At 48.8% G+C, this 141,632-nt stretch overlaps 5 protein-coding genes across 5 annotated transcripts; 1 reads left to right on the forward strand and 4 right to left on the reverse strand.

Moving 5' to 3' along the window:
- Positions 1–6,826: 6,826 nt before the first annotated feature.
- On the forward strand, positions 6,827–66,602 carry NPAS1 (neuronal PAS domain protein 1). The gene is made up of 11 exons (XM_056845950.1): positions 6,827–6,975; positions 10,331–10,569; positions 29,387–29,460; positions 39,276–39,365; positions 48,134–48,296; positions 53,363–53,475; positions 55,833–56,029; positions 56,340–56,446; positions 57,294–57,441; positions 63,940–64,037; positions 65,389–66,602. The coding sequence occupies exons 1-11, from the start codon at positions 6,884–6,886 to the stop codon at positions 66,600–66,602; spliced, it is 2,535 nt and encodes an 844-aa protein (XP_056701928.1). The 5' UTR covers positions 6,827–6,883.
- A 4,253-nt stretch (positions 66,603–70,855) lies between these two features.
- TMEM160 (transmembrane protein 160) lies at positions 70,856–80,465 on the reverse strand. The gene is made up of 3 exons (XM_056845951.1): positions 80,250–80,465; positions 76,449–76,541; positions 70,856–71,124 (listed from the first exon to the last, which is right to left on the reverse strand). Exons 1-3 carry the CDS (start codon positions 80,446–80,448, stop codon positions 70,868–70,870), a joined length of 549 nt encoding a protein of 182 aa, XP_056701929.1. The 5' UTR covers positions 80,449–80,465; the 3' UTR covers positions 70,856–70,867.
- A 2,799-nt stretch (positions 80,466–83,264) lies between these two features.
- On the reverse strand, positions 83,265–83,574 carry SDHAF1 (succinate dehydrogenase complex assembly factor 1). Its single transcript, XM_056845838.1, has one exon. It carries the CDS (start codon positions 83,517–83,519, stop codon positions 83,265–83,267), a length of 255 nt encoding a protein of 84 aa, XP_056701816.1. The 5' UTR covers positions 83,520–83,574.
- Positions 83,575–105,529: 21,955 nt separating this feature from the next.
- Positions 105,530–115,793, reverse strand: LOC130474287 (NTPase KAP family P-loop domain-containing protein 1-like). Its single transcript, XM_056845839.1, has 5 exons — positions 115,729–115,793; positions 113,816–113,880; positions 110,263–110,394; positions 107,524–109,352; positions 105,530–105,841 (listed from the first exon to the last, which is right to left on the reverse strand). The coding sequence occupies exons 1-5, from the start codon at positions 115,791–115,793 to the stop codon at positions 105,530–105,532; spliced, it is 2,403 nt and encodes an 800-aa protein (XP_056701817.1).
- A 6,815-nt stretch (positions 115,794–122,608) lies between these two features.
- Positions 122,609–133,640, reverse strand: TBCB (tubulin folding cofactor B). The gene is made up of 6 exons (XM_056845954.1): positions 133,449–133,640; positions 130,554–130,697; positions 129,622–129,718; positions 125,285–125,476; positions 124,618–124,690; positions 122,609–122,729 (listed from the first exon to the last, which is right to left on the reverse strand). Exons 1-6 carry the CDS (start codon positions 133,557–133,559, stop codon positions 122,612–122,614), a joined length of 735 nt encoding a protein of 244 aa, XP_056701932.1. The 5' UTR covers positions 133,560–133,640; the 3' UTR covers positions 122,609–122,611.
- Between the last annotated feature and the right edge of the window lie 7,992 nt (positions 133,641–141,632).

Here is a 141,632-nt window from a genome sequence, read left to right on the forward strand (position 1 = left end):
TAAATAATAATAATGATAAAAGCCTGATCTTGCGAAAACTCCTGGGCTCTGCTGGGTTCTTTGTTACGGACAGGACACGAAGATCAAGAGTGGGTGACTTACCCAAGGCTATTCAGTAAATTTGCGGCTGAGATTCGAATTCACATCCCAGGTGTACAACTAACACCCCTCTTGGCCCTTTTTTCCGTGCTGTCACGAGGAACTCAGTGGAAATTTGAGCGGTTATGGGTTTAAAATATTTTTTTAGGAAGGTTTCTTCCTCTGGATTTGCTCTGAGCTCTGGGAATTTTAATTATAACACCAGCAAGGGAGTCGGCAATAATTGAGCTAAATTTGTGTCATAGTTTATGCTAATATTTTTTTTGCAATTAGTGGCTTTTTAGTGAGATTCTTCTTTTTTGCGCTCTGCTCCTCAACGCTGCCTTGGTAGAGTTTCCAGCCTGTATTTTCCTGCCTTTCTTTTTTTCCTCCCCTTGTGTCACAAATTGGATTTTTTTTTTTGTCTAGAGCTTCCGGTATAGATGCAGGGAGAGCTACACATCTCAACCCAGAGTGAGTTATCTTTCTCCCCTCTTCCTGTCCCGGTCTTGAATGTCAAATGATTTTTGCACATGGCATTTCTCCAGAATTTGTGTGAGAGACCCAGTCTGTAGCCCTTACTGAAGCCTCTCTCCCCTCCCCTTTTAACATCCAACCTGATGTAGAATTCTGGAGAACTCAAAGGATTGTGCTCCATTGTGTGCCATTTTGGTGGGGTTATACAGCTTCTTCTTCTTTTTTTAATAATTTTTATTTATTTATAATACAGCTTCTGTTTTTGAACATTTCACATTTCCTTATTTACACTGAATGACTGTTTAAGAGTAGAACTGTCTCTGAGCGGCATGCTAGAAAATAAATAAATATATAAATGGTGCCATCGTACAAATCTTAGCACGTCCAAAATTTTAAAGACAACCAGGCCAGGATTAAACAATCATTGCTTCCAAGTTAAAAATTAAAATTCAGGCGGCAGCAGCCAGTGAAGTGATTTTTCTGGAGGGAATTGCTGGCTGTGATTGAAGGGGGAGTGGGGGAGGCTGTGATTGAAGGGGGAGGGGGGTTCCCACCCTTATCGGCAACGATGGGATGGGCTTGTTGGCCATCGCTGTACGTGTGTGTGGTTGCTGACCAGCCGACCATTCCTGATGTGGGCAGTGAATGCCGCTAGCCAGTTGGCGGCTGTCCACTTGCCCATGGCCAATAAGTGTGGGAAATCTGCCCCCTGCCCGTGACTGTACATCTGTGGTGGTAGGGGGTTCCTGCCACCAAATTGCTTCCCCAGCCACCAGGGAAAAGCCCTCGGGCAAATCTGTCTAAAATACGGCAGGGGAACAAATGAACTTCCTTGGCACAGAAGGTCTGCCAGCCGAGCCCCTGAGAAGCCTCGGGGTCTTGTAGTTTTCCCCACAGATGTACAGATGGTGAAGGCGCACTTAGAGGAAAGCGGAACCGCAACTCAGGGCCTGTGCTGAGTTCCCCAACATCTCCCAGTTAAAAGGACTGAGAAGGAGGAGGCAGGCATTATCTGACCTCAATGAGCCAATGGTCTGACACTGAGCAAGGCAAGTTGGCATGTTTAAGACATGGCATGTTAAGATGCAAGAGGCAGGATGCACAGTCTTCCATCCTGTGGTCAGTTTAAAGGACAGGGCCCTCAGTACCCTCATCTGGGTCTGGAAACCACCCTTCAGTGGTATATATGACCTATACCAGTTAAAACTCTGGCCGCCGTATTTTTTTGACCAGCTGCCATTTACAGACAGTCTTCAAGGGCAGCCCTGCGTAGACCACGTTGCAGTACTCCAGCCTGGCCGTTACCAAAGCCTGGATTATTGAGGAGACAGGAGGGTTCAGCTGGTTCTGTAGATGAAGCTGGAAGAGGGGTTCAGGGCTATAGCAGTTGTCTCAGAATCCAGGCTCTGGTTCTACAAGGGAAGTATCGCCTCCTTCCAGAGTAGGGCATTCACCCCGTGCGAGGAACCACCCGTGGCCTCAGTCGCCTCAGTTTTAATCCTCATTGAGCATCAGTTTGTTGGCTTTCATCCAGCCTGGAACGGAGACAATTTGTTCAGCGGACACACCCGACTCAGTGGGATTTCAGCGAGAGCACCAGACTAAATCTTCCAATGCTCTCATCCAGAGGTTCAAGGATATAGGAGGTGACTCTGTGGCACCCCACAGGACACCTCCCATGGAGCTGGACAGGGGCTCCCATCTGACAAAAAAATACACTCTGCAGAGAGGGGTGAGATCTCTATGAGAGATGCAGAGACCAGTGGTCTGATTCCATATTAGGCAGCTTCATGTGTTCATGTGATTGAAAGGGACCTCACGCCCTTCCCGAAATCAGGTGTAATTGGGACCGGAAATTTGATATCCTCCAAGAGAGGTCTGGAGAAGAGGTCTGTTGCTGGTTATCAGCTGTGAGCCTTCAGCACACCTTCTGGGTTAGGAGGCAGAATGCCTCTGATGGTCAGGGAAGGGCTGTTACCCACGGGCCCTGCTTGTGCGGCTTCCTTGCAGCGTCCGAGTGGCGCCTGAAGGGAAAAGGGTGCTGGACTTGATGGCCCATTGGTCAGATCCAGCAGGGTTAATCTTAGGTTCTGACCTAGATCTGACAAGCAGCCACCTTGTCCCGCACTGGGGGATTCAGTGTCAGTTTATCGTCTCTTGGATGGAGAAGATCTGGTGGTGGGAAGTGCTGTCGAGTTGCAGCCAACTCATGGTGACCCTTGGTGGGGTTTTCAAGGCAAGAGAGGTTCAGAGGTGGTTTGCCACTGCCTGCCTCGGCATAGTGACACTAGGCGTCCTTAGTGGTCTCCCATCCATGTACTAATCGGGGCCGACCTTGCTTAGCTTCTGAGATCTGAGGAGATCGGGCTAGCCTGGGCCATCCAGGTCAGGGCCGGCGACGATCTAGGGAGGGTATTTTTCAGGAGTGGTCATGGAATAGCCTCCCTCCCTTGCTCCCACTTTCATTGGAGTGGCCATTACCGAGCAAGAAGGCCAGGGTGCTGGCCAGACCACCCAAGTCCCATGTCCACGTCTCCAAGCCATGACCATTGAGAGCAGAAATGACGGCAGGGGCCAGCTCCGGTGGGATACTGTTGTCAAATCAGGATCAAATTGGATGCGGGAGATTTTATCTGCAAAGTGTTTAACAAACAAGTCACAGCAGGTTTGCTGAGCAATCTGCTGTATTCTAAGAAGGGCTGGGATTTATTAAGCCGTGTGCGACTCAGGTCGGAACAATTCTTCTGGATGACACGGAGCCCATGCAGAGGTGGTGGTGAACTACGTTTGGTGCACTAAGGATGCTCTTAAGTGGACATAAACCCAGGATTTCCAATTGATCATGCGTCAAAGCAAATTTGCTTGCTGCTCAAATCTCAGTATGGATGCCCTTCTGAGATCACTGAAACCTGTGAGAGAGCTTGTAAAAACTATCAGCAAAGGTTGTCTATAAGATTTTCTTCCTTTTTAAGGTCCTAGAATAATAACTTCCTTTTTAATGTCCAAGAATCATAACGTTTTAAATAAGTACGTCATTAACTCATAATCCTACCACTTTAAAGCTGTCACTAACTTGTCTATTGCCTGCATCCTTGCAGATTAAATTTGTGTTTTAGGGACTAGAAACTTGGGTGTCTTATTTTAAGGTAAATTGAAATATGAGATTATACACCTGTCGCAACAGATTGTACACTTGCTGCGACCGATATCACATCCCTCCCGTGGAGTCTGCTTCGGTGGACCTGTGGTTTGGCCACAAGGTTAGCCTTAGGCGGTTGTGAGGGGTAGGATCAGGGCGAGAGAGGGAAAAGGCTTGAGGATTTGAGTGTGAAACTTTTTCCTACATCTGTTTTCTGCCTGCAGCCTGTGCTGAAGTTTGTTTGCTCAGAATGCTTTCACCAGCTCTTATTAAACTTGCTCTTTGTTATGTGCAAACCTTACCTGGCGCATCTCATCCATGGCTTCCGCCAGGCTTCTAGCACACAGACTCTTCCATCTGTCGATAATATGACCTTTCCAAAAGTGGCATTTTCTGGACCGGCTGTCCAGATTCATGTCTGTCTGGGGTAAAGGAGGCGCTCCAGATATTCGCTGCCTTCTTCTCTAGGCATGAGGTGTGGTGCTCAAAAGGATTCTAGGGCAGAATCCATTTGAATCTGGGTTCAAATGGAAACCCTTGCAGTGTGTGTGTGTGTGTGTGTGTGTGTGTGTGTGTGTGGAGGACAGAGGGTTGTAGCTTCCGGAGTCAGGATGGACATATTAGGGGTGCAGGGCAGTGATGGCTTCAGGGGGGTCCTCAGGAACCGCACCCTCCCCCGGGAGGCCTCACTTGCCTTTCAGTCCTCGTTTTCTCCTCGGCTGCTTCTGATTGCTCAAGAAACTCTGCAATTGACTGTAGGAAATTTTGTGCAAAAGATGAGAGAAGCCGAACAGCATGCCAAGGTGCCCGAGAAGGGAATGTGGGTGGGGGAAAACGCTTTTCCCCCACCCCATCACCTCCCTTTGAACAGAATTGTCCTTACCAAAGGGATGCATAGACTGAAAGCTGAAAGCCACCCAGAGAGCAATGAAGGCTGGGGTGTCAAACTCAATGGTTACGAGGGCCGGATATGACATAAATGTCACTTGGTCGGGCCGGGCCATGCCTCGCCAGCCCAGACTGAGAGTGGGGGGTTACTGCCTTGGCTGGCTCTCAGGTCGGATAAGAGCTCTCAAGGGGCTGGATCCAGCCTGTGGGCCTTTATGTTTGACACCCCTGAATTAGGGCTTCCCCCTAATTTAGAACAGCTGGGCAATCCAGTCTGTGGGTGTGCCCTGTGCCAAGGGCAAGAGCCGCCAAGGGCATCTGCCACTTAGCCTTGCAAAGAGATCCAAGTCACGAATGCTAGCAAATGGATAACATTGTGGACTTCAAGAAAATATTATTGTACGCATCTTGTCCTTCAACAGGGCTGTCGGTGTCCTGCCATCCAGGTTACCGATTGTCTCTGTGTCCACCTAGCCTCTATTTTGCAGCTGCCTCTGGCATTCCCAGACAGCCGTTCATTGGGCCCGTTCGCACTGCCAGCTTGGCTCAGTTCTCTGCCTGCAGTCCAATGTGAGGGCAGGGCCATGGCTCGATGGCTGAGCATCTTCTTGGTATGCAGAAGGTTCCTGGCTCAATCCCCGGCATCTCCAGATAAAGGATCTGTCAGTAGGTGATGTGACAGACCTTGGCCTGAGACCCCGGAGAGCCATTGCCAGCGTGAGGAGACAATCCTGACCTGAACGGACCGAGGGTCTGAGTCGGTAGAAGGCCAGTTTCATGTCTTCGTGTGAGGAATTGAGAGGTCTGTTCACGAGGCTTTTAAAACGTGCAGCTTCAAGGGTGCTCCGGTTTGGTTTGGGACACCAGGGCAAGGGGCTGTGACTCATTGGTAGAGCAACTGCTTTGCGTGCAGTAAGTCCCAGGTTCAGTTCCTGGCATCTCCAGTTGAAAGGATCAGGTAGGAGGTGATGTGAAAGACCTCTGCCCGAGACCCTGGAGAGCCGCTGCCAGCCTGAGTAGGCAGTACTGACTTTGAGAGACCAAGAGTAACTCTGGAGAAGGCAGCTGCATCCCCCCCCCCAAATTTCTAGCCTGCCCTCCCCTGCCAAAGCCAGGCTCTTGCGACTCCCCCTCCTATAGTCTTTCTAGCTTCACCCCCCGCATTTGAAGCTGTCGTTGGCCCTACAGCTGGCTGGGTGGCATCCTGCTGCCCTAGGGCACCCTGCAAGCAAGTAGTAGCAACTGAGGTCAGAAAATTGTGATAGCCAAAATATGGAAACAAGTAAATAAGCCTTCAATTGTTGACTGGAGAGAGAAATTGTGGTTGTATATGAGGATGGCCAGATTAACGGAATTTCTACATGGAAAAGATATGGATGAATTTAAACAAACATGGTCTAAGGCCACCTCATATTGGGATAAGACGGCAAAAATGGATTTTACGATATTATTTAGTGAGTTATAGAAAAATAATGTTTTAATAACTTTGACTTTAGATAAAAGATAAGCATAACTATCCAGACACTTCTTCGGAAGTCGGGTGGAGGGTCACTTTTTGGTGGGTGGAGGGGAAAGGGTATTATCGGGCATTTTGATTGATTATGATTGTATTGAATATGTGGTAGTAAGAATACCCTTTTACAACTTTGTTTCCTTTTTTAATGTTATTGTATTTTACTTTTTTTCTTTAATTCTTAATTTCTTTGTTAACAATTTTTCTTGTTTCTTTTTTTATTGTATGTTTTGTTAAAATTTAATAAAAATTTATATATAAAAACACACACACACACCCATCCCAGGACCTGTCTCATGGCCCTGATCTGCACTGTCCCCTGTGGCTTTTTAATTTCCTCCTACTGGAAATATTCCACATCTCCTTGTCTCTCTTAGGGGAGCCTGGCAAACCTTTCATTCTCGACAGGACTTTGGGGTTTTCGAAATAGTTCCTTTATAGATGGGGACTGGGGACTTGCCCTGATCAAGTTCTCGTTCCCCCCCCCCCCGTTTTTCCTTTTAAGCTGCATGGATCTGTTGTGTTTTTTCTTTCTGTCGACAGCCCAAAATAGCAGACAGCGCCTTTAAAAATAAATATAAAATGAGCTTTCTCTTTTTGTGTGTGTGGATGCCCTTTGGGCCAAAACAGGAGTGTGTGTGTGGGAGAATAAAAGATAAAGAAGGAAGGACAGCTTTACTTAACTCTTTCCCCCTATGCAGGAGACCAGGGTCTTCTCTGAAGACGGCCGGTGATCCACCACCCCTTTGAGGCGGGCAGGCCCAGAATCAGATGCTTCCAGAGCCAAGATGGCGGCTCTCTACGGCAGCGAAGTGAAGTGCGTCAGTGTGGAATGGGACTTTTTGCAAGGGCTGCTGGTGAAGAATCAGCCTGTGCCCTGGTAAGATGGCAGCACTGCGGGCACCCCTTCGGCCATCTGTCCCCACAGTCAAGAGCCAGAGGGGTACCGACCGTGGTCCCAGTATGGGACCGGAGAGGCGTCCCCGTCTGCTCTCTTTTGGAGAGAAGCTTTTCCAAGCCCTTCTTGTTAGGCTTCCCCCCCACCCCACTTCCAGATACTTTCAGATCTTGGCAAACCCCAAATTTTGCACGTTTTTGTTCCGCGGTTGTGGAAAGTCACTCCCGTTGGCAAAAACAAGTGCTGAATTGAGCCGGTTAATTAGTTGATTAAATTGAAATGTGCATATTGCCAGCAATCTTTATGTCACGGCCTCATCGACGTATCCCTGAGAAACTACCGCTCGGTCACCACGGCCCAAAGTCACGGGTCCGAAGGATTGCATTGCGGGTTACGTGGAGTTTCTTCCTCCGAAGGGCTGGTTTCCACCTTGGCTGCATCCCTCTGCTTCATTTCAACGCAGTCGGGACCTCCATTTTTTTGTCTCCAATTTTGTAGTTTATTTATAGTCCACCTTTTTGGTTAAGACTCATGGTGGATTACAAAATCTAGCCACACAGGACTACTACTAGAGCCAGTGTGGTGTACTGGTTAAGAGCTGTGGTTAGGAGCGGCAGAGTCTAATCTGGTGAACTGGATTTGTTTCCCCACTCCTACACATGAAGCCAGTTGGGTGACCTTGGGCTAGTCACAGTTCTCTCAGAGCTCTCTCAGCCTCACCTACCTCGCAGGGTGTCTGTTGTGGGGAGAGGAAGGTGATTGTAAGCCGGTTTGATTCTTCCTTAAGTGGTAGAGAAAGTCGGCATAGAAAAACCAACTCTTCTTCTTCTTTTACTGTGAGACGTTTAATAAATATTGCAATAAGACTGGGTTTCAAAGTTAGAAAACAATGCAATGAAAGCAGTATAAGGTACGAGGTAAGAAATGCAAAACAACAACAACCTGGGAAATTAGGGAACGATGCTGTAAAAACAAGATAATGCACAGTGTGCCCACAGGTGTCATGCCCGCTGACATCTTTCTGAGCCTGTGGGCACCTTTGGAATTCCGGTACAGGGTAGTGGGCACATCCACAAAATGGCTGCCACAAAATGGCTGCCGCAGGAGGCGGAGCCAGCCACACAGAGGAAGCCCGAGTGCAGGGGAGTCGAGGGGTAATTTACAAATACACTGAGAAAGGGGAGCGAGAGAGAATATAACCGACACTGGCGTAACAACTGCTGCTGAAACAAGGTTGTTTTAATCTGCACAGCCGGTCAGAAGGCCTACTGGCAAGAGCCCCACCGGACTCCACCCGCTTTCTGCAAGCAATCGTGGTGGGGGCCAAGAAAGATGTCAGCGGGCATGACACCTGTGGGCACACTGCTGGGGAACCCTGATATGCACAGTAAACAGTACCATAGATTTCAATCTTCATCCCTTTATCAAAGCCAGCCTTCCAAAAGGTCCCAATTTCACTACTTCCCTACTCCCTTTATAAGGATCCCCTCCTGAATAATTCTGTCTTATGCATTCCTGGGAACGATTGAAATGTGGAAGCCCTCCTGACCTCTTCGGGCAGGCCGTTCTGCCAGGGGGCAGCCCCCACAGAGAATGCGCGTGAGCGGGCGCCTTGCCCCTTTGCAGAGTAGCTGCTGACCAGGAAGGGTGAAGGGTCATAAGAACATAAGCAAGGCCCTGCTGGATCAGACCAAGGTCCATCAAGGCCAGCAGTCTGTTCACACCGTGGCCAACCAGGGGCCTCTAGGAAGCCCACAAGCAAGGCGACTGCAGCAGCACCGTCCTGCCTGTCTTCCACAGCACCCAAAATAATAGGCATGCTCCTCTGATACTAGAGAGAATAGGTATGCAGCATGACTAGTATCCATTCTAACTAATAGCCATGAATACCCCTCTCCTCCATGAATATGTCCACCCCCTCTTAAAGCCCTCCAAGTTGGCAGCCATCACCACATCCTGGGGCAGGGAGTTCCACAATTTAACTCTGCGTTGTGTGAAAAAAACTGGTCACACGCTGACCAGTCACTACGCTACTGCCTGCCTCTCATTGCGCACTTTTAATGGCTGCACCGTGAAAAGGTGGGCGCTCACTCCAAAATAACTGCAACATCTCAGGTTTTTCACCCTGCAGAAAGTTGCCAGTGTGGTATAGCCCTCCTCCCCAAAGGCAGGACTCTCACACAAACCAGTGGCCAGCGTGTTGGATTAGAACCAGGGAGACCTGGATTCAAATCCCTGCTCGGCCATTAAGCTTACTGAGTGACCCTAGACTTGAGATATAGAAAACCTATGCTGCAAATAGTGAAAGCTGTATGAGGAGGCAGCACGTGGCTCAAAACTGAAATATGCAACATCAAATGCCCAAAAAAGTTGTAAGCATGTATTATTAAATTATTAAAAGAAACACTAACAACAAAACCAGATACTCGTGGTAGCCTCGCAGGGCTTAAGGCTAATATTGCTTACAATCACAACTCAAATATAGCCAACCGGCTTGATTTTAAGACGTCAAAAATATTAACAAAGCCAAAGGCTCATATTTCTACACATATGTTTAAAAAGCACATATGTTATATGAAAATAATCACAAAAGGTAGCAAAACCAATGACAGTAACAAAAAAGGTCCACAATAGGGTCTGTTGCAAGACAGGCTTGATTTTAAGACGTCAAAAATATTATTAACAAAGCCAAAGGCTCATAATTTCTACACATGTGTTTAAAAAACACGTATGTTATATGAAAATAATCACAAAGAGTAGCGAAACCAATAACAGTATTGTTATTGGTTTCGCTACTCTTTGTGATTATTTTCATATAACATACGTGTTTTTTAAACATATGTGTAGAAATATGAGCCTTTGGCTTTGTTAATATTTTTGACGTCTTAAAATCAAGCCGGTTGGCTATATTTGAGTTGTGATTGTAAGCAATATTAGCCTTAAGCCCTGCGAGGCTACCACGAGTATCTGGTTTTGTTGTTAATTGTGTTTCTTTTAATAATTTAATAATACATGCTTACAACTTTTTTTGGCATTTGATGTTGCATATTTCAGTTTTGAGCCACGTGCTGCCTCCTCATACTGAGTGACCCTGGCTGGTTGTGTTGTCTCCACCTAGCCTACCTCACCGGGTTGTTGTGAGGATAGAAATGGAGGAGGGGAGACTCTTATTATCGCACTCTGAGCTCCTTGCGGGAAGGGTGGGGTAACAAATGGGCGGTAAACAAATGAAGAGTGCCGAAGAGGGGGTGGGTGTGTTTGCACCAAGCGTGTTTATTGTCCGGACGGCCCAGGCTGGACTCCTCCTCACGCTGCCCCGGTCCCCTCTGCTCCCCAGCCTCCAGGCCCTGCGTAAGGAGAAATCCCGCAACGCGGCCCGCTCTCGCCGGGGCAAGGAGAATTTCGAGTTCTACGAGCTGGCCAAGATGTTGCCTTTGCCCGGCGCCATCACCAGCCAGCTGGACAAAGCCTCCATCGTCCGCCTCACCATCAGTTACCTCAAGATGAGGGACTTCACCAGCCACGGAGACCCGCCCTGGAGCCCGAGGGCGGAAGGACCCTCCCTGGCAGCCAAAAGTAAGTGTCCCAGCGGCATGGATTGTGTGACCGGCGCATGGCACCATCCTGACCGGCGGATGTGGCGCTTGCCACAGGAGGGTGAGCCGTGAAGGCTTGATACAGCGGCCGTGAGGGGGCCACCGCTGCGGAGGCTGGTGCCCCCAACCCCCGAAATTTGGCAGCAGAGGGGGGTTGGCTTTCCTTGGGGAGTCCGCCAAATGGGTTTGTGGGCTCCACTTGTGGCTGAGGTGGTGTGGCGTAGCGGTCAGCGGGTCAGACTAGGACCGGGGACGGCTGTGTTCGAATCCCCCGCTCAACCCTGGAAGCCCCCCCCCCAGGTGACCGTGGGTCCACCGCCGTCTCTCAGCCTGACCGACCCTCTCAAGGTTGTTGTTGTGAGGGTTAGGTGGAAAAGGGAGGGACAATATGGAAAGCCCGTTTGAGTCCAGTCAGGGAGAAAAGCAGGATACAGATATTATTATCATTGTTATCGTTATCATCATTAACATTAATAATATTATTATAATAATATTATTAATATTATTATTAATATTAATAATAATATTATATTAATAATAATATATTAACATTAATTATTATTAATGTTAATATATTATTATTAATGTTAATGATGATAACATTGTTAATGATGTTAATGATGATAACATTGTTATCGTTATCATCATTAACATTAATATTATTATAATAATAATAATATTAATATTATTATTAATATTATTAATAATATATTAATAATAATATATTAACATTAATTATATTAACATTAATTATTATTAATGTTAATATATTATTATTAATGTTAATGATGATAACGATAACAATGATAAACAATGATAAACATTATTATTATAATATATATTATTATATATATTATTATAATATATAATAATATATTATTATATTATTATTATTATTATCGTTGTTGTGGGGCTTTAAAGGCTGGTTACAGAAGAGCTTCCCAATAGGATTGTGGCCTGTGGTGTGTCTGGGGCTACCGTTAAAAAGAAGGAAAAAACAACAACCATAATTTTGCAACAAAAGCTTGAATTTTGTACCATTGGCGTCGGAATTCCTCAGGCGGTGCGTGTCGGACAGTCATGTTTGAATAACGATTGCTTTTTTGAAAACTTTATTCTGCCGCTGCTAGTGAGGGAAAAGCACCATGAAGCAGTTTGGGGTCTCTGAATCTCCACCCCAGTTCGTTGGCCTCTCGGGTTTTTGTGCTTTCAGCGGGCCTCGAACTTCCCAGCTTGCCTCCGCAGCAATGAGGACTAGAAACTTTTATTTTTTTTAAGAAACGGAGTTCTCGAAAGACGATTTCGCTTTCTGTGCAGAACTGTGGGCTTGCACAGATGGCGAAAACCACAGCACCGTCCGTTTCAAAAGGCTGCTATTTTCAGAGGGCAGGAAATTGGAACAAAGCTCTAATCCGGGGGTGCCCAGCCTTTTTGAGCCCGTGGGCACCTTTGGAATTCACACACACACAAAGCCCAAGAGCAGGGGACCAAAGGACCAGAATACACTGGGAAAGAAATGAGAGAATATTGTCGAAGGCTTTCACGGTCAGAGTTCATTGGTTCTTGTAGGTTATCCGGGCTGTGTGACCGTGGTCTTGGTATTTTCTTTCCTGACGTTTCGCCAGCCGCTGTGGCCGGCATCTTCGGAGGAGTCACACTGAAGGACAGTGCACTGTCCTTCAGTGTGACTCTTCCGAAGATGCCGGCCACAGCGGCTGGCGAAACGTCAGGAAAGAAAATACCAAGACCACGGTCACACAGCCCGGATAACCTACAAGAACCAATGTGGTTTTTTAAATCTGTATAGCTAGTCAGATCCCCAGTGGCCAACTGCACAGGAGCCCCAGTTGACCCCACCCCTTTTTAAAAGCACTTGGTACCTGCCCAGAAAGTGTTGGTGGGTGCCCTGGTGCCCATGGGCACCACGTTGGGGAACGTTCCTCTGAGATCTTATGTTTCCCCCCTGCCCCACAAATTGCACTGGATAACTTGCGAGATGAGCCTCCGTTGGGACGTCTCCAGCAACACGGTGAAACACGGCAGCTCTCCGGAATTTCTTTTTTCCAGACTTGGTCCTTTCTTCCTCTCTCGCTCCCCCCCCCCACCCGCCCCTCACCCTCGATTCCCCCCAAAAAGGCCAGGCTCTCTGCTTCATTCCAACGCACACACACACACACGCGCGCGCAAGCACACACCGGCAGTCGCCCAGATAAAATAGCATTGATTAGCCATGCAATAAATCACCATTTAAATAATGCAGCTCCAAAGTGTGTAATTAAATAAATTAACTGCCTTGGAAGAATACAGGCTTGCAGCAATTTCTGATTACTATCATTACCCGCAGGGTAATTATCAGCCAAATAACGAGTGTTTCACGAAATGGGGGATAAACATCTGCCTATTGTTTGGGGGAGGCTGGGCAAGGCCCGTCCGTTTTCTCCCTCTCTCTCGCCTCCCCAACCCCCCCCCCCCGAACCCCACCCCACAGATTCCAGCACAGAGAAGGGGACATCTTACAGGCAGGTTTGCCTTGTCCTTCACTCCCCCCTCTCTCCACGCCCCCCCCCTTCAAATTTGCAAGAGGAGCCAAAATCTGCATGGCTTGAATTCTATTAATGATCAGCTTTGGAAAATGGAACATCGAAGCGGCTGAGAACTTTGAGGGTTTTTCAGGGTTTTCCTTCTTATTGTGCGGCTGCAGCTGCGTCCTCGCGGGAACGTTTAAAAATAGAGGGCGGCGTGGAGGCCGAAGGGTCAGAACAGGGTGGAGCCGGGGGGGGGGAGTACTCAGATGCCTGCTTTAGCTGGGTGTGCAAGGGGGGGGCGTACAAGTTGGCATTTTGCCGTTGAGGACTAGCCACTTGAATTGAGAGTGAACTACAGTCTGTGGTATATGGAGAGGTTTATTACTAATCACGATACAACTGACTGGAGAATTCAAGGCAGACAAAAGGAAGCATTTCTTTACACAGTTGGTGGTTAATTGATGGAACTCACTGCCAAAAGATATGGTGATACTCATTGTCTTTTTTTAAAATAGAGGATTAGGCAAATTCATGGATCTATTAGTCATGATTACTAAATGGAACCTGAGCCTTCACAGGCAGTATATCGGCTGCAGAGGATGAATGAAGAGAGGTGAGCTTATAGTCTTCATGTCCCTTGGAACAGAAAGGCAGGCTGGGGTTAGCTGTCAGTTATGGAGGCAGAAGCCTGAGCACTGGTGTGGTCTAGTGGTTAGAGCACCGGGTTTTGAAATGTGGTCTCTCCAGTCAAAGTCCTGCTGAGCCATGAAGCTCAAAGTCCTGCTGAGCCATGAAGCGCATGAGCCAGTCATCATAGCTCAGCCAAGCCTACCTTACAGGGTTGTTGTGAGGATAAAAAAGGGTGGGGAAAATATTTCCTTTTGTCTGTCCAGAATATATTGTCAGCATCTTTGGGTGGCAGCTTTGCAGTGAAGACTATCAACTCGAGTGGAAGATGTGTTGTGTTCTCAGAGACCAAACACAGCTCATCCTCCGCTCAAGTTTCTAGTCCTCATCGCAGAATTCTACACTGTGGTGTAGAGGAACGACAGGATAAAAATGTGGCCAACTTCTCTCCCCCCCGCCCTTTCTGGTATAAAACCGAGAGTAGTATCCCAGGAACTTATCTGCCTGCTCTAACCATGGGCAACGCTTCCTGCTGGAACGGAATATTTTATAATCCTGCCTTGCAACACCTTGCTTGACTGGCAAACTCTCCTCTCGCTTTCCTCCAGAGGAGACGGCTGGCCAGCAATTTCCCCTGTACTGATTACCATCTTTGACCCGGGGCCAGTTTCCTAATCAATCGCATTAGCGCAATTAGCAGCGGGATTTTTAATGCCGACAGCAAGAGTCTTCCTGGGGCTGAGCCAGGGAAAAATATTAAGGTCATGTTGATTAATCAATCGGCGGTTTATTAAACATCTGGAGGGAGACCAATTGTTCAAATTGCCCCTAATTTGACAAGCAGAGAAGGGAGCCTGATTTTTAAGTTTCTCTTTTTCCCTGAGTCACACAGCCAAGGTGGGAGAAACGCAGGGCCATCTGAAGGGGGGTTGGCGGTGGGGGCAGCAAATTGCCAACGAAGAGCTGCTGCTCCTTCTTCCTTTGGATCTGGAATGGCCCCCTTCACACTTTATTTATTTGTCTATGTAAGTCATTTATACCCGGCCTTTCTCCCCAATGGGGACCCAAAGCAGCTTACATCCTTCTCCTCTATTTTATCCTCACAACGACCTTGTGAGGTAGGTTAGGCTGAGAGCATGTGACTGGCCCAAGGTCACCCAGCAAGCTTCCATGGCACAAGTGGGGATGCGAACTTTGGTCTCCCAGAGACTAGTCTGGGTACTGCTCTGTTTCCCCAGACATGATAGCAAACCATGACTTGCTGCAATGGGGCCAACCCGGGAGGATCTTGAAGGCCCACAGTCCCCCTCCACCCCCCTCGCACGCAGCAGGATAGTTATTTCCGGGTATGCAGCAAATTGGAGTTTTCTTCCCCCCTGCAACCAGCCAACTAGGGTTTGCTCTTTCCTTGCAAGGCAGGATTTCAATCGAGGATCAAACCACGGTTTAGAAGCTTAGTCTGCAAAGAGAATGAAAACTTCAGGGTTGGATTCTTGCATAGGAGGGAAGTACAGCTGTTCGCATAATGGATCCAGGAGATAATGTGCCAGAGATAAGGGCAAGCTATTGTTCGGTACAAAAGCAGGAAAAACTGATGGTGCGGTCGAGTGGTTAGAGTGTCAGATCAAGATCATATCAAGATTTGAGAGACGCTACAATCCCTGCTCTGCTGGGAGACCAGTCATTCCCTCTCTCTGCCTTGCGTACCTCAGAGGGGGGTTATGGGGATAAAATGGGGGAGAGAGAACAGTGTCTGCTGCCGTGAGCTCCTTGAAGGAAGCCAGGATAACAATGTACTCCAAGTTCATTTGCAGAGCAGCAAACTACGGTTTGCTGTTATGTCTGAGCCTCATCACTGGTTTGGTGGCGGGGAGTTTATTTTGCTATGCAAACTGACTCCTCAGTCAGGGTCCGTGGGCCGGTCTCTGTTGCGCAGTGTGATTCTCGGATGCAGCATTAGATGAGGAAATTACATTGGCGTTCTTCGTCCATGTGGCCCACAAAGTGAGTTGGAATATGAAAATGCACGAAACGGCAAGAGAGGATGATCTGGAAGCTCAGGTCTCTTCCTGACGCGGCACACCGTGCTTTGATTTGGGAGAGCCGATAAAACTGCCAAGCGTGTGAGACGGCAGGCTGCGTTCCTTGGTCGTATGGAGCCGTCACAGCACACGACGACGTGGAGAACAATACAGACCAAAGACGCCGGGGACTGTACCCTGAGGAGCTTACAATTAGAAGGGGAAAGACAGGCACGATAGCTAGAAAGGTGGACATGATAGGATTGCCAGCTCCGGGTTGGGAAATTCTGGAGAAATGTGGGAGAGGGTGGGTCATGGGGAGGGTAGAGAGCTCAGCAGGAATAGGATATAAGTTCCCCCCGAGATTTTGTGATGCTGGCCCTCTGTACGGACCTGGCTGGGTGTTTTGCTTCTGTAGCCCAAGGAGAGAGCGGAGTGCCTCTGAGCATGCGCCGTCTGTTTCCCTGACAGCCTGTCCTTGCCCACCTTCATGGGCGAGGGCAGGGAGGGGCTTTCTCCCTGCTTGTGGGCTTCCAGGTAGGCCGCTTGTGGGCATCGTGTGCTGGACGGGATCCGCCTTGGAATGTCCTTGTTTTCTTCGCTGGTAACTGGGCCAGTGCAGCATGTTTGCGTGGGAGAAGGACGGATCGGCCCACACCTTGGATGATTTAAGCTCTCGCCCTCACCCCTCTTCAGCTTCTTGCGGAACACCCTGTCTGCCTCTTGGCTTTCAAGAGGCATCGAATTATCCTCACAGAGCGATCTGGTCTGTCCCCGGCACAGCTGCCGAAACCCCACCTGCCTCTCTCCCCTCCCCACCACATCCTGACATCATCAGCATGGGGCTGGGGGAGGCCAGCTGCCGCCCTTGGGAAGGTGAATCGCCCGGGCTTGGCCTCCATCCAGAGGATGACTGTCCTGTCCGTTTGCTCTGCTTGACCCAGATTGCCTTGGATTGTCATGTTGTGCAGAGTCCCCTTGTCTGCCGTCCCCCGGCCAGCCAGAACTGATGTACGCGTCTGGCTTGCAAAGGGAGGGAAAGAGAAGAGGTAAAGGAGTCCAGGTCCTGCCTGGCATGTCGCACGAGGTAAAGACCCTGCCGGGCTGCCTCCTCTCCCTCTGAACCCACCTGTGCTCTAGATTGTCTGCGGACACTTTGCCGCAAGAACCCCCAATTATGGAAGTTCATCTGGGGACCAGTCAAGATGGCCTTCATGGCAGCCAAATCTTTGAGACTCCCTCCCCCTGTAGCGCCGCCTCTTCGCAGGTCTTCTGAGGTCAGCCATGACTGGTTAGCCAGCTGCAGCCTTCCCTGGGCGGAAAAGATCTGGCCACTGTGGCGCGTGCCCTGGCTACGTCTAGATTAGACTGCTGCAGTGAGCTCTGCGTGGGGCTGCCCTTGAAAAGTGTTCAAAGACGTCAATTGTGCAGAATGATGCAGACAGGACCTTGACTGGAAGGGGTTGTAGGGACCACATCACTCTGGCCTTGGCCTGTCTACACTGGTTCCCAATCTGTTTCCGGGCCCTATACTGTGTGGAACCATCATAGCTGAAAGCCTACTCCCTCGTGAACCTGCCTGACCACTATAGTAATCTTGGGCGGCTCTTCTTCAGGCGTTCCCACCTTCTGAGATTAGGTGGGTGGCAACCCGGGAGAGGGCCTTCTCAGTCGTGGCACCAAAACCCTGGAACTCTCTTCCTAGAGAAACTCGCCTGGCCCCTTCTGCCTAGGGGTAAAGACGTCTCTGTTTCATTTGACATTCCCTCAGTGATCCCTCCTTCCTGCCCTATGATTTGATTGTTGTTTTTATGCATGCGTATTTTACTGTAAGCGCATTTTAGCTTGGTTGTAATTGTTTGAATTATGTGTTTTTATTTTGGTTTGAATTTTTTAAAGAGACGTTTTATTATGTTTGTTTATCATCTGTTTGCCATTTTGGTGGACCTGATGAGGGCAGAAAGGTAGAGTATAAATTTGCAAATAAAGTAATAAATAAAGCTGCCTCAAACACTTTAAGAAGAGCTGAAGTGCTGAACGGGAGGGGCCCGAATTAACAAAACAAATCGCTGCAGGAATCCTGCCTGGCAAAGGCCGCTGCCGGTCGCCCTGGCTGCCGGGCCAGCTCTGCTTGCTTACAGTGCCCTGAGAGTGACCACCGTGCCTGGAGACTTGAGCGGGAAACTGAAGCGGTGAACTCATGAGTAGACTTAGACAAGCTGCTCTCAGCCTTGAGCCCCCATGTGGGGATTGCGGGTTGGATCCCAGGGTCCTGCTCCGCTAGCGGAAGTGCTCTCCTCCAGCAAGAAGGAGCCTTTGGATACGAGACGTGTCTTGCTCTGGGGAAAGCGTCCTCCAGTGGAGGGAAGCACATCCTCTATATCAGGGCTTCTTAAACCTTTTCCACTCGCAACCCCTTTTCACCCGAGAAATTTTTACCCAGGTATATTGGTACCGGTATATAAAATAGGTATACAAATCAAACATTTACTATAATAAATCATAAATAAATTTATTTTAAAACAGTTATATGGTATATGTATAATTTTACCATTTACTGTTGCCAAATATTTCACGACCCCCCACAGTTTAAGAAACTTTGCACTAGCAGAGTAGATCTGCAGGATGCACCCTTGCAGCACTGACCTGCGCTACAGGGATGTTGTAAAAATGACCACAGTGATGCTCGTAGTGTTTCACAGCACCGTCCACACCAAGTTATTTTCCAGCTCGCCTCCTTAGGAGGCAGCTTCCACGATTCACCTGGACATCTTTGGCGGTGACAGATCGAAGCGTTCCCAAGCCCAGTTGCAGAATCTTTTGGACGGGGGACACAGGAACTTTTCTCTCCCGCCCCCCTGCCCTAAGCAGCCAGGCTTTTCTCTGGCACTGCTGGCTCCCCGGTCCCAGCTAACCTTGCCTGCGACGAGTCAATTGCCCGGCTGTGCCTCTCAGCTGCAGCTAATTCTCCAGGGGCCCCGGCCAAGCGAGAGCGACCACAGCTGCGCCGGCGTAATCCACAGCGATTCCGCCGGCTTTATTCTCTCACATAATTACACACTTGGGGGAAGAATTCGGTGATTGCCGTGCTGCCGGACAATCCACTGCTTGCCGCTCAATAATCCGGCCGGATTTTGACATTAACCCCCTCGAGGCGGTAGGGGTGTCTTAGGCCGAGCGTTAGAATGGGATACGATCCCCAGAGCACCAGATTTGGTGTGTGTTTGGGGGCAAAAGTTAGTGTCCTGAACATCTTGCTTAGCTGGTCTTTATTTGGGGCGGGGGGACGGGACACAGAAGCATATTTATGCTTGCAGGTCTGGGGATAATTTGAGATGAACCAAGATGTGTGTGTGAGTAGCCAGAAGGGGTTTGGGTGTGTGCGCCTTCGCACGCAAACCTCTTGTGCTGTTCTTGTGAATTGTTCTCTCTCCACCCCCCATTCTGGGGCAGGGTCAGACATTCCTTCTCCCCCACTGTTGCCTTGACCTGGAGTTGGGGAGACATACAGCTGTGATTTTCCTGCCAGTTACCAAAAACACCCCCGGGGAGATTCCTTTACACATTTGTTCCTGTTGTTGCATCCAGATTGGCACTGTGTGTGTGCAGTAGGGTTGCCAACTCCGGCTTAGGAAATCCCTGGCGATTTGGCGTGGAGCCTGGGGAAGGTGTGGTTTGTGGACCTTAGCAGGGTATAATGCCATAGAGTCTAAGGGCACCCATTTTCTCCAGGGGAACCGATCTCTAGTCTGGAGATCAGTTGTAATTCTGGCAGATCTCCAGCCCCACACTTGGAGGTTGGCATCCCTAGTTGGCAGGGTTACCAACCTCCAGGTACTAGCTGGAGATCTCTCGCTATTACAACTGATCTCCAGCCAATAGAGACCAGTTCATCTGGAGAAAATGGCCTCTTTGGCAATTGGACTCTATGGCATTGAAGTCCCTCCCCTCCCCAAACCCCACCCTCCTCAGGCTCAACCCCTAAAACCTGCCGGTGGCGAAGACGGACCTGCCAACCCTACTAGTGGGGCAGCTCGTGGTGGAATCTGCAGGGAAGGTGGTTGAGTGAAGCTTTCAGAGGGACGGGGGTGGTGGGTCTTCCTTGCCTTTTGCGCTTGCATGGTGTTTTCCCGAGTTGCTGTCTGACTGCAGCTTTTCTGGGGTAAGCCCTGTGCATCTCCAGTATGGTGTTTAAATCAGGCCGGAGTTCTGTCCAATGCATAGACTCGTGCTCAGGTGCCTTGTTTAGGTCAGGTTGCCAGTGTGGCTTGCGCAGCACGTAGCAAATAGCCGGTGGCTGACCTCTGAAGCCCACAAGGAATCCATGCAAATCAACAGCCGTTTAAAGGCTGGGAGGATCGGGACAGAAAATACTTCTGTGCTTGAGACAACTCCATGTGGAATATGATCGCTTGAAAGACGGTCAACGGTTCCTTGCAACAAGCTTTTGGGCTCTGCTGATGGATGGGCTTCATACTTTTATGTAACGATATTGTGTGAAAGTTCGGAATATTTTTCAGCCGCTGAGCTGAATGTCGGCCTTTGGTTTTGCACCTTTCCTTTGCAGAGCATGCGCGCTCGGTTCCTTTGCCTTGGCCTCTGATGGTTAAAAACATTGAAGAAAGGAATGTGGGAAGCTGGGATCGTTTGGCTTGTGTGCTTTTGCAGGAATACAATTTGCAGGACTTGCAAGTCTTTTCAAGCAAGTTTCTAGCCGTCATGAAGGTACAAAAAACCTCCACTAGTTGGAAGGTGGAGTCCTTCCTTCCTTCCGTCCTTCCCCCTCTGTCTGCTCCCAGCCCCCAGTTGCCAGGCCTTTCTTTTTAAGATTTGAAGAGCAATTTTGCAAAATTCTTGCTTTGATCTAGCAAACTCAAGTCTCAAGGAAACCTTCATTAATTGGCAGTAATTTGTAAGGACAGAAAGCCTGGATATAAATTTTGTAAATAAATAAATTGCTTGAGGGAATTTCAGTGCAGACAAAAACTAATCGGAACAAAGGTTTCCTCTCCAGTGTGGCCCACGTTACAAGGGCCGCTATTGTAAAGATTACTCCAAGAGTTTGAATCATTTTGGATGGTGAAAGTCCTATATAAATACTACATGTTGTCATTTTTATTACTGTAGAAAAGGGGATTGAGTCTCAAAGCTGCATGTTTCTCTAGTAAGTGTAAGAGAACAACCTTAATTTTCTGAGTGCGCACTTATGTTTAAGATATATACCTGGGATGTGGCAATGCAGATGAAGAGGCAAGACTGCATATTTATCCCCATTTGTGCTGTTCCCAGGGAAAGATGTAGTCCTTAGTCCTGGGGTGTCTCCCTCCCAAATGCACCCTATTACTTTCTCCCATAGAAGTGAGAGGACTTTGTCGGCTTCTATGGGAAAAAAGTCTATGCGCTGTTTAAATCGGGAGGGTCGGGGTTGTCACTGAAAGTCGTTGGAACCCCCCAGATTTCCCTGGCCCCCACCCCTGCAGGTGTCCTGTTTGGCTTAGCAACATTAATTTTTAAAAATAAAGCTTGCTCTTTCAGCGAAGGGGAGGGGAAAATAACATGTTTTAAGAGATTAAGAACCATTGTTCAGTGGAGGGTGAAATATTATGATTATTGCACAAAGACAGGACAAAATTACTACGCAGCGCGTCTGTGGGTGTGTTCTGTCCGCCCCCGTCTTCCGCCCCCATCGCACGCTGCCTTTTTGCTGGTGGTAGGAGTGGAACCAATTCCCTGGCCGGGGCTCTCTCCCAGATACCACCTGTAGGAATTCTGCTCCACCTGCTTGGAAAGCAGGCACCTTTCCTAGTCGCTTTCTCCCTGCTGTGTGCAGGATCTTCAAAACTTTGCTCTTGCATTCTTCAAAACAGAGCAAGTTCCCAGTCCTCATGATGGTGATAGAGGTTCTGGAAAGCCATGTGTTTGTCCTGTCATCTTTCTCAAACTCAAAGCAAAACAGTTGTGTCAATGAAATCCTGGAGAAAGCCCGGCTGTACTCTTTCCCCAGCTTGTACCATTTAGCAACCTGATGAAAAGAGGGGACTTTTTTTTTAATCCGGGGTGGGGGGACGGGAACCACAGTTGCACAACCGTCAGACATTTCAGAGTTGCAGTCGGGACGCGAGAGTCACCCCACGTCGACCCTTTCATGCCATCCTTCCTCCAAATAGCTCAAGGAGGGGAGAGGTCATGGCTCGGTGCTAGAGCCTCTGCTTGGCATGCAGAAGGTCCCTGGTTCAAACCCCAGCATCTCTGGTTAAAAAAGGACTAGGCAGTCAGTGGTGGGAAAGACCGGAGACCCTAGAGAGCTGTGGCTGCTCTGAGTAGCCAGCGCTGACCTTGATGGACCAAGGGTCTGATTCAGTGTAAGTCAGCTTCATACGTCACGCTAGGTTCTCTTCTTCCTCTGCTTTATAAGGCTGAAATATTATATGATGTTTCACTGCCTTGTTCTCCTGTCTTGCAATCCTGCTTTATACTTGTTTGTTTAATCAATTTTCAAAGTTTCATATCCTGCCTTAACTCTTTGGGCTCAAAAACGAGGCTGCCGGGACACAGAACACAACAGGTGTTCATTTATTTAATAAAATTGTTGTGTTTTTACTATAGTCTCTACTTTTGTTGGTCTTACTGAGCTGTTTTAAGTCTTGGCAGGAAATGCAATGAGTAACTACAACCCTGTGAGGTAGTCTAGGCTGCAGGGATGCATCTGGTCACAGGGTTGTTGTGCAAATAAATATATTTACTCATTGCTTTTATTGCCTTTCTTGCCAAGACTTAAAACAGCTCAGTAAGGCCAGTATAATGTACACAGCCAACAAAGGTGATTGCCGGTCAGCGTCATGCAGAAGCCTCTGCCGGTTGGAGGAGGAGGGGAGAAAGAAGAAGATAGTTGGGGGGTGCCAATGATGGGAGAAGGAGGTAGGCAGATTCCATCCTTCTTGGGGGCATTGGGCCTGCCCCCTCACCCCTCTCAGGGCTCTCGGGGCCTCAGCTGCTCCCCCGTGGTCATTTGAAAGTGCCCTGCTTTTCTGGCTCAGCAGTTAATTTTGGTCCTTGCCAGCATCCATACAGCCGTGCCACTTGTGAGCGACACTAGCCCTTGGGGCCAGGGAGGAAGGTGATGATACCGCTTGGCATTTTGATGGCTCCTTGGGAGAGTTCAGAGTACTTCACAAGCATCCATGCAGACAGCCTTACAACAGCCCTGTCGGGTAGATCATTATTATTATGACCACCACCACGTTGTACTTTGGAGTTTAGATGGTTTGCCTCTCTTATACAAAATCCTTTCATATAGAAAAGCAGCGTATTTGCCTTATTCTTTTTCTTGACGTGTTCGATTTCTGCATGCAGGGAATTTATTTGTGAAGAAGAGGGTTCAATTGTGTGAGCGTCCTTCACAGTCTGAAGTACATGATGTAGGCACATTTGCTCTGCCTCAGTGAGAACTAGCTCCTTGCTAGATTCACACTCATCCAGAGTCATGAATTCTTTAGGGTTCAATTCATTCTCGGGCGTGGTTTATCCCATCTGCAAAACAGAAGTATACTGCAGTCCTATACGTAGTTCTGCTCTAAGCCCATTAAAACCAATGTGCTTACACTGGAGTAATTCTGCGTAGGATCGCACTGTTGGAGAGCCAGCATGGTGTAGTGGTTAGAGTACTGGACTAAGATCTGGGAGAACCAGGTTCAAATCTCCAATCTGCCATGGGAGCCTGCTGGGTGACCATGGGCCAGTCACACACTCTCAGCCCAACCTACAGGATTGTTGTGAGGATGAAATAGAGAGGAGAACAAGGTAAGCCACCTTGGGGTCCCCATTGGAGAGAAATGTGGGGTATAAATGAAGAAAGTAAATAAATAAATAAAATTGCCCCGCTTATAGGTGTCTCTTGAGAGTAGTAAAAAAATAAATAAATTGGCATTCTATAAAATAATTTAGCAATTTTAAAAACCCTAGACATCCAGTCCCCTTTCTCTCTTCATCCCTGACCTGGATTATTCAGAAAATAAGGATTTGCAAAAGGAAAAAAATTGTTAGGTTGGTTAATTCCAATTGTGGGATCTGGCGGTTGCTGATTGCAAAATTCTGGTGTTTTTTTGTTGTTGTTGTTGTTAAATGATCCAGTGCAGGTTAAGCATATCCTGAGCCAATCGGTCTGCATTCAGCACTGGCTTTGATCTCTGCCTTTAACCATTTACCTGTACTGCTCCCATACTGTCTTCATCTTTTTTGAACTCAGGTCTTCCAAACTTTACACCAGACCTGCCGCCTGCCCACCAACCATCCTCCTCTCTGCTTTTTAGGAGGCTTCCGCTAAGCGAAAAAGGGCGGAGGGGGGTTAATCTGCTTTTCTGTGGCGGGTTGTTGATTTTTCTTTCTTTCCCCCCTGCTTTATGACTTTGAAAACTGGCAACTTGCAAACTTGGGACGTGGGGAGAAAATTGTATTTTTTTCCACACACATGTGTGGTTTTTTTCCCACCTCCCTTCCCTTCCCCGTAATCCTAGCAGCTTTCTAATTCTTACATTAAATGCTTTTAATTATAGGAGCATTCTGTCTGACCCGCAGGGTTATTTCAAGAGAGGAAAAATGAAGGAATTAAAGAAAATGACAGAGCAAATTGCGGCAATTAGCGACACTGGTATTGTTCGGAGTGTCTGTCAAGGGAGTTCTCTGTTTGTTAGTTACAAGTAAATTCGTACAGATAGCGGAGACAGCCATTATAAATGCCATCTCCAAGGCTGCCTGATGCCGCAGCTATTTTTTTCAGGGTTTTTTTCTTCTTTAAAAAAAGAAAACTCTTTGTAAAATAGTATTTCTCCTTGAAAGTGAGCTGCAGGAGAGAAAAGGTGTTTGTGTGTGTGTGTGTGTTTTTCCCCTCCTGGTTTTGCCCCAATAAGTCCAGTGTATGAGATTTTTGCCTTGTGCCCTACACTGAACAGGTAGCTGTTGTGTTGGAGATTCCGTGAGCTTCTTTTCTCTTGTTTTGCACCCATTCAACTCTGGCCAAAACCAGGGCTTTGTTCAGGGCAGCCTTTGCCCTACATCCGGTTTTCAGTGCCAGAACCCAGCCAAGTAGGGTTGCCGACCAGGTTAAGCCTGGAGTTCTCCTGGAATGCCAGGTGCTCTCCAGACTACTACAAAGATCAACCCCGCTGAAGGAAAGGGCAGCTTTCGAGGGTGGACTCTATAGCACCACATCCCCGCAGATCTCCTTCCCCTCCAGCATGGTGGAGTGGTTAAGTGGTTTGGAGTGGTGGACTCTGATCTGGAGAACCTGGTTTGATTCCCCAGTCCTACACATGAGTGGCGGACTCTAATCTGGTGGACCGGGTTGGTTTCCCCACTCCTACACATGAAGCCAGCTGGGTGACCTTGGGCTAGTCACAGCTCTCTTAGAGCTCTCTCAGCCCCACCCACCTCACAAGGTGTCTGTTGTGGGGAGGGGAAGAGAAGGTGATTGTAAGCTGGTTTGATTCTTCCTTAAGTGGTAGAGAAAGTCGACATAAAAAAACAACTCTTCTTCTTCTCCCCAAAATCCACCCTCTCCAAGCCCTGCCCCCAAAATGCCAGGAATTGGTAACCCTACTTGGGGAAATGTAAAGTGCAAAAGGAGTATGCCTGTATCATGTGCAGAGTGCTTTTTACTGGAATTGTGGCCGGCAGGGTAGATAGCGGGCTTTGGGCTCTGTGGCTAGATGGATCCCATTTGGATGCCAGCTCTGGCTTGGGGTACCATTCAGGAGTCGAATCTTAAGTGTGGCGCCTGGTACAAGCGACGGGTAGCCTGGTTTGACACAGCTGTGGACTGACAAGGGTGGGAAGGAAGCTTCCTCTTCCCACTGAAAGCTCCAGAAGGAAAGTGGCACGATGGGAGAGCTTCCTTGGCCATGTCAAGAAATCCTGAGGATCCAGAGGGCAGGGAAAGGGCAGTTGGAAGCAGTGGAGGATAGGATTGCCAACCTCCCGGTGGGGCCTGGAGATCTCTTGGGATTACAACTGATCTCCAGATGACAGACGTCAGCTCGCCTGGAGAAAACAGCTGCTGTGGAGGGTGGACTCTATGGCATTATACCCTGCTGAGGTCCCTCCCCTCCCCAAATCCCTCCGTCCCCAGGAATGTTCCAACCCACAGTTGGCAACCCAGTGGCAACCAAGACAATTAGGGGATTGGAGCACCTTCCCTATGAGGAAAGGGTGAAACTTTAGAGAAGAGACGGCGGGTGGGGGGGGGGGGAGACATGATAGAGGTTTATACAATTATGCATGGGGTGGAGGGAGTTCACAAAGATAAATTTTTCTCCCTCTCCCAAAATACTAGAACTCAGGGGCATCCAATGAAGCTGATGAGCAGTAGATTCAGGACGGACCAAAGGAAATACTTCTTTACACTGTGAGTGATTAAAATGTGGAATTTGCTTCTAGAGCAGTGGTTCCCAACCTTTTTTTGACCAGGGACCACTAGGACTATTTTGTTCGGTGCAGGGACCCCAAGGTTCAAAATAAAAATTCCGAGGATTTGAAAACAAACTTTAATCATAACTGTTAGTTAAACATTAAGCTTAGAATAATATTTGAATATATATTTTTCTAATAGAGAACTTTGAATTGAAAATATTAATTTATTATGGGTTTATAACTTTGTTTCGCGGACCTTAATTTAGTTCTCACGGACCCCTGGTTGGGAACCAGTGTTCTAGAGGATGGAATGAGGGCCCACAGTCGTAAATGGCTTTAAAGGGGGATTAGACAGATTTGTGGAGGAGAAGGTCTCTCAGGGGCTACTAGCCATGGTGACGGAAGGGAACCCCCACATTCAGAGGCCGTCAGCCACTGAATACTGTTGCCAGAAGGCAACATCCGGGGAAGAAGGCCTTAGCTTCTGTGCCCTGTGGTTGGACCTCCAGAGGAAGTGGCTGGCAACTGGCCGCTGTGTGAGACAGGATGCTGGACCAGGATGGACCCTCCCTGGTCTGACCCAGCCGGGCTCTTCTGATGTCCTTATGTTCTTGACACTATGAGGAGCAGGAGGTGGCCAGATTTGACTTATGGGCACAGCCCTGGGGGATATTCATTTGCTCGAGCCCTGTTGCTACAACCTGGGTGGCGCGGGCGCAGCTGGTGTGCATTAGCGCAGACGAAAGGTGCCGTTTTGTTTTTCTGCCTCGAGCACCCTAACATCACAGCTTGGGCCCGGGCCCATTCATAGAGCCCTTCTCCGCCAGTGTAAAAAGGCTACGGGAGGGAGGGAGGGAGGGACTGATGTTGTTTGAACAGCAGTGAGCATCAACCCCACACTGACTAGGCCCCACGCAGCATGTGTGCCGTCCGGACAAAAAAAACGAGGTTTCCGACACATTTTGGCACAGAACCTCTCGCTGGCTCAACCTCCTGGCTGTGCGCACCGGCCTCCTCCTTCACAGCGGTGTCTTCCCCCCCCCTTCTCCCTCCCAACTTTCAGCCCCCCCACCCCCGGCCAGGGAACTGTGCCGTCCCGAGCTACAAAGCCGCAGAGAAGGGCTGAAAGAAAGGTTAAGGCAGGGTCTTGCCAGCTTTTCAGCTGTGAATGCAGGACTGATAAGTATTCCGATCCCATCTCGCAGGAATGCGCAAGGGACAATAGCCGGGCCTGTCCCCTTTTTTCCTGTGCTTCTCCCCCCCCCCCCCAGCCTACCCCTCCCCAGCTCTGTCCTGGCCTCTTTCCCCCCTCAAGGAAGTGTGTTGTGTTTGTGTGTGTGTGTGTGTGCTTAGCCATTGCACAAACATTTTGCACTGTCCCGAATTCGGATTTAACCCAGAAACGGGGAACAGATTCCTTCTCTTCCCTGCCACGTTACTTGATGACATTTTCAGCAACCGAGGCAGAAAACACCCCACTTGGTCTGTGTTTGCTAAAGTACTTTGCAATTCTTTCTGCAAGATTCCTGTTTGTACTCACCCCTTGGTTGTGGTTTTTTTTTAAGTCTCATGAGTTCTGCACACACACACACACACACACACACACACACACAGAAACAGCTTTGTCCTTCCTTTTGCTTCTTAGAAGCAATGCAAAAAACCAAAAAAATTATATTGTCGAAGGCTTTCACGGTCAGAGTTCATTGGTTCTTGTAGGTTATCCGGGTTGTGTAACCGTGGTCTTGGTATTTTCTTTCCTGACGTTTCACCAGCAGCTGTGGCAGGCATCTTCAGAGGAGTAACACTGAAGGACAGTGAGAGACCCTGTCCTTCAGTGTGACTCCTCTGAAGATGCCTGCCACAGCTGCTGGCGAAATGTCAGGAAAGAAAATACCAAGACCACGGTTACACAACCCGGATAACCTACAAGAACCAACAAAAAAATAAATTCAAAAATCCCAGGTGGGAAAACTTGATGAGGTGTCAGGGACAGAGTGGTGCCTCCAGATGACCCCTTGATTCAGTAGCCCCTACATTGCCTCTGACCCTGAGACAAAGTGTGGGTTGGAATGATAGTTAGGGATCACACATAGGCACAAACACAATGCATTTTATCTTGCCTGTAAACCCCTTCCACCCATTGGCTGAGCTTCTGTGATGTCATGGTATGTTCAAAGGAAGGGTTTGCTGTGGCTGGAATATATTGGAGGGGGAAGTGTCAAGAAGGAAGGGGAATTTCTCATGTGGGAGGGGCGAGGAGGGAAACCAGCTGAAATTGCAGCCGTGGGGTTCTGTATGTACGTGTGACTTTTTCATCCTGGCCTTTCTTCAGTGGAGCTCAGGGTGGCTCCCTGCTTCCATTTTATCTTCACAACAACCCTGTGAGGTATGTCAGGCTGAGAGAGAATGACTGGCCCAACACTAACCTGTGAGCTTTAAGGCTGAGCAGGAATTTGAATCTAGGTTCCCCTGGTTCCTATTCTGACACTGTAACCACTATACCCCCCTCTTCTCTTTGTTGTACATTTGGTATAGCTAACATAACATCATAGGCAGCATTTTGCTTGGTTCTAAACCCAGTCAAAAGCTGCTGTCTAATCTCAGATACCTGGGGATGGGCTGTGATGATCAGGTGGCAAGTGAGCTGCACTCTGTTCATGCTCATGAGCGCTCTTGTCTTCATATTTCCCGGGCTGAGATCCATGGACCGAAAGAGTTTCTGCGTTGAAGCCTTGCCTCAAACAAAGCTCTAGTGCACATGGTGACTGAGCCTAGAGTCTGCGCCCATAGTTGTTGGTTCCTCTTGGGTTTGGGTGTTTGAAGCCCCTTAAATTCTCTCTAGGTCGGAGGAGTGCTCTTCTGGTCTGCAGCTCCACTTTTCGGCAACGAGAAAATCCCAGCTGTAGGGTTAAACCACGGACCAAGGCCCCCGTTACAGTCCTGACTGGGGCATTTCCAAAAAACGGCCCAACAATCCACATGCTGGCGGTAACAACTCTTCCCCACCTCGTTAATTCTGGTCTTTCCTGGGAGTTCAACTCCACTAATAGCAGAAATAAGAAAGAAGAAGATGAAGAAGTAGTGTTGGTTTCTATATGCCGATTTTCTCTACCTTTTAAGAAGCAGTGGGGACAAGGAGGGGTGTGGGGTGGGATCACAGCAGAGGGGCGTACGAGACGTGACCTTTGACGGCTGCACCTTGTGGCTTTTCTTTTAACAGCTCCTGGCAGGAGGAACATGAGTGCGCTGCTGACAGAACTCTTCGAACAGCACCTGGGCGGTCACATCCTGCAGGTGAGTCCGGCAGCCGTTGGAGCGGCGCTGCCCCCTTGATCGGGCTGTCCCGTTGCAGAATCAATTGGAAAACAAAGCCACGGACTTCCAGATTGTCGCCAAATCCCTTTCTGAATGCCTGAAGTTCTGCTTTGGGTGTTCTCCTGACTCCCCTGGTTTCTGGTCCAGGCTTCGCCACCTCCGTTCTGGCCACTGTCCTCCTCAGTGACAGATGTGTGTGTGTGTAAAGTGCCGTCAAGTTGCAGCCGATTTATGGCGACCCTGTAGGGTTTTCAAGGCAAGAGATGTGCGGAGGCCTGCCTCCATGTGTGCTGAGAGGGTTCGGAGAGAACCGTGACTGGCCCAAAGTCACTCAGCAGGCTGCATGTGGAGGAGGGGGGAACCGAACAAAGTTCTCCAGATTAGAGTCCGCCAATCTTAAACACTACACCACGCTGGCTCTCCAATGTTTTGAAAATGAAAAATGGTCGACAGTCTTAACCGTGATTGGCAAAAAAATAGCAGAAAGAAGGAAGCGTTAACATCTGACACTAAGGAAAGGTTTAATCTCTATAAAGAAGGAATTGTGTCCATTCCGGTGAAAGGAAGGGTTTCTAAAGTTTGCGTTAGTATAACTTGAATGACATTGGAGAAACCCCTTAGGAAATGAGGAGTTCCCCCCTTGCCCTAATTTTGGGGTGTAAACAGGAGGACCCTTTTATTCTTTCTTTACCGTGTTGTAGTGATGTGAATGGGAAGGATCAGGCACAGAATATTAGCAAATTGGTACAATCTTGTGAGGGAAGTGGAAGGTCATTTTGGCTGAGGGAGAACATCTCCTGGGGTCTGAGGACAGGCCGTGGGCCTCCTGGTCTTGGGAAGCAGGTAAAAACTCTTGGGGGGGAGATTAAGGGGGGTGCAAAGCTGAGGAGGAAGAACAGCGTGAGCTGGATTTTTGCATGGTTGAGTCAAACTGCTGACCAAGATGTCCCTGGCGTCTTTTTCTGGCAGTGCTCAGTTGCCCCCAACAGCCTCTTTCCCCTCTCTTCCCATCTCTCCTTCCTGGGGGTAGCAATCCCCGAGCCGCTTCAACTCCATGCTCCACAGATGCCTCCTGGCGGAGAGGCGCAGGGAGGACGCGGCCTCAGGGACCCACTCCGCACCCAAGGTGCTCCGGTGCGCAGCTCGGGAGCCTTGACATTTGAGGGCAGGCACCGCTGAAGCGGACGGATCGGACTAATTATTTCTGGAGAGCTCTCATTACTGCTGTCTCCCGGGGCACTTGGCTAATTATCAAAAGTGGCATATGGTAATATTTTAAACGGCAATTTATCAATCCCCAGTCAATGCCTGCCTAGTCCCTCGGCCTGGCCGGGTGACAGCCGAGTGGGGATGGACCCGGGGTGGGTTTTGTTGCCCTACCGAGAAACACAGAAGGACCGTCGCTGGGAATCCCCTGGTCTCTTTCTGGCACAAACGTTCAAGCCCGGTTGTTGTTGCGTTTCCAACTTTTGTCAGTGGGCTTATTTGTCCCAGTTTCCTCCAAGATGTGAGGTTATCCTGTTTTTCTGGGAGCAGCTGGCCAAAGGGGACAGCCAGAAAGCTTCGTGGCCGAATAAGGATCAGACTCTGACTCTCCTTGGGCTAATACCCAGGGTTGTGTTCCCAAGAGTGTTTCCCAGCAGCTATCCACCTGTTCCAAAAGAAATGTTTAATTTAATGCACTTGTCTAGAAAATTCTTACCCTGATTTTCGCTGAAATAGCTTTCCAGGTGGCATAGAAATGAATTTTCCTAACCAATACCCTAATAAGATAGTACAAACATCCAGCAAGAGCCAAATAGCCGAGGCGCAACTCCCGGATGCACCAGTAGTGAGCAGTAAAAAAGATCGCCGTTTGGAGGCCATCTCAGCCTGCCTCCCATTGCCAGCTGGTCACAACTGGGGCAGATTTTGGCACCTGCATCAAACCCCCACCTGCTTCCCTCTGTTTGTTTAGGAGATACCTGCAGGTGTTTCAGTCTTGCCTGGGAATTTGCCAGCCTTCAACAGAGGCTGGGATCTATAGGATTCACCCTGTCACGGCCAAAATGCTAACAGTCTGGTCCCCACCCCACCCTAGTGTCTACCATTATTGATAGCAAAATGCATCTTCTGGTAAAGGAGCTGTTCTGTGCTGTGAGTGAATTATTCTGGGGATCCCTGTCTCCCCCCCTCCCAGTCCAAAATCACCCGTTCTCGTGGCTCAGTTTGTTTGGGGTCTCCCAGTCCTGCTTCCACTCCTGCTAGGTCCCATCAGTTGGCTAAAAGTGGGCTCTGTCCCCTCCCCCCAGCTGAAATGGCTACCCTATTTTTGTCATGGGGGGGGGTGATAGGCCTCTGCCTTTGCCTCCCCAGTGAAGCCAGTCGGGTGGAGGGATGGGGGGCCCCTAGATGGTGAGAATTTTGCTTGGTTTTGAGGCAGGAATGTCCAGGCACTGTTTCAGAGGGGTCTCTTCTTTTGTTCCCAAGATGTCTTGTCATCTCAGATTTGAAGAGACGTTGGAGATCCGTGATTGTGTCTCTCATCTTGACAAACCCCTCCAAATAGGAGAGGCTTGACAGGGAGTTGACTCAGGACTGCACTTCTTGGGGGGGGGGGATTTCACCCGTCCCTCCACCATTCCTAACAAAAACGGTTCCCCAGTGATGCTATTTGTTTCAACAGAGATTGGATCTGTTCTGGTGGCATCATCTATCTGGGCTCCCATCTGCCAGATTTGGGGAACTGCCTAGGAGAAAGTTTCAGAGGGGAACCGTGTTGGTCTGCAGTAGAAGTCCGGGAACACCTCAGACACCAACAAGATTTTCCAGGTATGAGCTTTTGAGAGTCAAAGCTCCCTTCGTCAGATATTTGACGCAGGGAGCTTTGACTCAAAAAGCTTATACTCCAAAAATCTTGTTGGTCTTTAAGGAGCTACTAAACTCGAATGTAGCTGCCTGGGAGAAAGGCCGTCATATAAACATTTTAAATGAACTTTATTTTGTTTTTACTTCATTCATACCCTGCCTTTCTTCTCAATGGGGACCCAAACCGGCTTATGCCATTCTTGTCTCTTCCATTTTATCATCACAACAACCCTGTGAGGTAGGCTAGGCTAAGAAAAATCTTGTTGGTCTCCGAGGTGTTCCCGGACTTGAACCTGGCTGTTCTACTGCAGACCAACGTGGTTCCCCTCTGTGTGACTGGCCCAAGGACACCCAGCGGGCCTCCATGGCAGAGTGGGGATTTGAACCTGCGTTTCCCAGACCCTAGTCCCAATACTCTTACCGCTATACCACACTGGCTTTCAAAATACTTTACTTGCCCCCGCCCCCCACGGGGCTTTTCTTGGGCCAAGCCATGCCAGCAACTGCTTGGGGCAGAACGGTGAAGAGGCCGGCAATGCCCCGTAGGAGGTGGTTCCCCCCACCCACGGGGCTTTGGAATGGGCATAACTTGCTCAGGGAGACAGAATACTTTGACCTTGCCCCGAAGAGCGGGTGCTGAGGGCCTGCAAGAGACTCAAGGAGTGGAGTCAATTGAGTTAGAAGGCTTTGGACGAGGTTTTGGCACAGAGGAGACGGACGTCTTAATGTGCTTTTCGCTCCTGGGCCAGGTGCATTTGTTTCTTTTCCCAAATAAAATTTCTTGCCCTCCTGCCTCTGCATCGCCCGAGGCTTTTTCGTGCTGCGGGCCTCTTGTGGGACTAATTGGGATTTATGTGGAAGCAATCGGATTTAGCGGCGTACGCGCAGTGGGGCCGGGGAGCCATGTCAACAGCTGGTTTGCAGGGAGCAGGGCTACCTCCCCCCCCCTTCGTATGTGCAAAGGGTGGGGGGGGGAAACCCAGCCTTTTGAATAGGAGTGGGAGCAGTTTGCAAGGCTCTGTGTGGATGCAGGCAGGCGAAAAGACTGTTCCATTTTGCTTTGCGGGTTTTTAAAATTATTTCTCTTGTCCCAAGCACTTGGACTTCCTCTGTGCGTGGGGGAGGTTGGCTCCACCGCCCATTGAGGCCATTTTGTGGTTGTGCCCACCACCCTGTGTCAGAATTGCAAAGGTGCCCGAAGGCTCAAAAAGAAGGCCTTTATTCTGGCTGCTGCTTTCTGACTTGGGCTCCCTTTTTAAACTTTGCAGGCCTTGTGTGTGTGTGGTTCCCAATGTAAGTTCACCAAATTCTGAGTCCTCTCCGGAGATGGGGTCACCCTGCCTTTTGGGGCCAAAGGCAGCAGGCAATGGGAGCCGCTTTTATTCTTCTTCTTTTGGCCAGGATCTCGTTCTGCCCTTGCCAGTCTTTAGCTTGCCAGTCTTTAGCTTCGGTTCCGCAAATCCACAGACGTCTCCCCCACCCGCCTGCCTCCTCCTCCTTGCCCATTCCTGTCATGTGGTGTCAACCGTTTAATTGCCGCCGCAATGACCTCCAAGTGCCTCATCGAAAACCACTTGATGGTGGGGAAAAAAAGCAATTTTATCTGTCAGCAGTAATTAATGTGCCTGAACGTTAACGTGACTATCGGTTCCATTCATCTCCTACTATTTCTCCCCATACACACCAGGCTTCTTTATGGGGGGGGTGTAATTGTGCAAACATATTCTGCCAAGATAAAGAGGTATTGTTGCTTTGGATAGAGGAGGGGGCTGGGTGTGGGGAGAGCCTGAGAAGCTATGGGTGACCCCCCACCTCACTCCGTGAGCCCCATGGGGGGATTCTGCCTGTGCTCACTCGGGAATTTGGGGGGCTCTCACACTACAACTCCATAGCTTGGATGATGCGGGTGCAAACCAAGAATTCTCTACCAAAGCTTCTTGGCTGCGATTGTGACAGTGAGAGTTCTGGGAATTAGTGTGTGTATGTTTGTGTGTGTGTGTGTGGGGGGTCAATAGACCCCTTGGCATTCTTGGGGCTGGTAGATGCTGGCCTCCCCATTAAGGTTGCCAGCCTCCAGGTACTAGCTGGAGACCTCCCGCTATTACAACTGATCTCCAGCCGGCAGAGATCAGTTCCCCTGGAGAAAATGGCCGCTTTGGCAATTGGACTCTGTGGCATTGAAGCCCCTCCCCTCCCCAAACCCCACCCTCCTCAAGCTCTGCCCCAAAAATCTCCAGGTGTTTCCCAACCCAGAGCTGGCAACCCTACTCCTCATCCTAGATCCTATCAACACTTTAGGCATTCTACCTGCCAGTCTCTTATTTAGGGGAATCCTCACAACTTGAGGCAGGGGGCTGGGTCTTGGGCCAGGGGCCGCAACGAGGAAGGCCCTAATCCTCTGCAGGCTCTCAGCCCCCCCCCCCCGCCCAGCAATCAGTTGCATGAGAAGGGACTGGCATGACCTCTTGGGCAAACCGAAAACAGGTAAAGGAAGACGTCAGGATGTCTGAAAATCGAAGGTACACAGTGCCAGAGGTCAATGACAAGAATTCAAAGAAAAAAGAATTTTGCAAAAAGTGTGTATAAAATTAATGAACAGTGAAATACAAAAATAAATACATTTGTGTCACAATATGACAGACACTTCCTCAGTACACCAATACTTAATGTGTGAAAATACTTAACAGCTATTTGTGTGTGTGTGTAAAGTGCCGTCAAGTCGCAGCCGACTTCTGGCGACCCCTTTTAGGGTTTTCATGGCAAGAGACAAACAGAGGTGGTTTGCCTGTGCCTTCCTCTGCACAGCAACCCTGGTATTCCTTGGTGGTCTCCCACCCAAATACTAACCAGGGCTGACCTAACAGCTATTTACAAAGTCACAATTATATTTATTTTTGTATTACACTTTTCATAATTTTTTTGCACATCACATTTTTTGGAACAAAAAATGTAAATTTGAATTCTTGTTGACCTCTGGTACTGCGATACCTTCGTTTTTCTGACCTCTTGGGCATGTACCACCCAAGTGACCCAGCTGGTGGCAACGCAGACCTGGGGGTGGTGGGTGACAGAATATCTAGAACCAGCCCTGACTGGAGATGGAGCGGCCGGTACCCCCAAAGCTCCCTTGCCTCTACAAATAGTGAACAGAGGAGACTGGCAAGGATTGCTTATCAGTATCCAGTTTGGTGGTGGTTCAGGAATACAACCAGAAGTGCTAACTTGTGTGTGTGTGTGTGTGTTTTTAACTTGTGTAGAACAGTTTTCGGAGTGTCTTTGTTTTTCCAAACGCCACTTTGGAAGGAACAGACAGGCTTTAATTTGCAACGCCAAGAGGTGCTGGGGCTCAGACCCTGAGGGGAGGTTTTTCACATGCCTTGGAGGGGGGATCCTCCACTGCCTTGGTTCTGAAGTGGTGCTTCGCTGGGCCATCAGTTGGGTTCTTTGGCTGCCCCCTCCCTTTTCCCGCCGTGATCCCTAAACTTTCACTGGCCACTGTCTGTTCATTTTCAAGCAGCCCTAAGGACTAGAAACTTAATGTTTGTTTTATTTTTAAAATGATTCTTAGGGCAAAATAATGTTACATGAGGACATATGTAGTGACAGCCCGACTGCTTGTTTTTTTAAGCTGATGGGGGGGGGGGCCTTTGGGAGCAGCAAAGCATTTTCCATTATGCCAATCTCTCCCACCTCTGCACCATTTCTGTGGGTAATTGCGTGCATTTTAAACTGGGGGTGTGTAACATGGAGCAGGAAAAATGCTTTTTTAAAGCAGAGGCTAGATGGCCATCTGTCAGCAATGCTGATTCTGTGAACTTAGACGGATCATGAGAGGGAGGGGAGGAAGAGACAACCTTTCTTGCATGCCCCTGGTAGTGCCAATCGCCACTTTGGGGGTCAGGAAGCAATTTTCCTCCAGGCCCGATTGGCCAGGGATCCTGGAGGGTTTTTCTTCTGGGTATGGCACAGGGGTCACTGGGGGCATGGGGGAGGGGGAGGTAGTTGTGAATTTCCTACATGGTGCAAGGGGTTGGACTAGATGACCCTGGTGGTACCTTCCAACTCTACGGTTCTATGAAATGTGCAGAGCAGGTTAAACTGTCCACCCTGAAGTGGTTTTCAAAAGGGGGGGATCAGGCTACAGTTAGATATGTTTTGAGAGTAACGTGAGTTATTGGCCCTTTGGAGGATGGCATCTCGTGGCCCCCGTGCCAAGCGCCACTCCTGGGCGGAAGGGCCGGTGGCCATCAGTCCTTCCCGCTGGGATCCTGCCCGGTCCTTGCGAACGGAACTTTGCATTGAGGCAGAAATCCTGACCGGGAGCCATGGGACCTCAACCCACCTCCTCTTTTTCTGGACTGATTTCAGAACCTCTGAAGCTCACCAAAGTTGGAGTTTTGGCGGGGGACCCAAAACGGGCATTTCTTGGCGCCTGGTAAAATTTGCCATGGCAAGTTTCAAAGGGGCCACCCCAGGCATCCGCCCTGTGTTGCCCTGAGGGCGGGGGGCTGCTTCCTGTTTTCTGGAACAGCTTGGGGAGGGGGCTGAAGTAGAGGGGGCTTTGGCTGTGGCTCTTCACCCCCCACCTTTTTCGGTTTTATCTGGCTCTCCCCTCTCCTGGCATGCGATCTCTGTCGGAGCTGGCAAGCAGCAAATTGAGGGGTTTATCTTGTGTTTCACTGGTGTGCAAAGGGAATTTCCAGGTGCTGCTGTATTTGAACAGCTGCTTCTCGGTGCCTCTTTGGGACTCTGAAACAGCTGGGCTGTGAGCAGGAAGAACCTGGTTCAGATGGGAGAGAATTTCACGGTGTCATTTTTTACAGGCCCGGTTTGCTGAGCTCAACTGGCAGAATGCGAGAGAAAAGGTTGCAAATACATTTGCCTTCATCGGGCAACCGCTGTGATTTCTCTCCTTGAAATAATGTACAGAGATTCTGTGTCCAACTTACCTGAGCAGTGCCCAGAAAGGGGTAGTTTCTGTGAGCTGGAAATCAAGCAGATTTGGAAGACCTCTCACATTCAGCAAAGTTTATTCTGCTTTTAAAAATATTTTGTTCCAGCTAGTCGTGGGGGGAAGGATCAGAAAACTGAGCAATCCCTCCCACCGCCTGCAAGAAATTTTCATCACTCCAAATTGAAATAAATGAATAAATTCATTTATCTATTGAGAAAATCAGCGGAAGAAGAGTTGGTTTTTATACCCTGCTTTCCTCTGCCTTTTTAAGGAGTCTCAAAGCGGCTTACAATCTCCTTCCCTTCCTCTCCCCACAACAGACACCTTGTGAGGTAGGTGGGGCTGAGAGAGTTCGAAGAGAACTGTAACTTGCCCAAGGTCTCCCAGCAGGCTTCATGTGGAGGAGTGGGGAATCGAACCCGGTACTCCAGATTAGAGTCCACCGCTCTTAACCACTACACCACGCTGGTTTATGCAGCTGACCATCTGGCGCCTGAGATTGCTCTCTCTCTCTCTTCCGCCTGTCGCTTCTTCTGCCATAGGGGCTGGAAACCTGATTTGGTTTAAATGAAAGCTGCAAGTTGTTCAGAAGCCACATTCAACATTCCCTGGCTTTATATTATTTTTTTCTTTTTTCTTTTTCTTTTTTGTCTAATGGTGGTATCAGTTCAGCTTAATATTTCCAGGCTTCTGTGAGTTCTTTTCTCGGGGGCAAAGCCTTGGACAGAAAGTCTTTCTGTCTTCTCACAGCCCTGGATTGTGAAAAGAGGCCTGACCTGGGAAGGCGGCCAGGATTTTGCTCAGGATTTTGGACGGTGGCTGATGGTTCAGTAGAGCACCAAGCTTCTCTGGGACACCTTTCTGTCGTGCTCGGACCCCGCTCCGGATTGAAGCCCCTCCCTATGGCTTGCAGGCAGTCTCCGGCCCCCCACCCATCATTTTTGGACCCGGCTCCAGCTGGGAATCCCTTCCCCGGGGAATGTTTTGTCTTGCGTTTGCATTATAGTTCTCTTTAAAAAAAAAAAAAATCCTGAGTCTACTTTGGGAGCAATTTTTTTCCTTTTTTTCTTTTTGGCTGCGAAGCAGAGTTAAAATATAATTATTTCTAACCGGGACTGTCGACCCATTAAAGTTTTTGTTTTAAACCCAACAGCTGTCTTGCTTTTAACTGATTGGCTGAAGCTGGAATAAATTTGCATGTTTCAGATCCTCAGTGGATGCTAGAAGGGCAGAGTCTTTCCCTCCCCCTTCTTCTCCCCCTGCCCGCCCCTCCCGTTCGCCTTTCAAATATAAGTAACAATTTAGTGAGCAAAAGCCACCTCTGCGTTTGCAATATTTTGCTATTCTCCAGTTTGGAGGTGGGGGCGGCGGGCGGCAGAGTGGGTGGTTATCACCTGCAAGGGGCAGAGAATAGGAGTCTCTGATTGCTGTTAGTCCCACCAATTAATTAATCACGGGGGAATTTAATCTGCAATTAATGATTGTGTTGATTAATCAGGTTAAAGCCGTTACATCCTTGGTTTTTAATGTATTAACCACTTTCCTAGGCTGTCGGGATTGGGAAGAGGAATATACTTGTATACAAAACCGTATTTCCTGTTTGTTTCCTCCATTTATTTAGTACGTTTTTACCACCCCCTTCCCCAGAAAAGTACTTGGTTCTCCCCTTTTCATCCTCACAACAACCCCACGAAGTAGGTTAGACCAAGGGTGAGTGACTTGCCCAAGGACACCTGGTTTGCATCATGGGCAGACAGGGGTTCGAATCTAGACCATTCCTATTAACCAGTGCACCACAGTGGATCTCAAGCACTGATCTGGGGTGGGGTTTCTAGTCCTCATGATGATACCACACCCCACATTTCTGAGCAAGGTGGTGCAATCTCCCCCTTGCCTGGATTTGTGACATGGGCTTACTCCTTCTCTCTGCCTGAGGAGAGAAATGACCTGCATTATTTTTTTACAAAGATACTTCTGTTCTTTCTCTCCACAGTCCCTGGATGGGTTCGTGTTTGCGTTGAACCAAGAGGGAAAATTCCTTTACATCTCTGAGACGGTGTCTATTTACCTCGGGCTCTCGCAGGTAGGAATTGTGTGAGCTGTATACTAAACCGTGAATAATGCATGTGCGGGCTGAAAAATAAAATCCCACTCTCACACGGCCAGATGTATGGCGCATGAGTCACGCAGCTGAGCGGGTTGCTTCGAGAATAGCCAAGATGATTATTTGTGGAGTTCAGGAAGCAGCAAAGTATCTCGAAAACACTTTGGCCTGTCCTGAATTGCTGTGGCCGAACCTGTCGTTGTCTGACTATGACTTCTCTCTAGCATCGTAGGGTTTGGAGCTGCTGAGAATCTCGGCTGTGATTTTTTATTTTAAAGTAAGAGCAAGCTTCTAGTCCTTGTGAGGAGGGACTGTGACCTTTGCCCGTGCATGAAAAAAGTCGTGACTTTTTTTAGCTTTGAAGACTGAGGGGTTGCATCGTGTTATGGGGATTATGAGTGATGTGAGGAGAGTAAATGTGGATAAATGATTTAGAAGTGTCTCAAAATTGGGAACCACCTGTTTAAAATGGAAGATTGGGAACCACCTGTTTAAAATGGAACAGCAGCTTCCTTTCTACTTATAAAAACGTGATGGTTGTTGTGGTCCCCGTCGCATGGGACTGGGGGGTCCTGGGTCCAAAGCGTACTTCAGCTGCGTAGCGAGTGGTTGTGTAGGAACCGTTGCCAGGACTAGGCGTGTGTGGATGGATTCAGATGACCGCTGTTCCCCGTGTATAGGCAGCGTGGTGTTTGAGGTTAGAGTGTTAGATGAAGAAAAGAGAGGCCCTGATTCAAAGTCCTGGAGCTCACAGGCTGACCTCAGGCCCAGCCCATTTTCTCTAAGCCTAACCTACCTTACAGGGTAGTGGTGAGGATAAATGCAAGAAAGAGGGAAACCATGCCTGCTTTTCTGAACTTCTTGGGGAGGGACCTTGACTCAGTGGTAGAGCATCTGCTTGGCATGCAAAAGGCCCCAGGTTCAATCCCCGGCATCTCCAGTTAAAGGGACTAGACAAGTAGGTAATGTGAAAGACCCTGAGACCCTGGAGGAGCCACTGCCGGTCTGAGTAGGCAATACTGACTTTGATGGACCTTGATGGTCTGATTCAGTGTAAGGCAGCTTCATGTGTTCATGTGAAGATAGGCAGGCTAAAAATCTGCTAAATTCCTCTGGTAATGGGGGCAATATGATAGAAGTGTCTTGGAAATTGTCCATCTTTAGCCATCTTTAAGAAAGAAGACAGTGGTTTGAGAGGTTTTGTTCTACAGATACACGCACACACTGTCTTTTCATTAACCACCCACCCTGGTGGTCAAAGAGGTTTGGCAGATTTTTGGAACAATGTAGAAAACCTTTTTTGACCACAGCAAAAGTGAGATGCAAGGAGGACCTAAGAACCCCCTTTGCAATCCTGCAATTCTGTTTTCTGGAAAAAAAACTCATCCATCTCCCGCTTGAAGCCAAATCTTAGCAAGACAGGACGGGAGGATCAGGGTTCTGGGATGTTTTCTTTCGCTCCAATGCTTGAATGCAAGAATTGGTCACGGATGGCGTTTGGGTGTTCAAACTGTGGATTTTCCTTGCAAAATTCCCACAAGTGAGTCTCACCCTAGGGCCGGGCCCCCACTTGGGAGTAGTCCTCAAGTACTCTTGGGTGTGTGACAGCTATTTTGGGGTCTGCGTCTTTTATCTGGGCCCTGTGGCATTAAAGCTGCCAAGTGCGAGTTCTCCACCGCCACCAAATGCTTCCTGAGCTCTGGAGGGACAAGAAACGCAGCGTTCACTCAGTTTGGAGCATGGCCCTCCGCGCGGCCTGGCGCCGGGCATCTCCGTGCAGCCTCCGGGTCCCTACCACATGAATAATTAATCTCAGTAATTATCTCTGCCACAAACTAAGGGTCTTTGCCAGGTAATTGATGATCCGGCATGGCTTCCAAGCAGGGATTGATTGATTGTTGTGGGGTGGGGGGGGGCGATGTAAATTTGGGACCTGCTGGGGAATGTTAAAGTAGAAGGATCTGTGGGACTCAGGCACCCTCGGAGGACAGCGGTTTACATCAGAACCTTTCGTGTACGCTCGAGCCACCACTTGCAAAGGGAGCTCAGGTCTGGATCACTGGACACATGAACACATGAAACTGCCTTACACTGAATCAGACCATCAAGGTCCATCAAAGTCAGTATTGTCTACTCATACTGGCAGCTGCTCTCCAGGGTCTCAGGCAGAGGTCTTTCACATCACCTACTTGCCTGTTCCCTTTAACTGGAGATGCTAGGGATTGAACCTGGGACCTTCTGCATGCCAAACAGATGCTCTGCCACTGAGCCACAGCCCCTTCCCTGGAGCTTTCAGGGTAAGGGTTGATGGTTTTCCTTTTTCCAGCACCAGTTGCCCCCACCCCACGGGGGCTGAGAAGGGGCTCTGGGCATTTCCTTCCGCAGGGCTCTGCTGTGCTGGGGAGTTTCCTCCCCCCCTTTCAGGTTTAGGTAGGGATGCTGGTGGTGGCGGGGGAGGGGGACGACTGGATGGAGCCCTGCCAGCCCCTTCCGAGGAATTCTCTCCTCCCCCCGGGGTCGAGGGACAGCTGCGGCCCAGGCTTCATTTTCGCATGGGGCGTGGGGTTGGTAGCACGAGGTCAGGTTCGGGCTGCCAACATTTATTAAATCGAAACCTCATTTTAAAAAAATAATCCAGTCTGAGCTTTGTATCGTAGTAAAAGGTCAGGCTGACCTGGCCATCCTGATCTCATCAGGTCTCAGAAGGTAAGCAGGGTCAGTCCTGGTGAGTACTTGGATGGGAGCCCACCAGGGAAGTCCGGGGTTGCTGTGCAGAGGCAGGCAATGGCAAAACCACCTCTGAACGTCTCTTGAAAACCCCATAAGGGGTCACCATAAGTCAGCTGCGACTTGAGGGCACTTTAACACACACACAGAAAAAAGGAGGCTGGTTTTGAGGTAGGGCTGCCAACCTCCAGGTGGGGGTGGGAGATCCCCTGGAATTACACCTGATCTCCAGAGATCAGTTCCCCTGGAGAAAATGACTGCTTTAGTGGGTGGACTCTATGGCGTTATACCCTGCTGAGGTCACTCCCCAAACTCTACCCTCCCGGGATTCCACCCACCAAATCTCCAGGAATTCCCCAATCTGGAGTTGGCAGTCCTTGGGGGGTGGTTGGCAAAGGGCTTGGGGGCTGGCTGAGGCACCCACATTCTGCTCCCTTGCAAGTAAATCCTTCGTCAATAGTTGTGGGGAGGGAGGACCTCTAGATCTGCAACCTGGATCAGGTCATGGAGCCATTGCCGGCCTCTCCCCGGGGAGGCGGTGTCTTCCCTGGGCAAGAACATTGCTTCATTGCAGTGTTTCTTCTTCTTTTTAAAAAGCATCCTTATTTGTTTAAATTTTCACCTTGACAACAAGGCCAAAATGTGGGGTGGGGTGGGGAATTTGAGGGCAGAAGTTGTATCTCAGCAGAGGGAACCTGCTCTGGCCCAGCCAATCAGTCCCTGCCGTTCCTCCCGTGCAGAGCTGAACAGAGACCCTCTTTTGCTTTCTAGATTTCCATTTCCCCTTAAGCAAACAGGGCGGGATGGAGAGGCAGGTGAGAGGCAGGGGACACCCCTCCAGAGCAGTCGCGCTATGAAGGAGGCGTCAGCTGGCTGGCGCAAGGCCCGGGTCTGGGAACATGTGGGATGTGAGCGATGGTTGTTGGATTCTGTCAGCGTGCCTCCCTTTCAGAAGATGCTGTATGCAAAGCCCCGTGGCTTTCTGCTCACGTCCCTGGATGTTGCAGCAAAGGGAACAGAGGCAGGAGGGTCCACTGCAGTCCCCCTGTCTGAGTTCCTGGGTTTAGCATCATCATTGAATGTAGGCCACTAATTCTCGTTCAGAGGTTTTCAGGCAGAACCTGAGTTTCCTGGCTCCCAGAATCCTTTTGCTCTAAACCAGCTACATAACAAACTCTTCCAAGATTTTGCAAGAGATGCCAAAATTTTGGAAGAGAACTCCGAGGCCCCAATTTGTGGCACTGTAGAGATTTGTGCCTGCTTGCACCTGTTGCTTTGTGCACCTGTTGCTCTTCCCCCGCCCCGCTGCCAAATGTACAGAGGAGGTAGTCAGGGTTGTCAGCACTGGGTTGGGAAATACCTGAAAATTTTGGGGGTGGAGCCTGGGGAGGGTGGGGTTTTGAGAGGGGAGGGACCTCAGGAGGGTATGATATCATAGACTCCACCCTCCAAAGTAGCCGACTTCTCCAGGGGAGCTGATCTCTGTCATCTGGAGAGCAGCTGCAATTCCAGAACTCCAGGTGCCACCTGGAGGTTGGTAACCCTACCTGGTCAGGCCCTTTCAAGAAAAACCGCAAGGGAAGTGCATGGGCCTTTGGTGTTCACCAGTGACGGGTGAGGGGTGCATCTTGTTTGTTTCTGTAGAGCCCTCCGTTTGTGCGGCGCTTGAGAGGTTGCAAGAAACCCGGCCTCTGCCCCAAGGATGTAAACTTTGAGACGCAGCAAAGTCAGCAAAGTGAAGGAAAGGGTAGACGTGAGCCACTTGTGGTATAGTCGTGTGTAGCGTATCAGACCAGAATCTGGGAGACCCAGGTTCAAATCCCCCCTCTGCCATGGAAGCTCGCTGGGGTGCTCTTGGGCCAATCCCGCACTCTCAGCCTGACCCACCTCACAGGGATGTTGTGAGGGTAAAATGGAGAAGGGGGGAGAGTATGGTAAGCCCCACAGGAGGAACAGTGGGGTATCGATGGAGGAAATAAGTAAGTGAGGATAAACAGGGGAAGAAAATGCATTCATTCCAACCGCCTGAGCCTGGGCTAAGTTTAGTCTCCCGGTTCTCTGAAGAAATGCGTGCAATCGCAGCATGCAGCTGTCCCAGGCGGTGCCGTTTAGGGCTTGGGTGCTTGTGAAGGGGGAGAGCCATGAGCTCCACCCCTACCCCCACCCCACACACACACACTGCTTCTGTGGCCCCCAAGCAGGGAGGAAAAGTCCACTCTCTTCCACCCATAAATAAGAACTGGAGGGGAGAATATCCACCCTGTCAGCGCTGCGGGGGCCCCCATTATGTAGAGTACAAAAGGTGTTTGGGGGGTAGAAAATGGCCTTATTTCCCCCTCCCTGCCTGCCTTTTATTTCTTTTGCTTGAGAGAAATAATTTAGTGCCAATTAATGATTTTGAGTCTAGCTTGTCCGTACCCCCCCCCTTTCCATTTCCCCTTGGACAGCTCTCCTTGCTTGCCTTTCCATTCCCCCACCCCCCCGCATCTGGCTGGGGTGTGGTGAAGGGGAAGGGACCGCTCCTCTTTTCAAGCGGATCCCCCCCCTCACTCCCCGAGGCCCCCATTGACAAACTGGGCCCCTTTCAACCTGTTCTCTGGCAAAGATTCCAGACCTGAAGCGAACTCCAGGCAAGGAGAAAAGAGCCTTTGATAAGGCATTAAATTGTGATGGAGGAGACCTTGCCTCGGGCCTTGGGAGGCGGGGCGGGGGAGCGCAGGTTGGGGGTCTGTGCATGCGAGGGGGGCGGGGAGGAAGGTGACTCTTCCCTCCCTGTATGCGCAGTTTCTGCCGGGCTGTCCAGCCCCGGTGCAGGCTGAACCCCACAGGTGCAGAGCCCTTGAGGCTCCCGGGGCCTCTTTTCATCCTGGCTCTCCTGGAAATCTCTCACCTGGGGGTCCCCGACATGGTGCCCGCCAGGTGCTTTTAGAAAGTGGGTGGGCCTTTGGCCCAGCAGGGCTTCTGATTGGCTGTGTAGATTAAAAGGCATCCTGTTAAGCAGAGCTGTGGGGAGGGGCTGTGGCATGCAGACGCTCCCAGGTTCAACCCCGGGCATCTCCAGTTAAAGGGACTAGGCAAGTAGGTGATGCAAAAGACCTCCGCCTGAGACTCCAGAGAGCCATGGAGAAAGGCTGTGGCTCAGTGCTAGAGCATCTGCTTGGCATGCAGAAGCTCCCAGGTTCAACCCCAGGCATGTCCAGTTAAAGGGACTAGGCAAGTAGGTGATGCGAAAGACCTCCGCCTGAGACTCCAGAGAGCCATGGAGAAAGGCTGTGGCTCAGTGCTAGAGCATCTGCTTGGCATGCAGAAGCTCCCAGGTTCAACCCCAGGCATCTCCAGTTAAAGGGACTAGGCAAGTAGGTGATGCGAAAGACCTCCGCCTGAGACTCCAGAGAGCCATGGAGAAAGGCTGTGGCTCAGTGCTAGAGCATCTGCTTGGCATGCAGAAGCTCCCAGGTTCAATCCCCTGCATCTCCAGTTAAAGGGACTAGGCAAGTAGGTGATGTGAAAGACCCCTGCCTGAGACCCTGGAGAGCCGCTGCCGGTCTGAGAAGGCAATACTGACTTTATGGACCAAGGGTCTGATTCAGTATAAGGCAGCTACATGTGTGTCCTGCCCAAAACATTGAAGGTATATTAGAGGTATATATAGCCTCCCTCCCTGACATTTTGTGGTTGGCTCCGCCTCCTGCAGCAGCCATTTTGTGACTGTGCCCACCGCCCTGTGTCACAATTCCAAAGGTGCCTTGCAGGCTCAAAAAGGTTGGGGACTCCCCTGCTCTAACCAGTACGCTAGCTTCTTTCTTAGGACAGACACCCCCGTCTCGTTCGCCTCCCCCCCATCTTCCTAATTTAGTTATTTACTTCATTTGTAGTATGCCTTTTTCACAAAAACTCCGGGTGGATTACATCATGAATAAACCACACCATAAAAAAGCAACGTCATACACACAAGCTATCATTAAAACTGGCTTGCAAAAATAGAAGGAATGCTGAAACGTCAGGAGAAGATGACAAATGGTGAGATAAAACAGGATTGCAGAATGGAAGAACATAAGAAAAGCCCTGCTGGATCAGACCAAGGCCCATCAAGTCCAGCAGTCTGTTCACACAGTGGCCAACCAGGTGCCTCTAGGAAGCCCCCAAACAAGACGACTGCAGCAGCATTGTCCTGCCTGTGTTCCACCGCACCCAAGATAATAGGCATGCTCCTCTAATCCTGGAGAGAATAGGTATGCATCATGACCAGTATCCATTTTAACTAGTAGCCATGAACACCCCTTTCCTCCATGAACCATGCAGTAGAAACAGTAGAATAATCAGAATGAACAATGTGATAAAGCTGGATATATTTTGTAGGGTAGAAAGAATATATATTGCAAGGGAAAAGGCCTAAAAATGTTCATGGATGCTAAAAGAGGGAACCTGACATTAAAAATGTCGGATCTGCCAGCCAGGAAGGAACCTAAACATTCTGCCTTCTACCCCGATCAGACCAGGGAGGCAGGGCGGAGGTATCCATACCCAGCAGTCCGTGCATTGGAGCGCCCTCGCCGCTGCCAGATATGGTGCTAGGTGCTGTACAGAATTTAGCACCAAGCCCGTTTTGAATGAGGATTGCTCCTTTAGAAGCACTTGGAACCTACAGGCAAGACCACAAACAGCTGTCTTTTGCATTCTCCCTCCACCCTTAAAAAAAATCCTTTCTGCACTCTTTCAAATTGGATGTAGCTGGCGCATCTTTAATGAGGACCGGCTCCTTTAAATGCACCTGACCCCCATGCACAAGGGAAAGCCGATACCTCTGCATTATTATTTATTGATCTTCCCCCTCTTCATTATGATGTGGGAAATGTTAACCTGAAGCTTTGACCTTTCGTATTCAAATCAGGCAATGCAGCTCTCCCCAGCCGTCTGCATGGTAATCAGGTGCCGCCGGGTCGGCAGGCGGGGTGGCGTGCGGGTCACGGCAGTGCGGGGGGGAGGGGCTGTTTTTCCGAGAAGAGGGTGGCATGGTGGGGTTCTTTAGAACGGCAGCTGCTGCCAGTGCACAGAGGGCATACTGTGGGTGGATGGCACATATGCACAGGCAACTCCAGTATTCTGGAACCTAGGAGAGACCCACAAAAGGCAGTCCAAATTGGGGCCCGCTTACACCAGAGGCAGGAAAATTGGGCTTCGGACTCTGGGTATTGGATAGCTTGAAAATGACACGGAACCGTCTTGTTTTGTTTCGATGCAAATAAATCCACGTTCTCAGACAAGAAGGAAAAAAAATGAATTCCGAGCATATAGCAGTGATTTCTATATTGATCCAAGCTTGGTGTTTCTATCCCAGCTTTCTGTTGCTAGGACACTCAAGGTGGGCAATATTTAACATTAGTTGACAATGTGTGTGTGTGTCTTTGCTTAATGCGGTGGTTTTAATTACTGTGTTGTCCCCTTTCGGACTGTTCGCAGAGGAGAACTGCAGCACAGAAACGCCACAAATAAATACGATCTGGGGGGGACTAAACGGCGTCAGAATTAAAACACAAACCCCAGCAGCAACAGTTGGAAGAAGGCAGCTAAGAGTGAGCGAGGCACATTTTGGACTGTAATTTTCTGACTTTCCAAATGTCTCTCTGCTCAAGCTGGCATGCTCTCTCCTGTTTTGGAATATTCCGTTTGCAGAAGTGGCTGTCTTGTATAGTTCTGTTAATCTCAGGAAGAGGCCGGGAAACTCCTTTCGGCCTCACAGGCTTTCCAGCAGAACTTCACAACCTCGAGGGTTAGAATCTTGCCACTTTTCTTGACAGACTAAATTCTGCAGCGTTGCAACATTCTGCGGCTCTTTTGCAGAATTGCCAGGCAGGCGCCGTTGGGGCTATACTTAGGGGAACCGGTATGTTGGGGAGTGAGTGATGTTTGAAATGAAATTTGGGGGGCTGGGAGGAAGGGGGGGCCCTAAGCGCGGGACGGCCCCGATTCGGAAAGCTTTTACCCGGCTACCTGTGCTGAGGATGCTCTTTACCTTCCAGGTGGAGCTTACTGGGAGCAGCATCTTTGATTACGTCCATCCAGGGGACCACCCGGAAGTTGCTGAACAGCTGGGGCTGAAGCCCCCCTCAGGCCCCTCTCCACAGAGTCGCCCCAAAGCTTCCCTGTTGGCTGCTGCTGGGCTACGAGAGGCCTCTGAATCGGGTATGGATACTTGGTAACTCAACGGCTCCCTGCATGGAGAGATTCCACCCTCTCCCCACAAGAACCCCTAGTATGAAGCTGCCCTCTTTGAGTTCTGATAGTGCTTGGCATGTATTTGTTTCAGCCATCCACATAACAGCCCTGCCAGGTAGGCCAGTGTTATTATCAGTGCTGCAGAAGACAAGCAAGAGCTGTGGCTCAGTGATAGAACTTCAGCTTGGCATGCAGAAATTCCCAGGTTGAATCTCCGGCATCTCCAGTTAAAGACGAAGAGTTGGTTTTTATATACCAGTTTTCTCTACCACTTAAGGGAGAATCAAACCAGTTTACAGTCACCTTCCCTTTCCCTCCCCACAACAGAAACCCTGTGAGGTAGGTGGGGTTGAGAGAGCTGTGACTAGCCCAAGGTCCTTCAGCTGGCTTCATGTGTAGGAGTGGGGAAATCAACCCAGTTCACCAGATTAGTGTCCGCTGCTCTTGTGGAGGGGTGGGGAATCAAACCAGATTCTCCAGATTAGAGTCCACTGCTCCAAACCTCCATCCTTACCCACTATACCACGTTGGCTCTCACATCACCTGCTTGCTTAGTCCCTTTGTGTTTGTGTTAAAGGGACTAAGCAAGCAGGTGATGTGAAAGACCTCTGCCTGAGACCCTGGAGAGTCACTGCCGGTCTGAGTATACAATACTGACTTTGATGGACCAAAGGTCTGATTCAGTATAAGGCAGCTTCATGTGTTCATGTGTTCCTTGATGAAGCCCCTTAATAGGTTTGTGGAAGAGGTGGGATTTGAACCGGAGACTTCTCGGCTTGTGCATTTCTCCACGGCCCCTGGGACCAAGTAGTGCCACAATCAGCGAGAAGGGGATATGTGGCTGGGGCTCAAAGATCCCTTGATGCCCATGCCCGTTGCAGAGGTAAAAGGGGTTGGGTCATCCCTGCATCCAAGCAGCAAAGCTTTTCCTTCTCCTAGTTTGCTTTAAAAAAAAATTAAAATTTGTGCAGTTGTGCATTAGAGTTAAAAAAGCAGACCAGGGGTGGGTAACGGAGAAGGGGAGGTTTTTCCTTGCCAGGCTTCCAGCAGTGGGGGTGAGGCCCATGCAGCTGTTACACAGGGGGAATCCCAAGAACCATCTGGTTGAAGATAGAGGGTGGGGGGTGAGTCTGGCCCCTAGGTAGGTAAAGGTAGTCCCCCTGTGCAAGCGCACCAGGTCATTCCTGACCCATGGGGTGACGTCACATCCCCACGTTTACTAGGCAGACTTTTGTTTACGGGGTGGTTTGCCAGTGCCTCCCCCAGTCACCTACACTTTACCCCCCGCAAGCTGGGTACTCATTTTACCGGCCTCGGAAGGATGGAAGGCTGACTCAAGGATGGAAGGCTTGAGCCGGCTGCTTGAGCCGGGAGTCTGGTCCCTACCCCACATATAAAAACTGATTTGTGGACATTTAAGCTTCCTTATCTCACCAGATCTCAGAAGCTAAGCAGGATCGACCCTGGCAGGTATTTGGATGGGCGACCTCCAAGGAATACCAGGGTCGTGACACGGAGGCAGGCAATGGCAGACCACCTCTGAACGCCTCTTGCCTTGAAAACCGCACAAGGGGTCTCCATAAGTCAGTTGTGACTTGACTCAAAAAAGAAGAAGCTTTCTTAGGAGGAGCTGTCCTCATCACTAAGGTCATTGTCAGCCACTCCTCCTAACCTGGGTAGTAAGTAGCATTTTGCCAGCTCACTGGACTGCACGTGCCTTGGAAAACCCCCAGAAGTTGGCACAACATCATTAACGCTCACCACATCCCAGGTCTTAACCAGTATATGGGAGGTGAACAGGGGAAACAGTCAGTTTGGAAGCAGTGTTTCCTGGAGTCTCCAGAAAACCTGATGGAGTGAAGGACATCAAGATGGCCGGCGCGGAATGATCTTCTCTCTCCTTTCCCCATTCTCTGCCTCCCTCACAGAAACACATCACTCCTTGCGGGTGCTTCCGGAATCATTCCTAATGTGTGCAAAAAAGATGGGCCCACAGCTGAAAAAAGAGCCCCGTGGTGCAGAGTGGTAAGCTGCAGTACTGCAGTCCAAGCTCTGCTCACGACCTGAGTTCGATCCCGACGGAAGTTGGTTTCAGATAGCCGGCTCGAGGTCAACTCATCCTCCCATCCTTCCGAGGTCGGTAAAATGAGTACCCAGCTTGCTGGGGGTAAAGGGAAGACGACTGGGGAAGGCACTGGCAAACCACCCCGCAAACATAGTCTGCCTAGTAAACGTCAGGATGTGACGTCACCCCATGGGTCAGGAATGACCCGGTGCTTGCACAGGGGACCTTTACCTTTACAGCTGAAAAGCTCTATCTTTCTTCCCTCTCCATTTTCGCTTCCTCTGTTGCTTTCTCCAGTTTTTTCCCCTATTAGTCAGGGCTGCTTGAAAGTCAAGCATTAGCTTCTTCTCTCCTCTGCTGTACCGGAGTGCATGGAGTCCCCTCCCCAGGACCCTGGCCACTGACCGGCCCTCCCCTCCTTAACGCAAATGCACATTTTTCATCCAAAGCCAGATGACCCAATTAATTTTTAAAACAACCTGTCTGTTATCCTAGCGCCAAATTCTATTTTTTCCTGATGGGTAACAGATAAACAAGGACAGAAGTAAGTGTGATAATTGGGAGCCTTTCCCGAATTCCCTTTCTCAGGGCTTGGAAGAGAATCCAGGCATCTTGGATCGCTACATCTCTCCTCCCTCTTGCATTTATATACACACAGACAGACATGGACATCTCCCTTCCAAGAGCTACAAATTGGGCATCTCTGCCACCATCCTTGGTGAGAAAAGCAACATTGAAATGCTAATCCAGAAATATTCTTTTCTGGGCTGGTAGCTCCCAAGCCGTTCCCAAGCTGAAGATGGAGTCCGTCCCTCCCCTGCTGCCCTGTTCCAAAGTGGGTGCGCCAGCAGCCAATGCAGCATCAAACTTTGGGGTCTGCTAATCTAGGCCTTCGTGGCCCCAGTCCTCTCTTCCCCATTCCTCCGGCTGCTCTTTCCACCTCCTTCCCCGATTCCTTGCTTCGTGGCGCCCTCCTGCTCTCTGGGTCGGTGGTTCTCTTTCTCTCCACCCTTCCCTAATGGTGCTGGGGCTGCTGACTCTTGAGTTCACGGAGGCCTTGGGCTGCCACCTGTAGTTCCAGCCCACCCATAGCGCAAGGAGCCGCCCCCTGTGGCAACCCACTGCCCCCTGTTGTGTGGGTTTGCCAACTCTGGGTTGGGAAATTTCTGGAGACTTGGGGGTGGAGCCTGGTGAGGATGAGGTTTGAGGAGGGTGGACCTCAGCTGCCAAGCAGCCCACCCTCCACAGCAGCCATTTTCTCCAGGGGAACTGATCTCTGGAGTCTGGAGATCAGCTGTAATTCCGGGAGATCACCAGGCCCGACCTGGAGGTTGGCAACCCTAGTTTGTCTGGGGCTATCAGTAGCTGTCTGCATTGTAACATGTCTTTAAAAAGGAGGATCCCTGCCTGCATATAGCCTGGCTTTGGTAATAGGGGGCAACAGCAGAGGAATGGGGGACAAGCCACGTTTACAAGGAAAACACCTGAGCAAATGCAGGCAGTTGGGTGCCCCGTCCTCTAATCAAAGCCCTCCGTCCTTTGCACACTTCCTTGAACAAAATCCGCACAGCAAATTTCCAAGGGATGGCAGAGGACTGGGCTAGGAGATTTGGTTAGCTTGTCCCGTCCCCCCCCCACGGCAGATGCCTCCACCGACTGTCCGGCTATCCTCCCCCCTCCCCATGACAGCCTGCAAGAACAAAGGGCACGGAGCAAGAGGAGTGAAAGGGAATCGTGAGTCGCCTGCCCGCCCGCTTGATATTCGCCGGCTTGGCTTTTATCTGGGGAAACTAGTGAAAGATTTATACCGAGCTGGAGAGTAAAAGAGAATAGCAGATCAGCGTTGTGCTCCCAGCGTTTCCTCCCAAGAACAGAAGCAGAGTCCTGCTGGATCAGACCGAGGGGTCCTTCTCGTCCAACGCGTCGGATCCAAACTGGAGCCGAGTGGAAGCTTCCAGGAATCCTGCAAGCAAAGCACCGGTGAGGGCAGCTGATGCCCTCCCCTGTTCTCTGTCCCCGGTGTAACTCAGAGGTACATTGCCTCTGAACATGGAGGTTCTGTCTGCTATCACAACTAATGGCCCTTGATGGATGTCTTCTCCAGGAGAGAGTCTACACTTTTTAAAGAAAAAGTCAGGGTTCCACTGTACGATGCTCTTTAAGCTCCCCCTTGTCAACCACTAGCTGGAATGGTCCTCTGTTACTGCTGGGGCAGACGAGTCCAGCATTTCCACTGAGGTGTCCACCGTGGTCCCCAAGATCCTTTGTTGGATCAACTGCCACCAGTTCAGGCCCTGTCCGTGTGCCAGGGACATCGCCGCCAATTCCTGCTTTTCTTTGGTTCGTTTTGAGTTTTACATACCTCCTCACCCTGCGCTTCCTCAATTTCCCAGCCCTTTGGGCTGTTCTGTTTTTAAAAACCCTTTTTTCATAACTTGGCACCTGTCATCTGCCAAATGAGCAACCACAGCTTGCATCCTGGAAAGCTTATGCTGGAATAAAGGTTTCCGGTGTGACAAGACTCCTGTTTATTGTAAGCGAAGCTAAGATTGTGGCCATGCACTGGGTCACAATGGAGAGACACTGTTTACGGATATGCTGCCCGATTGTGACTTGAGTCTTGGGGATGGGGGCTGCATGCATCGAGCCCCTTTCCTCCAGCCGAAGGAGCCGTCCCCGATTCAAGGCCCTCTTTAAAGCACCTCCGTGAATACAGTGGATCCAACCCAGGGTTTGTTTGGGGGGCACAGGGTTGCCTGTGTTGCTGAAGGTCTGATCTTCTGGGGATCTCTTGTCAGTTCCATGCTGGGCGGGGTAACAAAATAAACAAATCAGAATTATTAGCCAGGCGGGAGTTGGCTCAGCTGCTGAGGAACGCAACTGGGTCTTTATAAAATGCACTGTATGAGTGAGTGGGGCAGTATTCGGGAAGTCCAATGCTTGTGCTGGCCTCTTCTTCCCCTCTTAGATCCCGCTGGTCCCCCTGCAGCAGAGGCTGATGCCTTGGAGCGCTCCTTCTTCATCCGCCTAAAATCCACCCTGACCAAGAGGGGGCTTCACGTGAAGACTTCCGGCTACAAGGTAGTGACAACCCCCCACACATGGTGGCCTTCCCGCTGACGCCTTTCTGCCCCCCACCCAGAAGTTCCGGTATAGTCTGCAGAAGCACGCAGGGCGCATCAGCCTGAGAATTTCAGTTTCCATTTTTTTTAAAATAAAGTTTCTAGTTCTCCTGGCTGTAAAGATTGGCATGATGTACCCCACCTTTTAAAGCCTGCAGGCACCTGTGGCACAGCACATCACACAGGCACATCCACAGAATGGCTGCCACAGGAGGCGGAGCCAGCCACAAAATGGCTGCTGCTCACCTTCAGTCACACAGTGAAGATCCTTTATCTGTGGTGGCAGCTGATGCCAAAGCAATGTTTTTAAAAATCTGCACAAACAATCAAATCTCCAGCAGCCAATCAGAAGCCTTGCTGGGCAAAAACCCAACCAGGCCCAGCCCACTATCTCAAAACACTTGGTGGTGCCAGGAAAGGTATCTTGTGGGGCACCATGGTGCCCAGTGGCACCAGGTTGGGGACCCCTGGTGTAGGCAAAAGTCTGGTGAAATGGTGGATGCCAGAAAGGGAGTCGGGATGTGGGAGACTCACGAGGCTTCTCCCCAGTGTCTAGCAGGTGCTGCGTAAATTATGCCAAATGATAAGGCAGAATAAATGATGCAAGAAGCAGAATCCTGCTATCCTTGATGCAGAATGCAGGGTTCGGTGGGGATCCCTTTTAGTAATGCATACGATACAAGCCTCGGTTATGAGGCAAGGGATATCCTTACTCGAGACTTGGAGGGATGTGGATTTTTTTTGTTAAATGAATGGATTCCTGCTGCCAGCGGGTGCTGAGCGTTGATTAACTCAGGAAGGTTGTTCTGCATATGTGGGCATGCCGTGGGTACACACGTATTAGGCTGCAGCGCTTCCTCTGTTGCCTTAGCTGATCAACCATCTTAAATCAGCTGACAAAGTAAGCGGAAGGTTTTGATAAATAACATGCATTGCTTTTAGTGCCAATGCATGTTAAAAGAGGACTTCTCCTTCTCTCCCAAAGAGGCTGGGAATGCCCCTTCTAAGATATGCCCCATTACAAAATAAAATCTTCCACAACTTTAATGTTAGTGAATTCATTAAAACATAAAAAGCATAGTTCAATTGTGGAACTCCCTGCCTCAGGATGTGGTGATGGCTGCCAACTTGGAAGGCTTTAAGAGGGGAGTGGACATGTTCATGGAGGAGAGGGCTATCCATGGCTACTAGTAAAAATGGATGCTAGTCATGGTGGATACCTGTTCTCTCCAGGATCAGAGATGCCTATTATGTTAGGTGCTGTGGAACACAGGCAGGACAATGCTGCTGCAGCCGTCTTGTTTGTGGGCTTCCTAGAGGCACCTGGTTAGCCACTGTATTAACAGACTGCTGGACTTGATGGACCTTGGTCTTATCCAGCATGGCCTTTCTTATGTTGTTATATCTTAAATCAGATGATGGCTGTAATGCAGGGATCCCCAACCTTTGTGAGCCTGCGGGCACCTTTGGAATTCTGACACAGGGTGGTAAGAGAGAGAGAATTCATTTATTTGTTTAGCCATAGGCCGTTACAAAATATCCTTACATATGTACAAAAAGCTTAAAAAGGGATAAAATTGCATCAATATCATTGCCTGGATAAAAACTATTTCATACAGAATCGCTATTAAAACAAATATTGCACTCATTTGCTTTCCTATACAAAAAAATTCTTAATAGCTTCAAGAGCTCTAATCTTCCTGGCCGCAATAGCAAATTGAGACATTCTGAAGGTGACATGTGAATCAGAGTCAGAGAGTAAAAAAAAAAACAATTTATCAATTTCAGAACAAAAATTTATACCACAGGGTGGTGGGCGCAGCTATGAAATGGCCGCTGCAGGAGCCAGAGTCATCTTCAGAATGTCAGGGAGTGGGGTTACGCATAACTCTAATAGTAAATCTTCAACATCTTCAGGCAGTAGCTCTGTTTAACAGGGTGCCTTTTAAAATGAGCATATTTAAAAGTCTTTTCTTGTTTAGACATGGCTTACCTTTGGTCGCATTTTTAAAAAAAAGTCTGCACAGCCAGTCAGATCGCCAGTGGCCAATCAGAAGCTCTGCTAGGCAAAAGCCCCAGCTGGCCCTGCCTTCTAAAAGCACTTGGCAGGTGCTGGGAAATGTGTGGGAGGGTGCCACGGTGCCTGCTGGCACCACACTGGGGACCCCTGCTCTAATGGATACATCTACTTGTGGATATACAAGACAGGGAGAAAAGCTTAAACCCCTCAGTCTTTCCTGCTAGAGTGAAGCCCGCCCAGTCGCTCACTTTGGGGGACTGAGACCCACAGCAGCTCTCTCCCCCCCCTTCCCGCAGGTGATTCACGTGACGGGCCGCCTGCGCCCCCGCCTGCCCTCCTTCTCCCACACCCACACAGTGCTGGGCCGGGTGATGGGCATGGTGGCCCTGGCTCACACCCTCCCACCTTCCACACTCAGCGAGATTCGCATCGAGTGCCACATGTTTGTCTTCCGGGTCAACATGGACTTGCAGATTGTGTACTGCGAGAGCAGGTGAGTGGTGGGACTGGGGGTGGGGGGGCAGTGGTCTGGCTGTCTGGCTCGGGGAAGCGTCTCGCTGGCTGGAAGCATTGCGGTGCTTGAGATGGAAAGCGTTAGTGGCACTAGCATCACACGCACACTGCATGTATGCACAGTCCGTTCCGTAGTTCTCCTGCACCGCGCACCGTTGATCTGTGTCCGAGACCGCTTGCATCCATGGGTGTGGGTCAGCATTCTGCAGAGTGTAGCAACGCCCCTCTCTTGGGGTTTCGTGCTGCTTCTGCTGTCTCCGTCTGCAACCTTCCCTGCCTCCTTTCCCCAGGATCAGCGATTACATGGACTTGTGCCCCTCGGAGCTGGTCGGCAAAAGCTGCTACCGATTCATTCATGGCGAGGACGTGGAGGGCATCCGGCAAAGCCACTTGGACCGTAGGTCACCCTTGGGTGGGGGCTACTAATAGAGCCAGCGTGGTGTAGTGGTTAAGAGCAATGGTTTGGAGCAGTGGACTCTAATCTGGAGAACCGGGTTTGATTCCCCACTCCTCTTCCACATGAGTGGCGGAGGCTAATCTGGTGAACTGGGTTGGTTTCCCCAATCCTACACGTGAAGCCAGCTGGGTGACGTTGGGCTAGTCACACTCTCTTAGCCCCACCTACCTCACAGGGTGTCTGTTTTAGGGAGGGGAAGGGAAGGGAAGGTGATTGTAAGCCGGTTTGATTTTTCCTAAAGTGGTAGAGAAAGTCGGCATATAAAAAACCAACTCTTCTTCTCCTTCTTCTTCCAGCACAACACTTGGCATTTGGTAATGCTTTTTAGTGCCTGTAGCCAGTGTGGTATAGGGAATAGAGTGACAGAGTAGAACCCTGGGTGACCCGGGTTCGAATCCCCACCTCTACCACAGAAGCCTGTCACAGTCCCAAAGCCTGGCCTACCTCATAGGGTTGTTGTTGTGAGAAAATGGAGGAGGGGGGAGAGATGTTCGAAACAACATTCTATCCCAACAGGGAAGAAAAGTGGGATTTAAATAAATGCAAATGCAACCCGCAGGATCACCTCTGTTTTTATCTTTGTATGTGAATAATTTTTTTAAGGAGGTAGGGGAGATGTAGCCCCTCTCCCGTGAGTGTCTTTGCCGCCCAAAGCCCTGAGGAAAGTTTTGCTGCTTGGTTTGGCTGATGGCCCGTGCAGGCCTGGAGCAAGGGGGGTAGAGATTTGGGATCCTTGCAGACAGTCCTGGTAATCCTTGCTGTCCCTTCTTCCCGCCCCCCTCTCCAGTGTTAAACAAAGGCCAGGTGGTGACCCGCTATTACCGCTGGCTGCAGAAGACCGGGGGCTTCGTGTGGGTCCAGTCCTGTGCCACCATCTCAGTCAACGTCAAGAACCCGAGTGAGAAGAACATGGTCTGGGTGAACTACATCCTGAGGTAAGTCCTTCGTACAAAGATCACAGCCAGGTATTTTGCTGCCCCAAGCAATTACACCCGTGCTCTGCCAACCCAAGGGCTGATGCCAGGAATGCTCCCTCTTATGCCGCTGATGAGTGGCTGACCGCCCGGCCCTGCAGCATACTGGCACCCCCACTGTGCCCACACACCTCCCCAACGCTTGCTTGGGTAGCTTAGCCAAGAATCAGCCCTGCTCACGACATGTCTTTTGTGGTTACTTATTTCCGCGCAGCAAGTAGCCAGCGTGCTTTGTGTGTGCATCTTGTCTCGAGTAGGGAAAGCAATGAACGTGGGATAGGGCACTAAACTGAGCTCTCAGCTTTCGTTTAAAAAATACGTTCCTAGTTCTTATCGCTGCAGAGACCTGCTTCAGAAGTGTGCGGGAAGGGTCAACCGCTGTTTCAGAGACTGGCTCAGTTGCTGAACGAAATTCCCCAGGAGAGTTGGGGTGGGGAGGCAGACACTCCAGCCGAGCCCACCGGCAAAGCTGTCTTGCTCTTCTCAACAATTAACAAGAGCAGCATAAATTATGTGAAGTAGAAGGAGGGGGGGATTCTGCATTTAATGAATGTGAAGTGTGTGTGACCTTGTGTGATTCAGGAGGTGGAACCTCAGTTTGATTTTTGTGCATTCCTCTTTTATGTGCTTAAATACAAGAGCCCCCCCCCCCAGCCACTAAACCGTCTGCATTCTTCTGCGGTCACTTGTTCATGTGAACGGACCCCCATGGGGCAAAAGCGGGGTCCACAGCTCTGGTTATATGCTTCTTCCTACCATGTGAGGACCACTGAAGAATTTCACATAGATTGCTTTGGATTTGATTTGAGTTCTCCCTGTATGTGAAAGCTCCCTGAATGCAGAAAGTTAGCATGACAGGGAGAGAAAAGTTGTAAGCCAGGCTTTGGTTAGTGGTAGAGAAGCTTCTTTGCACACAGAAGGTCTCAGATTCAATATCCAGGAAAAGGATCTTGAGTAGCAAACAGGAAATTTTGTTTAGTATTTACTTCATTTATACCCTGCCTTTCTCCTGAATGGGTAACCAAAACAGCTTACATGGTTCTTCCCTCTTCCTTTTCACCCTCACAACAACCCTGTGAGGTAGGCTAGGTCAAATATGACTGGCCCAAGGTTACCCAGCATGCTTCCATGGCAGAGGGGAATTCAAACCCATCTCCAAGATCCAAGTCCTACACTCTAACTCAGGGGCCTCCAACCTTTTAGAACCTGAGGGCACCTTTGGAATTCTGACATAGGGTGGTGGGTGCGACCACAAAATAGCCACCACGGGAGGTGGAGCCAGCCAGCCAGCCAGCCACAATGGTCCAATGGCCAACTGGGCAAAAGCCCCATTTGGCCCCACCCAATTTTAGAAACCCACCAGGCACCACATTGAGGCGCCCTGCTGTATCTGCTACACCACACTAGTTCTCTGTCTGGGACCCTGGAGAGCCACTTCCAGTCTGAAGAAATAATTGTGGACTAGGTCATATGGAGCTAAAAGGAAGCGTTATGTGTTTTCAGAGAGCCTTTCTAATATGGGGAGCCCCTCCACCTTTGCCCTTGCCTTCCCTGCGGTTTCAAGTGGTGGAATCCCGGAAGAGCTCTTGATTGTGTCGCTCTTCTCTAGATTTCTGGCTCTGCTTCTCCTCTGCAGACCCACACCCCAGTCTTCCTCCTCCCCCACTTCAGCACTGAAAACCCACTTAGCAACTGCAGGTTCCTCTCTGTTGAAGAGGGGCTTCCCCCCCCCCCCCCGCCTCCTCCACACCCTTCCAAACAGATAAAAGAAATCTGTGAACTGGGGCTACCGCAGATGGTCATTAGCGATATTCTCTCCCCCTCCACCCTTCCTCCCAGATAAAGCAAAGGGAAGTATTATGATGCTAATCCTGTAAAGCAATTGCCGATACTAATGTATGATTTGTCAGGGTGATTAGTATTTTAGTTAATTAGTGCTGTAATTAGAGGCTAATTAACTTTCTTGCAGCCTTCCTGTGATGGAAACTTGCTTGCACTCCCCCCCACCCCCTCCCCACTTCTCCACTTTGCAAAATGGGACAGATGAAAATGTTTCTTGGCCTGCTGAGGCGGTGGGGGAGAATGGAATGGATTGGGGGGATAGAAAATAGAAACCGGCATTGGGGTGGGGGCAGGATCTCTGCTAAAGTGATTGGTGGTAATGGTTTGGCATTTACTAGATCCTGCTGAGAGCTGTCAAAATATTTCACATTTTCAGAGGAATCCGTACGCCAGGCCAGTAAGATAGGCCAGTGTCCGTTGTCCTGCTATTGCAGATGGGTGTGCGATGAAGGATAGTAGCATGAGTAAGGCGACCTAGCAAATCTATGCCTTGGGCAAGACCAGAACCGAGGGCTTCGTGTGTGACTCGCATGTGAATGTTGGTGCTTTAAGGAGTCCTGAAACGAGGCAAAATTGATTCAGCATCTGCTAACCGCCGGCTGCGAAGAAATGGGACAACTTGTACGGGGGGGTCTTTCTTTAGACTGCTGCACTCTCCGAGGCAGCGGCAGATCCCTGCCCTCCAACACTGACCTGCCCTGATCAAGTCTGATGTGTGTTTGGTGGGTAGAGGGCACAGGGTTGCCAGCTTCCAGGTGGGGCCTGGGGATCTCCCGGAATTACGACAGATCTCCATAGAGATCGGTTCCCCTGGAGTCTGACTTGTACTGCAGGGCAGTCTTGGTGACAACAAGGGGTTAACTCAGCAGTTCTTAATGGACGCTGTAAGACTCTCTATAAGCCTTGAGGGATAGGCTGAAGTTTTGGGAGCGATGCACTTATTTACATCATTTATACCCCACCTTTCTCCTCACTGGGGACCCAAAATGGCTTATATCATTCTCTTCCTCCATTTTATCCCCAACAACAATCTTATCCTTTGTCCTCACGAAAAGCCTGTGTGGTAGGCAAGGCTGTGTGTGTGTGTGTGACTGGAGCAAGCTCACCCAGCAAGCTGAGCGGACATTCGAACCTGGGTCTGTGACACTCTGAACTCTCCACTGCACTGGGAGGAGGCATCCAGGATTTTAGTTGACCCCTTGACCCCCTGAAAGAGAGCAGAGCTGCCTTATACCGGTCACCCCCACCTTGAGGGTAAAATCCCAGAGTTCTCCCCCAGGCCCTTAAAAATGGCCCGCAGCAAGAAAGAGACCCACCCAGCATTAGGAGTTGGCTGAGAGCCACCAGACACCAGGACCTCGTTGAACAAGCGCCTGAGGACCCGGGTATCATATGCATGTATCGTAAATTTAAAAATAACTGGCCTTGTTTCAGAGTGTTGTTTTTATGTCCTAACTCTTTTATTGTGGCTTCAAAGACAGTTGAGGAGAACGACCTGTGCTTAGCTGTGAAAGTCAAGAATCACTGGGATAACCCCACTACACCACCCTCTAGGCAAGAAGGGTAAAGAGGACCCATGCATGGCTGGCGGGGGGCACTTCTCCAAATTGCCACTGCATGAGAGGGCACCTCTCCCGTGGCCAAAGCCACACAGAGGCACAGCACTGCCAAGCCCACAGGGGCCCGCTGGCTCAGCTCGCTCCTGCCCACCCGTGGCCTACGGACTGGGAGCTGCCCTGACTCGGCTGGATAGGGCCCCTTCCCCCATGGAAGGGGGCAGGGAAGAGGAGGTCTTCTTTGAACCAGTTCCAACTTTGCCCACTGGGCTAACAATAAAACCCCAAACCCGGCTGTTTTTCCCACAAGGGAGAGTTTGCGATTTCAATCTGTCCTTGTTTGTTCTTGGACAATGCTGTGCCGATGGCCCTCGCCGGAGCGGCTGCCGTTCTGCTGATTCCAGCCTGCAGGTGGCTGGATGTGTCAGACTCCATTCAAGTTTGCTTTCTTTGGTTCTTCTCTGATTTGCAAGGGTGCGGGGAGGGGGAAGGGAGAGAATTGCCTGGACTTCTTTTCACTTCTGGCTTTGCTTTGCATCACTACAGTGAGGGGGAAAAGTATTTGATCCCCTGCTGAATTTGCCCGTTTGCCCTCTGATGAAGAAATGACCAGTCCATAATTTTAATGGTAGGTCTATTGTAGCTGTGAGAGACAGAATAACAACAGGAAAACCCCCAGAAACCCAGAAGACAAAAGTCAGAGATTGATGTGCATTATGAGTGAAATAAGTATTTGATCCCCTATCAACCAGCCAGATTTGATCCCCTATCAACCAGCCAGATTCGATCCCCTATCAACCAGCCAGATGTCAGGCTACCTGGTATCTTCACTGTATGTAACGAGCTGAGATTAGAAGCACATGCTATAAGGGAGAGGTCTTACCTGTAATCCCAGCTCTTTACAGTACCTGTACAAAAGACACCTGTCGACAGAAGCAATCAATTCATCAGATTCCAAACTAGCCACCATGACCAAGACCAAAGAGCTGTCCAAGGATGTCAGGGATAAGATTGTAGACCTGCACAAGGTTGGACTGGGCTACAAGACTATTGCCAAGCAGCTTGGTGAGAAGGTGACAACAGTTGGTGCAATAATTCGTAAATGGAAGAAACACAAAATAGCTATCAACCTCCCTCGGTCTGGGGCTCCATGCAAGATCTCATCTCGTGGAGTTGCAATGATCATGAGAACGGTGATGAAGCAGCCCAGAACTACACGGGGGGAACTTGTCAATGATCTCAGGGCAGCTGGGACCATAGTCACCATGAAAACAGTTGGTAACACACTACGCTGTGAAGGACTGAGATCTTGCAGAGCCTGCAAGGTCCCCTTGCTCAAGACAGCACATGTACAGGCCCGTCTGCAGTTTGCCAATGCACATCTGAATGACCCAGAGGAGAACTGGGTGAAAGTGTTGTGGTCAGATGAGACCAAAATCGAGCTCTTTGCCATCAACTCAACTCGCCGTGTTTGGAGGAGGAGTATTGCTGCCTACGACCCCAAGAACACCATCCCCACCGTCAAACATGGAGGGGGACATATTATGCTTTGGGGGTGTTTTTCTGCTAAGGGGACAGGACACCTTCACCGCATCGAAGGGACGATGGACTGGACCATGTATCGTCAAATCTTGGGTGAGCACCTCCTTCCCTCAGCCAGGTGAGCACCTCCTTCCCTCATTGAAAATGGGTCGAGGATGGGTATTCCAGCATGACAATGACCCAAAACACACGGCCAAGGCAACAAAGGAGTGGCTCAAGAAGAAGCACATTAAGGTCCTGGAGTGGCCTAGCCAGTCTCCAGACCTTAATCCCATCGAAAATCTGTGGAGGGAGCTGAAGCTTCGAATAGCTACACATCAGCCTTGAAATCTTACTGACTTGGAGAGGATCTGCAAAGAGGAGTGGGACAAAATACCTCCTGAGATGTGTGCAAACCTGGTGGCCACCTACAAGAAACGTCTGACCTCTGTAATTGCCAACAAGGGTTTTGCCACCAAGTACTAAGTCATCTTTTGCAAAGGGATCAAATACTTATTTCACTCATTATAATGCACATCAATCTCTGACTTTTGTCTTCTGGGGGTTTTCCTGTTGTTATTCTGTCTCTCACAGCTACAATAGACCTACCATTAAAATTATGGACTGGTCATTTCTTCGTCAGAGGGCAAACGGGAAAATTCAGCAGGGGATCAAATACTTTTTCCCCTCACTGAACGTTCCTAGCCAGTGAGCCACGCGTGTCGCTTCCTATGGGGCCAGCCAAGGGCTTCTTGCCACCCCCTGCCATTAGCGTGGCATCCCAGGATCCCTTGCCCCTTTGCAGAGGATGCTGGACTAGACCTCTGATTTTATACACAGCTACATCCTCTGCAAAGGTCAGGGGATCTCGGAGGATGCCTCTTGGATCAGGACGATTGGTGTAAAGCAGGAAGATTTATTTTATTTTATTCCACTTCATTTATACCCTGCCTTCTCCCTAGTGGGGACCCAAGGTGGCTTACATAATTCTCCCTTCTTCTGTTTTATCTTCACAACAACCCTGTGAGGTAGGTCAGGCTGAGAATATATGGCTGGCCCAAGCTCACCCAACAAGCTTCCATGGAAGAGCGGGGATTCAAACCTGGGTCTCCCTGATCCTTGTCTGGCATCTTATTCCACACTGACTCTCAGGAAGATGGGGCGATGGATGTATTGCGTCCAAGCACAAAAGCCACACCTATACCACTGCTGGAAATGTCTGTCGGCACATGTGTTTTTAGTGTTTCTTTGCAATCTTCCTCCAGGAAATTGAGGGGGTAAGGAAGGGCTGGATGGGCCAGTCTCTGGCTTGCCCTGTGCCCAGTGTTTTTCTTGCCCCCTCGATGAAACTTTAGACATCTCTCTGCCCACACCTTCGAATACATACTCCAAGGATGCTGCCTCTTCTGTGCAGAGATCGAGGCAGTGTCTCTTGTTCCTCTGGGATGACCTGAGAGATCGAGGCAGTGTTTTCTTGCACCTCTGGAATGACCTGACTTTAATTCATCCTTTTCCCTTTCTTTTTTGCAAACTTTTCCAGCAAGCCCGAGTACAAGAACACTGCCCTGGACATCTCCCAGCTCCCTGGGATTCCTGTGCGGCAAACGGAGACGGCAGACGCAGGGCAAGATTTCAAAGGTGAGGAGTTCCAAACCGTGGAGTTGGAGCCCCTTCTGGGGGGTTTTGCCAGGAGCAAAGCCTCGGTCCAATAGGGCTTCTACCCCTTCCCTGACACCAGCAGGGCTATTAGAGGAAATGCAGGGGTGGCGTCGGACTCATTTTCTCACTGGCTCGGTTTAGTGGTTGCCTGAAACCAGGTTTTGTTTCAATTAAGGCGAGTCTGATTGTTGGGGTTGCCAATCTCCAGCTGGGGCTAGGAGATTTCTGAAAATTACAGCTCATCTCTAGACTACAGAGATCACATCCCCTGGAGGAAATGGCTGTTTTAGAGGTTGGACTGTATGGCATTATATTTTGCTGAGGTCCCTCCCCTCTGAACCCCGCTGTCCCTAGGTTGCACCCCCAAATCTCCAGGAATTTCCCAACCTGAAGTTAGCAACCCTACAGAGTGTCCAAACTTGGCAATCCCCCCCACACACACACACACTAACTATGGTTAGTGAGGGTCTGTCAAGGCAGGAGCTGAAAACACAGCCTGAAGTTTGGTTTTTTAATCACTGTAAATCTTAAACTATGGTTTCCCATGGCCTACAAATGCAGAGCCCTGACCGTGATGGCCCAGGCTAACCTGATCTCATCAGATCTCAGTAGCTAAGCATGGGAAGCCATGGTTAGTGTTTGGATGGGAGACCACCAAGGAATTCCAGGGTCGCTATCTGGAGGCAGCAAGTGGCAAACCTGTTCGTTGAAAGCCCAGATCGAGAGTGGGGAGGGGGTGGCTACCTCGACTGGTTCGCGGGCCGGATAAGAGCTCTCAAGGGGCCAGATCCAGCATGCGGGCCTCATGTTTGACATCCCTGCTGTAAGGTGCTGCTCGACTCAAATCCAGCCATTCTACTGCAGACCAACACAACTATCTTAATAAAAAATAATCTTACTTTGTATAAAAATGAAAGGGCCATTTTAATACAGTGATCGGGTGCCCACAACTGTTTTTTTGGTACTTGATCTCTGCTGCCAGTAGCATTTTTTTGAGGCCCTCATATTAAAGGGATCTGCCTTGTTCCTTCCCCGAAGGGAGGGGATGTTTGCAGGATTCTCCCTCTAAAATGGAAATTCTGCCAGGCCAGCTTTTAAGAACTCCTGTTGAGCAAAATCCACTTCAAAGCTTTTCTGTTTTTCGCCGTCCCGTTGCCGAAAGTGATGATTATGAGGTAGGCTGCCGCTGTGAAATGAAATCTGAAACCTCCCATAGGTCTCCCAGGGGTAACCATTTCATTCAACAAAATAAATTCATCTCCTGGCTGCAGGAAGATGCCGGCAGCCTCAACCAGTTTAATTTTCCCTACTTCCCCCCCTTTTTTTCCAGAGAGCGGCCTTGCCCCAAAGATCAGCCAAGGGAAGCGTTACTCTCCCAACAAAGCGAGCTCCCTGGCTGAGGCCTATTCCAGGAGCGCAGTAGAGGCCGGTACCCATTGCCGCATGACCGAGACCGATTCCAGCGACCCCGAGACCAACTACAGGGATGAGGAGGCCTCGGATGAAGCGGGCGGGAGCGACCTGGAAGGGCCTCCAGGCAAGCGAATAAAGCTGGAGCTCCAAGCGGACAGCCCGCCCCGGGAAGCCAAGGATGCCTCGCTCGCCAGCTCCGAGGAGTCTGACAGTAGCAGTGAGGCTGAGCTGAGCTTCCTCCCTCGGCAGAAGGTGCCGCTGGCGAAGAAAGTGAACGGCTGCAAGGCTGGGGGGAGAAGCGGCACGGGGGTCCTCCCGTGCACGTCCGAGTTCGCCTCCGTCATCCAGACCCAAAAGAGCTCCACTCCAAAAGGCAACGCAGCACTCGGTATTAAGTCCGAGCAGGACCCTGGCACCAAAGGGCCCGCTTGGACCTGCCCCGCCACCCACAAGGGCGGCCCTTACACTGTGAATAAAGCACTTACTTTAGAGAAGCCCGTTTTGAGGCCGGCCTCTTCCCATTTGTACGTCTCCATCCCAGACTCTGTGCTCACCCCGCCCGAGATGGATGGCAGCGCAGGAAAAGGGCCTTTTGGCACCTCTCCCCGGGCTGGCCCTACGGCGTCCTCCTCGGCGGACACGCTCTCGCCCCCGCTCTCTGGATCCCCCTGTGAGGAGAGGGCCGCATCAACGCCATTCACCCCGCTGGTCTATCCGGCCGAGATGGAGGTGCTGCAGAGGTTCCACACGGGCAACATGGTGCTGCCGCTGGTACACCAGCTCGGCAGCCCGCACGCCAACACAACGGGCTCCCAGGGCCTCTACACCACCAGCACCATCCGGTACGCCCCGGCCGAGGTGACTCTAGCCATGCAGAGTAACATGCTGCCCCCTTCCCACCCCATCAACCTCATGGACATTGGCAGCGCGGAGGCCAAGACTTCCCGAGAACTCATGTATCACCACCTGCAACGGCTGAACATGGTTGCACCATTCGGGAACTCTGCCGGTTTCGCTCAGCTTTCCGGGGGAGCGTTTGCGGCTACAGACTCCTTGTTTTCCACCCTGCCCTTTTCTGTGGCCAGCGGTGGGGTTCATGGCACGCCAGCTTTGGAACGCAAGGAGGACTGAGGCAAGGGGACTGTGGTTGACCTGGGCAGTGTCTCCTTTTGCCCACAAAACCAGGGCCGAATGATGTTCCTGGCAATGCTGTGAATGAGTGGCCTTTCATGGCATTTGATACGGCAGCTCAGTATTGCGCTGAAGCTCTCAACACGGGGCAGGGGGAGGGGGAGCCGTGGTTTTGGAACCAGTCTCCATGTATCTATCTTCTCACAGCGCTCCTTTCTAAGTTTCAGCGCAAATCAGTAGAACGATCGTCTTCTTGTTCTGTGTTCTGTTTGTTGCTTTTCCGGTCCCCCATATGCTGCTGTTGAAACTGATGCAACTGTAGAGTAAGGCTAGGAGTTAGCCCAGTGTAAACGGAGAGTGGTGTCTCTGCAAACTTCCTGAGAAAGATGCAAGTTGGAGGAAAGGGGTCTTCCAGACCCTTCCTTTGTGTCTGTCTTCCTGCTGCTACCATTTGACACTGTTTTATTGGAGGCTTTTGGGGCCGCACTGAGGATTCCTTTGGGTGCCCTGACCAGCTGCCTGCTTGCTCCCTGCCACAAAGGTAGCCTGTGTCCATTTGCTGATGGAAAGCACACTCTTAAATGCTTGCCGCCCCCCCCCACAGAGCAGTCACCTGCTTTTGCTGCTGCTGTCCACGTGGCCCCAATCCCCATCAAAGGGCTCTTCAGACCATGCAGTACATTGTCTTGACTGCAACATCAAGCGGTCACCCAGGTGGGGAAATGCGCGGTCATTGATCAGCCATGACAGATCGGATTTCCATGTGGCTCTGATGTTCAGAAGCTGCCTTGCACAGCTGGCCGCTCTTCCATAAGCTGTGGGCAACTGAGCCGGGATGAAGCAGCCCTAGCTGGGGAGAAAGCGAATAGTAGGTGCTACATCGGCTCCAGTTTCTGACCACTGGAGTGCTAGTGTGGGTGAGTGGACCATTGGTGAATGCGAGCCATCCTAGCCCACTCCCTAGCATTAAAAAGCACCTCGCCTGAAAGATCTGAGGTTCTGCCCTCTCCTCAAGCCTACCCTGTCTTAGATCTGTCCCCCATTACTTTGTCAGCTGCTGTTGGCCATGATACCAAGACAGAACCCTCCATGTACAAAGGCAGTCTACCTTTTGGCGCTGAGTATTAAACAGGAGGGCTATAGCCTTCTTCCATTTTCCTATTCACTTTTTGAAAACCAGAATGCTAGCCAAGATGCCAGCTAGGCAGCCAGTTTGTATTCCTCCCATCTTTAGATGCCTTTCTGCCTTTTTTTTGTTCCTACTGTCCACCTTGCTAATCAAAAGCTGCCGTGTTCAACCTACACAACCTTTCCCCCCCACCCATACCAGTCAGAGCAGGATCGCCGGGCAGAGAAGAGGTCAAAGAGGCCATTCAGCGTATTTGATAACAGCACTTAAAAAATGTTTTTAAAAAACTTGTGCCATAATTTTTTTTAAGCACTTAGTCAAAATAAGAGTTGTGCAGTTCTCTGTGGGGAGGGGGAGAAATCCCGCAGCAAAACTGTAGCACTTGGATGATGGGGGTCTTTTTTCCTGTATAACCCATTGCTAAGGATCTGTGTGTGCACGTGTGCTTTTTATTTTTTTAATTAATCTACTGTTCTCATTGGATAGATGAATGTAGTTTTCACTGTTGACGTTTTGCTGCTGCTTGGGCAATCTGGGATTTCAGAGAAAATAAAAGTAAACACTTTGTTTCTGCCTTCTAACAGGATTCCCCAGGGACTCAGCCTGTCTTTCTTGTGCTCCACCGCCTCTCAACAGGAAGCTGTTGCTACAGTGTGGAGCCCCAGTTTGAGTTGATTAACTTAGAGGAAATGAAAAAGGGGGGAAAGCAGTTGAATTGCACGGCGATTTTTGGAGAGAACACAAGGCTTAAACAACTAAGAGTGTTCCACTGGTGTCCACTCTCCTGAAATGTCCATTTGTGTGTGTGTGTGTGTGTTACACGCTATCAAGTCGCTTCCAACTTATGGTTTGTATTATGGTTTGTCCAACTTATGAACTGACAACCTCCAAATCCTATTGTTACCAGCCTTGCTCAGGTCTTGCAAACTGAGGGCCGTGGCTTCCTTTAGAGTCAACCCATCTCATGAACGTCTTACTCTTTCCCTGCTGCCTTCGACTTTTCCTAGCAATATTGTCTTTTCCGGTGACGCTTGTCTTCTCAGAATGTGACCAAAGTACGACAGCCTCAGTTTGGTCATTTTACCTTCCAGGGAGAGTTCAGGCTTGATTTGATCCCACTGATTTGTCTTTGTCCACAGGATCCGTAAAACTATCCTCCAACACCACATTTCCAATGAATCAACTTTCTTCCTGTCAGTCCATTAAGTAGCCTGGACAAAAAATGGGGGGCATTGGTTTTTATATGCCGATTTTCTCTACATTTTAAGGAGAATCAAACTGGCTTACAATCACCTTCCCTTCCCTCTCCCCACAACAGACACCTTGGGAGATAGGTAGGGCTGAGAGAGCTCTAAGAGAGCTGTGAATAGCCCAAGGTCACCCAGCTGGCTTCATATGTAGGAGTGGGGAAACCAACCCGGTTCATCAGATTAGAGTCCACCGCTCTTAACCACCACACCATGCTGGCACCAAGCAGGGCAAGATGCAAGTACGAGAGGACCGGCGTGGAATTTAAAATCCTCTTGCAACACGATGAACAGTTAACTGCGAATATCGAGGGACAGTTCAGCAGGGTAATTTTGCACCTTGAAACAATGCGGGTGCTCTTTGCTCTGCTTTGTCATTACACTGAGTGAGCATGGGACTGCTTCGATGTTTTGGTGTGTGACAAAGAAAAGCATTTGTGTTGGATCGAGGTGGGGACAAAGGGCCACTTACCTAAGGCAAGAAAGGGCATACACAGGTTTACACACGTCCCCGGCAAGAGACTGGGAATAAAACCAGTTTTGCCCTTTCCCGATGCACACCAGCGGTCACTCTGATGCAGCAGCTGCCCTGGGGCACAGCCCCCTTCAGGCTGCTGAGTGTGTTTTCCCCCCTCCCCACCACAGAAGCAGCAGAATCTCAGTGGACCACCACCACCACCCCGCCTGAATAGGGACACGGGATGTTTATCTTGCTACAGAATCTGATTTTCTGCCCCCCAGGCATGTCTCCCCTACTCTAATGAAGCGGATTATATTTTGCACTGAACCTTTGCATCCTGATACTGTTCTTTGCACCATCCCTCCCACCTTCTGACTGGGATATAAGGGCTCTGGGATCGCCTTTCCTACTTATATCTGACGAAGGAAGCCTTGACTCTGGAAAGCTTATACCCTGGGAAGTTTGTTGATCTCTAAGGTGCCCCTGGACACAATTCGAGCTCGTCTACTACCGATAAACATGGCCACTCTTTGAAAGAGTCCCAAATGTGCACCATCTCTGCAGTGCAGAATTGATACCACTCACCTGTATGATTTAAGTGCAGCTGCCAAAAGGCTGAGGTGGGCTGGTTCTTCCTTGTGTGCTGGTGTGGAAATAGCAGTCGGCTGTCCAGGACAGGAAAAACAAGGCCCTGCTGCACACATACAAAATTGGCAGAATGCGTGAAGTCGTTCTTGGTGCACGGAACACAGGCCCAGCCCCAGGAAGGAGCCAGGAAGGAGCAGGGCTCATTTGAACTGCCCTGCAGCACCCCCCACTCCCCAAACACACACAAAGAAAAAGGTAATGGGTTGGTTTGGGTGATCTTTTAATACAAATGTTAACTGAATAGGTTATCCAGTGGCAAAAAAAAAAAAACCAGGAAAAGAAAGATGCACTTTGGATACGGTATGATAATTCTGGAGCATAAGCAATGATGGACAGAACAGTGGAGAGCCCTAAAGAGGAGGCGGATGGAAGGACCACATCCAGGCTATTTCTAGTTGAATGTGGCTTCAGAGCTTGGGAGACCTGGTTGAATTGTGTGTGTGTGGGGGGGGGGGGGCAGAACCATTTCCCCAGAATGCTCATTTGTTAAAAGTTCCAGAGGTCCTAGTTCCAGCAAGAATGCCAAGCCCCTAGTGGGGAAGCCAGCTCAGCAGGGCACGCTGTCCGTTCCCAGAGACCCGTCAGGAAGACATGAAATAAATACGAAGCAGCGAACGTGTTTGTGCGTCTCATTCGCAAGAAAGTTTTCCTTCCTTCCTCGCCCCTTGGGTCAACAGGCAGGAGGGCCCAAGCATGCCACGGAGATGGGTGTTAAGAGTCAGTCCGCAGAGCGTGATGGAAGCACGTTCCAATAGGCCGCCTGCACCGGCCGGTTCGCTCTTCACTTGTCCGACTTCCCGTCCTCCTTTTTCTTATCCTGGCATTTGTCATTGCCGTCATCCTGAATGATCTCCACCTCCAGGCGGCCGATGTAGAGGGAGATGGCGCACAGCCAGAAGAGGGCCACGGTGGTGACTGCGGCACAGTTGAGAAGAGCCGCCGAGAAGGACAGCATCATGGTGCGGCGGAGGAGGAAGAGGCTGATGAGGTAGGAGGCGCTGCCGTACGAGACACAGATCCCGCCAAGGATGAAGAAGCCTAAGGGGAGAGTCAGATGTCACCCTTCTGGGGTTGAGGCCCTAAGCGAGGAGGGCGCCTCACCACAAACTACCGTATATACCCATGTATAAGCTGACCCGCGTATAAGCCGAGGTGCCTAATTTCTCCCCAAAAATGGGGAAAAATTAGGCACCCGCGTATAAGCCGAGGGTCGGCTTATAACCCCTCCCCCCCCCCTGCAGGCTTACCTGACAGGGCTCTCCAGCGGCGAGGGTCCGGCGGCGGCGCGGCCCGGGGGGCCTGGGCAGCCTTCCTGCGGCTGCAGGAGGCTGCCCCAGGCCGCTCCGGGCGGGAGGAAGCGGCGGCGAGGCCCAGGGGGACCCGGAGCAGCCTTCCTGCGGATGCAGGAGGCTGCCCCAGGCCCCTCCCGCCCGGGAAAAATGGCGGCGGGGGGCGGGAAGGGCCGGGGCAGCCATCCTGCGGCTGCAGGAGGCTGCCCAAGGCCCCTCCCGCCCGAAAAAAATGGCGGCGGGGGCGGGGGGGGCCTTGGGCAGCCTCCTGCAGCCGCAGGATGGCTGCCCAAGGCCCCTCCCGCCCGGGAAAAATGGCGGCGGGGGCGGGGGGGGCCTTGGGCAGCCTCCTGCAGCCGCAGGATGGCTGCCCAAGGCCCCTCCCGCCCGAAAAAAATGGCGGCGGGGGCGGGGGGGGCCTTGGGCAGCCTCCTGCAGCCGCAGGATGGCTGCCCAAGGCCCCTCCCGCCCGGGAAAAATGGCGGCGGGGGCGGGAATGGCCGGGGCAGCCATCCTGCGGCTGCAGGAGGCTGCCCAAGGCCCCTCCCGCCCGGGAAAAATGGCGGCGGGGGCGGGGGGGGGGCCTTGGGCAGCCATCCTGCGGCTGCAGGAGGCTGCCCAAGGCCCCTCCCGCCCGGGAAAAATGGCGGCGGGGGCCGGGGGGCCGGGGCAGCCTTCCTGCGGCTGCAGGAGGCTGCCCCAGGCCGCTCCCGGCGGCAGGAAGCGGCACGTGCCCGGCGGCAGTAAGTTTCCCCCCTCCCTCCTCCCTCCTTCCCCCCGTATTGACCCGCGTATAAGCCGAGGCCGGCTTTTTCAGCCCATTTTTGGGGCTGAAAAACTCGGCTTATACGCGAGTATATACGGTAAGAGAGTCGCCCCTCGGCCCAAGTTGAGCGTTGACAGGCGAGGCCCGTCTCAACTCTTCTGCTGTCCTAAATGGCAACCTTGCAAGCTGATATAAGCACGTGCAGTTTTTCAAAAAGCCACAAAACCGTATCCGATTGGGACTATTCTGTGAAAAATGTAAAAGCTGGCAAACCACTACATCGACCCAAGTTGGTCTAAGAAGATACATTTTAATCTTCCACTTGGGCTCATCTCCCACTTAGGCTCAATGTGGCAACCCCTGGGTGCGGAACAAGTGTTCCCTATGTTCAGGGACACAGAAGAGTGTAAAAATATTTACACAAGTTCTTCCAAGTCTTGGGATCAACTAAAGCTGTCAAGCACATAAGAGTCAACGGTGCCTCCTGCTCTAGAAGCGTGTGGGCGGGAGGGGGCTGAGTGGGCGTCCCAAGTCTCCAAGGGGATCTCAAGATGTACGGAACACATTTCATGCATACCACCTTCCAGCAGAGCAGGGTTTGATCAAGCCCCCTCTACGTGGGCCTGAAGCCAAACACAGATCAGAATTACTTTTCTATTCCTCTCCCGCCTTTCAAGCACCTAGCTAGATTGTTCCTATCGCCCACCCCACCCCCCAAAAAAACCTACACATGAATCCACTGGCTGTTGTTTAAGGCTATACCCACACAGAGAGCCTTTCCAAGTCTGAAGAACCACTGCCCCTCTGTGGCGATGTTTAGAATCACTGCTGGAAGGTCGACAAGACGTACAAATCTGATTGCTCTATCAGCCTGCCTCTTCCGGGCCACCAGATACTGCTGGTGCCTCGATTCTGCCCCCTCCTCATCTCTATTAGGGACCAGAGCTAGTTCAATTGCAGGCAACGCTGCGCCTTAGACAGAGGCGTTTCAAACTTGGGGATGGATCCTGTGGATCCCTGCCACGAATGAGCTCTTTCCCTGGTTTCACAGTAAAAAAGGCAACAGCATCAAAAGGCAGAGAAAGCGCTGCCGTTCACAGGATCCTGCCCTGTACTCATGAAGCTTCTCTATGTAAAAACAAAATCAAGCCATGGTGGAGAAGCATAGTTTGTCCGCAGGTGTGGATGCTGCCGCCCTGACCTGGATGGCCCAGGCTATAGCTGGATCACATCAAATCTCAGGAGCTAAGCAGGGTTGGCCCTGGTGAGTACTTGGATGGGAGACCAGAAAGGAAGCCCAGGCAATGGCAAACCACCTCTGAACGTCTCTTGACTTGAAAACCTTTCTGAGTCACCATAAGTCGGCTGTTGCTTGATGGTCCTCTCCACCATCTGCCCTAACCTGGATAGCCCAGACTAGCCTGATCTTCTCAGACCTCAGAAGCTAAGCAGGGTCAGCCCTGGTTAGTTTTTGGATGGGAAGCCACCAAGGAAGTCCTGGGTCGCTACGCAAAGGCAGGCAATGGCAAACCACCTCGGAATGTGTCTTGCCTTGAAAACCCCATGAGGGGTTGCCATAAGTCAGCTGCGACTTGATGGCACTACACAGACACACGGATCCTGCCCATGCAGCATCTCAGAGACATGGTGGGCACACCGGTTGTGAGTACAGGGCAACGGGGCGGCCTGTCTGGCAAGGCAGCCTGTGTATACCAAGAAAGTGACCACACCAGAGATCCCTGTGGCTCATAAGCGGATCAGCCACTGAGGAAAAGGGCCCAAATATAGGATGTATGGCAAGCAACTCACCTCTACTGTCATAGGAGCCTCCTATTCTTCCCCTCCAAAATTGCAGGAAGCATCACCGGGGCGGGAGGGAGGCTTGGGAAAGGAGTCCTGGATCCTTCTTCTCCTGCTTCATGGAGCAGATAACCAAGGAGGTGGTCTGCATAGGTACCCATCTTTGATGGGTTCACTTTCAGACAGCTCTGCATACGGCCTCTGACCCTCTGGCCTAAAGGGCAGGAAGGGCCCTTGCTCTTATTTGGGGAGGGGTATATTGGGTGGTTACAGCGAGAGCTGTTTCTGGGGCCGATAAAGCAACATCAGAGATGCAACTGGCATGTGCAATATACGTTTTAATTCAGACTGTTTTTTTAGTGGCGGCGGCGGGGGGGGGGTAATTAACCTGTTGTTGCCTGCCTGAGGTCCTGGCAGGAGATACGTCCAAGCAAATGGGGAGGGGCCACTTGCCAGCACAGGCTGCTCCAGAAACCGAAGGAATTTTGTTCTTCACGTTAACCAGAAGAGGGAGATGCCACAACTTCCTCAACGTCTGGAATGGCTTCTCTGTGGCGGCACCTGCCCTCAGGAAGAGGGTGTATCTGGCTCAATCACTACATTTTACACAGAACCACTCCATGTTTGCCTCTGGCCTTGCTCTATTTCAGAGGGGCCGTCAGGGTGCAACAAATTCCAGCCCCTACTTCCACAACTGAAAGCACTCCACAGTTCCCTTTCAAGAATCCACTGCGGCCACCATTCTCACTCGCTTCCTCCTTTTCAGACACACACTGTTGCAATGTGGGTGAGGTGATTACATGAACAGCAACCTGAAAGGTCCCTATCCTCCAAACACCAGGGCTTGGGAGGGGAGCTTGGCAAGTGAGGTTTGTATGTTTTCCAGCCATTTGTAGAGGACAAGCAATCTGGTCCAAGGTCATCATGTAAAGCCACAAACTGAAACTATCCCTGTCTGACTTCTAAGACAATAAGATATGCCCTGCCGGGGGCCGTCACTGGAGCTGTGAGGGTCAGACTCCTTCAAGTCCCTCTAGTCTACCAGCTGACGCCGTCAGAGAGGTGCTCTTGCCACTAATACTACAAATTTCATATCAATGCCAGCTGCAGACAGCGAAGAGTCTATGGGAAAAGGCTGCCTCAGAACTGGTCTTCCACACGGCCATCTCACCGCTTGCAAATAAGGCCACCACGGATGCTAGCTCATTGGCCCACGTATCGCCACTGAGGTCACTTGATATGCCTTGACGGCCTCAATGGAAGGGAAAGACTCAAACTGATCCCATCTGCAAGTGCTTCTTGGCCTGGATGCTGGGAAGCAATTTTTTTCTCACCACAGGCAATTATTTACGCGCCTTCCATAATGTACGCCACAGATTAAGTTTGGGCCGATTCAGGAGCTTCCCGTGCATTAGAGCCAGCGCTTCTACACCAAAGAGGAAGCGAGAGGAAAGGGGCCTTGGTCTAAGAGGGACAGCACAACACACAATCTTCCTTCTATCGGCATTACACGCTGCACACCCTGAGGCAGAACCCAGCTCCTTCACTGCAGCAGACCAGCTGAGGGCAGGGGACACCGCTGGTGCGGAGGATCACCGGAATAGTCAAGCTGATTCTCGCAAGAGCAACTTGTGCCAACACAGTAGTCTCGGTCATCCTCACAACTGCATGGGATCCACACATCCCAAAAATGGTGTCTTATGAGCCCACACGCCGATTATGCTCCACCAATCATTCCCTCTGAGAATGGGACATCTGACCGTAATCCCTTCTGTTCCCTTGCCTTCTCTGTAGCTGCCCCACAACTATGAAACAACTCCCCTTGGAGGCGGAAACAAGCGATCACCTTCCCGACAGCAGAGCTGAAGAACTGGCTTATTTCAGAGGGCATCTGTATTTTAGGAACTTGAGTTTGGGCTACTGCTGCCTATCACAAGAGTTTTAAATATTTTTTATTTAAGTGATGGTTATCCACATAGGGCTCACTGGGGAAAAGCAGGCTAAAAACGTTTCTAAATAAATCCTGAAAGACAGGCAGTGCTACTTCCATATTGCTGATGAGGAGGGTTAGGCCTAATGCCAACCAACTGAGGCTCTGGCTGAACTAAGAAATGACCTGGGGGCTTCTGGCTCATTGCTCCTGCCCTAGGTGGGCCCTTACTTTGGCAAAGAGTGTGTGTGTGTGTGGGAATCCTCTTCTAGGAAACTGAACCTTTATCACAATAATATTCATTACAATTGGAAGGAAGGATGGCTTCCTGTGCTGCGGCCATCTTCTGTTAATGCCCCCCAAGGCTCATCGGATCTCAGAAGCTAAGAAGGGTTGGCCCTGGTTAATGGTTGGATAGGCAACCTCCAAGGAAGACTAGGGGCGTGACACGGAGGCAGGCAATGGCAAAACGCCTCTGAACATCTCTTGCCCTGAAAACCCCATGGGGTCACTATAAGTCAGGTGTGACTTGACAGCAACAACAAAAGACACCCCATAATTATTGTGCATTACCTACCATATGCAGCTTCACGCCCCATGTCACTCTGCACGTAAGAAATCACCCCAACTCCAGTAGCCAGTAAGCCATTCCGAAACCAGGAAAGGAACCCTGAGGAGAAAGGAGAACAGAGGGGGGAGAAGTTCTCATTTAACCCGCTGCGATTTTATAAACTGGAGGGACTTTCTTTTCCGGTTAATAAGCCCAGGCAATTCAGAGTGAGGCAATGGGGAATACTGCTCCATGCAATGCAAACAAGACATCCTTGCCAAGAAACGGCACATTAAGTTTCTGACTCCCAAAACAAAAAGCCACGGAATGCCTTTTACTACCACAGCAGCCAAAACAACACAGAACCGGTCTTAATGAAAGGCAATTCCCTGGCTTTTTGTTTTGGGATTTTACACTGGGCCAGTGTGGCCACCTGCCACCTCATCGGTCAAGTTTTAAACTGTCTATGCCCATGCTTGGGAAAATACACACCAAGGACGGAATGAGTGCGAGATTTGCCTTTGTGACAAAGAAGCAGAGCTAATGAGTCTCCAAGCAGGTACAACCAACCAAGAGTCTAAGAAGGAGAGAAAATCCAGGAAATTTAAAAGGCTGCTCCTTCATGATGGTGACAGGAGCTGAAGGAAACAACTGGGGGCAGGAAAGGGAGGGAAGGACCCTGGCAGGAGGAAAGAGCTCCTGCCTGGAGAAAGTCTCCGGACACACAGCCTGCAAATTTCTTAAATAAATAAATGTTAGTTTCCCCCTATTACTTTCATACTAAATTTTGTACACAAAATAAACTGCTTGTTTTTATTAAGGATCTAATTTGACCAATACATTTTTTATCCTGCTCTAAGGTTCTTCCTTCCCCCATTTTAGCCTCACGGCAACCCTGTGAGGAAGGTTAGACTGAGCGTGATTGGCCCAGGCCATTCGTTGAGCTCCGCTGCAGAGTGAGGATCTGAATCCAGCTCTCCCAGGTCCTAATCTAACACTCTAACCACTACGCCACACTGATTCACTGTATATGGGTTCGGCCAGCAGCCTGCAAGATACCCACAAGACCAGAAGAGTGTCTGCAGCTCACAATGCTTTTATAACATTATCTTAGCAAAGCCTGCACCCGAACTGGGCACTTTCCCCCCCTTTATTGCACACAAACACATTTTGAAGAACATATAAACACACGCCAAGAGGAATTACATAGATGAAAAAACTATTTACCCATCTATTAACGGTACATTTTTCATGTATTTATTTTGGAGGAAGAGAGTACACCCTTATTTATTTTATATCCTGCCTTTTACCCCAGCAAGGACCAAAAGTAATTTACATCGTTCTCCTCTCCTTCATTTTATGCTCACAACAACCCTATGAGGGTAGGCTAAGATGAGAGTATGATTCTATGTCTGGCCCAAGGTCACCCAGCAAGCTTCCATGGTAGAGTAGGAATTCGAACCTGGGTCTCCCAGACACTAGACTGACACTCTGACCACTACACTAAGAAGCTGAGAAGTTTGTACATCCTATATGTGTTAAGCTTTTTTGCTGCTTCAAGCAGGGAGTCTTGTGAGGCAGTTTGTCAGGGGAGTTAGCAGGGAAGTCCAGGAAAAAAATGTACCACTTCTGCAATGAACACATGAAGCTGCCTTATACTGAATCAGACCCTTGGTCCATCAAAGTCAGTATTGTCTACTCAGACCAGCAGCGGCTCTCCAGGGTCTCAGGCAGAGAGGTCTTTCACATCACCTACCTGCCTAGTCCCTTTAACTGGAGATGCCAGGTATTAAACCTGGGACCTTCTGCATGCCAAGCAGAGGCTCTACCACTGAGCCACGGCCCCTTGTTTTGAGAACATTACTACCTTGCTGGATCAGGGGAATGCTGTAGACATAATTCATCTTGAGTTCAGTAAGGCTTTTGATAAGGTTCCACATAATATTCATGTTGAAAAGTTGGTAAATTATGGTTTGGATCCTATTACTGTTAGATGGATCTGTAACTGGTTGATAGATTGCACTGAAAGAGTGCTTTTTAATGGTTCCTCATCCTCTTGGAGAGGAGTGACAAGTGGAGTGCCTCAGGGATCTGTCCTGGGACCTGTGTTGTTCAACATCTTTATAAATTATTTGGATGAAAGAATAGAGGGAATGCTTATTAAATTTGCAGATGATACTGAATTGGGAGGGGTAGCAAATACAGTAGAAGACAGAGTCAGGATACAGGATGCTCTTGACAGGCTGGAAAACTGGGCTAAAACAAAATGAATTTCAACAGAGATAAATGTAAAGTTCTGCATTTAGGTAGGAAAAATCAAATGCATAAATATAGGATGGGGGAGACTTGTCTTGGCAGTAGTGTATGCGAAAAGGATCTTGGGGTCTTAGTAGACCAAACACTGAACATGAGTCAGCAGTGTGATGCGGTAGCTAAAAAGGCAAATGCAATCTTGGGCTGCATCAACAGAAGTATAGTGTCCAGATTGCACGAAGTGATGGTATCGCTTTACTCTGCTCTGGTTAGACCTCACCTAGAGTATTGTGTTCAGTTCTTAAACCACAATTTAAGAACATCATAAAGGCCCTACTGGATCAGACCAAGGCCCATCAAGGCCAGCAGTCTGTTCACACAGTGGCCAACCAGGTGCCTCTAGGAAGCCACAAACAAGGTGACTGCAGCAGCACCATCCTGCCTGTGTTCCACAGCACCTAATATAATAGGCATGCTCCTCTGATACTAGAGAGAATAGGCATGCAGCATGACTAGTATCCATTTTAACTAATAGCCATGAAAAAGAAGGATGTAGACAAGCTGGAACATGTCCAGAGGAGGGCAACAAAGATGGTGAGGGGTCTGGAGACCAAGTCCTATGAGGAAAGGTTAAAGGCGCTGGGTATGTTTAGCCTGAAGAGAAGACTGAAAGGGGATATGATACCCATCTTCAAGTACTTGAAGGGCTGTCATATAGAGGATGGTGCCAAGTTGTTTTCTGTTGCCCCAGATGGTCAGACCAGAACCGACGGGTTGAAATTAAATCAAGAGTTTCCGTCTAGACATTAGGAAGAATTTTCTAACAGTTACAGCGGTTCCTCAGTGGAACAGGCTTCCTCGAGAGGTGGTAAGCTCTCCTTCCCTGGAGGTTTTTAAGCAGAGGCTAGATGGCCATCTGTCAGCAATGCTGATTCTGTGAACTCAGACAGATCATGAGAGGGAGGGCAGGAAAGGATGAGCCGGGGCTCGTGGCCCTTTCTTACATGCCCAGGGAAATGCCGATCACTTTGGGGTCAGGAAGCAATTTTCCTCCAGGCTAGATTGGCGAGGGTCCTTGAGGTTTTTTTGCCATCTTCAGAGCACGGAGTAGGGGTCACTGGGAGCACAGTGGGGAGGCAGTTGTGAATTTCCTGCACTGTGTAGAGGGTTGGACTAGATGACCCTGGAGATCCCTTCCAACTATACGGTTCTATTCTCCTCACTGGCTGTCAACACCACCCTTCCTACCAAGAGCTCAGGGCGGGCGCAGATGGGTCTTTCCCTCCTCTGTGCTGCCTTCACAACAACCCTGTGAGGTAGGCTCGGCTAAGCTAAGAGAGTACATTTGTGCAATGAGCTCACCCAATGTGCATTTGGACCCTAACCACTACACCACACTCTCGCTCCACGTGCCAGTATTCCTTTCCTTCCCAGCATGCAATCCGAGGGCGAGCGCTTCCCGCCCATTCCCATAGTTCCACAAGCCCCGCCCCCAGCCCCCTAACCCCGCCCTCACGTCGAGCCCCGCCCCTCTCATACGTAGCCCCGCCCCTTCCCTCTCGCTCCGCCCCTCACCGGTCTCGTGAGCCTTCCTGAGGAGCCAGGCGTCCGCCTTGTCCAGCTCGGTCACGGCGGGCGGTCCCGGTCCCGGCCCCCGCCCCGAGCTGAACCGGGCTGCCCTCGCCCTCCAGGGCCAGGCCTCGCCCCTCAGCAGCCCGCTTGCCCCTCGCGCCCGCGCCACCGCCCGGCCCCACCAGCCGCCGCTCAGCGCCATGGCGGCGTCGCAGGAGACGTTAACTGAAGCGCCGGTGTGTGGAGACCGCCTCAGAGCGTGAAGAGCGAGGCGGGGCTGAGCTGCGATTGGCTGCCTGGGCCGTCATTTCAGAAGCGGGCCGCCCTCTTGCGGAGAAGGGCCGTCCGAGAGGCCACGGTCGCCACAGCGATTGGGCGATGTGGTTGTCGCTCTGGTGTAAGGCGGTCCCTAGCCTGTATACCTAGTCCGAACATGGCGATAGGGCTCGAGACTTGTCAATCATTTATTGCGCTTGCTCCTCGTTAAGGAGAGGGAAAAAACTGCAAGGAGGTGCACTCTGATTGGTCTACGGAGAGCAACTATGCCTTCTGGGACGTGTAGTTTTTCTTGTTCCACCCGCCCTTATTTCGAGTATCGTATTGGCTGATAGCGAGTATAGCTCCTAGCTCGGAGGAGACAACCATAGAGGTGGGGGAAATCCTACAATAGCACCATGGAGGCTTTAATTGGAGCGTGGCAATGTGTGCTGTTAGAGGGTCAAAAACAACAGCTGTCTGCATGCAAGTCAATGGCAACCAAAACACACCTGTTGTTCCTGTTAAATTAATATTCAGTTTGAGAACCAGCGTCTTGCTACTGTCAGTCTGTAACCAAGGACTATGGCATAAAGTTCAAATGTGATGGAGCACAGTATTAGAAACTGCTTTGAGTGCTACTGTTGGCATTAAATGTTCCATATCTGAAGTCAGTAGAGCCCTGGCTGAAGGTTTTATTTGTTCAACATTTGTATTAATATTAATAGTATTTATATTTATTAAATTTGTATTTAAGAATTCATAAGCATCTCTTCTTCAAAAAACAACTTCAAAATGGTTTTGTGACAGCAAGGTAGACTTCCCCTGATTATGGAAGATCCACTGATTTAGCAATTTGTAATAATCTCTTTTCCTTTCTGTAAAATGTATTAGGACAGCCAGGGAATAGCTTGTTGCTGGGCAGAATATCCCTGTATGTCTGTGTGCTAAGGAAGTGGGTTAAGAGTCATGGAGAGTCAGAGTGAACTATAAACATTGATAGGAGAAACTGGATAGAACTGAACTGTACTGCGCCGCCTCTATGTCTGGAGTGCTATCAGCCTACCCTGAATGTTGATGGGTTGTCATATCTTGAATTTGGATAAATATCCCTTCCTCAGTATGATCGGGGCTCAGAGATTTTTACTCGGTAGAGTGCTCTGGGTCGCAGCTGCCAGAATAAACTGTTTTCTTGAATAACGATCTGCAGGTCTCTCTCTCCCCCCACGAACCCCCGTTTGCCGTATCAGTTTTAAAAAATAAAATCAGACTAAAACAAATGTATGATTTTATTTTTAAAGCAAGCACTGAAGCAAGCAGAGAAGGGAGCTGAAGTGGAAGCAACCACTGAGGATAAAAATCAGACAAAATCCAGTAAAACAGCAGAAATATCCCTCAGTCTTAAAAAATGTGTGTGTGTAGAGTTTTATCATGGCACTGAACTGAAAATAATGTAGATGCTTTGCATATCAGCCCGAGGACAATATTTTGTAAAAGAAAAGGTACATTAGAAAATGTAACTAGATGAGAGCCTGTGTGGTGTGGTTAGACTGTTGAACCCAGGTTCCAATCCCCAAGGTATGACTTTGGGCCAGTCATGTACTCACATGCATTAACCTACCATATAAGGTTGTTGTGAAAAAGGGATGAGGAGGATGTAAGTCGCTTTGGGACCCCATTGGGGAGGAAGGTGGGGTATCAATGAAGTAAGCAAATAAATAGATTTAATTTGCTGCACGCAGAGGTGTGTATTTATGAGATCTCTTCCAGCGCTCATTGTTTTCAACGTGGCTGTTTGACAATTGTCAGGTGATTTAAACAAGTGGACCTTGTCGTCTGTCATAGTGAAGCCCTAGAGATGGGGGAAAGCTTGTCATTAACAGCCTATTATTTTAAATGGAAAGCTGGAACTGTTCTTGTGCTGTCCCCAGGATTTCATATATAGGATATATAAAATCCTATATATACAACCAGGCAGGGCGGAGAAAGCAAATGCTGCCTCCAAATGTTAGGATTCTGGCTGTACCATTTTTGGGAAAGCATTGTCAAGCCATTATGCCCCTTCGTTCAACAGACAGAATTGTAAGCATTCAGAGCAGAGGCTCACAGATGTGGTATTTACATTACAATTAAAAGATCCCTTTATTCAAGAATACATTTACATTAACAAATATGGACTATATTAAGTGCCACTCCTGGATAGTTCAAACATCTACGAGTCATGTGCATGGATGAATAGACAAAGAGGGCTGTGGTTTAAGTGGACCCCCTGCACCTCACTTAACCATCTTAACTCACACTAACAGCTTGTCAAATGACTCTGTTTTAAAGCGCAGTATGTTTGCATACATATACTCTTCTGTCTGTGGGAGCCCTACTCAGCCCTGTAGAAACACCTACAGCTCTTAGTCAAATATGGACGGAGTAGCATTCTTGCTATTGAAAACTCAGGCTCCAAGTAGGATCTCAAAACTGATTGCTCAAAGCCTTCCCAAAACGGCAATCCCCGGAGTTCCTTGGGGCAAGTCTAAGCAATTCCACAAGTTTTTAAAAAGGGTTAAATCTGGAGGCATATCCCTTATTTTTAAATAGAGTGGTAGAGAGCTGACCGCTGAAACCTTTTTCTTGGCAGTTCCAAAGGGATGCCTGACTCTGCAACACACTGACTTTTTTCCAATGAAGAATCTCCTGAAAATCAGAAGGGTGGAGAAATTCTAAAATTGGGAAGGAGAGGTTTTTCTCCCCCTAAAGATGTTTCCATCTCTAAGTCAACTGCTCCTGTTTTGTTTTGAGGAAGACGCCCATCTGCTTGGTATGAACATCTCTGAGCAGCTCCAGCTGCCTCTGTCCACGCCGAAGGAGGTATTCAATATGCATGACATCCACCCGAGGGATCTGGCCATGCTTCCGGAACTCGGCCCGTATCCGAGGCAGAAAGCCCGGCTTGTCCTTGGCGGCTCGGAGGAAGTTTCGGTACAGGCTCAGAACTTGCAGCTGGAGCTTGCTGTGGCGGGCCATGGAGGGCCACGTTTTGCCTCTCCAATCACCAGGAAGATCCAAAAAGCAAGAGAAGCTGCGGTAGAATAAAGGATAGTGAGAAACAGCTCACATCTGGAGTCCCAGGCTGACTAACGGAGTCTACATTCAGACACAAGATCCTCACTTCACAAAGCAGCCTCTAGCCCATGGAAGCTGGGGCTAAAATAAATGCTAGTATTTAGCTTTTATTTGAAAGTAGCAGACCCTATCGTGTTTTTCAATCTAGTTAAAAAAAGAAAGGACCTGAGCCTATAACTCAGGGCTAGCTAACCCTCATTATGCTAATAGAGGAGAGGGCCATCAGCCATTTGACGGAGCCAGCATGATGTAGTAATTAAACTGCTGGACTAGAATCTGGGAAAATCTAGTTCAAAAGTGCCATGGAAGCTTGCTGGGTGACCCTGGCCCAGTCACACATCCTCAGCCTAACCTACCTCAGAGAGGAGAACGATGCCCGCTGCTTTGGGTCCCCACTGAGGAGAAAGGTGTGATATAAATAAATAAATAAAATAAACCATTTCCAGCTATGTGGTGCTAATGGAACCTCCCTGGACAGAGGCAGGAAGCCTCAGAGTACCAAGGGCTAGGGGGGGAAACAAAAGGGAGAGGCCGTCACCTCTTCTGGAGGCAACCGTCCGCGAGAGGAATGCTGCACCTGATGGACTTTGGCCTGATCCTGCCAAGCGGTTCCCCAGCCTGCCTGGAAGTCCCGCCCCCGCCAACGTTCAGGGTGTAACTGAGATTCGCGGCGAGCGAGAGGCACTCTGCGCAAGCTCAGGGGCTCTGACTGCTTGGCGTCCTGACGCTGCGAGTGGCTGCTGGGGCCCAAATTAAGCCCCTGGAGTTAGGTGGAGCCGGAGCGTCGCTCTCCGCCCGCTCTCCACTCACCTGTGGCGCCCGGAAGGCGCCGCCGGGGCTTCCAAGGGCGGTGGAACGTTCGGACACCTCCGGAGCGCCCTGCTCGCCTGCCATTGGCTCGCCGGCAACGGGGGGCGTTCCCGGAAGCGCCGGCCGCCTGGTGGGGCGCGTCCGAGCGGCGGGTCCGCTGGGAAGCCCGGAGGGGCGGGTGGACGAGGAATCCAGCGGATCCCGCCCTGAGTCGCTGGCCCCTACCTTGAGGAATGGATTACAAACACCAGGATCCTGAGGCGTGTTTCTTGTGACCGCTTTTTAAATACTTTAATCAAAACACAAACATAGGTAGCCAAAAATAGAATGCCATCTATGTATAAGGTTTGGCTGCACATGTAAAGAAGTCCATCAGTGTTTATATCAGTGGTTCCCAACCTTTTTTTGACCAGGGGCCACTAGGACTTTTTTGTTCGGTGCAGGGACCCCAAGGTTCAACATAAAAATTCCGGGAATTTGAAAATAAACTTTAATCATAACTGTTAGTTAAACATTAAACTTAGAATTATATTTGAATATCTATATTTTATAATAGAGAACTTTAAATTGAAAATATTAATTTATGATGGGTTTATAACTTTGTTTCGCGGACCTTAATTTAGTTCTCGTGGACCCCTGGGGGTCCATGGACCCCTGGTTGGGAACCAGTGGTTTATATACACACACAAACACACATATATACACACTGGTATCCTATGTTGGAACTCATGTTGTAAGGTGATATGTGTTACTAGTAAGTGAGTTCATGGCAGAATTCAGATGGAAGTCTGAGGACAAAATGGATTAAAATATTGTCGAAGGCTTTCACGGTCAGAGTTCATTGGTTCTTGCAGGTTACCTGGGCTGTGTGACCGTGGTCTTGGTAATGGATTACTCCTAGAAGACCGTCTTTGCTGTGTTGTTCGTCTTGCAAAACTGCGTTGTGACCATTCTTCGGACTTTATCAATGTTTGTATTCTCTACATAACTCGGATGGCCTTCTTTACATGTGCAGCCAAACATCGTACATATATGACATTCTATTTTTGCCTACCTATGTTTGTGTTTTGATTACGGTTCCTTCTTTAACATAGTGCTGCTTTATTTTGATTAGCTTTTTAAATACCCCCTAACAGCCAGCGACATAGGGCTTAACTAAGGAGGGCGCCAAAGACTTTCTACTGAATTGAATACGATTTAACTAGCTTTACTTTCCAGGCTAGAGGCTGGGTTTTTCTGTTTACAAAAAAAAGACGAGTAAGGCAGGACATAGTAGAAGTGTCTAAATTCTGCATAAGGTGGAGAAAGTGGGTGGAGAGGAATTTTTCTTCATCTCCCATATTAACACTGCAAACTAAAGACTCCCACTGAAGTGATGGGGGGCAAATTCAAGACAGTGAAAAAAGCACGAGTAATTGAACAGTGGAACTCACTGTCCATGGCCATAAGGACCTACTTTCAGTTTCATCATCTAATAATGCCAGCTAGTTACCAACCTCCAGGTGGGACCTGGAGATGTTCCAGAATTACCATTGATCTCCAGACAACAGAGATCAGTTCCCATGCAGAAAATGGGCGCTTTGGAGGATGGAGCGTATAGCATATATTCCTCTAAGGTCCCTTCCATCCCCAAGCTCCACTCACAAATCTCCAGTAGTTTCCAAACCCAGAGTTGGCTTCCCTAACCAGCCCAGGTGTGGTCACATCGCAATACTCCTAGGCTCTGAAGTTGATGAAGATGTCCTCGATTTATTTTGGGCTTTCAATAAGAGAACCTAGGAGGGGAAACATTATGATGCAAACCATATCCTTCTGGGTTTCATTATCCATTTAATTACTCATTTGGTTACCTTATTCTGTCCATTTATGAGCAGGGTTTTTTTCCCTCTTCATACTGTTATTTTTTTCCTTCGCCTTTCTGTTACAGTTCACCTTTTTGCCCATTCCGTTCTGGTGTAATCAGTGAAGGCCAAACAAAATGCCACATCCTCCAGAATTCAGTCACCCGCCGGCTGGGGCCAGCATCACAATTGGGCAAAGAGTTTTTCTCCACTTGTCCGCACATGTCAGTGTTCCTCAGCAAGTGGTGACGTATTGTTGTTTTTGTTCTTCCTGGTAATTCTGTTGAAGCCACGTAGCAATTCAAACCGCCGTTTTAAAGAGAAGTCCAAATTGATGAGAAGGTCAGAAAAATATCTGGCCCACCCAACAGTAAAATGGCTCTTCTGCAAGAAGGCTCTGAAAAGGTCAGGGTCTCCATCAAGTTCCAAAAGCTTCCTGATGTTATACTTCATTTTGTCCAGTTCCCAAGCGTTGGCCTCGTAAATTCCCAGTAATCCTCTGTGGTCCCTCTCTGAGATTTCCCCCTGCTGATGTCCTCTGGTGCTTTCTCCACTGTCCTGAAAGGCCCTTCTCGAGCTTCCCTCAAGTCTTCTTTGCTGCTCATCATCCTCCATGCATTGCAAAATCCAGCTCAGGCGGCAAGGCCAGCAGTTGGCGAGAACAATCCAGTCTATAATCTGTCCAATTCTCTCTCTCTCATCTTTTCCATTCATTTTGTGTCCTCCTTTGGGTTGAAATCCCATTTTGATCATGACCAATGTGGTCAGCACTGTGTTTGTGACCCTTTTCATCTGGATCGAATTCCCCGGGAAATATGCATCAAAATTCTCGTTGCGTAGGTAGCAACTGATGTGCTCGATCTCTTTTCTTGTCAATAGCCTACCTTTGTTCTTTGTATCACTTTTTGCATGATACTCTTTACCTAAATTTATAGTGGGATACTCCTTCAGCTGGTTTCTCAAAATCTTTTTGAGGAACTGCGACTTGGCCATCTGACTCATCCGTGGCAGAGAGAAGGGCAAGGACACAATGCGGTCTAAGTACAAGTAGCCATTGCTACACGTATTACTTGAACACTGAATGCATTCCACAAGGATACTTGGATCGGCAGCCAAGATGGAGATAAATGGAGCATTTCTGTCACAAAGAAGAATATTTATGGCATCCAGGACAGCCACCACCTTGTCTGGACTGCATAGGTCCAAGTTGGTTATTTTTAGGACCACCCGAATCTCTCTGTTCTCTTTGAGTTCCATGAAGTGGAGGAAGTTAATGGTGGCTTTGATCTCTTCTTTCACAGCGTGCATGAAACCTAACTGCGCACTGAGATCCTTTCTGTTCATGTCGTTCTGAAGCTTCTTTTTCATAGTGTGAAGGAGATTCTTGAGTAGCAGTATGAAAGGAAAACCCGATACAACAGCTGACACTACTACAGTCATGTATCCCATGCTCTTCCACAACCCATTCTCTGCTAGTACTCTTAGTAACACTGTACATAGAGTTAAACCAATAAAAACACACGAGAAACCCCAAAAGAATGTCTTGGTCCATCTTTTAGAAACCCATCTCTTTCCCTGTGTTACAGACCCTTCGATGGAATCTCCACCAAAGGCCCTAACAACACTGAACAGCATTTTATTCTTCTCTTCTATTTCCTCAAGCAATGTTGTAACAAGACCGGCCCAGGTGTGGTCACATCCAACATACTCCCAGGCATCAACGCTGAGGAAGATATATCGGACTCTTTTGGATGATGTTGAATTGAAGACAGGGAGATAAAAAATGATATGCCAGATAAGCGAAAGCAGAGAAATCCCATTTCCTCTTCCACCTTTCCCATCCTCTTGTTCTTCACTTCTGCTAATCATAGCTTCTGCAACAGAAAACACAGATTCAAATGCAACTAATATGGTGTGACGGCTGCAGGCCGTAAAATTAGAAGGGATGTTATAACCCAAACAGGTCGCCTGCCAATTATGTTCCTGAATAACAAAATGGATTCTGCCCCCTCCTTTATTCCAGTAAGAACGATTTACAGGATTCCCCACCTATAATCGTTTCAATAAGGTTTTTCATTGCTACAGACTGATATTACCAGGCTTCGGTGACTTAACTTGGATCCGAAGCTGTATTTCTGTTTGTTCTGCGTTTCGTCTGTTGCAGGGATCAGTCCTTCCCCCCCAAAGCATGCTTCTGTGGCAATGGACACTCTTTGGCTCATGGAAGGACAGTGGCCTTGAATGACTGGAAGTGTCTGGTGTGGGAAGACCGTGCTCCACTGTCCCTGCCTCCCTAAATGGAAGAGGGCTCAGTGAAGCAGAAGTAGGGCTTAGGATCACAGTCCTTGCATTGATGTAAATCATCATGAATTTTAATAAGAGAACAACTTGGACCAATAGCCAGAAAGTTGATGGCAGAGGTGGCAGGCCTGGGCCGGTGGACGGATCATCAAAATCAGCACACTCAAAATCAATCTTAATGTTAATGGAATGTTCCATCAAGTCACAGCCAATTTCTGGCAAGCCCATTCATTTTTCAAGTCAAGAGACGCACAAGGGCGATTTGCCATTGCCTGCCTCTACATAGTGTGCCCTAGGCTTTCTTGGTGGTCTTCTATTCAAGTATTATCCAGGGCCGACCCTGCTTAGCTTCCAAGATCTGACAAAATCAGGCTAGCCTGGGCCATCCAGGTCAGGGTTAACAACCTTACCACGAAAGGTCTGATTTAGTTAAGTTATGCAAGATATGAAATCATCTTAATTAAATGAAATTTTAATTAAACAAGTTGTGATCAGTCAAGCCCTTTGCATGCTGGATGGCAGGCCTAAGCTGCGTAATGTATTTCTCTGTAAGTAAAAGGGTTAAGAGATGTTCCTAACTAAGAGCTTCAGCTTTGGAAAGGGAATCTTGAAAGATTATTTCTCCCTTAGTAACCCTTCAGTCCTTGCAGGATTCATGCCTGCCTTCACTAGGATACCGTTCTTGTCCTGCAGAACCTGATGAGCAGCATCCCATTGCTAGATTACTCTTGTGTAAGGGAGACACCATTCAGGCCCTTGCAGGAACATTTAGTTTGCTTGTTGCAGAATTTTGCAGCGCATCTTGGAAAAAATCCAGTGTCAGTCACTAACACTGTCTCCATCCATCCCAGACCTTTTGCCCTTCTTTGGGTGATTCTCACGAGGGACGACGGTGCTCACCTTCGATTTTGTCTAGGAGGCCTCTCTTGTTTCGTCCCCACGGTGCATAAAACCCCACCGTCACGGGTCGGGCAACATGGTGTAGAGTTTCAGCCAAGGCTTCGCAATAAATGTCTTCATTGCTACTTTGGTCTTTTGTAGCACAAAATGAGACACAAAACAGAACAGAATTTAGGAGCAGAAAAGCAGCTGTGAACATAAAGGTAAAGGTCCCCTGTGCAAGCACCGGGTCATTCCTGACCCATGGGGTGACATCACAACCCGACGTTTCCTAGGCAGACTTTGTTTACCGGGTGGTTTGCCAGTGCCTTCCCCAGTCATGTTCCCTTTACCCCCAGCACGCTGGGTACTCATTTTACCGACCTCGGAAGGATGGAAGGCTGAGTCAACCTTGAGCCGCCTACCTGAAACCGACCTCCGTCGGGGTCGAACTCAGGTCGTGAGCAGAGCTTTTGACTGCAGTACTGCAGCTTAACACTCTGCCCCACGGGGCAGTGAACATAAGAGGCTTAAAAACGAAGAGGGGGGAAACTGGAGAAGACAACGGAAGATCCACAAGTGGTTCTCCCAAGGATGTTTTTTATTGCAGAGTAGCTACACGGGGACCGAATTGGATTCCTCCTGGCACCATTTTCTCAACCCCAAATGCCCCTGCTGGAGAACATAATAAAAGCCCTGCCGGATCAGACCACCGAGGGTCCATCTGTTCCAGCATCCTGTCTCACAGAGCCGCCGACCAGTTTCTCTGGGGATGTCCAGCAACAAGGCAGAGAGGCCAAGGCTGCATGGAGCTGCCACGTAGGTCCGTCTCAAGGAAATATTCAGGTTACATGCTGGTAGCCTGAGTCATACCAGCACAGGGACAGGCCGGCCATAAAGTACGGAAGGTTGATTTGGTCGTAATTTTCACACCTGCATCATCTTCACCCACAGTTGTCACCTGGAATTACTCATTCTGGCGACATAAAAATAGACCAAGTTCTCCAGCCAGTGGACTCTGCCAAAGATATACACAAATGAACAACTAGTTTCATTAGAGGGCTCCTCTGAAGAAAGAGGAGAGGGCAGTTGGACAAAGCCCATCCGGAACAAAAAATGTTTGGCAGCGAACCTTACACTCTCTCCCCTTGCCGCTAGAATGGCAGTGGGGGGTTGGGGACAGATACTGTCCCATGGGGGCTGGGGTGGTTCAGGTGGTGATCCTTAGATTGCAAAGGACAAATGCAGTAGATTACTACAGGGGAATCTTCTCATCATGTGGGGAGCAAAGCTCTCTTTTGTTACAGTCGTTTCCTCAGTGGCCAAGGCTGCGTGTGTGCCTACCCAACTCTGTTGTGGACACTGCTTTCCCTCTTCTCTGACTCTTCTCTGCAATTCGGCCCCTTTCATCTTCCTGTCACTTGGACCGGGACAGTCTGGCAAAGAGCTGTGGTGATGGGGCAAAAGCTTCCCCCTCTGAACTGCAAACTAGCAAACACCTGTAGTAAAGGTGCAGGAGATTTGGCAAGAAAAATGGACCGGGCACATAAACAGAATCAACCCACACAGTTCTTTCAAGCAATGAAGGCAGAATAAATTGATGGCAGTTCTCGATATTTCACACATGCATTTTAAATGCATGGTTTGCATTGATTTGGGAAGGGGGGCAGCCGTGGTAGACTCTGGTTACACCCTTGGGCATAGTTCCTAGGAAGTAAATCCCAGTGGGACAAACCTCTAAGATGCTTAGGATGACACTTGGTTCCCTGATCTAGGCCATCCAAGATTCATAAGTCATCCCCAGGTAGGAAAAAGAATTTCTATATATATTTTTTTATCTCACTTACATGCTGGAAGGAAAACTAGACGTTGACAGAGCTTCTCCGCGTCACTCATGGGGATGACTTGTGGTAGATGGATCCACAGAGGAATACCTTTGGATATTAACTTCTGCCTCAGAACGGCACGACATACTCAGTCTTCTGGGGAGTGGCCTGGTATAGCCCGGCCAGCTCAGCCGCTCACATCAAACCCAGGATCCTGCAAGTCCATCATTTTTGTTAGCCAGTTCGTAAAGAAAATACTCCAAATCCGTGATCAAAGGTCACTGCAAAATCAAGCTTCCGTCGCAGATGGGAGCAGGCTCCACTGAGCAACTTTGTACGATATTTCATATAGCATTGTTTAAAAAAAAAAACAGTGCGCTATAAAATTCTCATTTATCTTTATGGCAATCTACCTCGTGGATTTCTTGGTTTGACTGATGCAATTTTGCCGCCTCAAAAGGAAGTAAGTTACTTTTTTCAGTTATTACCCCATTGCTGCGTGTGTGTTAAGTGCCCTCAAGTAACTTCCGACTTATGGCGACCCTCGGAATTAATTACCCACCCCCCAAAAAAACGCCCCATCCTTAACAGTCTTGCAATCTGAGGATCATAGCTTGCCAGCAGAAGTTCAGCTGATGTTTTTTTGGAGAGGTTGTTGACAAAGGATGATATCCTCTGTCCAGGCGGAAAAAGCTGCCTCCTCCCGTCCAATCCTGCCTGAGTTTAAAGATATTTTTTCTGCTCCAAATGCCATTGTTTTCAGGAGAGGCGTGGATGACGCTGTTCAGTTCTGGTGCCCTGTCTCTTTAACATTGCGACCCTATGCAGAGTTTCTGCAGCCTGAACCCACTGATTTTCAGCAGGCTTAGACAGGCGTAACTCTGCACAGGATTGAACTGTACCACTCTTCACCTGGCATAGGATTTGGCACTATACAAAATCTTTTGTGTTCACCGAGGCTTTGGCCAGTTGTTGAGTTTTGGGGAATGGTGCTGAATTTTTTACTTATTCTTCCTGCTGTTGGGATTTTGTTGATTTTTAGAACCTGTAGGCTGATCTTGGTTTGCTGGTCTTATATAGATGATGTTTTAGTTGGAATATTATCGCTGCTGTTATGAAGATTTTTTAATGGGGGATTTATGGGTTATTTTAAAAGGAAATTCTGCCAGTTTTATGCTTGGCTGCTTGTGGATTCTGTTGCAATTTCTATTCTTTATATGCTGGGGATTATATTTCGTAATTGTCATTTTTGTGTGTGGTTAATATACAATTCTAACTCTGCGTGTGTGTGTTAAGTGCCGTCAAGTCGCTTCCGACTCATGGCGACCCTATTTTAACTCTAAGCCACCTCAATAGACTGGGGCCTAAGATGTATAAATATAAAAAAATAAATGGCGGCCCCCCTATAAATTCCAAGGAATAGGCAAATGGCTAGCATTCGTTTGGCATGCTCCTCTCAAACTCTGGCTAGGCTTTTCTTGGGCTGGGCTCCAAAAAGGAAGCCAACGCCTACCTTATAAATGTCTCGGCGGTTGCAAGGAAAATGCCTTTTTTATTGGGAAGGCGTAAATGCAGTCAATGGGCCAAAGGTACAGTAGGTATTTCAGCAAAGCTGTTATGCCAAATTATCATTGCAGGCTGATTTCCACTCCTGAATGCTCCCCCCGCCCCGCCAGGTAATAATGCTTTGTACTTTCTCCTCCATTTCAACAGATCCCTTGATGCTCAAGATTTGTTTGTTCCAGGGGTCCCCAACCTTTTTGAGCCTGCGGGCACCTTAGGAATTCTGGCACTGGGTGGCGGGCGCAAGCACAACATGGCTGCTGCAGGAGGCGGAGCCAACCTCAAAATCTCATAATAACTCTTCAACATTTCAGGCAGAAGCTCTGTTTCACAGGATGCCTTTCAAAATGAACATGTTGTTTAAAAATATTTCCTTGCATGCACCCGGCTTCTCTTCAGTCGTACAGCGAAGATCTTTGTGCTGCTGTGGCAGCTGCTGCTGAAGCAACTTTTAAAAAATCTGCACAGCCAATCAGAACTTCTAATCAGAAACCCTACTGGGCAAGAGCCACACCTGACACCCACCTACTTTTTGGAAAGACTGGGCAGGCGCCTGGAATGGTGACTGCAGGCACTGTGGCCCTGCAGGTACCACGTCGGGGAGCCCGGCTTTATTCCTTTGCTTTTATTCCAGCTGAGATTCTTTCAGGAGGTCACAGCATGTTTGGACCAGGTAATCCTGTGGCCAGCCATCCTAGCGGGCGGGGTGGGGGGCAGAGGCTCAAATGCCTCAGTGGCAAGCTGAGCTGAGCTGCCCCGGCAGCAATAACGGTGCCACGGGAGTGGCTGAGCTTGAGCTTGGCCAGCAGCAATGATGCTAGTTGGCCCAGCACCCCCCCACCCACTCGGTTGCTTCCTCTCACCCCAAGTTGTTGCTAGCCAGACCAGAGCGGGGCGGCCCCCTGCCGCTTCGCCCAGCTGACTCCTGGCTGCCAGCACCCCTCCAGGGCAGTGGCCCACTGGGAACTTTCCCCAGTAAATTCAAGGGCTGATCCGCCCTTGTGTGGCAAATCCCATGCCATTTGCATCACAACTAGAGTTGCCAACCTCCAGGTACTAGCCAGAGATGTCCTGCTATTACAACTGAACTCCAGCCAATAGAGATCAGTTCCCCTGCAGAAAATGGCTGCCTTGGAAGGTGGACTCTATGGCATTGAAGTCCCTCCCCTCCCCAAACCCCGCCCTCCTCAGGCTTCGCCCCAAAAACCTCCTGCCAGTGGTGAAGAGGGATGCAACCATATTGGCTTCATTCCACATGCATTTCCAATCATCTCAAAATTTGGTAAGATCTGTGAGGAGTGTTTCAATGTTTTCAGTGTATATCCAACGTGGCATTTCTGGCTTGGATTACCTTATTGCAGTTACCTGTGCAAGCTAATATTTTCTACCACAGAGCTGACATTAACACAGAGACAAAAGATGTCACATAGAATAAAACTCCCTGGACTTTGTTTCTTGATTTGGATGTCAATTTTAGTTCTAGGAGGTCTTGCAGTGCTCATTTAATTCCAGGCAGGTGAGCTGCAAAAGATTTTACACTTTCAACACAATCAGACCATCATGTTTCAGACAGACCATGAAGAGAACAGCCTATGTGGTTTTCGAGTATTTCCCAGGGCTTGGGAATGGAACTAAACAAGTAGTAGATAGTTTGAATTGTTCCAAAAAAGGTTATTGCTTCAGGTATGAGTTCAACAGCATCATTTCCACATAAATTAAGGGTGTGACAACCTCAAGGTGAAAAAAATTGCTGTTGAGCACAGTTCTTGTATTTTTGCTTGTGCGCCATTGTATCTTCCAGCCATGTTTGGTCAATTGTCATAAGCTTGAGCTCTACAACCACTGAGAGGAACAGCATGTTCTTTCAATATATCAGTTATCAACTGAGAAATTTCTTCTCCTCTTTTGTTGCTACAGTCTGCAAACTGTAGAAATCTTTCTTGAATTTCATATTGTATTTCTTCTAAAATTACAAATCTCCAAAGAAATGTTGTTTGTTCTCTATGTGAGGAATCAGGTGTGGCATCTACTAGGACTGTGAAGTAATTTGCAGATTTGCCTCTCAAGCAAAATATGTTGTTCCACGAGATTTGAGCATTCTGCAATAAATTCATTTTGTGAGGCAAGAGACAGATGATGAACTCCGCCCCTCTTCTGTGTCTCCTCTACACTTAGCACATGCTCCTGAAGGATGGGGTCCCACCTGGAGAGGAGTTCTGTGAGTCCTAAAACGTTTCCATTGTTTCAGTCGCCAATGCGATCGGATGAACCATTAAAGCCAGACCATGTTCTCCCAAGAAGAGTACAACATCGATGATGCGCTTTCAAATATTGTACCATTTCACAGCTTCAGTTTTGATTCATGCTTCTAAGATGGTGTTAACTCCTGTCCCAGACAGCAAGTGCCCTTCTAGTTCTCGCCAAGCTAGCTAACATTCGCTGTGTCTATTGCTTTTTGTCATGTTCTGAGATCCTGTTGCATAGTTTCTGCCACTTCCCACTAGTCATCCAGCCTTCAGCTGATGCCAGTGCAGATTTAGATGCAGAGGTGCTAGCGTTGTGCCAAAATAATAAACATGGAAAACAATATTGCTTCCGTTGTCTCCAAACAAGCCATTCTCTTACATGCTATTCTCCATGGGCACTTCGAAGTGTCAGTACGCTTTCTGGAAAATTTTGATTGTTGGTGCATTTGGGAATGCTTTATGCAGTGAGATTGGCAACATACTTTTCTATTTCTTTTTGAGAAGGAAACTCAGTTGTGATGCAACCAATGCCTACTGTATTCTTCTCATTTTTCAAACTGACTTCCGCCTGAGCCTGTATTTCTGTTTCTTTCAGTTCATTTTTGTCATTTTCTGCATGTACTCCTTTATCAAAATCCTGTACATTATTACCCAAATCAACTGCTACTTGTTTGGAGATGAGGTTTTCAGCAAAGTTTTCTTGTTCTAATTCTATTGGTGGGTTGAAGGAGAATTATTTTGAAGGCGTCCTTAATCCAACTTGAAAGAGCTTTCTTGGCCCCCCTTTTTTCATTTTCCTCTCATTCTTTCTTTTCTTTTCTGGGCTCCTGATTTGTGAGAATGCATTTTCGACGGATGATTTACAATTTCTTCTTTCATATCTAATTCCTGATCAGCTCTGACCATCCTCATATCGATTCAAAAAATCCTGAGCCCAAACTTACAAAGGTTGAAAATGAATAAAATCAGTGAAAAGGTAGCCTAATGTCATGAAAATAATTAAGGAAGAGGGCTGGAACATACCTTCAGCTTCTCTGTCCAAAGTGGATCTTTAAAAGTGGATTTAGAATGCCCTGCCGCACCAGCCCTTCCACCATAACCACGGCCACCGGCCGAAACATTCAGCCTGCCTGGCTGGCTGGAGAGTCGCGTGATCTTCTAACTCAGTGGTTGCCAACCTTTTTTTCACTTGCGTACCTCTTGGCACTCCCGCCATTACTCAGGTTTTTTTCACGTACCCCTAAATGTCTTGGTTCGTACCCCTGGGGGTACCCCAGGTTGGGAACCACCAACTGGTACGTGCTGCCCTAGTGGAAGACCTTGAGAACGCAATGTAACAACAATGTAAAGGATACACAAAACTATGCTAAGTAGGCCAAAGGAAGATATAAATTCTACTCTTCATATGCAAACTTTTAATGGGTCTCCGGGAAACTCAAGAACCCTTGGGCTCTTTTTGGGCCCCCTCTGGGGCCCCTCTAGGGTTGCCAACCTCCAGGTACTAGCTGGAGATCTGCTATTACAACTGATCTCCAACCGAAAGAGATCAGTTCACCTGGAGAAAATGGCCGCTTTGGCAATTGGACTCTATGGCATTGAAGTCCCTCCCCAAACCACACCCTCCTCAGGCTCCGCCCCAAACACCTCTCGCTGGTGGCAAAGAGGGTCCTGGCAACCCTAGCCCCCTCTGAGCCCCAGTGCAATGCATAGGGTTGACAGGTCCCTCTTCTCAACCGGTGGGAGATTTTGGGGGCGGAGCCTGAAGAGGGCAGGGTTTGGGGAGGGGAGGGACTTCAATGCCATAGAGTTCAATTGCCAAAGCAGCCATTTTTCTCCAGGTGATCTGATCTCTATCGGCTGGAGATCAGTTGAATTAGCAGGAAATCTTCTGCTATTACTTGGCAGTTGGCAACCCTAGCAATGCACCTGCTGAACTTCCCTTTAATAGGGCCTGAGTAGGGTTGCCAGGTCCCTCTTTGCCACCGGTGGGAGGTTTTTGGGGTGGAGCCTGAGGAGGGCAGGGTTTGGGGAGGGGAGGGACTTCAATGCCATAGAGTCCAATTGCCAAAGCGGCCATTTTCTCCAGGTGAACTGATCTCTATCGCCTGGAGATCAGTTGTAATAGCAGGAAATCTCCAGCTACTACCTGGAGGTTAGTCAACCCTATGCAGCCACTATGGCAAGAAATTATTTATATAAAAAACACCACCAAAAATAAATCCATACCATATATAACCATTCGTATGATATATTGTTGCTTCACACAAACATAATTGTATAAATGATTTTCATATACGCCTTTGCAGCAAGAAAAAAATAAATAAATACTTGTTACTTCACAAGTCCATGTAAATAATTATTTTCTTTGTAACTATAATGCAGTCAAAATCAAGACAGGTATCCGGTAAGTGTGTCCTGTTTCAAAAATTATTTTTTCTTCAGTTGATGTATATATAAGTTCCAAATGATAAAAAAAGTGATTCTTCTGCTCATCTAATGTATCCTTATTTTCTTTTGCAGGTTTCAGTTATCCACACTGCAGTTTACAGAAGATCAGCTCTCTGGGCATTCTTCATTATATTATATTGAATATTCTATTATTCAGGAAAAAAAAGTTTTTAAAGGAATTTGTACCGGTGTTATTTCAAAATAAGTCTTGGCCCGAGGACTGCAGCTCACTGCCCACTAACTGTTGATAGCTCCGGGTTGGAGGGCAGCTCTTCCCGTCTCCGTGATGCTGAGCCGGCTCGGCTGGTTTCTGTGGCCCTCAACCCTCCAACTCTTGAGCAGTTCAAGAGCTGCAGCTCATGCGGCAGTCTGGAATACTGGTGCTGCTGCTGACAAATTGTTAAGCAGACCGAGAGCTGGATGCAAAGACGTCCATGGCGATATGTGCCCACCTCTGCTGAGGCACCTGTTATGGGCCGAAATGGTAAAGGATTATTTTTAAACAAAAATCTCTGTTTGAATGTACTGGCTGAGCCTGAGGCAGTAGCTTAGACTGCCCCGATACTTTCCGCATTTCAGGATGACAGGAGGGAATTCGCTTACGTTTAAATCCCCAAAGTGCCCAAGCTGATTCCAACGCTTGTGGATCAACTGCCAAGAAAATCAGGAGCAAGTCAAGCATGAGGAAAAGCTCCTTCATTGCAAAGGACAAATGCAAAATAGACAATTAACAGTTTACAGATTATTATGGGGGACTTTTCTCATCATGCGGGGCGCAAAACTGTCTTTATTTTGTTACAATCGTTTTCCAAGTGGCCAAGGCCACTATATTTAAATCTATATTTAAAATCTAAAATCTATATTTCAAAATGTTGCATAAGCCAAGTATAGCTTATCGTTTTATTTACAAATAGCTGTTTCTTTCAGCATCTGTGGATCTTTGGAAACTTACCGGTTGCAAATCCAAATGATTTTCAGGCTGTGCTTTTCCCCCAGGGGAACTGATCTCTATAGCCTGGAGATAAGTTGTAATTCCAGGGAATCTCCACATCCCACCTGGAGGTTGGCAACCTATAGGCTGCTTACGTGTGTCTGATTATGTGCCTCCCCCCCTTCCCTGAGCAGTTCCACAGGTGATGCTGCTTGGGCTTTGTGCCTTTTGAAAGAGGGAGAGGGAGCGAGAGCGCTAGAGGATTAAGGCATTTTTGTAATATTGGTTTAAGGAAGTCACTCGTTTATTTTGCAGGGGGTACTTTTGTTCTGATGTAATAAGGAACGGAAACAAACATGAGCCTTTGCTTCTGACAATAAGTGGCAGGATGATAAATTGTAAACGCTGCATTTTTTACATTTAAAACATTTTAAAGCCACCTTTCTACCCTGAGGAACTCAAAGCAGATTTCTATGTAAATCAACAACAATTATAAAAAACACCTTAAAAAACACATTTTAACATCTCCACTAGGCCTGCCCATAAATAAAAACCGAATCAGTCAAATGCAGTCCTAAATAAAATGGTCTTCAGCTGCCTCCTGAGGGGGCGGCAGGCGCACCTTCTTGGGGAAGTTGTTCCATAATCATTCATCCTTCTGTATGTAAAAAAAGGCACTTATACACAAGTTTTGCATTTAAAGGTAATTTTAAACAAATCCGTCAGAAAGAAGATTTCAGCAGCTAAAAATTTGTTTGTCAGTTGGTGGCCCCAATAAGGTTAGAAACCCATCGCCAGAACAAACCAAAGGTCCCTTTTGTCCGGCGTCTGAGTTCTTGTTGTGGGCAGATACCTCTCACAAGAAGGGCATAAAGTTCATGCAGAGGAATACTTATTCTCCAGGGATATGTTAGATCCTTTAAAATAGATGCTTTTGTCTCAACTAATTTAAACATCTTCGTACTGCGTGCCAAAAGACATCTTCTTTGGCCTGCCGTTTCCCTGCCTGCAACATCTGTTTGCACCAAGTGCATCAGCACTCCAGAGTGAATGTTGGGAGCGATCAATCCCTGACAGGTTGGCGTAGAGCAGGGGTCTTAAAACTGCGGCTCCAGAGCCGCATGCGGCTCTTTGGCCCTTTGAGTGCGGCTCTCTGAACTTGGTTCGGAGCCCCTGCTCTTGCGTTCACTTGTGCCGGCAGCCGGGCTGCGGAGCCAGCACGCCTGAGAGCAAGAGCGGGTGAGCGGGCGCTCTGTCTTTCCCCCCACCACCACCGTGGAGAATGGACGGGTCCCCCTTTCCCTTGCCCTCAATGGTTGGGAGGCTAAAGCCTCCCCTCCCCTCTAGCCGCGCGATTGCTGGGCGGGCGGCTCGGCGGTTCCTGGCCCCCCCTGCCCATCAGCTGTTGGGCGGGGCGGGCTTCCTTTGGTAGACCTGGCCTCCGGCTGAGTCCCATTGGGAGGCCATGTCTACCCACTGGCTTTCTTGGCAGTAGACCTGGACTCCAAGGAGGGGGGAAAGTCCCCCTTCAAAGGCCAGGTCTACCAGTTGGCTTCTATGGGCCTCCGGAGGCCAGGTCTACTGCCAAGAAAGCCAATGGGTAGACCTGGCCTCCCAATGGGACTCAGCCGGAGGCCAGGTCTACCAATAGGCTTTTATGGCGGTAGACCAGGCCTACAGACGAGGACTCCGGACAGGGAGGGGGAAATGGCAGGGACTTACAATTTAATTTTTATCAATAAATAAGATCACTATTAAGTATGATATCAAGTTTTATTCAGTGTACCTATAGTTTAATTAAGACTTAAAACTTGAATTAAAGTTTATTAAGTTAATAAACAGTGTACCTACCTATATAGTTTAAGTTTAAGAAATTTGACTCTCAAAAGAAATCTCAATCGTTGTACTGTTGATATTTGGCTCTTTTGACTAATGAGTTTGCCGAACCCTGGCGTAGAGGGTAAGAGCTGCTGTACTTCAAACTGCCAGGAGGTGGCATGAAATAGACGCTGATGAAAAATGGCCTTTTTTTTTTAACAGCATGTGAGCTAATTTCAGCAGGCCACTTTATTTAAAGAGGGATTCTCAGTATTATTTGAAGACAGAGAATGCAGAGTTTCTGCAGCCCATGAAATATCTGCTGTGAGAAAAAGGCATTTTATAATCTTGATGACCCAAATGAGAGACTGAACGGCACAAAGAACTGTTCGAATAAGGATTGCATTTGTATTTTGGCACCGTAGGTTGGGTCGTCGGAATTTTGACAATGTACAACAAAATGGAAAAGGTAGGTTTGGCCAAAGGAATTAAACAATGCAGTGCCACAACTGATTATATATATATATGCTGCATCAAAGCCAAGTTTTCCAAAGAAGAAGGGAGAGGAAAACAAAGCATCCCCCTAGGGTAGGAGTCCCCAACTTGGTGCCCATTGGGAACCATGATGCCCACTGTTTTTAAAAGGTAGCCAGGGTCAAGTGGGGCTTTTGCCCAGGAGGGCTCTGATTGGCTGTGCAGATTTTTTTAGAAAGGTGCTTCTGCAGCAGCTGCCTCCACAGCACAAGGCTCTTACCTTCATTTATGCAGTGAAGCTCTGTGTATGCAAGAACATATTTTTAATTATATGGTTGTTTTAAAAGGCATCCTGTTAAACTGAGCTTTTGCCTGAAATATTGAAGAGTTACTATTAGAGTGATACATGACCTCGCTCCCTGACATTTTGTGGTTGGCTCTGCCTTTTAATGGCAGACTCTGTCTCACTGGTTCCGCCTCCTACGGCAGCCGTTTTGTAGTTCACAAAGTTGGAAGAGGCCACAAGGGCCATCCAGTCTAACCCCCTGCCATGCAGGATCCCACAACCAAAGCGCTCCTGACAGTTGTGCCCACCCACCCTGTGTCAGAATTCCAAAGGTGCCCACAGGATCAAAAAGGTTGGGGACCCCTACCGTAGAGTTAATCTATAATAACATCTGTGGGCCCTTGCAAATGCACACTATAGGTGGCTTTAAACACTTTCCAAGAATAAGAAGAATTGGTTTTTCTATGACAACTTTCTCTACCACTTAAGGAAGAATAAAACTGGCTTACATTCACCTTCCCTTCCCCACAACAGACACCCTGTGAGGTAGGTGGGGCTGGGAGAGTATGACTAGCCCAAGTCACCCAGCTGGCTTCATGTGGAGGAGTGGGGAAACCAACCTGGTTCCCCAGATTAGCGTACGCAGCTCATGTGGAGGAGTGGGGAATCAAACCCAGTTCTCCAGATCAGTGTCTACTGCTCCAAACCACCACTCTTAACCACTACACCACACTGGCTGAAGGGCAGCTACTGGGCAGCAGCAGTAGTAGTGGAAGGTGACACTAGCGAAGGATCTTTTGTAGACAACAGCACTACAGCTAACCCTGGTTAGTACCATGCAGAAGAAGGCAATGGTAAACCACTTCTGACCAACCCTTACCTCAAAAACCTTATGATGAGACAATGCAAAATGAAAAAAGATATAGTGCTGGACCCCCAGGTCGGAAGAGTGGAGGGCAATTATGAGTAGCGCTATTCTTAATGACGCAGATGGACTAAAGCTGAAAGGACGTTCAGTTGCTGACGTGAATGGATGCAAAAGCAAGCTCCAAAGCTGCTCAATGCGTATAATGTGAACATGGAACGTGAGAAGCATGAGTCAAGGTAAGCTTAAAATTGTAAAACGAGAAATGGAATGTTTCAATCCTGGGAGTGAGTGAACTCAAGTGGACCGGATTAGGACCTTTTCAGTCAGAAAATTACAAAGTGTTTTACTCAGAGAATGACAAAAATAGAAGAAACGAAGTTGCTTTAATAGTGAGGCGAGTTGCAGTACAAGCAGTCAGGAGCTATAATGCAAAGTCTGACCACATCAGATTTCAGGGAAAGCTTATCAACATAACCATCCTTCAAGTTTATGCCCCAACTACAGATGTTGTTGAGGAAGAAATTGAAAGGTTTTATGCAGGGGTCCAGGAAGAAATTGATCACACAGCTAAACAAAATCATAGGTGACTGGAACGCAAAACAAAGCAGTATCAAATATTTGGCAGATTTGGGCTAGGAGCACGAAATTAAGCAGGAGAACGACTCATAGAATTCTGTGAAGACAACAAATTTGTTCATTGCAAACACACGTTTCAGGCAACCAAGCAGACAATGGTACGCTCGGACATCACCGGACGGCCAGTATAGAAATCAGATAGATTACATACTTGGAAGCAGAAGAATGGAGAAGCTCTATTCTCTCTGCTAAAACAAGACCAGGAGCCGACTGTGGTACAGACCATGAATTGTTAATATCGAAAATTAGAATAAAGCTGAAAAACACCAGAGCATTCATCGTTCCAAAATACAATCTAAGCAATCTAAGAGTTTAAAGATCAAGTACAGAACAGATTTGCATTACTAAGTTCAAGTGAATGTAAACCATATGGGTTGAAACTAGAGATAGGGTCGCCATGAGTCGGAAGTGACTTGACAGCACTTAACACACACACAAATAATAATAATAATAATAAATAATAAATAACATAATGCTCTAGGCCCGTGTTGACGAACCTATGGCACGCGTGCAGGACTTGGCACGCCGAGCCCTCTCTGTGGGCACACAGTCGCGTCTGCCTTCCCTGGACTCCCCGCCGCCCAGCTGGGAGTAACCCGTCCCCCCCTTCCCTGGATTTCCCTGGACTCCCCAAACTGCAACCCAAACCCACTTATTTATCGCAAAGTGCCAACACGGCAATTTAACCTGAATACTGAGGTTTCCTCCCAGCTGGAAACCTCAGTATTCAGGTTAAATTGCCGTGTTGGCACTTTGCTATAAATAAGTGGGTTTTGGGTTGCAGTTTGGGCACTCGGTCTCTAAAAGGTTCGCCATCACTGCTCCAGGCTCATAGGCTGTAAGTTTTCAAAATACGTTCAGAGGCAGTATGGTGGAGCAGTTGGTGTGTCCGACTAAGGTTTGGGAGAACCTGGGTTTAAAACCCCATTCTACTCACAAGGCTTGCTTGGCGACCATGGGCCTGATATACGCTACGGTTGCCAACTCCAGGTTAGGAAATTCCTGGAGATTTGGGCATGGAGCCTGGGGAGGGCGGGGTTTGGGAAGGGACTTCAGTTGGGGTATAATGCCATGGAATCTACTCTCCAAAGCAGCCATTTTCTCCATGGAGCTGATATCTGTATTATGGAGGTCAGCTGTGATTTCGGGAGGGCTTCAGGCCCCACCTGAAGGCTGGCAACCTATCCTGATGTATCTCACATGGGGCGCCAACATACAGCACCATGAGCATTAAGATGTACTAGACAGAGATGTACTAGATAAGAGATATTGAACTCATGGCTAGTAATTAATTATACTGTTAAGATATTTTCAGTGGTGTGGGGCAGTTTCTCCTCTTTTTCTTTTTTGTGAAAAATAAATAAGATACCATTTCAAATAAAACAAGCTCCTGGCAACTGGGGACGATTTGAGGTTTAATTGGCTGCAAACTCAGCAGGCGCACCACCCTCAAAACAAAGCCGAAGACACTCACACGGTCTTGCATTGCAACATTTCAACACAAATATCCACTCTTAGGATACCTGAGCCAAAGTACGTGCCCAACCACACCCTTGGTGCAACTTCCCATAAATAATCCAAATCAATAACAAGGACATCATGAAATCTGAGGTCTTCCTAATTACCATTCCTCAGACCTGCACAAAGATCAACACCATGGACACAACTGACTTCCAGCAGCTGCTTCGCCTCCGCATAACCATCCAGATTGTGTATTTGCTTTTTTTACATTTCAATTTTTTTATTTCTCGCTCGCTCTTTAAAAAGATTATATACAATTTCAATTAGATTTGAGTCCAGGAGCACCTCAGAGACCAGCAAGACGCTTAAGGTATAAGCTTTCAAGAGACAAAGTTCCCTTCATCTGGGATTGCCAACCTCCAAGTCGTGCGTGGAGATCCCCCAAAATTACCACTGATCTCCAAACAACAGAGATCAGCTCCCCTAGAGAAAATGGCTGCTTTGGAGAGTGGACTGTATGGCATTATACTCAGCTAAGGTCTCTTCCCTCCCCAAACCTTGCCTTCTCTCCAGGAATTTCCCAACCTGAAGCTGGCAACCCTACCTTCGTTGTGTCTCACAAAGGGACCTTGGACTCTCAAAAGAAGGAGAAGAAGAGCTGGTTTTTATACCCCGGTTTTCTCTACCGAAAGGAGTCTCAAATCAGCTTACAATCACCTTCCTCTCCCCACAACGGACACCTTGTGAGAACCCCAAAAGCTGCCTTATACTGAATGAGACCCCTGGGGTCCATCAAAGTCAGTCTTTTCTGCTCAGACCAGCAGCGGCTCTCCAGGGTCTCAGGCAGAGGTCTTTCACATCACCTACTTTGCCTAGTCCCTTTAACTGGAGATGCCAAGGATTGAACCTGGGACCTTCTGTGTGCCAAGCAGATGCTCTACCACTGAGCCACAGCCCCTCCCCAGGTGGGGCTGAGAGAGTTTGGAGAGAACTGTGACTAGCCCAAGGTCACCCAGCAGTCTTAATGTGGAGGAGTGGGGGATCAAGCCCAGGTCTCCAGATTAGAGTCCACTGCTGTTGACCACGACACCACACTGACTCTCATATGCCAAAGAATCTTGTTGGTCTCTAAGGGGCTTCTGAACTCGAATACAGCTGCAGACCAACACGGTTACTCTCTGAAAATGAAATTTCAATAAACTGCTAATTTAAAAGCCCCAAAGCATTTGATTAATGTGCAGATTGGCAAGATTAAATCTAAACGTATCCTATTTATCCTGTAAATAAAACATGCAAATTACTTGTGGCCTCCAGTTTCAGAAGAATGTGGAGGATTCCCAAAGACACCAAGTTACCCAACTTGGTTCCTGGGTTAGAGAGTAAACATCAGATCCTGACCTTCTGGGCCGGCTTACCCATCGCTGGAACAAAACTAATGCTTGAATTTTGTAACCACAGCAAGTCCAGTTCTCATTTCAGCCTCTGCTGTCCATTCTGGCACAAATCAGAAGCCTGTAGCCAAATCATCTGTGAAGATTTTCCCTGGAAATGTTCAAGGACAACCGGCTTCCTCTAGACACATTCTCTTGCAAACCCAACCAGTTCTTCTCGCCATAGACCAGGGCTGGGGATGCCGTGGAAGGAAAGGAACCCTGGGGGGGAACTGAGCCAAAGAAATACATGCTGAAAGTCATCCACTCCCCTAGGCCCATACCCAGAGCCTCTCTGACTTCATTTCTGTCGCTATAAACCAGGGCCCTGCCACTCAAATTGTGCTCCTTCAGCCTCTCTTTGCACCGCTGCATGTTTTCCTCTTTCAAGCCCAGCTTGTTCACCTGCAGAAAGAGAAAAGTAAAGGGTGGGAAGAAATGACTGCATCCCATACGGTACGCGCTTAAGCCATCCCTCACCATGGCTGCAATGGCAGAGAGGACCAGGAATCAACAGGCTGCAGCCAGCTCATGAAACAAAGTAAATATCGGTTTCTTCCCAGAATAGGATGCCAACCTCCAGATGGGGCCTGGCGATTTCCCAGAATTACAACTATCTCCAGGCTACAGAGACAATTTCCTCTGGAGGTAATGGCTGCATTTGAGGGTGGGTTCTATGGCATTATTCCCCACTAAGCCCCCTCCCCCTCCCCAGGCTCCATCTTCCAATCTCCAAGAATTTCCCAACCCGATATTGGCAATCCTAAATCCAGGGAGGTGCAGTGATCCGTAGATGACCATGTGGCTGTCCAAATGAGGTCACTGGCTGAAGGGCGAGCCAGAGCGGAGGTCAGCAGCTGAGAGTTCAGCCCAGGATGCAGAGAACAGGCTCAGGGCCTTAAGGTTAGCATACCCAACTTCCCACCCCCACCCTTGCTCATACAATCACTAGGATTGCTTTTCCAAAAAAGAGAATAGCATGGGGGGGGCGCATTAACCCAGTCCTCCCCAGCTATTTTCTTGCTGGAACCCCCCCCACACACACACACCAAACTACCGTATATACTCGAGTATAAGCTGAGTTTTTTAGCCATGATTTTTGGCTTAAAATTGACTTGGCTTATACTCGGGTCAATACGGTAATTCGCCTGCTGGGCCCTCTCCCAGCACGCTCCCGCCGGCCAGCTGATAGGCGGGTTGTCCCGCCTTCTCCCACCCCACCCGATCGCGCCTTCTGCGCGGTGGCGGTGGCAGCTTCTTCCCACCCCACCCCACTGCGCAATCGTGCCTTTTGCGCGATTGTCGCGCCTTTTGCGAGATCACGCCTTCTGCGCCGCGGCGACGGTTTCTTCCCCCCCACCCCACCCCCCACCCGGGCCAGTCCTCCTGCTTGCCAGCTGACCCTGCGGGGCCTCCTGCGCACAGGGAGGTGGCCGCCACTGCCTGCCTGCGCGCCTGGAGCCCGCTCAGGTAAGCCTGCGGGGGGGTGCATTTCCCCCTCGGCTTATACGTGGGTGCCTAATTTTTCCCCATTTTGGGGGTGAAATTAGGCACCTCGGCTTATACTCGGGTCGGCTTATACCCGAGTATATACGGTACTTTAAACCCTTCCTACTAGGGAAAACTGACAGGTACCTGTAATGTACCAACATACCTTAAGGACCGCCTTCTCCCATCTGGACCTACCCGCTCCCTCCTATTATCTCCAGAGGTCCTGCTTCCGTTGACCCCACCATTTGAAGCTAGACAAGGTGGCAACCCAAGAAAGGCCCTTCTCGGGCTTGGCACCAAAACTTTGGAACTCCCTCCCCAGGGAGAGTTGTTTTGTCTCCTCTATCAGTGTCTTCCACCAGCAGGTTAAGACATTTTCGTTTCGTTTGCCATACCCCCAGTAACAGTTACTGGCCCTCCTCCCTTGTTCTGGTGTGGTTTGTTTATGTGTTTTGATTGAACTGTTTTATAATTTTAAAGGCTGTTTTTAATTGTTCAAATTTTTGAATATTTTTATATGCGCTGTGTTGGGGACCCCCAGTAGACCATGAGGCTCCGTCTCCAACACTGAGCGATACGACCCCACGTCCACCTACCTCCCTGCAGACTTCGGTCACCGACATCCTCAGCAGCGCACACTGGGAAAGCCCCGGCAGCTTCTCTGTTCGCTTCAGGCTGCGGCTGCCTCGCAACAGCTCCATGTGCCTCTTCAAGGAGAAGTCCAAGTTGACTGTAAACGGCAGGAAGAAGAGGGCGTCCTCCACCCGGAACCGGCAGCTGAGGAAGCTTTGGAAGATCTCGGGGTCCCCATCCAGCTCCAGCAGCTTCTCCAGCTGGGCTTTGAACATGTCGAGCTCCTCCACGTACTTCTGGTACACCTCCCACAGGAAGAGGCTGGGAGCCAGGGGGCAGCCTTGGGGCAAGCCCCAGCGACTCATCTGCTCGTCGTCCTCAATGCACTGCAAGATCCAGCTCAGGCGACAGGGCCACTGGTTGGCCAGGAGGACCCAGGCCGCCACCTTCTGCGGGCACAGCTTCTCCCGGGGGACCTCCGTCGCCATGAGCCTGACCATGACAGAGATGGTATTGACGATCCTTTTCATCTGCACCATGTTGTCCGTCATATATTCCTTCATGCTTTCATCCCGGAGGAAGTCCAAAGCCTCTCGGATTAGGTCTTTGGCTTTGAAGCCTTTCCCACCCCTCCCTCTTAGCGGCTCTTGCTGTCCAGGAACTGTAACCACCAAAGGTATCTCGGCATCATCTTTTATCTGCTCGGGCCCGTTATAGTCTGCAGAGTCCCCAGAAGGGCAGAGGGCTGATCCTGGAAGAGATCCCGAAGCCTGGTTCGCCAGCCAGTTTCTCTCCTGGGAATCCGCTCCCAGTTCTTCCTCGTCTTCATAGCTTTTCTCCTGCTCTTCTCTCCATTCCACGATATTTTTAATCAGCTGCATCTTGGTGTCGCAGTCCATCTTGGGAACCGAGAAGGGCAGTGTGATGATGCGGTTCAAGAACTCGTAGCCATTGTTGGCCATGCCTTTCATGTACAAGGAGCTCTCCACGCAGGCCACAATCACGCTCGGGTCCACGGCCAGGATAGAGACAAAGGGCGCCTCGTAGTCCGAGAGAAGGATGTTCATGGCATCCAGGACTCCCACCACTTTGTCAGGGCTGCACCGGTCCAAGCTGGAGATCACCAGCACCACGCGGAGTTTCCTCCGCTGGAAGATCTCCATGAACTGGAGGAACCTGGCGACAACCTTGACTTCCCGCTTGACGTTGCTCATGAAACCCAGCTGGGCACTGAGGTCTGTCCTGTTCATCTGCCTCTCCAGCTGGGCCTTCTGATTTATGATCACATTCCGCACCACCACGATGGCGATCCTGATGCCTGCCGCCACGGTGATGCCAACCGCTGTGGCCCCAACACCCTCAACAAGAGCGATGGCATCTCCCGATGCGTCGCCGACAGGGATCCCAAAAATAAAGAGGAGGACGGCCACCACAATTGCCACTCCTGAAACTAGAAGGACAGCGGCCCACAATGGAAGGCAGAGGTATTTCTTGCTGACCCATTCCTTATTGAGAGGTGCCTGAACGATGCCACTTTTCCTGCCCACGGCCCTATAGAGACTCATGGGGACGAGGCCAAAATAGCCCTCAATGCCATCGCACAGAGCCGTAATCAGGCCTGCCCAGAGCTGGTCGCTGCCGGCGTATTCCCAGGCACTAAACTGGATGAAGAGGTGCCGTATGTTCTTCCTCTGCTTGTGCTGTGGGGTCAGGACAGGACGGTAAAAGATCATAAGGAAGACGAGGGAGAGCAGATCCCTGCCAGAGGCCTTGCGCTGTTTCACCCTCGTCCGCTGAAACTCTTGCTTGTCCTTTTTCAACGACTGACGATGCATGTAGTCTGAGGCAAAAAAGTAGATTTAGACCACAGATCTTGTTGATCAGAAGCCTGTTTTGGTACTCGTTCATTGTAAATCGCTTTGATTTTTGAGAGCACTTTATAACTGCCCAGTATTATTAGACCTGGCTGTTCAGCTGGAAGCTGAGTCCTGGGGCAGAGCAGCGTTTATTCATTTATTTGTTTCCTTCATTTATAGTCTGTCTTTCTCACTGAGATTGAAGGTGGATTACATGGTGTAACACAATGTAATCAAATGGTATGAGAGATCTAATAAGCAATGCAATGGGACTAGGGGTGCAAAAATGAGAAAGTGTCAAAAAATAAATATCAGAGAAGTGATGCAGAAAACAGAATTCGAATGGGAATAGATTAGCCTTCCTTGGTCTCCCCCAACAAGAAAAAGCGCAAGAGATGGAGGACCAAAAGGGCACGTTTCCCAGCTGAAATAATCGTCAATATGGGTCATGGCAGGAGTGGTGTTTTGGGGAGGTCTTCCATTTAATTTTGTCCTGGGAAACTCTTCCTCTGATGTTGGGCAGGACAGAAATCCACCCCTGGATTTCTGCCCCAAGGCATTCCCTTTTCTGTGCCCCTCCTCAGTGTGGGACTGGGGTGTCGGGAAGCACCAGGTGGTGCAGAGACTTCTGCAGGGAGCGAGATCACATAGCAGGGCAGTGGGGAGCCTCAGCTGGCTGCCTCCGGTTCGGGTTACACCTCCGGTGAGGCACAGGAAAAGGAAACAGACCCCTACCCCGCCGGCAGTCTTCATACTAAGAGACTCGTCCTCCACTCAGTCTCATCTGCCCCTTTCTAGTATGGTCACTCATCCCAGCAGCCATGAGTTCTGTAGCCTACAGAACTCACTTCCACTGGACGAGGCACTTCCTTTCCTTGTTCCCTACAGCTAAGTGCGAGAACTCACCTTGGATCCTGTTCAAGAGATAGCTCGTGCAGTGTCCCCACGGGGCGTAGAAACCCACCGTCACCGGAGTGTGGACGCAGTAAAGGGCCTTAGCTAAGGAGAAGCAATAGGCATCATCTTTGTTCTGGAATTCTGTGTCCGGAGCCAGGGTGGCAAGGACAAAAGACAAACCCCAGTTAGTTCATAGCAGTAGAAAAGAGCCAGAGTCCAGCAGCACCTTAAATACTAACAAAATATCTGGCAGGGTGTGAGCTTTCGTGAGCCACAGCTCACTTCTTCAGATTGTGATCTATCTCCAAGTTAGTTCAGGTGAGGAGCAATCTAGAACGCTGACACATGACCCTCTTTAATTGAGGTGTTAACGAGGGTAAAATTTACACTATTCAGAACATTTATTTCAAAGTAGTATTTCCAACTCAGTCCTGCTATTAACATTAATGTTTACTTCTGCCGTCTGCATTCTACTACCAGTTTTTATAGAAGTAAAAGAGTTCGGGTTTCCACCACCCCTTTTCTCCCTGCACGCAATGAAACCTGGAGCTCTCCCAGACAGCAGAGGATCCATGTGGACGACAGGAGGCAGTCTAGCCATGGATTGCTGCTGTGGAGGACCAAAGCATTTGGTCCACACTGCTGGGCTCACAGTTTTTTATGGAAGTAATTAATGGCGCTTTCGCTGGATCTACAGCAAAACCACAAAGACAGTGACTGTACTACTACTACTGATGATGATGAACACATGAAGCTGCCTTATACTGAATCAGACCTTTGGTCCATCAAAGTCAGTATTGTCTACTCAGACCGGCAGCGGCTCCCCAGGGTCTCAGGCAGAGGTCTCTCACATCACCTACTTGCCTTGTCCCTTTAACTGGAGATTCCAGGGATTGAACCTGGGACCTATGCTCTACCACTGAGGCACAGCCCCTCCCCATATCCTGCCCTCCCCCGGCAGTGCTGGGCTCAAGGCAGCTAATGTCAAGTATACATAGCAAATGTATAAACAATGATAATAAGATACACAATAATTTAAAAACATTTGAATAAAACAACACTGCATATAATAATATAGCTATCTGAATGGCGCCATATCACTTCCTACAGGGGTGATGTTCCTTCGGTGGCTGTCGATCAACCATCTCTAGATGTCACAGCTCAGGAGGAGGAGATGGAAAAGAGAAAGGGCAGAAAATGGGAATAGGAAAAGGGAAGGAAGAGGGAGGGGAAGGGGAGGCCAGCTTCAGATGGTAACCGTTGCTGCCCTCAACTGTTCCTGCCTGGCGGAACATCTGTCTTACATGCCCTGCGAAATTGAGCTAAATCCCGCAGGGTGTGGATCTCATTAGACAGTGAGTTCCAACAGCCTGGGGCCATGGCTGAAAAGGCCCTGGCTGAGAACAGCCGTATGTTCTTAGGTCCAGGGATCACCAATAGATTTTGTCCAGCTGATCATAGGGCTCTCTGGAGGGTATATACGGAGAGGCGGTCCTGCAGATACAGTGGTCCCAGACCATTAAGGGCCTTGAAGGTTAATACCAGAACCTTGAACGTGATCTGGAATTCAATCTGGAGACAGTACAGCTGGTGAAGCACGGGCTGGATGTGTGCTGTCCAAGGGGTCCCTGTCAGGACACGGGCCACTGTGTTCTGGACCAGTTGCAATTTCCGGATCAGTCCTCAAGGATAGCCCTGCGTAGAGTGAGTTACAGTAGTCTAATCTAGAGGTGACCGTCACATGGATCACTGTGGCTAGATCGGTCTGAGATAGTTAAGGGCCCTAGGGTAGATGAAAAAGTGCCGTCCTGGCAGTTTGTGTGACTTGGGCCTCTAGGCATCCAAGATCACTCCAAAACTCTTGATCCGCTGGATCCAATTGAACCCCATCAAGAAAGGGAAGATGGAATCCCCTATCCAGATCTCCCCGGCCCAGCCACGGGGCCTCCGTCTTCGATGGGTTCCGTTTTAGGTGACTGTTTTAGCCACTTTGCCATGGCCTCCAAACATCTGGCCAGATTTTCCGGAGCAGAGGCCGACCAGCTGCTCGGCGTCATTTGCATATTGATGACACTCAAGCCTGAAGCTCCGGACCAACTGGGCGAGGGGGTGCATACAGATGTTAAAGAGCACTGGGGAGAGGCTTGCCTCTTGTGGGGGGGCCCCACACACCAAGAATTTCACCCCAATTGCCACCCTCTGTCCCCGGCCCTAGAGAATTAAGACAGCCATTGAAGGGCTGTCCCACATACACCGCTGCCGGCGAGGCGGTGGGTCAACAACTCATGGTCGACCGTGTCAAGTGCTGCTGTGAGATCGAGTAAAACCAGCAGCACTGACCTGCCCTGATCCAGTTGTCTCCGGAGATCGTCCGTGAGAGCGACAGGCACAGTCTCCGTCCCATGGCCAGGCCGGAAGCCGGATTGAAATGGATCCAGTACTGATGCCTCCTTCAGTAACTCCTTGCAGCTGCGCCGCCACCACTCCCTCAACCACCTTACCCAGAAACGACAAATTTGAGACTGGCCAGTAGCTGGATGGATTTCTAGGTTGAGACTGAACACCGCCACTGGCTGCAATCCTATCCCTGGTTGAAAGCTATATATACCTTGTTGTGCATCCTGAGAACAGCACAATCTCTTCACTATTTGACAGCCAGTGTGGTGTAGTGGTTAAGAGCGGTGGTTGGGAGCGGCAGACTCTAGTCTGGAGAACCGGGTTTGATTCCCCACTCCTCCACATGAGCGGCGAACTCTAATCTGGTGAACCGGGCTGGTTTCCCCACTCCTGCACATGAAGCCAGCTGGGTGACCTTGGGCTAGGCACAGCTCTCTTAGAGCTCTCTCAGCCCCACCTACCTCACAGGGTGTCTGTTGTGGGGGAGGGGAAGGGAAGGCACTTGTAAGCCGGTTTGATTCTTCCTTAAGTGGTACAGAAAGTCGGCATATAAAAACCAACTCTTCTTCTTCTGGTACTTAACTAAAAACTCTTTATTCACAGCAAGTGTCTGGAAAATCTAGAGCAAATCTTCGGGCCAAACTACATGTTACAATGTACATGAGTCCACCATGGGAACTCACAGCTGCCTTGCAGATGTGAGTCCTCGCGGTGGACTCATGTACATCGTAATGTGCAGTTTGCCCCTCAGACTGGCACCATCAAGTAGCTTTTCTTTGGACCTGGATCACTGTAGGATCCTCAACATGACTGAAATGACAGCACTGACCGCTGCCTGAAAACAGGGTACATCTTGCAGATCCAAACAAGGCTCCCCAAACTGCAGTAAAGCCCCTCGCACTCATCAATGCAGCCATGAAGTATACTGCTAAAAAAATGCGGTGAGACAAGCTGGCATGCCAAACGAGAATCCCCAACCAGATGAAGACCAGCAGTGCCAGTAAGGACTGCTGTGAGGTTGTACCCCCTTAGTTTGGGGAAGCCGATACATGTGTTAGGGAAACAGGGGAACTCATCCTTCTCTTTCTGGGCAGGATAAAAATTCATTAAACAAGTTTAACTGAGACTTCAGGTGGAACCATAAAAGCCAAGTGGTCCTGGTTACCTTTAGGCAGGGAGACCATTGTTGACTGCAGCCGCAATGCACTGAAGATCATTGGATGCTGATAGCTAAGGGAAGAGAAAGAAGATGGAAGAGTCATCGAGTTCACAGAGCAAGGAGCCCCCCCCCCCCACGTATTTCACATCCAGGGGCATATATAGCTAAGTCCCAGCAGCAAAAAGGATCTCAGGTGCGAATCAGCAGCTTCTCTCTTAAGAGAACCGATGGGAAAGAGAGCTCATTGCCCCTGGGGTTGTACTGATGGCCCTCCTCGCCTTTGAGAGCCTTACTCTACATGCCATCAAGCCAAGAGAGGAGAGAGACAAGGACTCCCCCCTTTTCCCCTTTCTCTACCTTAGCTTCCCTCCCAAAGATGGTTATGGCAGCTGTGGTGGACCACGTGGATCCAAGAGATGCCAGTTGCCTCCCATGCTGAGTACCCAGGCACACACCCCTCCCTGTGCCACCTTCCCTCTCCCGCAGTAGTTTAAGTGGCTTGGCTGGAAAACCAGCCTGCGTTGAAAGGCTCAGCAATAATGCCTCAGCAACCCTACATAGCTTGGGACCCGGGTATCTGAAGGAGCGTCCTGCCCGGGAATTAAGATCACAGGGAGAGGCCCTCTCGACTGACCCATTGACCAGATAAGCTTGTTTAGTGGGTACAGAAGAGAGGGCCTATTTGGTGGTAGCCCCAGGATTATGGAACCTCCCCAAGAAAGTGCGTCTGGCCCCCTCACTTTTGATATTTAGGAGGCAGCTGAAGAGTTTTATTTAAGATCACACTTGATTAGATTTACTAGCAATCCTAAATTGTGGCTTTAAATTGTTTTTTTTTTATGTGATTTATTTATATTGTAAGCCACCTTGAGCTCTGTAAGGAAGAAAGGCAGCTAATAATTTTTAAAAAAATAAATGAAATAAATACTTGTTTGCCAAAGATTGCAGACTAGAGGAAACTCAGCTGTGTGGTGGAAGGGGAAAGAATAGAGTTCTGAACATTTTGCTCTCGTACCGTTTCAGATAACGATTGCCCCGCCCGAGTCACTTTTTGCCCGGGCTGTGCGGAGCGCCACATACACCACGCAGCTCAGCATCTGGCACCGTTTGGCCTTGGAAGCCTGGCTCCTGCGGCTGCTTCCCATATGATGGGCATAATCCATTTTTGCTGGACGGGGTTGTAAGGCCAATGTAAGGACTCCTGTGGCTCAGAACCACGTTGAGACACAATTGCCGCCCCCTGCATTTATGGCAACCATACTGTTCATGTAAAAGAGCTCGAAGGTGACTTAAACCTCTCACATGATTTAAGAAACCATCTAAAACAAAAGCATGAAAAGGGGACAGGTTCAGAAGCACCCACTGGGTCAGAGGAAAACTCCTAGTCCAGCAGAATGCTTTAAAGATTCAATTCTGTGCACGCCTGCTTGCAAGGAAATCCACGGGAAATCAGTGTGATTTGCTTCCAGGTAAACACACATCACTTTATTCCAGAGAAGGAGCTGTGTTTACTCTATTGCAGCCAACGAAAGGGAGGTCCAGCGGCACCTTGCAGGCAAACAGAATTCATTCCATGGAAGGCACGCTTAGGCTGGAATAAATTGTGTTGGTCTTTAGGATTTAGTTTTATCATACATCAGACTGGCCTGAGGCGAAGGCATGAAAGTTCTCTGTGCTGTAAACCATAAAGCACCCTGATGGTTTACAATTGACGTTAGCTTGGGGGGGGGGCGAAGAATAGCCTTGAAAGAGCCACAGCCGTGCCCTTCCCCCTCCCAAACCAGCAGCAACCGGGACGTTGAAGGAAGGGTGGTCTACTTACATGCAGGAAGGATTCAGGTAACGCAGCGCTCAGTTCCGGTTCAGGTGTGAACTTTGCCCTCTGCTGTGCCAGATAGCATTATCAAATGCAAACTTACCTGTACACATTGGCTGGGGTGAATTTGGTCAGGCAAGACTGAGAGGGCAGGTGCTGCCCGCACATTCAAGGGGCCGGGCTGGGCCTTACTGGGCAGGGAAGCAGAGAGCAGGGCTCCAGCTCTAATTCTTTAGACACTTCAGATAAGTCTTGAAGAAACTGGAGGGCCAAAGGGCTTCAGAAGTGGGGGATCGGGAAGAGAGGTCATGCTGAACGACAGGCTGGATCTGGGGTATCTGTTCCACTCAGGGCACTGCTTTGGGGTAGTGCAGGGAACTTTCCATTGATGCACCATCAGCAGGAGAGAAGGCAACCCCAAGAATCCGCCGAGAGCACCGTGTGATCTTAACCTCCTTACTTTGTCTTGGGCCATCCTCCTAACAATAAGGGTACCCAGGCTACGTGTTTATCTCCCCCCCTCCCCCTGTTCTTTTTATGGCAAGGACATGAACCAAAACGGACCATTTTCCTGCCTTTCGTTTCCAGTGGCAGATGATGGGTCTGAGAAACATTGCTGAAAAGGTCTTCATCAGTTGTCACCATCAACTGGCAAGTCTTTAAGGCGCTGCGGAACACTTAGTGGGATTTGCTTGCGCTATCATGGGAGGGCGGAGATGGTAAGGCAATTTCATTTCGGGGGGCTGCAACTAATAGCACAGTTTTAATGTTGTTTTGAAAGAAACATTTTGCATATAGTAATATCCTTCTTCCAGAGGCACAAGGGGCTGGATCCAAGCAACTTTTCCAGTGGTCAAAACAGGAGGGGGGGGGGTTCTCTGACCTGCAAAAGCGATGCTACTGTAGGGGTGTGCATTTGGCAAAGCCAAACTGGAAAGAAAAAAATCCCAAAACAACCTTCTTGGGGTTTTTTTTTTTTTTTTTTTTTTTTTTGCAGTTTTAACCTGTAGTCGGAAATCCCAGTCCTGAAAAATTCGGCTTTTCTCAGGATCATTTCGAGATCGCCAGCTACAGCTGCTAAAAGAGAAAAAAATGCCTCCACGGGTGTTTAAACCCCACCCACCCCTCCACTGTAGTTCATGGGGAATATGGGGCTCAGGGGGGATATTTTTAAAGGTAGTGGCACCAAATTTGCAGGTTCTCCTTAGAAGAACCAAGTTTGGTAAAGATTGGGGCAGGGTGTCCAATTTTATTGGCCCCCATACATCCTCTATATAGAGTCCAATAAAAGTAGACCCCCTGACCCAATCTTTACCAAACTTGGGGGTTCTTCTAAGCAGAGTAGAATCATAAAATCATAGAGTTGGAAGGGACCACCAGGGTAATCAAGTCCAACCCCCTGCACAATGCAGGAAATTCACAACTACCTCCCCCACACACCTAGTGACCAGAAGATGGCCAAGATGCCCTCCCTCTCATCATCTGCCTATGGTCACAGAATCAGCATTGCTGACAGATGGCCATCTAACCTCTTCTTAAAAACCTCTAGGGAAGGAGAGCTTACCACCTCCCGAGGAATCCTGTTCTACTGAGGAACCGCTCTGTTAGAAAATTCTTCCTAATGTCTAGACGGAAACTCTTTTGATTTAATTTCAACCCGTTGGTTCTGGTCCGACCTTCTTAGGCAACAGTAAACAACGCGGCACCATCCTCAATATGACAGCCCCTCAAGTACTTGAACATGGTTATCATATCCCCTCTCAGTCGTCTCCTCTTCAGGCTAAACATACCCAGCTCCTTCAACCTTTCCTCATAGGACTTGGTCTCCAGACCCCTCTTTGTTGCCCTCCTCTGGACACGTTCCAGCTTAGTCTACATCTTTTTTAAATTGCGGTGCCCAAAACTGAACACAGTACTCTAGTTGAGCTCTAAACAGAGCGGAGTAAAGCAATACCATCACTTTGCATGTTCTGGACACTATAATTCTGTTGATGCAGCCGAAGACTGCATTTGCCTTTTTAGCTACCACATCACACTGCTGACTCATGTTCAGTGTTTGGTCTACTAAGACCCCAAGATCCTTTTCACACACACTACTGCTCAGACAAGTCTCCTCCATCCTATAATTATGCATTTGATTTTTCCTACCTAAATGCAGTACTTTACATTTGTCTTTGTTGAAGTGCATTTTATTAGTTCTAGCCCACTTCTCCAGCCTGTCAAGATCATCCTGCATCTTGGCTCTGTCTTCTACCGTATTTGCTACCCCTCCCAATTTAGTAACCAGCAGCTATGCTGTAAATTTGGTGCCTGTGCCTTAAAAAACACACACACACCCCCCCAGAGCCCCAGAAAGGTTCCCCATAAGGTATAATGGACCTGATTTTTTTCAGATTGGAAATGCCCCCGAAAAATCCCATACTGGTACAGGGATTCAGGATTTTTCAGGAATCCCCAAAATTTTCATGTCTAATATACCCACATCTGAAGTTTAATGATTTTTTTTAATGCACACCGCTACTCTATTGGAATCATGGGACCTGCATAGAGAAAAGCCACACGGGATGGAACCGCCCGAGATGAAGTGGAAGAGCAGGCTGGATCCAAGCCCAGGAAAGAGAAGCTCCCGTCAGCCTGCCTCTAAACCACACACTGTTGTGGTGCTGAGAGTCCAGGGTCACAGATTGGGCCTTTAATCTGAAGCTGGGTTCTCGCCCTTTCGTATCTTACATCTCACCAATCACTCTGCCAAAGAACCTGGGTCCCAGTAGGATAGAAACAGAAAGTCTGTTTTTCCCAAGAAGGACATTTATAGGTTTACAAGCATTCTGTTATTACATTTATCGTTTTCAGCAAGTGTTAAGGACATTAAAAAATCACAGCAGCTCGATGGATAATCCCTGGTAGGCAGGGTGGGCAGGAAGCGGCAGATCACAGACATGTTCTGGTGGGCAAGGATAATACGAGCACCCTAAAAGGTCTGCTGGATAGGTCATGGCGGGTAAAAGTCAGCAGGGGACAGCATGGTGACATGCTATGACTTGCAGGTGGACATGGGGATTGAGGGAGAGACTTCTTAGTAATTGTTACGAAAACCCTGCATCCCAATGGTTGAGAATTACTGTTCTCAAGCATTAACCCGATTTTGGTTCAAGGATGCATTTCCACACCATTAAAGCCACACCGTTAAAGTTAAGCAAGCCCCATTGTTAGGATTAAGTACTTCCTTGCTGGGTTGTTCCAACATCCAAGGGTGAGGATGCAGACTCTGCTTAAGAGAGGGAAGTTACACCTGCCCCATGAACATGTGTGAAGACAAAGTTCTCATGCCAAATACCTATCCACATTAGAAGCCTGTTTGCATGACTGTTACAGAAATCCGCCTCCCCTGGGTCACGCCTTAGAGAAACATGCTAATTTCAAATCAGATATTTGCACTGTGGTCCGGCTGTTGCACCCAAAAAAAACCTCCATGCGGGGAGGAGTCCAGGCAGGATACACAAATTAATGGGTCCAGAGGGTCCAGACCACACCGGAAGGGCAAGGGGCTTTTGCTCATTCGGAAAAGTTGTCTCTGCCGAGAAGTACTCAATGGGTTCTCTATTACCTTTTCCTGCCCTCCTCTTCCTGCAAAGAGTTTGGGGTTGTGCACATTGCCGTTTCTCTTTTTATCCTCACAACAAGCTTGTGAGGAAGGATTTTGCTGAGCGCAACTAGCCCAAGACCCTGAGCTTCATGGTCAATCTGGATTTGAACTCGGCTCTCCCCAGTCCTAGTCCGACACATTACCCGACACCACACTAACTCTCATTGAGCTAGTCCTTCGTTTCTGGGGCGGGGGATAATGGTTACATAGTAATTTTAGTTTCATTTTGGTTTACTCTTCAAACTGCCTTGCAAATCAGAAGATTCAGAGTTGGCAAATTAACACTGCACATAAACGGCCACACATTTGAGTGTTTGACGGTCTAGTTACTGTGCACACCGCTCAGACACCACCAAGGGGACAAAAACAACAACAACCCAAACAGCCTGAGCAGATCAACTGCACTTCTGTTTCACAAGCGTAGTGCACGTAAGCAGGGTGAACTGTTGAACGAGGGAACTTAAACACAGGACTTTGCAGCACCAACAGAGAATGGCAGTGCCCAGAGTTCCTCGGGGAAAAGGCAACTATTAAACTAGGTTAGCAGAAAAATAATTCTACTTTAAAAAAATAAAATAGTCCAAAGGAACACAGTGGTAGGGAGCCAACTGCTGAAACCTGTTCCCTGGCAGCATTTTCCGGTGGCAGCTGCGTGAAGGGACATGATCCTGTAACACTGATGCCGACTTCTTTCTTTCCAGTGAGCCAGGCCATCGCCTTTTGTCTTAGGATCTCCTGAAAATCAGCAGGCAGAGATATTCTAAAACTGGAATTCCCCCTCTAAATAAGCTTCCAGAGTGGCTGCGGACAGACCACGCCTTTGCCTTTCCTCAAACGTTGCTGTTTGTGGGTGGAAGACGTGCAGTTGGAGAGCAAGGCACAGGCAGCTCTCCAGTGACTCTCCTCCCAGCAGGCATTCCAGCCTCAGCTACCCCTGTGAAAAACACATCCTCGGCTTACCCCACAGGACTTTTGTGAGTGAAATTCTTAAAACCCGCAACGTTCTGTACATTGAGACACAGATGATGGGCCCTTGCTGGGGATCCTACAGCGTGCGTGATAATGAGCACCAAATTGCAAGTGTCTCTTCTGAAGAAGATAATTTCTTGGTGGCCGTGGCTGTGTTGGTCTGCAGTAGAAGAACAGGATTCAAGTCTGGAAGCACCTTAGAGACTAGCAAGATTTTCAGGGTATAGCCTTTCAGGAGTCAATGCTGCCTTCAATAGACTCTGGACTCAAATCTAGGTGTTCTACTCAGTTAAGAGTTGCTCTGCAATCCAAACACAGCAACCTGCTCAGTTTGAAAAGCACTTGGGCACCCGACTCCCCATCTCATCCAAATGAAAGCTGAAGCACAGTCTTACAGTCGAAGCCTTCAGCCTTCAGTTTTGCCATCATGCCTTTGTTTTTGGTACTGAACACTCAGTCTGAGCAAGACTTCTGGAAAAAGCTGGCACATTGCCACTTCCTTGATGTTTTGGGTGACCCTAATAAAAAAAAATAACAGATGATGGGCAGCTGCATTAGTCTGTTCGAGTAAAACAGGACAGGAGTCCAGTGGTTCCTTCGAGACTGACAGCATAAGCTTCCCCAAGCCGGTGCTTCACTTCATCAAATAAAATGAAGTGAATTAGGTCAACACACAACAGAAAAGGGGAGGAGGGCTGCTTTAGAACAAGTTCCAATCAAAAGCAAGGAGGTGAAGACCACTCCCAATTGTGTTAGACGGGCAAAGCAGGAGTAACATGAAATGGATGTCTTTTAATTAACAGTACAATCCTAAGCAGTTGCTTCAGTCTAAACCAGTGTTTCCCAAACTTTTCAAGCCACCGCCCCACAGGTGGGGCCTGGAGATTTCTTGGAATTACAACTGACCTCCAGACTACAGAGAAAAAATGACGGCTTTGGAGGGTGGGCCGCATATAACTATACCTCAGTGGGGTTCCTCCATCCTTTAAATGCTGCCCTCCCCAGGCGCCACCCCCAAATCTCCAGGAATTTCCCAACCCACCCTTGACAACCCTAACCCCCACCCATGAAGGCCTGCTTCCTGTTCTTTCTCCAAGAGAGGTCAGGCCAGCCTCCACTCAGGCCAGAACAGACTCTGGGGCAGTCCCAGCCTTGTGAAATGGGCCACCCCTCTTACGCTGCACTGCTCAGAAGGGCTAAGGGGCTGAATTTATTTTTGTTTTGCCCTTTAACTGATTTTATGACAATGGCTTGAATTTCTTTAATGTGAATTAACTAAATTTCAACTGATATTAGCTTTGTATGTAGAAAAAAAGCAGCCAATTTTAAAAAAAGGCGAGGCTCAGGAAACATTTTGCTGAAGGAGAAAACCTGCATTTCCAGTGGAAAAGAGTCCCTCTGCCATGAAGGCCTCCAGAGATCTCAGGCAGCCACTGCTGGCTAGAGCAGACAGGGCCAAAGAAGATGGTCTGATGCGGCGTAAAGCACCTCCTCATAAAACTGTACCCAGCCAGGCCTCCAGTTCACCCCCATGGAGTGCAGCATGGAAGATAAAACCAGCGGATGCACACAAATACTCCTGCATGGAATGTATTTCTCTTCCCCCCACTCCAATGTTTTTAAATCTGTAATTATCACATTGCATCAACCAACAGCACAAAACAATAAAATAATAACTCTTAACAATGGCAAAAAAAGAAATGCATGGTCACAGAAACATCTTGGATTAGATTTGTAGAAAGGATCTCAAATTGGCATCAACCTGTTACGCTGGGGTCTGATTCAAACATGACGCCAAAAACACTCTCCCAGGGGCCCCTGCGCTCATATCAACTGAGCCGTCACCCACACAAAGCAGCACCAGGGCCACAGAGTCGCTCTGCAGGGGAGGCAACTGAGTTTGCATGAGACGCAGCGTGAGAGCAGAGTTCCACGGCATAGTCCTTTTGCCTCGCTGGTGGCAACACGCTTAAATCAAACCCAACTGTTTTGGGAACTGCTCAGCTGTACAGCAGGGAGTGGTGGGAGAGCAGACTCCTACCCCCCCACCACTTCACTGGCTGCTACTACGAAGCAAAGTCACGCCAGTGTTCTCTATCTTACCAAACAGGCACAGAAGGGTAAGCATGTGAGAATGCACAAGGGGTCTGGCATCTTCACAGAACAGACACATACGACTAAGAAGAAAGAAAGGCAACCCAAACACCAATGAAAAAGGCGGCAGCCGTCAGGTCTTCTCCTGCCGGCTAATCCGTAGGAACACAGCGCGCAGCAGTGGCGCACCCCAGAAGTGGCAGCAACCCGGGCGATGGCACAAAGGGAGACTGTCGCACTCCTCCCCCAGTTTCTTCACCCCCCCTTCCCACCCCCTTCACATCTCATCGTCCAGTCCGTAGTCCTCCTCTGGGAAATCCCCCACTGTGACGTGCTGGGGCTTCACAAAGGCTCCGTATTTCGGCTGGCACTCAAAGTACTGCTTTCCACCGACGCTGTAGGAGGAAGGAGACCAAAAGTCACGCTCGTGTGGGCAGCAATTGGATGCTTATAAGACAATATCTAGGTCACCTTCCCATAAAAGCCAGAGCACCCAAGACGGCTTACAAAAATGAGCTCAACTCAACAGAGTGGCGCACTAAATTCAGTATGAAGCAGCAGCACATGCCTGTGAATTTCAGAGAGCACTGAAGAGGAATCTGACGGGATTCCCAGTGGTATAAGGCCCTCCCCTATGCAGGGAAGTTTTAAAAACTCTATGTCAGATAAAAACATCAGAAGAGCCCTGCTGGATCAGACGAGCAGTCCATCTAGTTCAGCATCTGGACCTACAGAGTGGCCAACCAGTTCCTCTGGAGGTCCAATAACAGGGCACAGCGGCCGAGGCCTTCCTCTGATAAGAACATCAGAAGAGCCCTGCTGGATCAGACCAGCGAGGGTCCACCCATTCCAGCATCCTGTCTCACACAGTAGCCAACCAATTCCTCTGGAGGACCAACAACAGGGCACAGAGGCTGAGGCCTTCCCCTGAGGTTGCCTCATGCATACTTCAACCTGCAAACAAGATTGAAGTCTTATTTTGCATAATTAATTCTACACTCACTATTTTGCATAATTAATTCTGGCTTTGCTGTTCACAGGAAGGGGCAAGAAACTATGTAAGGTCCTAACTCCCCCCCCCAACATTAACCCCTGGAAATGTGGCCCTCTTACACTTCTGTTATGACTGGGGAAGGCACTGGCAAACCACCCCGTAAACATAGTCTGCCTAGTAAATGTCGGGATGTGACGTCACCCCGTGGGTCAGGAATGACCCGATGCTGGCACAGGGGACCTTTACACTTCTGTTACTTCAGCAAACATTGCCTGTAAATAGTCACAGTCCTAAGGGCTAGAAATGTGATTTTATTTTCTTAAAAACTGTCAGGAGCTGAATTCTGCAGCCAATACCACATTCTGCTATTTGGCTGTGCTCCCAAGGCATGCGCAGAAAGGTCTGGACGCACACGGAACACAGAAAGCCATACCGCAAGGCCAGAGAAGCTCTAGCCCTTATCTACTGGGAATACTTCAAAGAACAGAAAGAGTGCACTTCGAGTTAACGCCAGGAAGGCTCAGAGCAAAAAGAGCATTGTGTTTTAATCCTCTGAAGGAGCACAGAGTAAGTCAACAAATGCTGGGTTTGAACTTTTGCCACTTTGCAATCTTTCTACAAACAACCTTCAGAAGACCTCATTCTCACTCGTTATGATCCTGCATTAAGCAGGGGGGTTGGACTAGATGGCCTGTCTGGCCATTCCAACTATGATTCCACGTGCCAGAAGCAATGGGTAGTCATGTCTCAGGACTCCTTAGCAGTGGAAGAGGTCTGTCATAAGCACACAGACCCCAGAGAGGGCTGATCTGACAGCCGCTGCTAGACGGGAGCATGAAGGGGGGATGATTGAAAGAGGAGCCAGGAATTAGTTTCCCAGGTGATCTTCCTCTGCTCTCTGCTGCTGGGAATTTTCTAGTACTAAGATTGCTTGAACCTTGACTGCCCCTTTTTAAGAACAACCTGCTGCTCTGACTGCCATTTAGACTATCTTTTTTCTTCTTCTGCTGTTCTTATACTTGCTGCTGATTTATTGAGGATGAATTTGGTAAAGACCACTCTGCTGCTATTTTATCTCCAGCTCCTTTTACTGCCACTTTAATATATTTACCACCTGATGCTGTTTTAAGACTATTTCTGTTGTTGTATTATTGTCGGGACATTTTACAGCTATTTTCTATTTGTAATGTCATTTTATTTCTTCTTCTAATGCCATTGCAGTTATATTCACTTTAGTTTAATTGTTTTGAGAGAGCTGCTCCGTGTTTTAAATAAAGAAATGTATTTACCTGCCGTCGTGCTTCCCCACAGGTTCGTCGTACTTGATGCCGATCCAGTAGCCAGGCTTGAACTCTGTTACACCTGAGAAGGGTAAAGGGGTTAGGCATAGAGGCAGGGAATTTCACGATCCAGTGTGAAGTATGCTCACTCAAACACAGTCTCGCTCAGTTCTATGGGACTTGCCTCCTAAGACGAATGCTGAGGACTAGAGCCTTATTTTGCCTTTCCGAGGCCCATTTGTTTTGCAAAGGGAGAGAGACAGGCTCACAATCCTTGTTCAAATTCTGATTCTACTGAAATTGCACTTTGAGTCTGCACTCTCTGAAGAGCGTTTCAGAGGGTAGTCGTGTTGGTCTGCAGTAGAACAGCTGGATTCGAGTCCAGCGGCACCTTCGAGACAGACAAGATTATTTGGATGTAAATTTTCATGAGTCAAAGCCCGAAAGTCTCTGACGAAGGGAGCTTTGACTCTCAAAGGCTCCTACCCCAAAAATCTCGTTGGTCTCTAAGGTGCTCCTGGTCTTGAACGTAGCTGTTCTATCTGAACAGAGATGCTCCCAAGGTCAAAGATGGCTAGTTCAAGGAGACATGAATATTTCCCCCACTGTTTTCTACAGACCATTTTTAAGTAATCTCAGCCCCCCCAATGGGTGTGGAGGTCCCAGCTGTACTCACCAGCGTACATCACCATCCCGCGTTTGTTTGGCTGCCCCGCCACCCGCACCTCACACCTCGATCCCACAGGAATAGCTTCTGCCAGGGCCTTCTCTTCCGCCTGCTTCTGCTTCTGCTCTGCTTCCTTCTTCACCATGTCTTCCTCATTGTACTGCCCCAGTTTATTGCGTTTCAAGAAGGAGCGGGCTGAATCTGTGGACCGGAGAGAACACATGAAGCTGCTGGATACTGAATCAGACCCTTGGTCCACCTAGGTCAGTATTGTCTACTCAGACCAGCAGCAGCTCTCCAGGGTGGAGGTCTTTCAATTGACAGAAATCCTAAAACTTGCTAAGGCTCAGGAGAGCCACCTAGAGCATCTGGGACCCTAGATTACATTACAATAAAGGTATTCAGGCCCATCCCATATTGGACCATCCTGGCAGACATAATCCCTTTTTCACAAAGGAAGATCATTAAATCATAGAATCATAGTTGGAAAGGACCACCAGGGTCATCTAGTCCAACCCCCTGCAAAATGCAGGAAATTCCAAACTACCTCCCTGCCACACCCCCAGTGACCCATACATGCCCAGAAGATGGCCAAGGTGTCCTCCCTCTCATGATCTGCCTGTTATAGAATCAGCATTGCTGACAGATGGCCATAAGAACATAAGAAAGGCCCTGCTGGATCAGACCAAGGCCCATCAAGTCCAGCAGTCTGTTCACACAGTGGCCAACCAGGTGCCTCTAGGAAGCCACAAACAAGACGACTGCAGCAGCAGCATCCTGCCTGTGTTCCACCGCACCCAAAATAATAGGCATGCTCCTCTGATACTAGAGAGAATAGGTATGCAGCATGACTAGTATCCATTCTAACTAATAGCCATGAATACCCCTCTCCTCCATGAATATGTCCACTCCCCTCTTAAAGCCCTCCGAGCTGGCAGCCATCATCACATCCTGGGGCAGGGAGTTCCACAATTTAACTAGCCATCTAGCCTCTGCTTAAAAACCTCCAGGGAAGGAGAGCTTACCACCTCCCGAGGAAGCCTGTTCCACTGAGGAACCGCTCTGTTAGAAAATTCTTCCTAATGTCTAGACGGAAACTCTTTTGATTTAATTTCAACCCATTGGTTCTGGTCTGACCTTCTGGGGCAACAGTAAACAACTCGGCACCCTCCTCTATATGACAGCCCTTCAAGTACTTGAAGATGGTTATCACATCACCTCTCAGACTTCTCCTCTTCAGGCTAAACATACCCAGCTCCTTCAACCTTTCCTTATAGGACTTGGTCTCCAGACCCCTCACCATCTTTGTTGCCCTCCCCTAGTCACATTCTACATCTTTCTTAAATTACGGTGCCCAAAACTGAACACAATACTCTAGTTGAGGTCTAACCAGAGCAGAGTAAAGCAATACCATCACTTCACATGATCTGGATACTATACTTCTGTTGATACAGCCCAAGATTGCATTTGCCTTTTTAGCTACCACATCACACTGCTGAATCATGTTCAGTTTTTCATCTACTAAGATTGGTTTAGACCAGAAGAGGTATCTGTCATGGAAATTCAGAGCCATTGCCGGGTTCTTGATGGAGGTGGGATATGGCTCTGATTGCCAAAAACAGCCACCAACATCAGAGATGGGGATTTGTGTGGGATTGGAGAAATCTGCTTGTCAGTTTTAGAAAGGAGGCTGGCTTAGGTCCAACTTCATTTAGCATAAATATCTGCACATTTGGGACTTTCCCTTGTTTTCAGTTTCCAGTCTTCAGTGGAAACTGGTTTCATAGGAAGTTGGTTAAGGATTCCTTCAGCTTCTCCCAATATACCCCTCAGAGAGTGTTATGCTCTGCTGGAATGAACTTTTTAGTTATCCCTGGCCCTAAAACCATCCGGCTGTCCTCAACCAGAGCCAGGGCTTTTTCAGCCCTGGACCCAGCCTGGTGGAACTCTCTGTCCAATGGGCCCACTTCCGCAGGGCCTGTAAGACCGAGATGTTCTGCCAAGCTTATGGTTGAGGACAGTGACTGAATCATATCTAAAGCCTGGCCTCCCTTCCCTTTGCCTTCCCCTCTTAGCTCTTCCTTCCTTCCCTTTTTTCCACTGGGTTTCCCTATTCCCGGGTCCTTCTGTCTCCATCCTTCTGCTCCCCCAGGCTGAGTGACATCGATGGTGGTTATTGGTGCACGGGTACCTTGTTATAACACCCTCCCTAAAGTAGAGTAATTTTAGGTGCCATCTACATAGAACATATTAGGCCTAATGATTTTAAATTGTATTTTAACTTTTGTACTATATTATATACACCTATAAGATGTTAGCTGCCCTGAGCGGGGTACAAATATAATTAATTAATTATTATCATTATTATTTGTTACCACAAGGGACTCTGCACAGGTTCTGAGGATAGTTAACGTGTTTAACTTAGTGCAACTGTATTGCTTTTTATTTGAATATCTCTGTGTTGTGGTGGTGGTGTGCTTTTCCCTGTATTTTGTTTGCCCCTTTTCCGCCCCTTTTGAATCCAACCACCCTTTCCTTTTTGTTTTCTAAAAAGGTTTATTGTAAAAAAAGAGAAATCTTTTTTAAAAAAATTATAAAGACTTTTTTTGGCTTCACTTAGTAGAATCTATTTCTGTGATATTTTATTTAATCTCTTCCCCATGTGCTAGACTGCATGGTTGCCACCAGGTTGGTGATAAGTTATTTTGTTATTGCTCTAGTACTGTGCTAGAAGAGCATCTTCTCAGTGGTTCAATCTAAGGTTCTCAGGCAGAAGAAGAGTTGGTTTTTATACCCCACTTTTCTCTACCTTTAAGGAGTCTCAAAGAGGCTTACAATTGCCTTCTCTTCTTCTCCCACAACAGACACTTTGTGAGGTAGGTGGGGCTGAGAGAGTTCAGAGAACTGTGACTGGCCCAAGGTCACCCAGCAGGCTTCATGTGGACAAGTGGGGAAACAAACCCAGTTCACCAGATTAGAGTCCGCTGCTCTTAACCACTACACCACGCTGGCTCTCAGGAGGTCCTGAGTAATGGTGGCGGGTTGCCAGGGTACCTTCCAGGGAACCCTTGGTCTAAGCAAGGAAAGGCACCATTTTCCACTTCCTATCATAACATTTCCTATCACCTTACCTGATCCTTTCAACTGGAGATGCTGGGGGCTGAACCTGGGACCTTCTGCAGGCCAAGCAGACACTCTACCACTGAGACCCGGCCCCTTGCCTCAGTATGGGGAGACCAGTGAAATCCTCCCCTCCCCAAAGGCCCACGTGTGGCCCACCACTCAGCAATCACACAACGCAGATTGCTTGATCTAAATGGGACAGTATTGACGGCCTTTGTAAATTTTTTCAAAAATGCAATATAAGCACCTGTTTTTAAAAGAAAAAATACATTTGAATTGCTTATTTTTGGAACTCCCTCCCCAGGGAGATTCGTCCATCTCCCTCTATCGGTGTCTTCCACCAGCTAAGGCTGTTACTCTATCCGTAGTTTATTATCTAACGCAGTGGTTTCCAATGTGGGCAGTACCACCCCCTGGGGGACAGTGGGATTATCTAGGGAGGCACTAAGAGGCAAGGGGGCAGCAGATGGACGCTAGAGGTGGGCTCCTTCAACTGTGTTGTTGGATAGGGTAGGGGGTGCTGGGGTTGAGTTTGTGAAATCAAGGGGGTGGTGGCCCGAAAAGTTTGGGAACCACTGATCTAACGGCTGCCTTGAAGATACGCTGAAAGTTTCGACCAAGTTATGCCTAAATGTTCACATGCATACAGGTGCTCTTTTTGCACTGAAACTGGTCTTCTGCCAGCGGATGAAGTCTTTTTTGTTTTGTTTGGCATAACCTCAATTGTGGTTATTGACCCTCCTCCCTTCTTGAGGTTTGTTCATGTGTATTTACTGCATTATTTTATAATTTTAAATGTATTTTTATTTTTTCACATTTTTAATGTTTTTAGGTGTGCTGCCTTGGGGACCTTGATTGGGTGGAAAGGTGGCATAAACATGTTTGAAATAAACGAATACATATCTCAGCAATGTCACTGGCAGAGACCATTTCATATTTGTGAGACGTGGGGATTAGAAGCTTTACCAAAACTGGGAAGATCTGTGCCAGCTCATGAAGCCTGGGCCAAGAAGGAAAAGACCCATTACGAACGAGAAGACCAGCTTCAGACACTTCAGCCAGAACCGAGTCCATAGCCGCAGTGCTGCTGAGCCCTGAGCAAATAAATATGGGCTGGTTTCTCTGCATTTTGAGCACAAGTAACCCAATGTTCGTGGCCAGTGGCCAGAGTTTTTCAGGCCTTCATACGCAGATTCGTTTGGGAGTGTTCCATCCAATCTCACCTGTTCTTTTGTTGTATTCAGTATCGGGTATCTGGAATTTCTCTACCCTCGACACATCTTCGTATTCTCCAAGCTGTGCACCACTCCGGTCGATAACCTGCAGGGCCCAAAGCAGAAAGTTGCCTTGCTTTCCTGGTATTTCTTATGGGGAAGTTGTCAAAGGGACCAGGGCCTAGAAAAGCACACTTTCTGCCCAGCAGTTACGAGCCTCATTAGAGGCCCTGCTCCACCTCCCTCTTCCTTTCAGCACCAGGTGAAAACAGAATTTCCAAGGCATTTGGCTGGCTGCTTATTCTTCTTCCTTTGCACTCTCCTGTAAGAGACCGCTGGCTCCCCTGGGATGAGCAGCAGCTGCAGGCAGTGGATTTTAGGGGGGGCGTAACCACCAGCTCCACCACTGCTTCGACCTTGTCCCACTCAATGCTTCTCTGCTTCTAGTCCCCCAGGGTGGCAAACCACACGTACCCAACAGGGCTTAAAAGAATAATAATATGGATTACATTTACATAAAGAATGCAGTAACACACATTTATTGGAACAGTAAACCCCACCTAGAAAAGCAATTTGAAATCAAAACATCACATTTTTATTGATATTTTATGGAATGCCATACAGAGCAACATTGGCGGCAGAGGGCAGATCTCGTCCCCCAAGCCCCTTATAACCCAGATTTCAACAGCAAAGCTACAAGCAGCACATCCATCCAGAGTCACTGAGGCTGCTTATTAATCATCCCACTTTTGGGCCTCAGAGCAGCTAACAATTTCGAAAAACTCAACATCAACGAGTTCCTATAGATCTGGCACCTCGACCCACAGCAACCCTGCAGCTCAGTCCCTAAGACTGGCCATTGCCCCAAAGGAATTCTTGGGTACCAGGAGAGCCTCGCCCAGCTTCCCGTCGCTCCAGAAAAGGAGCTGTGCAACACTCACGTGGATTCTGCACCCGTCATCAATGGGATAAGAACCCAGCAAGGCCTCATCGCTGTCTAGCTTCATCACAAACTTGTCATCTGGCGTGTAGAGCTCCAGGTCCATACATGATGCAGGGCTTCCCACCACCAGCTCCAGTTTACACTGTGGACAGACAGGCCGCCAAAATTTAAGAGAACAGTCAAGAGCTGTGCAAACCATCTCTCCTCTCTAGCCTCACTCAACAGGAACCAGAGATATAATTCAGAACTAAACTACCACTGGGCATGTCTGAGCCCCACAGTGGAAGGAGCACATCTGACAGCCAAGGGCCAGTGCCTCAGCATGACCAGGCAGCAGCTGTCAAACTGTGCGCCAGGACCCAGAAGTGGGTTCTGAGGTCAGGAGAGAGAAGATGGTAGCTTGAGAGGGGGACTTGCAGCCATCCCATCCCCATCTATAAAATTTCCCCCTAGTTCCTTTCTGCTGGGGGGAAAAAACAATGGAGCTGGTAGGAAACATCAGGACAGTATTTGGCACAAAGCCAGGTGTTGCAACTAGGGAGGGGGGCGCAGAGAGAGAGAGAGAGAGACAGACGGCTGGCTGGCTTATGCAGCTGGCCACTGGCCATCAACTGCCAAGCCACAATTAATCCTGGCTTGGATGCACAGCACACAAAAAGATTTTCCATTTGCAGGGGACTGCAGCTCAAAATGGGGGTCAGCAACGCTCCGCCACGCACTGGGGAAAGATGCACATACCAAAATGAGCAAGAAACCAGGGAGACACACCCACACACCCTCCAAGGGGACGGATGTACAGAGAAGCGAGTCTGTAATTTGGAACAAGCACAAGATCAGCTAGAGATGGAGGGCTGGCAGAAATCCACCGCTTTCTACACAGAAGAACGAAAAGCAAGTCCAGCAATGCCATCTGCAGAGACACTCAGTGAGTGTAACAAACCTGCATAGCTGCCAGCATGCAGTTCTCCATCCAGCTGTTCCACAAAAAATTCAAGCTGTGCCCTTTGGGGAGCGCCTTTTCTTTGGTGCCGAACTGACAACATGGAAATTGACCTGCACAGGTATGTCTCACAAAAGGGGCCGTAAGTCTGTCTTTCTCCACCCTTAGGTGCAGCTCAGAGAAAAGGAGCTGCGCCTGGGACCCAATCCTGCGGCAGTCCAGCTCCCACCATAAATCACTCTGATGGGGCCAGGGGTCCATCAACATGTGACCGGCTTATGATGACATTCCGCTCCATCACATGGTCCAGATCCCTGCCAGCATCCATGGAGGCTGCTGATGAAGCACCATGCTACACACAGTGGGGCAGAACAACATGGCAAACAAGCACAAAACCCAAGCGGGTTTGGACTCACAAGTGCGCCAGTGTGCATGACTGAAATCCAGGCCCCACATAGACAAGAGACTTAGCAACAGTCATATTCCTTGGAAGGGACCTTCATATGACTGTAGCCAAGGCAGAGACTATGCCACCCAGTAACAGTGCATTTTCAAATAAACCAAGCGAGCTTCTAGTCCTCATGGCTAAGAAAGCAGAAGCCCGAAGTCAGCAATGCATCATGAAGTCTGAGAATGGAGAGGATGCAGCGCTCTGAGTAACGCTTGCTGTCTAGAGATGTCTCTGGCTGGCAGTTTGGATTGGAGTGGTGAGCAGCCGGCACCCGCAAGCAGTGGGTCGATCTGATTTCTCTCGCTTAATATGATGCGGAGGAATTGCAGCTGAAAGGGCGGTGAAGCATTAGTGTGGGATAGGAGGAGAACCTACAACTAGCAGAGTTGGGCTTCTCCTTTTTCCTTTTGGGTGCGGTCCTATCAGGTTGCCAGATTTTGCCAGCCTGGCATAATGGGGTCCCCCTGAGGAGGGGGTTGAGAAAGGGGGCAGTGCTCCAGTTTCATTGGGGAGGTGTAAACCATGCCAGCCTGGTCCAATGTTTCCTCCTTATGCTTTGGAGTGGGGAGGAGGACAATCTTCCTGCCGTATTTTGCTGCACCAGCGTGGTGCAATGGACAGGGTGGGGGGGCTGGGGCCCTGGGTTCGAATCCCTACTTCTACCATATAAGCTCAATGGGTGGCCTTGGGCCCCTCCCAAACTCTCAGCCTGGCCTACCTCACAGGGGTGACAGAAGCGGAGATGTTCTTTAGCCACTTTGAATCCCAACAGATAAATCCTACCTTTACACTCACACACACCCGTTGGGATTCAAAGCGGCTAAATAACATCTTAGGTTTTTTTCCAGGGAGATATATATATATACACACTAGATAGATAGATAGATAGATAGATAGATAGATAGATAGATAGATAGATAGATAGATGATAGATAGATAGATGATAGATAGATAGATGATAGATAGATAGATGATAGATAGATAGATGATAGATAGATAGATGATAGATAGATGATAGATGATAGATAGATAATGATAGATAATGATAGATAGATGAGATAGATGAGATAGATGATAGATAGATGATAGATAGATAATGATAGATAGATGAGATAGATAGATGAGATAGATAGATGAGATAGATAGATGAGATAGATAGATGAGATAGATAGATGAGATAGATAGATGAGATAGATAGATGAGATAGATAGATGAGATAGATAGATGAGATAGATAGATGAGATAGATAGATGAGATAGATAGATGAGATCGATGATAGATCGATGATAGATCGATGATAGATCGATAGATGTGTGTAGATCAATCTACACACACACATATATATGATGGAGGGACTTCTGTTCTAGCCCTAAAACGGCGAACTTGAGGGGATGTGTGAAGAAAGATAAATAGACCTTTCAGGGTGGGGGTGGGGGTCCCCAGTTTTTTGGAAGGGCCTCACGTGGGGCCTACGCCCCCTCCCCCCATTTTCATCCGGGTACCTTGAACTCGGCGATGGTGAGGCCGCGGGCGTAATGCTTCAAGGCCCGGAAGGAGTTGAGGCTGCTGCTGATGGACACCGAGACCACCGCGGGGGTCCCCGTCACGCTCATCGCGGCCGTTCCGCGGACGACCCGACCCCGCCGCCTCGCCTCAGGATGCTCCTCGCCGGCCGCTCCCCCGCCCAGCCAATCCGCCGCCGGCTTCTCCCCGCCGCCAGCCAATCGCGCGGCGGCTCGGCCCGGCCTCGCCCCTCCGTTTCCTTTCCGACCAATTGCGTTCCAAAGCACAAAAAACAACACTCCCTCGTCTGTGCGTCTCCCCCGCCCCTCCTTGAAGCCGTCTCGGGACGCTGGCCAATAGTGAGCGGTCACAGGTCGAGAGTCAGGGCGTTGACCCAATAGGAAAGCGTGATGTAGCTGAAGCGCCAGGGTTGACGTCTCGGACAAGTGAGGGCAAGAGTCGTGGCGGAAGGGCGTGCGTGCATGCCAATCGGTGGCGCAGGATGATTTCCGGGCGACCGTGAATCTCTCTGAGCGATGCTTTCTCGGGCACCGGTGTGTCAATGTCCTCCAGCGAAGGCTGCTGGTAAAATACCCAGAGAGGCACTGCTTGTCTTGCATGCTTTTCTGTTTTGGAGAGTGACCTTTACCAGGAAGCACCTTGCAAACGTGCCCAAAGAATAGGGTCTATTGTCGAAGGCTTTCACGGTCAGAGTTCATTGGTTCTTGTAGGTTATCCGGGCTGTGTAACCGTGGTCTTGGAATTTTCTTTCCTGACGTTTCGCCAGCAACTGTGGCAGGCATCTTCAGAGTAGTAACACTGAAGGACAGTGTCTCTCAGTGTCAAGGGTGTAGAAAGAGTAATATATAGTCAGAAAGGGGGTGGGTTTGAGCTGAGTATTCCAAGACACTGAAAGACTGGACAATTCTACCAACTATTTTGTCAGATTGCACAGAGAAGCCATTGAAATTCACAAACATCAGCACAACTTTAACAGAAAAGAGGAGAGTTTAAGAATGAATAAGGCTTGGCTTCCTGCCCTGAAAAACCTGCAGACAAAGACAACATTCAACAATAGCCATACAGATTAGTTTTGGATTACACACATTAACAGATCACTTCAGGATACAATGGTTCCATATTAACATACCATACCCTCATTAGCACATTATCTTGATACTTACAGGACAATACTTTTGCAGGACAATACTCAGCTCAAACCCACCCCCTTTCTGACTATATATTACTCTTTCTACACCCTTGACACTGAGAGACACTGTCCTTCAGTGTTACTACTCTGAAGATGCCTGCCACAGTTGCTGGCGAAACGTCAGGAAAGAAAATTCCAAGACCACGGTTACACAGCCCGGATAACCTACAAGAACCAATAGGGTCTATTATTATTTTATTTACACATTATTATTTTATTTACACATTATTATTTTATTTATTATTTATTTATATCCCGCCTTTCCTCGTGGTTCGAGGCAGCTTACGATATTGGTTGAAGACCTGTATCTCTGCAAGCTGCTGTCCTGGGCCCGCAGCCCTGTCTGCTTTCCAGAGTCCGCTATTTCAGTTCTCACAAATGTCTGAAGCTGTCTTACTGCATTGGTCATCTCGCTCAGTTGAGTTCCTTTTTATTGCAGGAGGCCAATGACTGTTACAAAGAATTGGCAATAAAAAATAAAATACTATAAAACTGGATTAAGGCACTATAAAAGTGGCAATTTTAAAACAGTTTAAAACTTGTTCCATTAAAGAGAGAGAGGCTCCCATATATATCTGTCCAATGGCTAATACAGAATAGGTCTAACTGACCTGAGCAGACACTAGGGTAGGCCAGATTTTTTCGCAGCTAAAGCAAAAAGGGCAACCTTGTAAGAAGCCTCTGATTCCACATCTGCAAGGAGAAATAAAATTTTCTCCATTACAGTACTTAGGCCTGCATTGGCCAAGATGGTGTCTGAAGATTTTTGCCTTGGGACTGAATAAAGTAGACAGACAAACAAATAGTGACTTACTGAGACATATTGATTTGGGAGGGGGCGAACTGGCTGAGGAGCCGGCGTGATCCCTGCACTGGGTAAGTGCCACTTGCACCTGCTAAACTGGCACTAACACCAGTGCCGGGGCACATTGTGCTGGCTCTGGGGGGCGGCGCAGCAGCACGAAGCTTGGGGGCTAGCGCAGCCTCTCCGGCAGCATTTCCCAGGTGCAAGTGCTCACACTGGCACTGAAAGGGGCATTCCCAGGGTCTTCTCGGGGGCAAGGCTGACTTTAGTCAGCTCCCAAAGTGCTTTCGCCCCAGGAACGCCCCCTTTTGCCAGAGCGAACTTGTACCAGCAAAAATCCAGGCCTAGCTTCATGGAGGAGTTTCACGGGTTTTTTCCAAAGAGAGCATTTTAGCTTGTTTTTTCAGGCTTGCATGCCTCTCTGTAGGTGGCACAGCTGCACCCTCTGTGGGCCCGGCCCAACTACCCCCAACTCAGGATTGCACTGACAGGTTTTCAGGTTCTAAACCTCCGCATATACAGAGGCGCTGAGCAACTGGTATTTGGGTGTAACGACCTTCAAGCATGGCTGTTTGTATTGTTTGAAAGTAGATGGATGTAAGAGCTAAGCGTAGTTTTAAAAAGGAGATCTTGGACAGGTAATGTGCCCTGGAATGTTCCAGTTTAATTAGTTGTGCATGTATATCTGAGCCCTATAGTCAAAGTTGGCCTGAGAAGCCACCCAGACTTCTGGCAGATTATATATTTGGAGGATTTTATTATAATTGGATAGTCATAAGTGGTCTTTTTGGCTTATAGTAAGGCAAATGCTTGAAAGATGGCTTGCTGGGGCTCTCTTCAATTTATGCCAGTAATTAAATAGGGCTTTGTGCACACATGCCTGGAGAGATGGAAGGCCCAATTCAGCTCTCAGCAGAGCAGCTGGGGTGTTTTGCTAGTATCTTTTTCAATAAAAGATTTTGGATTATCTCCAGGTTTGCAGTTAGAGCGTTGTTCCATCCACAAAACCTCCACACCATAGAGGAGTTGGGCGATTACCTTGCTCTGGAAGAGCTTTACAGCAGGTTCTATCAGGAAACCCCTTTGGTATGGTAAAATTTAAGAATAGCCCCCAGTGTCCAGAGGGTTGTTGGTTTTATGATTCTAGATGTGCCTTCCAAGAAAAGGGTGACACTAAAAATGATTCCCAGATATTTAAAAGATCATCGTTGTTCTACTGGGGAACCGTCTATTGACCATCAGGAAATGCACTGCTGTTTTCCAAAGACCATCACCTTAGTCTTTGAATCATTAATTTTTAGTAGCTGTTCTTTACAAAAGTCACTGAGCCTGGACAGCAATCATTTAAACCAATGTGAGTTAAGGACAACAAAACCATGTTGACGGCGTATAGAACTGGTATCTTCTGTGGACCAAGGCAGGGGTGGGGGAGAAGGAAGGCCAGAACCTGAAAGCCTTTTGGGGATATCATTGATGTAAAGGCTGAAAAGAAGGGGGGGCAAGAACAATGTTTCACACCTCCAGCTACAGAGATGCTGTCTTTCAGGGATCCTGAAATACCTACTCTAATTTTGGATGATGTGTGTTGCTATGGAGTTCCCTTATCAGGTGCAGGAGGTGTTTGTCAATATTTGTGCTCACCAGTTTAGGCTAGAGCAACAAATCTTGATGAACGATTCTGATCTTGCCAAACAATATGAAGATATAATAAAATACTGGTCTTCTAGCTCAATATGGTCAAATCTGCCCGGCTAGGGTTGCTAGCCCCCAGGTGGAGGTTTTGTGGGAGGCCATTCTGTGCCTGAGAGTTAGAAGAAAGACTGATGTTCAGACTCAGGGTAAGACAGCTTCAGATGTTCGGGAGGACTGAAATAGCGGTGTCTGGAAAGGGGCAGACAGTATGCCCAGGGCAGCAGCTGTGGAGATACTGGTCTCCAATCAATATTGTAAGTAGTTTTGTGTCAAAAATGGGGGTTTCCAGTACACCACATCCTTGCAAGGATTATTTGATTCCCATCCCCAAACCTGGGGACCCTGGAATAAATCGCCTTCTGATACATTGAGCCAAAACTGGGTTTGGACTCTCACGCATGCAGTAAAACACGCCAATAAAAGCAACAGGCTTTATTAAAAAGATTTAAGGAAAGGTTCAGGCTTAAGCACAAGACAAAGGACAAGCAAGTACAATAAAATAACAAAATCTAGCTTCCTAACATATACATACATATGTGAAGGCAAGCAAATTATGTCTTCAAATCACCATAAGTAACAAAGCTGCAGGTAGGAGATGCAGCAAGATGGTGTTATTGGGCCACGCTTGGAAAAACTTGTGCTAGGAAGGTGTAGGCTAACTTTATAGGAAACTGGAGTGGTGACTAGTATAAGCCAATCAAGACCGTGATCCAAAAGATGATTCTGAAGGACAGCAAGATTTCCCCCCTCCCATCTGGTATCACTGAGTACAGTTAAGTAAGATTGCTTAGAAATGCAAAGGTTCGATCTCAAGCTTCTCATGTTATCTTGGGAACATCGGAAGAATTTGTAAGTGATATGGGACTCTCCCATGTTATTCTTTAACCCTTGAATGACACATCAGGAAACAGGCTATCACTTTAAATTTATTACAAGGCCAAACGCTGATGTCTAAACTGACAGACTGATACAGAGGTGGCCATCTCTCTTGACATTTTGAACCACAAGGAAAGGTGGGATATATGTGGGGATGTACTAAAAGGAAGGACAGCACTGGAAACAATGAAAGAGATGTGAAGGCCCATTGGAGATGATTGAGCCAGGAATTCCAGTTGACTTGCGTGGGCTCCATTTAAATACATTGTGTGTGTGTAAAGTACTGTCAAGTACTGTCAAGTCGCAGCCGACTTATGGCGACCCCTTTTGGGGTTTTCATGGCAAGAGACTAACAGAGGTGGTTTGCCACTACTCAGAGGCAGGCAATGTCAAACCAACTCTGTCTGACTCTTCCCTGACCTGGATGGCCCAGGCTAGCCCAATCTCTTCAGATCTCAGAGGCTAAGATGGTCAGTGCTGGTTAGTACTGGGATTGGAGTCCACCAACGACATCCAAGGTTCCTACATAGAGACAGGCAATGGCAAACAACCTGTGTTCATCTCATGTCTTGAAAACCCTACAAAGTCTTTGTAAATCGGCTTTGATTGGACAGTACTGACCACCCACCACCACCCAGTGGTTGCTGAGGTCCAAGCACTTCAGAAGGGCCTTTATGGCCCCAAGACATGCCACCACCAATGCTTCTGAGATCAATGCTGGCTTGCCTGTGTGTGTGTGTGCAAGTAGCCATTGCCAAGAGCAGCCACTCCTACCACTGCCTCGTTTGCCAGTCTCCCTGTACCAGACCTAACTGATGCCTGCATGGAGTGGGAAGGCAAGAAAGCTCATGAACACATGAAGCTGCTTTCTACTGAATCAGGCCATTGGTCCATCAAGGTCAGAATTGTCTACTCAGACTGGCAGCAGCTCTCCCGGGTCTCATCACATTACATCACCTATTACACAGTCCTTTCAACTGTAGATGCCGGGAATTGAACCTTGGAACTTTCTGTAGGCCAAGCAAAAGCTCTACCACTGAGACACAGCCCCTTTCTGCAGCTGTTTACTCTGGTTCACCTACCAGCTCTCGCATGGGAGGTTTTGCCTTGGATTTGCCGCTCTCTAGATGCACATTTTCCCCATCCAAATCCTCAAAACTCTGCATGGGGGCTCATTTTTTAGTTTTGAGAGCTCAGATGAGGAAAATGATGATCTAGAGAGTGGCAGCTTGCTGGGGGTAAAGGGAAGATGACTGGGGAAGGCATTGGCAAACCACCCCGTAAACAAAGTCTGCCTTGGAAACGTCGGGATGTGACGTCACCCCATGGGTCAGGAATGACCCGGTGCTTGCACAGGGGGCCTTTACCTTTTAGAGAGTGGCAAATCCAAGGCAAAACCTCCCATGCATAAATAGCCCAAGCGAGTGGATGGCAGGGAGGAAGAATGGAAGGGAGGGGTAGCATTAGATAAGTGTGTCCATGACTGGAGGGGTCACTGGGTCACTTTGCTAAGGTCCTCTCAAAATCCGGAGCTGACCATGATTAGGGGCTTATGGGGAAGAGACCAAAATTTGCTGCTTCTAAATTGTGCCCTGAATTTGTGACTGGGGGCAGGGCCTGCATGCCCTGGCAATCCACAGAAGATAAATAACAAACAAAACAACATGTGTTCTGTATTCTGTTCATGACCCTCCCTTGTCAGTTTGTTTGCTGGATGCTTTTGCCAACTCAAACACAGGTGCAATTCAAAGGCAATGAGGTATCATTATCTTACCTGCAGCAAAGCAGATTGATACCGGCTAGTAGGGGCCTCAACCACACCCAGTATCTGGTGTTCTGCAATTCATACAAATTGGCTGCTACCAACATCAAATGAAATCATGATACTAAATACTGCAGAGCCTAGAGCCCCATTCAAGGAACAGTTTGTTCTTTGCATGGGAGAAAATGCTAGCACACAAGGCGAGACAAGTATAAACCTTGCTTTGAAAAAGGTCACAGTTCTACACACAGTTCCCCAGTGCTATCATCTGTATGACGTATACTCACAATTTTGAAATGGGGATCAGAATTGTGAAGACAGAGATGCTGGAGTACGAGGAAGAGAAGGTAGAGATTAAGGAAGAGGAGGGTTCCTTCCACACTACCCATTTTCACAGTTAGTTCACTATGGGGATTACCGCACTTGTATTCCCAGCGATGTATTAAGGGTTTGAAAATGTTATAAAAAATACTGTTCGCACTTTCTATGTATTCCCACAAATGTATTAAGAGTTTGAAAACGTTATAAAAAATACTATTCACACTTTGTTTGGCCCCTTTAGCTGTGAAGACGTCTTCTAACCATTTATAAGCCATTGTATCCAAAAACCCTTTTAAAGCGATGGGGGTCACTGCACTTTGTATTCCCAGGGATGTATTAAGAGTTTGAAAATAATGTAAAAAACATCACTTTAAAAGGGTTTTTGGATACTACGGCTTATAAATGATTGGAAGACGTCTTCACAGCTAAAGGGGCCAAACAAAGTGCGAACAGTATTTTTTATAACGTTTTCAAACTCTTAATACATGAAGTTGGTTTTTACTGGTCAAATAGGTTAACAGAGCGTAAAGAAAAGGTGACAGCAATGGAGCTTGCTGGCTTGCACTTGGTAATATAAAAGCCTGAAAAAAGCAAGAGATTACAAAACACAAACAGCACTGTGGTTCCCACAGCTTCAAAAGAGTTGAGGTATGCATAACAGTCCTTGAGAGCTGGTCAGTGGGAAAACGAAACCAACTGAGAGACAGGCCTGACAAAGCACTACAACCAATTACAAAGCAGCATGTCAAGGGGCAGGGATTCAAATGCTCCCCGCTTCCTCAGGGTTACTCCTGAGCGGAAGAAATGATTTTAAAAATGAAGCTTGGGTTTCTCCCTCCCCCATTCTTTTTAGAGAGCTCTGTTTTGTTTTTAAAAAGCTTTTTAACACGGCACTTGGGTTTCCTTGGGAGGGAGGACTTTTCTTTCACAGTAAGCACTACAGCCAATTACAAAGCAGCGTTTCAGGGGGCAGGGACTCAAATGCTTCTTGTTTTGAGGGGGACTCAAATGCTTCTTGTTATTCCAGGAAAGTGTGGGTCCAGCGAGCAACCAAACCTCAGGTAAAACTCCCACGCATAAACGACCTATGTCTGTAGTCACCTAACCGAGTGACGGCTTTGCTCTTGGTGGAGGGATCCCATGGAACTATTCCGCGATTTCCCTGGCACAAGGGGCTTTCCCCTGATTTGAGATGGTGTTCAAAGAAAAGTTATGTCAGTCGTGGAATGGATTGGTGGGATCTGACCCAATAAGCCCATTTAGTTGATGGGCAACTTCACTTGCATCAGGTGTGCATTCTCTGAGTGGCATCTTGGTTTCTGCCCACTTTCAACCCATGTCTCACCACTTGGTTAAAAGGATACATAGGGAGAGTCTGCGGTGGCAGCTAAAAAAGAAACCTGCAGGGATTCTGTGCTGGCCCTTGTGACTCATGCCCAGAAGCCATTTAATTTACAGGGAAAGTTCCAGGTGAGTTGCTGTACCACAGGGCCTCTGGCAATTAGGAGCAAGCCCAG

The sequence above is a fragment of the Euleptes europaea genome, chromosome 3 (assembly GCF_029931775.1).
Source record: "Euleptes europaea isolate rEulEur1 chromosome 3, rEulEur1.hap1, whole genome shotgun sequence".
NCBI classification, from domain to species: domain Eukaryota; kingdom Metazoa; phylum Chordata; class Lepidosauria; order Squamata; family Sphaerodactylidae; genus Euleptes; species Euleptes europaea.

Bases quoted from the DNA above. Each gene is read 5' to 3' on its own strand.
- NPAS1 (XM_056845950.1), top strand. From the start codon at position 6,884: ATGGCGGCTCTCTACGGCAGCGAAGTGAAGTGCGTCAGTGTGGAATGG. The intron at 6,976-10,330 runs GTAAGATGGCAG...TCTGCTCCCCAG, and splicing joins AAGAATCAGCCTGTGCCCTG to CCTCCAGGCCCTGCGTAAGG. The intron at 56,447-57,293 runs GTAGGTCACCCT...CCCCCTCTCCAG, and splicing joins CCGGCAAAGCCACTTGGACC to TGTTAAACAAAGGCCAGGTG.
- TMEM160 (XM_056845951.1), bottom strand. From the start codon at position 80,448: ATGGCGCTGAGCGGCGGCTGGTGGGGCCGGGCGGTGGCGCGGGCGCGA. The intron at 76,542-80,249 runs GTGAGGGGCGGA...CTTTCTCCTCAG, and splicing joins CAGGAAGGCTCACGAGACCG to GGTTCCTTTCCTGGTTTCGG. The intron at 71,125-76,448 runs GTAGGTAATGCA...CTCTCCCCTTAG, and splicing joins GGGGCGTGAAGCTGCATATG to GCTTCTTCATCCTTGGCGGG.
- SDHAF1 (XM_056845838.1), bottom strand. From the start codon at position 83,519: ATGGCCCGCCACAGCAAGCTCCAGCTGCAAGTTCTGAGCCTGTACCGA.
- LOC130474287 (XM_056845839.1), bottom strand. From the start codon at position 115,793: ATGTGCGGGCAGCACCTGCCCTCTCAGTCTTGCCTGACCAAATTCACC. The intron at 113,881-115,728 runs GTAAGTTTGCAT...CTCTTCCCTTAG, and splicing joins ACCCCAGCCAATGTGTACAG to CTATCAGCATCCAATGATCT. The intron at 110,395-113,815 runs GTAACCAGGACC...CTCCGGACACAG, and splicing joins AATGGTCTCCCTGCCTAAAG to AATTCCAGAACAAAGATGAT.
- TBCB (XM_056845954.1), bottom strand. From the start codon at position 133,559: ATGAGCGTGACGGGGACCCCCGCGGTGGTCTCGGTGTCCATCAGCAGC. The intron at 129,719-130,553 runs GTGAGTGTTGCA...TGGGCCCTGCAG, and splicing joins ATGACGGGTGCAGAATCCAC to GTTATCGACCGGAGTGGTGC. The intron at 122,730-124,617 runs GTAAATACATTT...TTCCTCCTACAG, and splicing joins GTGGGGAAGCACGACGGCAG to CGTCGGTGGAAAGCAGTACT.